Consider the following 140,247-nt stretch of genomic DNA (forward strand, 5'->3'; position numbering starts at 1 on the left):
ATCTGGCTTTACCTGCAGATGGCACCCAACACCTCTCATCCTTCACTCTTTCCCTTACTACTTGATTAAAACTTGCAAGGCTTAGGGTCCTAATTTGAAAATGCTGTTGGTGGTCATGCTGTTCCACAGCCAGCCTAGACCTTCTTCTGCTGTGTATTCCCTGTTCCTTGTGGCAGTTACAGTTCATGGAGAGCTTCAGTGCTGCCCCAGCAGCTCCAGTGAGCTTGGCATGGGAGACTCATTAGAACTGAGATACTGAGGAAGAGAAGCATCCCTATCTGTGGATGGGAAGGCCTGAAAAACTGAGATGAACGGTGTTCTTGTTTTCAGGCTTCACCTGTAAGTAGCAGGGGATCTCAGAATAGTGGGCTCCGGTTCATTCACATAGTCAATATTTATTGAACATCTACTGTGTGTCAAGGTGCTTGGAATATATCAGTGAATAAAAGAGACAAAAATTCTTACCTTTGGAAACCTTACATTCCATTGGGGGAATAGAATCCCTACATTCCAACGGAGGAAAAACAGTAAAAAATACATATACCATTGCTAATGGAAAAATGAAGATTGGTAGGCAGTGATTTTTATTTTTATTTATTTTTTACTGGTGTATGCTGCTTTACAATATTGTGTTAATTTCTAGTGTACAGCAAGGTGAATCAGCTATACCTATACATATATCTCCCTTTTTTGGATTTCCTTCCCATTTAGGTCACCACAGAGCATTCAGTAGAGTTCCCTGTGCTATACAGTTGGTTCTAATTAGTTATCTATTTTATAGATAGTAGTGTAGATATGTCAATCCCAATCTCCCAATTTATCCCACCCCTCCCTCCTTCCCTTGATATCCATACATTTGTTCTCTACCTCTGTGTCTCTATTTCTGCTTTGCAAATAAGTTTATATCATTTTTCTAGACCACATATATGTGTTAATGTACAGTATTTGTTTTTCTCTGACTTACTTCACTCTGTATGACAGTCTCTAGGTCCATCCAGATCTTTGCAAATGGCACAATTTCATTCCTTTTTATGGCTGAGTAATATTCTATTGTATATATATACCACATCTTCTTTATCCATTCCTCTGTTGATGGACATTTAGGTTGCTTCCATGTCCCGGCTATTGTAAATAGTGCTGCAGTAAACATTGGGTTGCATGTATCTTCTTGAATTATGATTTTCTCCAGGTATATGCCCAGGAGTGGGATTGTTGGATCATATGGGAGTTCTATTTTTAGTTTTTAAAGGAAGCTCAGTACTGTTCTCCATAGTGGCTGTATCAATTTACATTTCCACCAACAGTGTAAGAGGATTCACTTTCCTCCACATCCTCTCCAGCATTTATTGTGGATTTTTTGAAGATGGCCATTCTGACTGGTGTGAGGTGATACCTCATTGTAGTTTTGATTTGCATTTCTCTAATGATTAGTGATGTTGAGCATCTTTTCATGTGTTTGTTGGCCATCTGCATGTCTTCTTTGGAGAAATGTCTTTCTGGGTCTTCTGCCCATTTTTTTTGATTGGATTGTTTTTTGATATTGAGCTGCAAGAGCTGTTTGTATATTTTGGAGATTAGTCCCTTGTGGATTGCTTCGTTTGCAAATATTTTCTCCCATTCTGAGTGTTGTCTTTTTGTCTCGTTTATGGTTTCCTTTGCTATGCAAAAGCTTTTAAGTTTAATTTGGTCCCATTTGTTTATTTTTGTTTTTATTTTCATTACTCTAGGAGGTGGGTCAAAAAAGACCTTGCTGCGATTTATGTCAGAGTGTTCAGACAGTGATTTTTCAATAGGGTCACTGAAGTTGGTGACGCTGGGACAAAGATTTGAAGGTGAAAGAGTGAACTTATGCTTATCTGGGGAAGCTCCAAGCAGAGAGGACAGCACTGCAAAGGCCCTAAAGCAGATGGATGCCTGGGGAGTTGGAGGAACAGTAAGGAGTCCAGTGTGGCTGGGGCAGGTGAGTGATGGGGTCAGAGAGGGACCAGAGGCCAGATCATGGGAAGCCTCGAGACCATTAGAAGGACTGTGAGTTTTGCTGTGCACACAGTGGGAGCCGTAGGAGAGTCCAAATCAGAAGAACAAAGAAGGGAGTTCCCTGGTGGCCTAGTGGTTAGGATTCCAGGCTTTCACTGCTGTGGCCTGGGTTCATTCAATCCCTGGTTGGGGAACTGAGATCCTGCAAGATCCCACAAGCTGCACAGCACAGCCAAAAAAAAAAAAAAGCAGAGGAGTAAAGGCCCTGCCCTATCTGTTTAAAAATCCCCTGGCTGTTACAAGGATGTGACTGTAGAGAGGCCGGGCAAACCATATAGGTCATACAAACCATCTGGGTCATACAGTTTGTGTTCTGGTCCAAAAGTTAGGAGTTTGATTCCAGAAGATGGGTATTTGTTTTGAGGTCAGGGGACATCATTTTAGTAGATAGAGAGCATAGTTGGGGTCAGGATGAGGAATCTTTGGAAGAAAAAATGGTGTTGGAGGGACAAACACTACTAGGTGGCAACAGAGAACCAGGAGCTGGTTCACAGAGGCCTCTGGCTCCTCTGGTTCCCCCTTAGTGAGGCCTTGGCTGTGCGAACAGCATTCACTCCTTTGTTCAGGTGCCTGAATCTTTGTAGTTTGAACTTCTGGGTGGAGAATTATGCCTCTGCTGCTGTAGAAATGCAAATGTTTGGAGATAAAATCCATGGTTTAAAGCAGACTGTGGACAGAATGTGGATCAGGCCAGGCCAGGCCAGCCCTGGACTGGAGGCTGGGGTTAGAGAAGGGGGTGGGAGGACAAGAGCTCATTTGGATTCCTAGCCCGCCTGGAGTCCTCCTCACTTCTCATTATTCTAGGGTGAGATGTTTCCAAACCACGGCTTGCATTGCCCTCTGTTCTTGTGTTTTCCTATCATTATAATTATCCCACTTTGCTCTTCAACTTCATCGTGCAGGGTTCTCCAGAAGGCTGCCTTAGTGCTCTGTGAAAGTAAACACAGCTGCGCTGTCTCAGGTCAAAGGGAAGAGGCAGTAAAGGGTTAGGTTTGCACGTGAAAACTGAAATGTCGAACTTACTATTTGCACAGTTCAAGCTGAAACCCTTAGTTCACCTCCATTATTTGGATAAGGCAAGTGATTTTGTTTATTTATTCACTGAAACTATCCAGCTTCCAAGATCCGCTTCACTTTGCACTCGGTAGGATAATTTTGCCATGTTTCCTTCATTACGTTCATAGGGTGAGAAGAAAAGATGGAGGAAGGGGAACAGGGTTAGGGAGAACAAAAGGAGTCAAGCATCAGGCCAAGGACTGGGCAGAAAGTTTGGCAGAAGGGAGAAGAGAAAAATTAAAGAAGGGAGAGAAGACAAAATGGTGGGAGAGAAGATGGCAGGGAAGAAAGCCCCTCACAGGGCAGCCTCTATCCAGGGATGTGAGAAAGTTACCCCAGCCTCCTTCTCTTCTAGTGTCATAGTCACTGCTTTTGGCTTAACCTCTCCCCAGGCCGCTGCTCTGAGTGTGTGTGTGTGTGCGCGCGCGCGCGTGTGCATGTGTGTTTAAAGTTGTTGGGGTGGGTGTTGTGAAAATCCCAACAGTGCCAGGTGGACCTCTGCCTGTCTTCCCCACAGGACAACAGCTGCTACTTCCTCTAGCCTGCGTTGGGAGGGGGTGAGGGGGGCTGGGAGAGAGGAGGGCCAAGCCTGGATTGGTGCCCACCCTTCAGAGCCCAGCCTCTCTCTCTTTCCGGAGTTCCACACAGCCTCTGGATACCGATGGAAAGCCCATGAGAGTTTCCCTCCAAGTAGGAGCAGATCCAATTCCTGTTATCCTAATTGTGTTGCTCCTAGGATATATAAAGGTGATGGACTCCTTTTTGTAGACGGGGAAAGTGAAACAAACAGCAAGTTGGGGTCAGATGTGGGATTCACTTTGGGTCTTCGAATTCTCATGACCTTTCCTGGAACAGCTGTGGATCTGGAGGAGGCAGCAGTGACAGAAGGTTGGAATCCTTGGCTCCCAGACCAATGCTTTAGACAGGCCAGGATGTAGGAGTGGGGGGCCTGCTCTGGGATTGAGAGGCCTCACCAGGTCACTCTGTCTCGTAAGCCTGTGCCAGTTCCTCATTTATCTATAGAATAAAATATAACTTCCTTATCCTGACAGTCAAGGTCTGCCACAATCTGGCAAACCTGTCTTTCTAACTTTATCTCTGACTTTTCTCCCACTCATTGCCTCAACCCCAGCCAGGCTGGTTTTCTCTTTTTCCTCAAACATACCTTTCATAATTCTCTTTATCTCCATTTAACTCTGCTGTTCCGTGAGACCCATCCTAAGGTCCCAGTTGACCCCTTCTCCCCCCAGAAAACTTTCTCTGACCCTCCTAATTCAGAGGGATCTCTCTCACCTCTGAATTTCTACATTTACTGTCTTCAATATGTATAATTTTCTGACTTGAATCATTGGTTATTTCTTCATATATTGGGTTGGCCAAAAAGTTTGTTCGGGTTTTTCTGTAAGGTGGTCGGAACACCCGAATGAACTTTTTGGCCAACCCAGTACATCTACTATTTTCCTCCAACTTAGCCTGTCAGTTCCCAGAAGACAAGGGCCATCTGTTATACTACTTCTGCACCTCCCACAGGATGCAGCATAGTGCCTTGCATATAAGTGACCCTAAATGATTCCAATCCTAGGTTAGAAGGCATTCATTCTGCCCTTGAATGATCCCAGTCCCATTTGAGGAACTGACAATGCAGCTCCTGAACTTAAAGCCTGCGGTGGAGGTGAACCTGTGACAAGAAGGTTGAGATGGCCGAACCAACTCTTTGGGCTCAAGGACAACTCAGAACAGTTTGCTATTTGAACAATTTGAGTTGGACAGGACAAAAGGGATGCCTCTGAGACTGTAGTGGGCTCACTTGGAGCAAAATCTTGGAGATCCCCCTCAATCATAGGGAATCATCCCTGTACTTGTCACTCTAGTCAGTGATTCTAGAAATCCTACCACTGGGGAGGGGAGGAGGGAAAGCATGCGTAGGGAGTCACTTTTATATGAAAAATAGCAAAAATTGTTTCAGTGATGAACTGTCAATAATCCTTTTACTGGTAGAAGAACCAGCACCATTACAAGCTAAGTCTAACAAGAATATTTCTGTCTTGGATATTTACCAATCCTTTTCAATATATAAAGTATAATTCTGCTTTTGTTAGGAAATCTGATTCTCTCATTAGACCAGAATTTCTCAGCCTCAGCACAATCTACCTTTTTGTCTGGATGCTTCTTTGTTGTGGGAGCTGTCTTGTGCAGTGTAGGATGTTCAGCAGCGTCTCTGACCTCCACCCACTAGATGCCAGGAGCAGCACCTCCTAGTTGTGACAACCAAAAAAAGTCTTCAGACATGATCCGGTTGCTCCCTGTTGAGAACCACTGAATTAGACATGTGACCTCAAGCAAGCTACCATCCCTCTCTAAAAACTTGGTTTCTTCATCTCTAGGATGATTCTTGTATACATAAAGTCCAGAGTAACGGAGCAACAATTCCACAAATCTCAGGCTTCGGGAGCAGATGAACCCATGTCAAGGATGTCAGAACGAGTGAAGTGATCCTATGGGTCAGCTCCCCTGGGACAGGATGTTAAGGACCAAATCAGTAGGATCGCAGGTTGGAACCCGAAGGCCCATTGCGCACTCCGCATTCTTCCTGATCCTGTGCTCATGACTTGGAGCATGTTCATATATGTGTCATTCCTACTGAACTGTAAATTTAACCTGGACTGGAACTGTCTTATTTCCCTTTCTATTCTCCCCAACATTTGTCACAGTACTTTTCAGATAGCAGTTAACAATTTAAAATATTTAAAAGTAATCAACATGGGGCGTGACTAATAGAAAGCTTGGTGAGGTGGAACTTAAGTCAGGTGTTAAAGGGAGCTCTAGATTAGCAGAGTGGGCATGTGGGGAGGTCACTTGGCTCATTTGGGGAATATGAGATTTTGTAGATGATAAGTGAGTTGGGGGAAAAAGTGAGCTGGTTGAGGATCTAGGAGACCATATCCAATTATCCATTATATACTGCTTAATGGCTAAAAGGCACTTCCATACCGACCATCTCATTTTATTCTCGCAGCCTCACGAGGTAAGGAAGGCATCAATCCCATGTTATAGAAGAGGAAACAGAAGCTCGGGTTATCTGAGATCAAGCCTTAAACTTTTTCCTCGATGATGTGCTGTTCCATTTCTGTAATTGTGTGTGTGGAGGTGAGTGGTTGGGGGTGGATAGGAATGAAGGAAGAGGAAGACCAAGAGGCATGAAAAGCCCCTTTCTCTTCCAAGGGAAGCTGCAGCCTTGAGCAAATGAAGAAGAGGTGGCACGCTCTGAGGCTGGAGCCACGAAGGGCTGGCTTCCTCAAAACAAAGACTTGAGTCAGCCAGCCTCTGGCACCACCCTGCATGGGCTCCCGCTGGGTGTCGGCTGACAGACCAGCCTGAAGGATACAGAGGAGCCACCTGCCTGTGCGGGCTTCCCCCTCACTCGCTTGACTGTGCACACGTCCCTGGGGTGGTGCTCCAAGCAGAGGCTCCGTAAACAGGACCTCCAAGCTGATGTCTGCATGAGCTGGCTCCGTGGAACCGATGGGGGTGAGAGCCGGAGGAGAGAGCAGCATTCTGGGTAGAGGAGACAACGTGAGCGGGAGGTGGGGTGCGCACCACGGGGGGAAGCAGGCAGCGATAGAGAGGCGGTTGGAGACATGGTGGCAGCCAGGTCATGAAGGTCTTCTGTCCTGTGAGGTGTAGAGTCCTCCTGGAGTTGGAGAGTGTGTGGTGTCTGGGAGACGGGCGAGCCTGAGCAGAAGAAGTAGGAATGGAACAGACAGGTTCAGGAAAAGTTTTAGTTATGATTGTCAGGGCTGGGACTTCCCTGGTGGTCCAGCGGTTAAGACTCCATGCTCTCTATGCACGGGGCCTGAGTTCCATCCCTGGTCAAGGAACTAGATCCTGCAGGTCGCAAGCTAAGAGCCACGTGCCACCACGAAGAGCTGCATGCCACAACGAAGATCCCATACATGGCAACGAAGATCCTGCGTACCACAACTAAGACGTGGTGCAGCCAAATAAATAAATTTTTTTAATTAACAAAGGAAAAAAAGATTGTCAGAGCTGCATGACTGATGGACTCATGCTCGTATTGAATACTCACCATGTGCCAAGCGCTGGGCTAAGAGCTCTTGATACACAACTTAACGAACCCTAATACTGCCGTGAGGTACAGAATATTATCCTCATTACCTCATGAAGAAACTGAAGCTTATATTGGTTTAGCGAACTTAGACCGATGGTGCACAGCCTGGAAGCAGTAGAGCCAGGATTCAATTCCTGGTCCGTTTTACTCTAAAGCTTTACTCTAAAGCTTGCTCTTAACCACCAGGCAGTACTACCTCCAAACAGCTGGGATTAGGGAGAGGGCAGGGTCAAGGACCACTCAGATTTCTTGCATAAGTAACTGAGGAAACTAACAAGGCAGGAGGGGAAGCACGTTGGGGGATGATGGGCTCCGTTTTGGATTCTACTTTGTCTTGTCGGAAAGAGCAAGTTTAAGGGCGCTGGGAATGAGGAACACCCATGCGTCTCTCTGCGCAGCCCCCCCACCCCTCCTGAACGACACACTGACCTTGGAACACTCCGGGTTCTCCATTCTGACTCCCCTCTCCCCATCTCCAGGGAGAGAGTGATAAGCTGTCCTAAGCCCACAACCTGGACAACAGGTGGGTGGAGGCAAGGCCGAGAGGCCTGTGGCTGGCAGGCCTTAAGGAGCTAGCTCTTTGGCTCTCATGAAGGGGCAGGTGTTGATGAAAAAGGGTTAGGAGCCTGGCCCTTTTCTTCAACATGGCAAACTACAGCAAGAATCTGATCTGCTGAGCAAAGGCGGCGCACACCCCCTCAAGTTCAGGCTATGCTCTCCGATCCCACCGGACAAGTCTGAGGCTTCAGGGTCAGCGTGCGTAGATTTCCAGGAGTGCTCTGACTCTGAGCGGGCCTGAGCTTATAGGTGAGAATGTCAGTGTGATCACAGTTGGCGTCAAGTTGATGCTGGGGATGGTGAGGGATCCACACCGAGGTCTTTGATTCTCAGCCCAGCACTCAGGCAGGAGGCCCTTGTGTATGTGGCCTCCGGGGCTCCTGTGAGTGGGATGAGAGAGTGGAAGACCCTCTGTTCTCTGAGGGTCAGGAGTAAGCAGCACTTTGTTCCTCAGATACATGACAGTGCTTTCCTCGTCACCCTTCCGTGGGAGCAGGGCCTACGGACCAGAGAAGACATCAAAGGAGGTCCAAGAACTTCAGGACTTCTGGCAAGGAGGCTGGAACTAAGTGTTCTGATGACACCAGAGAGAAGGAGAACTGAAAGCAATGTCTCTCCCCCCTGCCCCGCCCCCCCCAACCCCCTCAGCACCGGGGCTCCTCAAACCCAGGGGCCTCCCTCCTCCCAGACTGGTCTTTATCCAGAAGCCTTTTGAGCCTCTCCTCACCTTTGGGCTCTCCTTGGCCTCAGGCAGGAAGAGCCCCACTCTTGCGCTGCTGCCTTCCAGCTCCGGTCCTTCCTCAGCTTCAGTCAGAGAAGTGTGGCTGAGCCTGTCCCTTCCGGACCCTCTGCATTTTTCCCAGAGGGATTAACCAGGCCAGGGATAACTGGGAAGAGGCTCTCACCCAAGGACTGGTTGGACCTCGTATTTCGTAAGTGTCACAGCTCCCGGACTGGGTGAGGCTGAGACCCTAAGGGGGGGGCGGGGAATGGCTAGAGGTGGCTGACTAGCTGGGTGACCTTGGGCAAATGTCTCCTCTCTCTGAGACATGAGGACTTGGGCCAGATGATCTCCGAAGGACAGTCCGGCTTTGAGGGTATAGGGGAAGGCGCACAGGGAAGGGTAGGGGCACACTGGAAGCGCTGGGAAGGGGCGGACAGTCACTCCCGGTCCACCTCTGCCTCCAACCACCTTAACTCTGCCAGCAGGAAGAATGGCATCACCCGTGGCCCAGCTCCTTTTCCTCCAGCTTGTTCTAGGGCCAGCTTTGGTCGAAAATATCAAGCTACAGCTTGCCATCAAGAACTTCCGTACCTTACACATCAACTATCCCAAGGCTGACTTTGCAGAGGGTTTCCAGGGCTACTGCAATGGTATGATGTCTTACATACGAGGCAGACAACAAAGCTGGTATTGCCCAAAGATCCACTATGTCTTACATGCCCCTTGGACCACCATCAAGAAGTTCTGCAAGTACAGCGAGAGCTTCTGTGAGAATTACAACCAATACTGTACACTCACCCAGGACTCCTTTCCCCTCACAATCTGCTCCCTGAAATCCCAACAGCCTCCCACCAGCTGCCGCTACACTAGCACCCTCACCAACCAAAGGCTCTATCTGCTCTGCTCCCAAAAGTATGATGCTGAACCAATAGGTATCATTGGCCTGTTCTAGGGAAGGGAGGCATTCAGTCTGAATCGCCCCACCACCGCCACTACAGACCAGCCTGTCCTCACTCCTGAAGTTCTGATCCCTGGTACAAGGCTTCCTTCCTGGCTTCACAGGTAGGCAGGGTCCCCTCCCAAGAGACTGGGAGGTAGGAAATATGTCCAGAGCTTTAGTCTCCATGCAAAGCTGTACTGTTTTCTAGGCTCTTTCTAATTGTTTACTTCCCCCCATCATCCCAGCTACCATCCTCCCTCTCCCACAGACAGTTTTACCCACCCAAGAAGCTGACTGTGTCCAGTTGGCAGTGACTGTTCATCTACTGGGCCAGATCCTGAACCCTGGCTGGAGGCCCAGAGCCTCAGCTTACACCATGGCACCAGTTCCGAGTCTCAAATCCGCATCCCTGCCACCCTTCCCTTCTCAGTCCTCCCCATTTCCCTTATGATTCCCTCCACTAGCTCGCCCACATGGTGGGTATCTCTAGCTATAGGAACCTCCCTGAGAGTCTTAGACTCACATTATCTTCATTTCTCCAGCACCCCCCACCTGCCTCAACTCAGCTCTCTGTCTGCTCCTCTCTATGGAATCACTGATTCCCTCTTCAGGTAACCTGTCCTTTCCACCCTCCTTCCACCATGGAGCCCAGTGCAGTCTCTCCCTTACGCTCCCAACCTCTTTAGTCACCCTTTATTTTTTCTCTGACCTCTTTTCCTTCCAACCTTCTCACCTTGGTTCACTGGAGTTTCAAGTTTATCTTTGACCTGTTACCCTAAAGATTCCTGCGTCCTTTTCCTTTCCAAAGCTGCTCCTAACATCCCCCAAACTCCAGAACCTGCCTCTAACAAGGCAGAGGTGAAGTGGGCCCAGCTGTAGTCACAGAAGGTTTTAAAACCTTCTGTATCTGAATTATGTAAGATATGACCATTGGATGAAACTGGCTGAAGGGTACATGGGACCTCTCTGTACTTTTTGCATCTGCCTGTGAATCTATAATCACTGCAAAATAAACAGATAAAAAACACATCCGAATCAGTTCTGATTTCATTCCTTTTTCCTCAGTGCGCAGAACTCCTACTCTCAGAGTCCTAGAGGCCACCCACCTCTGGCCATCTTCCTGGGCTACCCTTGGCCGCCAGTAGGATCTTCGGTTCCATGTCTACCATGATGGAGGTGGGGTGGGGGAAAACAGTTCCAGGCTGGGTGTTGAAAATGGATTCTCCCTCCCCCTCAGCTCTGGAATAAACTTATAACAGGACTTAGGCTACGTAGATCCTTGGCCCACTCTCTCTGGCTTATATTTCTCCCCCCCCAGCAAAACATGGATTGTAACAGAAGAGCAAGGTGGAGGGACAGGGATACTAGCATCAGGGTCTAGTTGCTGGTATCTGGGTCCTACTAGGTCAAATCAGGAATTGCTACTCCCCTTTGGGAGGTTAAGGGGGATGGACGCCAGTAATGTGTGAACACAAGTAGCAAATACTTCTGCCTCCACATCCAGTTTCTCTCTTATCTCCAAATATATTCCTCAGCCATGGTCTCAGAAGCGGCTGTTGAGGGGATGCTACCGTGTGGCGAGGAGGCCAAGTAGAGAGATGGGTGTGGTGCCGGGAACCCCTATCCTTGGGTTTCTCGGCTCCTCCCTCTGTCTCTGCACCAAGGGGCCCCTTGTCCCTCACCCGGGTGGGAGACAGAGCTCATGAGCTGCTGCACACACAGATGTTTATTGTCCCCCCAGGCTCCCCGGTGTTAAAGATTCAGGGTCAAGAGCCGGCAGGCTGAGATGAGGCTACTCCCTAGCTGCTGCCCTTCTTATCATAGGTGCCAGCACCCTTGTAGCCACTCACGTAGCCTGAGTTGTGGGTCACGTCTTCCCGTCCCGCGATGCCTTTGCCCTTGCCACTCTCGTCAAAGCGCTCCTTGTGGGTGCCTGTGTACTTGCTGGTGTCTGTCAGCCGGCTCACCCCTCCCACCGTTGTTGCTTTCTGCAAACCAGAGGATGAGGCGTCTGAGCCCTCTCCCTTCCCCTCCATGGTCGCACCCCTTCTCTAGAGATGGCCTTCTAGTAGGTCTACTAGTTCTCCAACTCTTGTCTTGGTGCTGCTTGCTGAGGGCCCAGGTGCAGCTGTGGGCAGGAACTATGATAAGAGCTGTCCACTTGTGAGGAAGAAATCTGGTGTATGGGAATGAGCTGGGTGTGTGTGTGTATTTTTATGCTCCCAGAGGAGTATTTGGACTAGGCTGTAGTCAGAGGACTTCAACCTCAGACCTAAAACAAGGTCCGTCCTGTTGGGAAGGCCCTATTTGAAAACTAGAGTTGGAAGAGCTTTTAGTAGAGAGGGGACAGATAGCGAACAGAGGGCAGGTGAGAGGCAGGAAGTCAGATATTAGACCTTACATAAGAGCGGGATGAGAAGTGGGGATCAGGTACCAAGTCCTCTGCACCCAGTGTCCCCCCAAAACCACCAGGCCCTAGTTGTCTGGCTCAGATCCTGGACACCTGGGAATGAATCTAAGTTTTACTATTAAAAGAGCTGTGGGACGTCCCTGGTGGTGCCGTGGTTAAGAATCCACCTGCCGATGCAGGGCACGCAGGTTCCATCCCTGGTCCAGGAGGATCCCACGACTGAAGCCCGTGCCTAGAGCCCGAGCTCTGCAACAAAGCCACTGCAGTGAGAAGCCTGTGCACTACAACGGAGAGTAGCCCCCCACTCACCGCAAGTAGAGAAACCCTGCACACAGCAACCAAGACCCAACACAGCCAAAAACAAATAAGTAAATAAATAAATTAAATTAAAAAATAAATAAAATATAGGTTAAAAAAATAAAATAGCTGTGGACCTTGGGTAAGTCACTTCCTCTCACAGTTTTCTCACCTCTGAAATGATTTGATGATCTCTAAAGCCGGTTTCAATACCAACAGGGCCGAGGCCTTCTGCCCTGTCTCCCTGTGGTGCTGCTGCTGGCAGGGATTAGGGACATCGGTGTGGAGGAAGGGAAACGGGAGCAGAAGGGACTCAGGGAAGTAGGGTCAGGGGTTAGGAATGGAGACTCACTCACAGTAGCACTGGTGGTAGCTGGGTCCTTGCCCTCCATGAGTCTATAAATGTTCTCCAGGGCTTCATCTGGGCTTTTCCCCTTGAACCGCTTCTGGCCCAGTTCCTTCATTGCTTCCTGGAACTGTTGGAATGTGATGGTTCGGGCATTCTTGGCCCTGGTCAGTCAGACAGAAACCCAGGAACTTGGGGACACAAACTCATCACCTTCCAAGGTCCAACCCTCTCCTTACTCAGACAGGGCCTCTATACACTGAGTGCCTTGAGGACAGGGACTAGCACAGCACCAGGTATCCAGTAGGTGCTCAGGAGACACGTTACAAGTGTCCCGCCACAGAAACCCTTACACATCCCAGGACCTTGTTTGTTCTACTCACCACCCCCACTTCCGTCTTTGGTCTCTTACTTGACTTTGCTGAACACAATGTCCACGTCCGTGGAGGTGACCGTCTTGCCATCCATAATGCCACAGTCTTTGCACATCTTGGAGAAGTTCTTGTTGTTCATTTCCGTGCCACTGCTTGATGATTCTCCAAAGACAGCAAACCGCTGGAATGTTCTTTCTGCTTCCGATGCCATGGTCAACTGGAGGTGGGGGAGGACAGTAGGGCGGGAGACTCGGGAGTGAGGGAGGAGGGGAAGGGAGGACTGAGGAGTAATAATGGTGAAGGTTAAGGTAAAATCAGAGTCAGCAACAGGAACGAACCCCCTTTCCCCTGTTCCTCTCTCACCCCTTCCCTCTGACTTCCATCCGGCCTACTGTTCCCAGGACGAGGGATACTAGTGTGGATGCTCCACACGGAATAATCACCACCACCACCCACTTCCCCACCACTTCTGTGTACCTGAGACTGCCTGGATGGCGTCTGACCCTTCCCAGGCTCTGTATGTAAGTGTGTGCAGATCTGTGGGAGCCGGCTGGCTGGGGAGACTGTATGGCAGTGGGGTGACAGAGGAGGACAAGGAAGCTTCTACGACCTCAGCAATGGTTGTGACATCACTTTCAGCCCCTGTTACAGCTAATCTTTGGGGGACGGGTTCTTAGGTGCCTACCTTGCATGCTGCTTTGAGCATGTTGCCAACCTCCTGGTCTCTGCAGGTGATCAAGTTTCCCTCATCGTTTCAGCCCTGCCTGACCCAGTCCTCTGGGTCTTGGTCAAATTGCCTTATGCTCTGTCCCTCAACAAAAGTTGAGGAGAGCTCAGGAAAGGAGTTAATGGAAACAGGTTGACATCAGTCCAACATCGTCCTTTTTTCTAGTCTCCAGGCCCGAGTTAATGACCAACATGGAGAATCCCACTGGCTTTGGCAGACTGGGTGCAGTATGAACTGTAAATGGCTTCCAGTGCTGGGCTCTACATGGAAAGAGCATGGGCCTTGGAGGGTCACACATCTGGGTGGGTCAGGGTGAGGGTGAGTCTCAGACTCTAAAATTAATCTTCCAGATAATTTTCTGTACAGGTCAAGGATGTTCCTTTTTTTTTTTCTTCTTTTCTTTGTTTCTTTCTTTTTTTGGCCCCCCGTGTGGCTTGTGGAAACTTAGTTCCCCAACCAGGGGTTGAACCCAGCCCCAGCCGTGAAGGCACTGAGTAAGCACTGGACAGCCAGGGAATTCCTTCCCCCACTCCCAACCTTTTTTTTAAAAGTAATGCTATAATTTTATTCCGTTTTTTCTAACTGTGTTCTTTCTTCTTTCAGAAGGGGTTTCTCTTTGGCCTTTTCTCTGGCTGGAAACCATACAGATGGATGAGCTTCAGGCTCCTAAAATAGAGCAATTAGGATGATGACTTTCCTCCCCTTCCCATCTAATCAGTCACCAATTCCTATAATTTCCCTTGTCTTATAAATCCACTCCTTCCTTTCCATTCCTAATACTCCCACACTTTATTCAAGTCCCTGTCATCTCATATCTAGTTGATTATCCTGACTTCTAAATGACCTCTTTCCTAAGTCAAATGCTTCACCCCCACTCTCCCCATAATCCATCTCTTTTAACCTCCCCCATCAGATTAATTTTCACAAAACAATTATTTATCCATTGCTCCTACTCAAGAACACTCTGTGGATCTTCAAACCTTTTTGAAATGCCAAACCTTTTTGCCTGTCATTCAAGGACCTTCACGCTTGGCTCCAATCCCCTTACCAAACATCACCCACCTTTTATCAACAGTTACTCTTCATCTGGGGCCATAATAGCCTAATCATTATAAGCTTCAGAGGCTACCTGAAGCCTGGTGGAGAGAGAATAACCTTGGAGTGGAATGAATCTGGGGATTTAAGCCCAAGATAAGTCATTTACTAGCTGAGTGGCCTCAGGTGAGTCACTAAACATCTCTGAGCTTTAATTTCTTCATCTGTATAGTGAGGACAATAATACTTTCCTAACAGTATTAAGGGATACTACAAGGGAATTACCTTGCACACAGTAGCTACTATTTAATTCATCAGAGTAACTTGTGTATTTCTGTCCCCAAACTTTCCCTCATGGTAGCTCTCTGCCTGGATAGCATACTCCTCCTTCCCACTTACGTACTCCATTGTTGTGCTCTTCATAGGGTGGTTTACCCTAGGAAAAAATCCTTTTCCTCCTCTGAATTATACTAAGATAATGGTTCCTAGCCTATGGGCTGCAGCCTCCTAGGCCAAGGGTTTCTGAGTTATTGCAATCTGTATGTATACAGAACATTGGTGATTTGGTAAATAATCTTTGCACACATAGGTGCATAGATGCATAGATGTTGCAATTATCAGAAGACTGAACAAATTTATTTGAAAGTACAGTATTGCAGAATTCGTGGTTTGTCTCCATCAGAGGATTCTAAAATCATCATTTGAGAATGGAAATCTCTGATCTCCCACTTGAAGAGGGTGGGAAACTATTGCTATAGGACTTATTGTCTAAACAATTAATCTCATATATACATTACTCTTCTTAACTTTTTCTATCTTTATTACCTTCTCTCAACTACGGATTCTAAGCTGTAGAGAGCATATGACTAGACTTCACACTTCTTTGAATTCCGTCTATACAGTGGCTTGCACAGAAAAGGTATTTAAAACTGTTGCTTACTGGAAGGCATAGTTTGAAGCTGCTTCTGGCCCAAGAGAAGGAAGTTAGAGAAAGTATTCTTTTTGGCCACTGACCCTGGGCCAGGCTGAGACTTGCCCTGACAAGGAGGAACCCCATCTTACAGCAGAAGCAGCCTCATTACTGCCTGCAGTAGGCTGAGACCCCTAGCTTAGGAAGCAAACAGATCCCAGTGGAAATTTCCCATCTCCTGTCGGTCCTACGCCCCTGCCTAGGCCCCTTATCAGGTTCCCCCTGAGTCATCCTGACCCAGAGACGAATTTAGATGCTGGAACCTCCAGGTCCTTCCCTCCCCCACTCCAAGTAAGACTACTTTAGACACATCAGAGACTACAGGCAGAAGTTCTCATTCTAGGCTCTCTTTCTCCCCCCAGTTCCAATCAGGTTGGGGAAATTTCTCTTCTGTCCTATGCATGTTTATCTACAGTCCCAATTCCAGCAGGCTTTTCCTTGTCCAGGAGAGTGTTAAACTGGCATCCAGAGGGGAGAGGGGACTAGGCGAGGAGCCAGGGTGCCCAACTTCTGTGCCAGTTTCTGGGTAAATAGTTACGAAGGAAGTGGGGGAAGGGAATGGAGGAAAACTTGGGTGCTCCAAATTGGGGGATCTAGGGGGATCCTTTAGATTTGGGGTTGTTGAAAGCTGGGTTTGATTGTGACCAGTTCTACTCTGGGTTACCTCCTCCCTCTTGGCCCCTCCTTTCCAATAGACTCTGCCAAGTGGGGATGAAAGGGGCATTGATGTTCCTTGGATGGGCGGGGGTTGTGGGTGGTGAGGGTGGTGGTGGGGGGTGGTTCCCAGGCAGGAGGGGGAAGGCAATTTGGGGGTCTTGGGGGGGCAGTCTAAGCGGGTGTTGCAGTTGGCAGCTCCAGTCCCATTGGCCATTGTTCCCAATTGGCCTGGCGCCCAGCCCCCGAAATGGCAACTCAGGAACCAGGCTGAAGGAGGATGGGGTGGGGACCTCAAGGGGGAGGGGAGCTGGAAGGGGTGCAGGTGGGGAGAAACTCAGTCTGGTGTCCTTTTGTCTAAGACAACTTGGAATCCCTTTAGCTACATAACTATCCCATTCTGGGTGGCTTTCCTTTTAGGGGCACAGGGAGGGTGCCTATAGGTGGGGGGAGGGCAGGGCGAGTGAGGGGTCCAGGACGTCAAACCTACCCAGGCCCTAAGAGAGGCAGCAGTCCCTGAGAAACCATCTCCTGGGCAATGCGATTCCGCCGGGCCGAGCTGGTCTCACCCTCCTTCTCTGGGCCAGACTAGAAGGGGTTAGCACTGAAGCCACAGGGTCTCTTGGGTCCCAGCCCGGGACACTGCGTCCTCCCCAAGCCCCTACTCCACCTCCACAGAGTTAACCCCACCCCTGCGCCTGTTTACCCAAGAGTCAAAACCCCTGGGGGTCCCCGGCCCCTCCTCCGCCCCCCCCTTGGGGCCTTGACCCCGGAGTCCCCGTTGGCCATCCTCTCCCCCCCCACCCCCCCATCGCCCTCTATTTATAGCGGCCCCCCGCATTCCCCGCCCCCACCTCCCCTCCTTGTTTTCCAACTTCTCAGGGAGCTGCCGGAGAGCAGGCGTCGGGACACTGCCGAGAGAGGAGGTACCAGGACCCCGGGCGCCCCGGCGCTGGAACTCCTGCGCCCTCGACGCCCCCACTCCCCCAGCCCCCACCCCCCAGTCGGTGCAGGCACGCCCTCCCCTCCCAGCGGGCGAGACCCCCGCCTAGCGCTTTGTTTCCGGGCGGGTGGCGTCAAAGTCGTGGGGTGCCAGCACCCTGGATTCGTCTCCTTTTCACCCGTCCCCACCTCGGAGTCTGGGGGCGAAGGAAGGCGCCTGAGTGCGACGGGCACAGCCAGGTCATGGATGGGGGCGGTGTTGAGAGCGGGCGTGGGAATCCCCCGCGGGACTGAGGGATCCCCGCACACCCGCAGCCGCCCCGCTGCGGGAGGGATGTTGTGGGCAGCGCGGGCCGGAGCCTGGAAGCACCCAGCAGTTCGCTTTCTTTAGAGTTCCCCGCGGGCCCCCAGTACGGCCCCTCCCAGAGCGGCAGGCAGCCTGGGGCGGGGAGGAGGGGGGCGTGTTTACAGGGGGTCTGGGGCGGGTCTGCGGGGAGCTGGCGGCCCGTGGGCGGGCTGGGGCGGGCCGGGGGCGGGTCTGTGGGGAGCCCGAGCCGGGGCGGGCCGAGGAGTCAAAGGCAAGTGAAGGTGGAAGCGGCCGCGGCGGCAGCAGGTAGGGGGAAGGGCGGGCGAGGGGCCGCGGGGCCTGGCTGGCGCCGGCGGGGCCGGGGGGCGGTCTGATCCCAATCCTTGGGAGTCGACGGCTCGCGGGACGGGGCCCGCCAGGAGGGCCGCTGGGCCGCCGCGCACAAAGGCGGAGGCTCCGCGGGCTGCAGGGCGTGTTTGGGGCGTGCGCGAGGTTGTGTCCAGGGTCCAGGGTGCTCCGCGCCAGCCGCGCGAGCGTGTCAGTCCCCACGCGGACGCGCAGCGAAGGGACAGGTCCCGGAGGCTGGGCCCGATCAGCCCCTTCTGTCCTCACCATCCCTTCCCAGCTGGCGCTCGGCCCTTGCGGGTCGTCGGGGCACGCTGGGAAGACATTGTGGGACCGCCCCCACCCCCTCGTCTTCGCTCGCGGGACCCACACCGAGACTGGGTGGAGGAGAGAAGCGAAGGCACGAGGCTTAAAAAAAAATTTTTTTTTTTAAGTGGTGGAGAGAAACAGTCGTGCTCTGCTACCCCATCTCACTCGAGGGTTGGCCAAAATCTTGGGGATCCCTTAGTCCCCACTTCTAGTTTGCAAATAAGAAATTGAAGGCACTTTAAGAGTAGTGACAGACAGAGCCAAGGTCACACTGGTAGCAGCAGAGCCCCGGACTAGAATCCAGAGGTTCTGACACAAGCCATGCTCTTTCCTCCACATCAGCACTTCCTTCTCGTCTCTCCCCGCCCCGCCCCCACACCCAGCCTGGACTGATACCTGCTTTCTGTGTTGCGCCGCGGACCCCTCCAGCCTGTACTGATTGTAGTTGAAGCCTAGAGAAGACTTGTTCACTGGACTCGGGGGGTACAGATTGGAGAGGGTTAGTGACCCGGCAAGCGTTGGTGACCCAGCTAGCCCTGGTCTTGGCTTAGGCTTTCTGTCCCTAAAAGACCCAGGGTCTATCTCCTATGTCATTCACCTCATTGCCTTGTTTTCTCAGACCCCAGAGCCAGGAGGAGTGAGAACCCTGACCCCTAACCTCTCTTCATCCAGCCAATAGGAGTCCAGTAAGTGACCCCACCCCTAGGCTGCAGGCCCTTTGCTGTGCTCCTCTGCACAGGTGCTCTGCCCCAAAGGTTCAATATATGCTAATTTATTCAGAGTCTTGAGGAAGAGTCTTGGGAGGAAGGGAGGCATCGGGTCAGTTAGACACAGATGTCCCTTGTCCTTCTTTTCTTGTTTCCCCCTCCCCCTCTTGGTCATGTTACTCAGGTCATTTTTAGCCCCTTTCCCTTTGCGCTGCTGCCCTTGGGGCTTTAGTTGAAGGTCACAGTCAATGGTGAGCTCTCACTACCCATCCCTTAGTATCTGTAAAGTACTCAGCCACTGAGCCACGAGTTTCACCCCCTGCCTAACTAGCAGCCTGGGGTGGCCCCTAAATATAGCCTGGGAAACCTGAGCTGTACACTGCTGCCCCACCCTGGTACTTCCATCCAGGATTGGGGGGGGGCGGGTCCAGAGGTGTGGGTGTTGAGGGGTACTGGGGATGGCCAGGCTAAAAGGAAGTTGTGTTCTGCGTCCTCTTTCACAAGCCCTCCTCCCCAGTGGCCTGGACCTGGAGCTGGGGGCAGGAAAGGCTCTCTCTGTGTCCTGGAGTAGTCTTCAGCTCCTGGGGCCCTCTGCACCCTGCATTGGCCAGTGCTGAGAGAGGAAGCCAGGTGTTCGAGGAGGTGTGGGGGTGTGGAGGCAGCCTCCCCAGTCTCTGTTTCCTCACCCTGCCAGGCCACCATGGCGGAGCTGCAGGAAGTGCAGATCACGGAGGAGAAGCCGCTGTTGCCAGGGCAGACACCCGAGGTGGCCAAGGTTATCAGAGACCCTCTGACTCCCAGGCCCGAATTCCAGCCCTTCAGGCATCCCCCTTACTTCTTACCTTCACAAATTCATGATCTCATTCTAACCACACCCCTGCTTTCTCCATGTCTACCCATGCTTCTCTCCCCATACACCACAAGTGAGAGTCCAGGCTTTTGTCCTGTCACTATGCTAACCTTCATCCTCTCCATGTCTCTTTTTGTCAATCTCTTTCTGTCTTTGGTCTCTCTTGGTCTCTTTACCTACCTTTCTTTATGTGTATCTGTCTCTCCATCTGTGACTCTACATGGGTGTGTGTTTCTGTGTATATCTGTCCGTGTGTGTCTCTCTCCAGGAGGCTGAGTTAGCTGCCCGAATCCTCCTGGACCAGGGACAGGTAACAGCTTGGGGCAGCCCCAGGTGGGAGGAGGGGCTCTCCTCTCCCCAGGAAGGAGAGGGCTCCTACGTGGGTATTTCTCCTTTCTGTTTCCTCTCTTTCAATTCCATTCCTTTCCTGTCCCCATCTCTCCCCTTTCCTTCTTTTTCCTCCCTTCTCAGAGCTCCTTGATGCTTTCCAATCTTTCATTATTCTTTTCCATCCTCAAAATCATCTTCCAGTGTCATTTTTTACCTAAACTAAATTCTTGCCGATCCCATCTCCATTTTTTGGTTCCTGTCTCCTCTCTTTGTCCCTCCCTCCTTCAATTCCCTGACTTTTGTGAAGGTTCCTCTCCTCCCCATTTCCCCTCTCAGCCTAACTCCTACCTGATGGTGACCTGTTTCCCTGCAGACTCACTCTGTGGAGACACCTTACGGCTCTGTCACTTTTACTGTCTATGGCACCCCCAAACCCAAGCGCCCAGCGATACTCACCTACCATGATGTGGGACTCAACTGTAAGGACCTTCACTTCCCCTCCCATTTCCTTCTGGGAAGAGGCTGGGGGGAAGGGTAAAACCCTGGTGTGAGGGGAAGGGAGCCCTGTGGCATGTCAGGGAGAAGTTCTCTCCTAGTCTGACTGTGGCATGAAAGAAAGAGGGTGGGTTCTGACTTGGGGACATTTTCCCTGTCTGATTCTACTGTTGGGGTGGTGGGGATTCTCTTTAGATAAATCCTGCTTCCAGCCGCTGTTTCAATTTGCGGATATGCAGGAAATCATTCAGAACTTCGTGCGGGTTCATGTGGACGCCCCTGGAATGGAAGAGGGGGCTCCCGTGTTCCCTTTGGGGTGAGAATTAGCTCCTTCCCTCCTCATCAGACTGTGAGGCACATGGCAGGTATGGAGAAGATTGGACCGGGGAGGAGGAAGGGAGGGCAAGTGGTGATTCTGGGAGAGGATGAATAGGACGCTGAGGTGGGGGCTGTGGGGGCAGGTCAGTATTTTTCTTAACATTTCTTTCTTTCCCAGATATCAGTACCCATCCCTGGACCAGCTTGCGGACATGATCCCTTGCATCCTGCAGTACTTAAAGTGAGAGGCCCGGGGACCCCTCCAGTCCAGAGTTCTCTTTTCAGCACAAGGTGGCCCTTAGAACGCCTGTGTCCACCATGGCTCCTGGGCGAGTTCTGTCTGGACTAGATGTATCCTCCCTCCTCCACGCTCCATTCTGATTGTTGAAAGGAAGCGGGTGGATTTGGAAAACTGACTTTGAGTCAGCAGAGTAGCCCTAAGGGATAGGGGAGAAGAAAAGGAAGCTATTTGCCTGGCCCTGCCTCAGGCTGAGGAGGGGTTTCTCTCATCTGGAAGCTAGAGAAGAAGAGGAGGGGGCGAAGTAATCCCTGAGGAACCAGACAGACCTGTCTTTCCCTCCCAGTCTCTGCCTCCTCCAGACACACACCTGGTGCGCTGGGCACCCTGTGTGTGAGGGGAGTGGGAGAAGGAAAAGAAGGCCGGGCAAGGCCTCCTTGGTGCACGTTTAGTGTTGAAGACACCTGGGCTCCGTCCTTGGCTTGGCTTTTCCTGGGCATCAGGGCCCTGGGCAGCTCTGCTTCACCTCTTTGGCTCTCTTTCTCCCCATTCTTCCTGTTGTTCACTAAAGTTGTTATCTTTTTTTTTAACATCTTGCTCCAAGTTCCCTTCTTCCCAGTTCCTCTAGAGGAAGCAGGAACTAAAACAGAACAAGTTGAACTAGTTCCTGAAAGTTGAGAATGGACTAACAGCTACATAAGAAACAGTGTCTGGTTGGTTAGCGGATGGGTGTTTCTTTTCAAGACATGCGCTCTCCCAGAGGGAGCTGGGGGAAGACTTCAGGGACTGACACTGACCACCACTGTCCATGTTTAGCTCCTTGGCACCTTTTTTTTTCAGCATCCCCCAAAAGAAGGTCCCTTTCTGTCCTTTGTGCCCGTGGCCTTGGGAAGGAGGGTGAGGAGTTTGGAGAGTCAAAGTTTTGGACACCAGGACCCATTAGACCTACGTTTCCCTTTCACAGTTTCTCCACAATAATTGGAGTTGGCGTTGGAGCTGGGGCCTACATCCTGTCGCGATATGCTGTAAGAAATAAAAAACCCCAGAAGAGGGAAAGGCGGGTCCAAGGCCCAGGCCGAGTAGCGTTTACTAGTGTATACTTAGGGGGAGGATGTGGGTACGAGGGTGGTGCGGCAGGCCCCGGGGAGCCTGGGGTGGGTGGAGCTCCGTGGGGAGGGAGAGGGGCCATGCCTGCCTCTGATTTCCCTTCCTTCTGCTGGCCCTCAGCTTAACCACCCGGATACTGTCGAGGGTCTTGTCCTCATCAACATCGATCCCAATGCCAAGGGCTGGATGGACTGGGCAGCCCACAAGGTTTGGAGGGGCCCGTGTGCTGAGATCTAGGGTGGGCTTCCCCTTGTATGGGTCCATTCAGGCTCTAACGACATAACTGATTGGCCTGTGAGCTTCAAGGAGGGAGGATGGAGCAGGAAAGAAGCCGTGTCGCTTTGCCTGGGTCTCTTCTCCTGAGCTTTCTCACCTGCCCTTTCCTCGTAGCTAACAGGCCTCACCTCTTCCATTCCGGAGATGATCCTTGGACATCTTTTCAGCCAGGTAAGTGGTTATGGAAGACAGAAGAAGTAGAGGGGACCAGCAGGGATGGGAACGCTTGGGGTGACTTCCTTCCTTGGGATGAGATCTGGGGAGGGAAGAAGGCTGCCTGTTCACATCCAGTAACTGTTGACTTCCCTTCCCAGCCTTACTTATTCTCCCTCTTCTTTCCTTCAGGAAGAGCTGTCTGGAAATTCCGAGTTGATACAAAAGTATAAAACTATCATTACACATGCCCCCAACCTGGAGAACATTGAACTGTACTGGAACAGCTACAACAAGTGAGTGGGCACGTACGAGGGATGCAGAGGCAGTGACGGGGGCCATGGGAGGCACAGAGGAGGGGAGGGGAGACTGGGAAGCAGGCCGCGCAAGGCGGGGTGGATGTGGCGGGCAGCTGGGGCAGCTGGAGGACGGACTCAAGGGGGAGAATTATGAGGAGCCGGCCCTCTCTCTCCTGTTACTTCCTTAGAATTTTGGATTCCCAGAAGCAGGATGATCTCAAGTCCTTGTGCCCTTCGTCTCTTTCACTGCCCTCTGACCAGGGACCGCGAGCACAAATGACTGTAGGGCACATGCTTGAGGCCTGTCTGCCACGTTCTCCTTCGGTTCCCACTTGTAATCCCCAATATTTGACTCTCATTTTGGGGAGGAAGATAACTTCCTCATGGGGGAGCTGGCTTATGTCTGGATGGGTAGTACTGCTTGCCTAAAACTCCTGCTCTTCTTTTACACTCTCTTTAGTCGCCGAGACCTGAACTTTGAGCGCAGAAGCGATATCACCCTCAAGTAAGACTTTAAGGGATAAAGCTTTGCCTCTCTCCCTGGATCTTCCCTAGGTGCTTACGTCCTTTAGAAGGAGAGTCTTTTGCCAGGGAATTTTCTTGTCACCTCCCACCCTGTCCTACTTAGCAAATCATCACCCTCCAGGTCTTACTCCTTTGAATCCTGTTGGTGGGGTCAGCGGGGTTCAGAAGGCTGTTTCCTCCTTGGAGACAACATTTTCCAGCTGCTCTTCAGGGACGAGATGGGGGAGGGCGTGCCAGGGCCTCACTGCCTGCTCCCCAACACTGTGCCTCTAGGTGCCCTGTGATGCTGGTGGTAGGAGACCAAGCACCCCATGAAGATGCAGTGGTCAGTAGGGAATCTTGGGGTGGGTGAGGGAGGGTGGCAGTCAGAGGGCTCTCTTGCCAAGAGGCAAGCTCTGCTTGGGGCAGGGAGGGCAACTATGGGGCATAAGAGGTTGATTCCTGATAAGAAGGAGATGGGTAGGGGACTGATAAGAAAGGAATTGGGCCTGGGTCCCTGGGTCCCTTGGTTGGGAGGGGCCACAGGGAGTGTGACCTCATTCATTCAGCCTCTTCCTTACACCAGGTGGAATGTAACTCAAAACTAGACCCCACCCAGACTTCTTTCCTCAAGGTCAGTAACCCTACTCCACGTCCAGCCTGACTCCTGGCCCCCTGTCCAGAGCCATAGATCCTCTCTAGATTCAGCTGCTGGGCTTCCAGGGTCCTACATGGGAGCAAGTGGGTGGGTGGAGTAAAAAAAATAAAAACACCCTAAAGGCCGGGAGTGGGGAACCTAGGGAAGAGAGGCCCTCTTCTCCCTCTTGGCATGGCTTTTTATTTATGTGTGTATCACTTTTTCTGGATGGCTCTCTCCTGAACAGATGGCTGACTCCGGAGGTCAGCCGCAGCTGACTCAGGTGAGTACCCCGGCCACCCGTCGGGGTGGGATATTAGTGGCCTGAACTATACCCTTCGCCACACCCCCCATCTCTAACCTGCCACGGTTGTGAGCTCCAGCTCAGCTTCTAACCTCACCTTGCCGTCTCCCTCTCCCTGTTTTACTTCCACAGCCAGGCAAGCTGACCGAGGCCTTCAAGTACTTCCTGCAAGGCATGGGCTATAGTGAGTATGGGGGTCAGAGGCTGTCATGAGGACGAGGGTTGCGGCACAGGAGGAGGGAGGGGCACTGAGGGGGAGCAACTGTTTCGGGCTAATTCCTGGACCCACCACCATCTGTCAGACCAGGTTCAGTGGCCCCGGCCCCATTCGTAACTCTCGTCTCCACCCAAGCACCCCAGTCTGAGTTGCCAGCCTCTCCTCCCCCCTCCTCTCTGACTGCCTGCTTCTCCTTCTGGCTCCACAGTGGCCTCGTCCTGCATGACGCGCCTCTCCCGGTCTCGCACAGCCTCCCTGACCAGTGCGGCGTCCATTGATGGCAACCGGTCCCGCTCTCGCACCCTGTCCCAGAGCAGCGAGTCTGGGACTCTCCCTTCAGGGACCCCGGGGCACACCATGGAGGTCTCCTGTTGAATGACCCGTGTTGCCCTGGTGTGGAACCCAGCCCTCACCTCCCCCAGCACTAACTTGGGAGGTGCGTAGGGTCCTGGGCCAGAGTGAGCAAGGGAAGCTGGGGAGATGACCTTGATCTTTGATTGCTACCCTAACCTTGACCTCTAACCTGTGATTCCCCTCAGCTCCTGGGAGAGATGTTCTAATATCTCTTAGGGACCCAGACCCCTAAATGATCCCTCTGCTTCATCTTGGTGTTAAGGCGGAGAAGGCATGTATCCCCTCTCCCTAATCTGGGTGTCTGTAGCTAAGGGATAAGAGGTTGTAGTGTCCGCGGCGCCTCCTGCACACGCTCCCTCTTCAGCCCATATTGTAAGGGTAGGGGGCTCGGGGCTGGGGCACCACTCACCAAAGCTGATAAGACTTCTCATTCACCCTGCAGACGGCTGAAGGGTGTGGGGCCTAAGTGGATGTGTGTCAGGGGAGACCTGCTGGTGGGTTAGTGGTCCTCAGGATGCAACAGAAACATTCAGTGTGGAGATGGACGTTGGAATGGGAGGTGGTGGGCAGTGAACAACGGTGACCGAAGGATTGGAGCTGGGCAGTAGGAAGGGGGCTGGGGCCATTGGCTGCTCTAACTTTGGTAGCTGTCTAGACAGTGTGTGTCTAGCGTTGGGGGGGGGGGGCGGGGAGCCGAGCTGGGCAGGGCTGCTTGGGGCTTGGCATTGGGGTGGGAAGGGCTGCCTTGGGGCTCTGACCACAGTGCATTATGTGTGGGGGATGCCCTCCTGTCTCCCACAACTTCTGCTGTAACAATAAACTGTAGAGGAATCTGAGCTCCATTCTTCTTCTTTGCCTGAGTATGCCTGCCTCAGGCCCCTTTCCTGCCCTCTCCCTGCCCAGCTTTCACATTCTCTTCTCAAAGTGACTAAAACCATGGGAAAGGGCTTTGTATAGCATAGACGTGACACAAAATGTGACCTCACAGTCACTGATCCTTGTTCCAGTAGCATGGTATTGTCCTCGATGTTGATGGTATTCTGAAGTTTGGGGTGAGGAGCTACTCAGATCTTAGGAGACGTCCTTATCAGTAGAATGGACCACTGAGAAATGCCATAGGATTTCAGAGATGTCACCAACTTGTGATCTTAAAGAAGGAAGTGTGGAGAGCTGACTGAAGTTTCCAAGGACATCTTGTGACTGATTTTTATTGGCAGGATCCTCCCTAGGGTCACCTAGATTCCATCTTAGATAGTTTGATACAATCAGTAGACCAGGCGTCATGCAGTTGTTAGAGGGGTTGGGTTGTTCATAGTTGATCCCAATCTGAAGACTCCTTCAGCAGACTCACAGCAAAAAAGAGGACTTCCTCTCAGGGATTTCTGCTCTCCTTTGAATCAGGGAGTTAATTAGTCTACGTGTGTGGTTCTCTGACAAGCTTTTCAAGTATAAACAATAATCAAGAGGACTTCAGATATTTTGTGGCTGTTGCAGGCCAATTCTTGGGCTCTTGGGGCACAAGAAGTAAAAATGAGAAGGCATCATATACTGTTATTGGCAAGAGGAGTTTAGATGGACTATTACAAGGTCATTTGCCAGATTATAGAAACTCCCCAGGCAATTACACTTTACTCAGTGGAACTGAGCTGAGGACTAGTGCAGCTTGGTGTCTGGTGCTGACACACTGGCATAAAAGTGTGGAATATGTTCTTGAACCTTGAGCATTTTTCCTCACTCCCACAGGACCAAGTCTATTTTAAATGCAGTAGGCCAGGATCAGAAGTGGACAGTATTAGGTGACCAGCAGAATTCTGGAAGTTATAGAGCTCACTATCCATGGTGAGGGTATTGGCTCACCACACACAGGGCAGGCAGCAAGCAGTGCTTAAATGCCACACTAAAGAAAAGAAACAGCATAATTGGAAACATTGGACCAACCAGCTCTAGATAAACATGAGGAAAAGGCAAAGGACTCCCAGCCTTGACTGGTAGTAGCTGCTGTTGTTCGTTATGGAAGAGAAGGCAGGTCTTCTCAGTACATTTGCCTCCAAGAAAACACTGTTAGCAGGGTAATCTTTGGAAGAGGGAGTAAATTACGTTTGTGCGTACATATGAGAGAGCGTGTGTATGTATCTGTCGTGGAGGTGGTGTGTGAAACGGGTAGCGACTGTGTGTGTCTCTCTCCTACAGATGTCTCTGCTTCTGTAAGAAACCAGAGAGTTAGGTAGAGGGAGAGATGCTGTCTTCTGGGAGCAAGGGAGAGGGGCTTTGCTGTCCTTGACTGACCTCTCTACTTTGTTGGTCCGGCACACTCCAGGCTAGCCCGTGAGGATGCAGTGCCGCCCTGTGGTTGGCATGGTTCTTCCTCACTTTCCCCAGCTCCCAGGTCCCTTCCTAAGTCCCCCATTGTTCTTTGTGATTTTAGCAGTAGCTGTGGAGGGAGGGCCTGCTTCCACGATCAGCAGTGGTCTGTGGCTCCTGCCCATTCTTAAGATCGGAGCTCAGAGGCTCAGAGGAGAGGTAGTGCGACTTCACAGCTGTTGAACCACAAACTACCTCCCTCTTGTCTCGGCTTCTGTTTCTCTCTTCCTCTCATTTTTTTTTTTTTTTAAGAAGTCAACAAATCTTTATTAAACGCCTGCAAAATTACTGGGATCCTCTCATTTTTAAAGAATGTTTCCCTGACTTTAGGGACAGGTAAGCCCAAGATAGCTAAACAAGGGTGCTATGGGAAGGAGATTAAAACTAGAAGAATGGACTACCCTGGTGGCACAGTGGTTAAGAATCCGCCTGCCAATGCAGGGAACACGGGTTCAATCCCTAGTTCAGGAAGATCGGACATGCCGCAGAGCAACTAAACCTGTGTGCCACAACTACTGAGCCCACTCGCCGCAACTACTTGAAGCTCGTGCGCTCTAGGGCCTGCGTGCAGCAACTATGAGCCCACGTGCCTAGAGCCTGTGTTCCGCAGCAAGAGAAACCACCGCACATGAAAAGCTCATGCACTGCAACAAAGAGTAACCCCACTCACTGCAATTAGAGAAAGCCCGCACATAGTAACGAAGACCCAACGCAGCCAAAACAAAACAAACAAAAACAAGACAAAACAAACAAAAAACAAACAAAAAGCTAGAAGAACACAGTGATGAGAGCCTTGTGGTAACAAGCTTGAAAATTCTGGAACTCATAAAACAATATTACAGGGTGATTCTCTAATGGAATACACAAAACAGTGAAACTACAGGAGGAGGGATAGATGTTAAGCTTTAAAGAGTATTCCTCTAAAAGTTAGGGAAAAGCCAGAGTGGGAAACACCACCACTAGAGAGATTTTAGGGCTGACTGGAAAGTGAGAGTATTCTGACCAGAGGCCAAGGGTGTGGACAGGATAAACCATGCCCAGAGCAATGTAAGTCGTTTATATACTTTCTCCTCACCAACATTTTTGGCCAGTTGGATAAATACACAGTAAAAGTAGAATATACAGTAAAAATGTTTTCTGTTTTTGACAGTCAATGAATCCAAAGATAGTAACTCAAAACAAAACTGAAACAAAAAGGAAATAACTGACAACTGGCATCTTTAGAGTCAGTCTTTAAGCATGCCCACAGACTGGGGGTAGAGGTGGGCCTAACCCCTGTCTGCACCCCTTTTGCTTCACCTTTGCTAGTAACCATGGGCTCCTCCCTCAGGTCAGCGGGGGGAATGGGAGGGTATCTGGCCAGCTGGCACACTCAGATGTTCCAACCCACTCCCATTCTGGCAGCTGTTTCTTCTACTCTGTCACCCAGAGCCAGGAGCAAGGGACCGTTTCCTCCGGTGAGGGAGGCAAGACACTGGAAAACTGTCCTTCAGGGGAGGGGCGAAGTGGCATCAGTTGTCTCAGAAGAATTAGTCTGGAGCTCTTTGGTTTTTGTTCCTGGGTGTATCTCGTTCATGTGTGTTGTTCTCTGACTGGCCTCCCACCTGGCTCTGGCGTATTCACTAAACTGCAGCTTCTTCTTGATGCTGCTCCCAATCTCCCTTTCTTCACAAATTATTATCTTACAGCTGCAATATCAAAATCCAACTCTCAACTTGTAAGCAAAGGAAAGGTGGAAAGCTGCAGGGGGTTGCTTCAGAAAATCATTTATTGGTGTAAAAATGGAAAGCTGGCTCAAAGCTGGAGGGCAGCTGGAAGTCTCATTCTGTTCTTTTTTTTTTTCTGCTTAAATATATAAAAAATAGATGCAGTGGAGAATGAGGGGTGGGAAAGGGACACAGGAGTTGAGAAGACATGAAAACTGATTTACATAAACTCTCTGTAACTATTCCAACTAGCTTCTCCTCTTCTCCACTTTCCCAACCTGTATGTCTTTGCTCCTGTTTTTATCTTTCAACTCTCATGATTCTAATTTTCTTCAATTACAACCCATCTCTCAAGGCTGAGTGAATCAAGGTTCACTCCTGAATTTGGCTTCTAGTTACCACGCCCCAGCTAGCTCAGTTCTCCCTCCTGTCCTTGGTTCTTATTCCATTCTTCATTTCCAGCTCATTCAGAAATCACATGCATCTCCTGCTCCCTTAGAGCCCTCTCTGGCTCCTTACTGGGGATTCAGAGCTTTTGAAAATGATCAAGATTGTTCCTTTTCTTGATCCCAAAGTTCTCTCTATGCAGCATTCTCTAGCTCTGTTCTAGCTCTTGATACAATATGGTTCAAACTAAAGATGGTTCCGGTCCTGGATGATAAGGATCTTGGGAAAAGAAAAGGAAATGGTCATTAGAAGTATGGCTGAAAGCAGAGGAAGCTAAAGGGGAATGTACAGGCCCCTGAGATGGGAGAAGGCAAAAAATGCATGACCCACACATGTTTGAAATCTCCCAGCCTCTACTCATTGATCTCAGATGCTGATAGCATCAGTGACCCAGAAACATATGAAGAGCCCAGGAGTCTAATGTACTTCTCCTCATCACCTTTCTATAGTCATACAAATCCTCTGTACCAGAGATAGTGCTCTAACTTCCATATAATCAAGTCCCTTCCAATTCCCCCTTCCAAAGTCCTGGCAAGATCATTTGAGTTAAAAGTAGCAGAGAATCAATGGCGTGCGGGAGGTCTTCTGTTTGCCCCTCCAGACTTCTTTAGGACCTGTGCCTCACAAGGCTGACCTATCTGCAATGCACCAACAGACATTTTCGTCCTTGGCTTCTGTTTGGGTATGGCCAACAAGAGACACTGGCAGTAGGTCAAAGAGTAGAAGGAGAGTGAGTGTATGCCTGTGGCTTCCTCCTGGTCGAGCCCCTGAAGGTTGTTATATCCCTGTACCAAGGCAATAGCTCTCATTGGACGGCCCTCTAGCTTCTGGTAATTGCTCCCTGTGTTCAGCCTAGGTAACAGCATTGTTATTATTCAGCCCCAGGGAATTTCACCATCCCTTGTTGCTCTGTCTAAACCCGGCACATACCTTTCTATACACTCCCTTTACTAAACTTGCCTCACTTATCCAATGTGCTCTCTGCTTTCTTATGAGACCCTAACAAAGAAGACTGGGAAGGAAAGGTAAGGAAGGAGAAGAGAATCTACATCTTGAGCTTTTCTTAGAATCACAAAACATGGGTTTGAAGCCCAGCTAGCTATCAAATTATTTAACTTTTCTAAATGTACTTCCCTAAACTTACCATAGGGATAAAATCTACGTGGCAGGGTTTGGAGGGTGAGATAATATATGTGAAGGCAGTAGCACAGTGCCAGGTGCTCAATGTAGAGATTCTATTATTACTACATGTGAGTGTATTCCACATGAGTGCATTTGATACTGAAGGGAAAATAAAATAGGATGGTGCTTCAGGGAAATTATTTCCCATGTCAGCCATGTTTATTTAGCTTTGCCTGAAGCTTGCCTTCTCACTGATCCCTGTGTGTATAAGCTGCACTGGTGAGGAGGTTTGTGTATCTCAGTTTATGGGGAGGGGAATGGGATGGACAAGGGACAGACTGAGACAGGAATGAATCTCAGGAGACCTTGTCCATGTTAAGGCCACTTGGGCTTCTGCACTGAAGAGGGGCAAACTGGAGAGCGGTTGAGCTCACAGGGCACACCTTCTCTTTCCCAATTTCTCCAAGTCTGATATATTCCTCCATCTCGTGGGTCAGGGGCTAGGCAACTGCCATCCTGCTCCTCCTCAATTCCAGATAATGTATATGTCCTTAGCAGCTTTTAAGAGAAGCAACACATTGTGGGAGTTACTCAAACCAAAGGCAAAGGGTCTCGTGGGGAGAGGCTGGAGACCTCGTGGCAGGTAAGGCAGGCAGAAGGAAAGCCACTAAGTCGTGGCAGAGCCATGTAATCACCCAGGCATTTATCTGGCGCCTTTCTCCCTCTCCAAACACACTGCTTCTTAATCCCTCAGCACAAGGCAGGTGGAAGGAGACAGAGACTCAAAGTAGAGCAAGAGTGGCCCTGAAGCCACACAGGGCTCAGCGTGAAACATAGGAACCAGATGGAAATAGGCTCCATTTAGCCTTATCTCAAGAGTCTGTTGGACACTTTGTGGGAGGCTGATAATAGGCACTGGGAATGGGGTGGGTGTGGTTAGTGTAGGAAAAAAAAAATCTAGATCCCTGTGGTTTCTCTTTTTAAACCTCTTCTCTCAAAATGCTGGGAGCTCTGGCTCAGTTTCTCAACACCTGTACATAAGGTGGTAGTGGGTGGTTAGAATTTCGGCAATGCTCCCATGTCTTGAGGGGCATGGGCTGCAACTGACAGAATGGCTGGGGGCCCGATTCCAGAAAACAGGACTGCATTCCACATCCACCCTTCCCGCTCTCTACCCCACCACCTCCGGTAATAGGCACTTCCTAAGCAACGCAGAGAAATGAAGTACAGCATGGCTGAAGAGGAAGGATACAATGGATGTTGTATTACACACGATAGCGTAAACATGACAAGAGTCAAATCTGGAGTGACAGTCTTTATATCAACCCTCCAATTTATAGGCACTCAACCAAAACATCCTTTTCTCGGCGCTGCACGAGAAATGGCATCTCGCTGGGAGAAAAGCTGGGGTTGATGCCGTGAAACCCGCCTAGGGAGTGGATTTGTGATCTCTGAAGGAAAAGAATTTCTCCTCGGAATCAATAACAAGCCGCCGCTCAGGTTTAAGTTACAGAATAACAGTTTATTAAGAAGAAAGTACAACAGCTTCTGGCACAGACATCAGAACCGGGTGGAGAGACCCGAGAAGGGGTCTTACGTGAGTGGGTTTTATACTTTCAGAGCAGAGTTAATCACAGTCCCCACCTTAGGACTGATTGTTGGGGTTGATTGTTAGAATTGATTGTTTCTTTAGAAACGTTCATGATGTTCAAAGAATTTCGTTACTTTGTGATCTTGTGAAGTCTCAGGTAACCCCTACTCTAGAGTCATAAGAATCACTCTTAAAGAATGAGTGAGGTTAAGTCATGTTTTTCCAGTTCTTCCACCCCTCCCCCGGCCAAGTGAGCGAGCCCCTGTCCACCCCGGAACACTCAGGGTCCAGGTTATGGAATGACGCCTAGTAAATGTCACTTTGAGTCAGTGAAAAAATATCAAAGGACTAAAATAATTTGTGAGGCATCTCCTGCGGATAGGGAGGTCATCTTAGGTCCATCAGAAAAGTCAGGAATCTCTCAGGCCCACAAGGCAATAAAGGCCATGAAAGCAAAACCAGCAGCTACACAGCCCCACTTGGCCAGAGGGGCTTCAGGACTTGCGAGTTCCCGGGGCAGAATTTCCAGGAATGTGACATACAGGAAGGTGCCAGCTGCCATGCCTTCTAACACAGCCTGGGCCAAGCGTCGCCCCCCTGTAGAGTCTTCCTGAGGCACAGCCAGCCCTAGGGCTAGGCCCAGGGGGGACATGAGAGCTAATGACAATATGGAGAGCACGGCCCAACGTGATCCAGTGCCTACCTGCACCAGCCGCAGTCCTACACCAAACACCACGAGCCCCTTGTGAGCCAGGACAGCAAGACAGAGCTGCACTGTAGCTGCGACTGTTGGCTGCAGCCCCACAGCTAGACCTTCAAACAGAGAGTGAAAGGAGAGTGAGAGCAAGAGAAGGAGGGCTCGAAGTGGACCCTGTGATGGTGAGGGCAGAGGTCCATGGCTATGGGGTTCCAGGACATTAGCCATACCCCATTCCTGCTCCTGCACTTCTGATCTTCCAGCAGCCCCAGTACAGCACTGCAATGCCAGCGACTCCAAAAGGAAGACAAAGAAGAAGCCCAGGGAGATGATGAGTTCTCCATAGGGATACTCCGCCTAGGAACAGAAAGAGGGGCTGTGAGATGGGAAAGGAAGGGAAGAAACTGCATTAGATGGACATGGGACTGGGAGACTGAAGAGAATGGAAGTGTAGTAATAGAAACGTAAAAAAGGGAACCGAGGTCAAGAGTAGACATGGACATTCGACAACAAGCATACCAGAGGAACTAAGGGAAACAGTATCAGTAGGGTTAGAAATACGGGAAAATGATATGAAGCATGTCAAAGGGTCCAGAGAAAGAATGGAAGGTTAAACAAGAGGTCTTTCTGGGGTTTCATAAGCCCAAAAGGATTGGGTGGCTCCTCTTTTCCTCCACAATGCTGAGGAGCAGAAGGAATTCCTGGAATTTCACCCGTGAATGTCCTCAAAAAGTTCTGGGCATGAAAGAAGCTCTGGTTCTCCTTACTCTGCAGGTAGGGGCTGGTGGGAGATACTTACAAAAGTTGAATCAGCAGCATCAGAAGAATTCCCCTTACTGTTTGTCTTGTTCTAGGGAGAAAAAAAGCACAAATTAGATGAGGGAAAGAGGAGCTCAGCTTCCTGTCCTGTGCCTTCAGCTCCACCACTTTCCTTAAAGGCCAATCTGACCTGTTTCCACCATTCCACACAAGAGCTGTCATCTTCCTTGTCCTTCCTCCTGTGTCTTTGGCTTCATTACTTCCCTGCCTTTCTTCTCCTGGTTCTGTTCATCATTCCGGCCTCACAGCCCTGCAGCTCAGCAACTCTGCTGCTCACCTGCATCACCAACTTCCGGATCTCTGATTCAATTCCCTCCAAGGCTTCAGCAGTCATGTGCATGAACCCCGCTCCCAGGAAAACGCCAGCAGAAGTGCAGCCCAGGAGGCTGAGGACCCGGCGGTGACAACCTAATAAAAAGCAGGAGTTACAATCCAGTTGGCAAAGAGGAGATTACACAGAGGTGACTAAAGAGCCACAGGCTGGGGACTTCCTAGGTGGCTCAGTGGTTAAGAATCCACCTGCCAATGCAGGGGACACGGGTTTGATCCCTGCTCCAGGGAAGATCCCACATGCCACGGAGCAACTAAGCCCGTGCACCACAACTATTGAGGCTGCGCTCTAGAGCCCCTGAGCCACAACTATTGAGCCAGTGTGCTGCAACTACTGAAGCCCGTACCTAGAGCTTGTGCTCCGCAAGAAGAGAAGCCACGGCAGTGAGGAACCCACGCACCACAATGATGAGTAGCCCCTGCTCACCGCAACTAGAGAAAGCCTGTGTGCAGCAACGAAGACCCAACGCAACCAATAAATAAATAAATAAATAATTTAAAAAAGAATTTATTAGGGAAAAAAGAAGAAAAGAGCCGCAGGCTGCACCCAATGTCCCAAGCTTGGGGATGATGAGAGAATCAAAGCAAGATATGAGGATAGAGTGACAAGGCTGAAGTCAGACTTAGGTTAACGGGGACAAAGATGTGGTAGGGCTGTACCTGTGGCTGTAGCAGTCTGGAACCATTTGAAGCAGATGGGAATGAGGCCACAGACCAGAGTGAGAACCAGCAGGGAAAAGAGGCAGCCAATTTTTACTCCTAGTAGTGGCTCCATCCTTGTGGTACAGGGTAAGTAGAGGTCTCAGAATAACAAATGGAGTTACAATCTTTGGAGCAGGAGTGGCGTCTCAGGTGGTCGAAGCTGGAGTGTCCACTCTTCTGAGTTTCAGGAGGCTATTGGGTCTTCTTTCAGGTTTGTGTTCCCTCTTCTCATGCAGCGTTGCATAGGAAGCTTGCCCAGCCCCAGCTTCCAGCCCTTCCCCTACATGGAGGCCCCTCCCCTGGCTGACGCCTTCCTGAATTTAGAAACCAGAAACTCCAGGCTCCTGCCAGGCACAGCCTGGTGCTGTGTCTTCTCCTCTTCATTGCTATGACTAATCCAAGGGCTATGGAGTCTTAGTTCTTGCCCTGGGCTGTTCTAATCCAAACGGGAGTCTTTGGTAGCTCTCCCCAGCTGTTCTGTGTTGGGGACCATCTGGTCCTGCCTCACTCAAGACATCTGATCTAAGCATTCCATACCCCCTCTACCCCACATCAAGTCTTTCAGGTTGCTATGCTGATACCTGAACTGTACCCTTTCAGAGGGGATTTGGGGCCACTTGGGGTAAGGAGGAGGTGGGGCTGGGAAGTGGCGCTGCCACCACTCTGTGGGAACTAGTAGAGGAGGGGGACTCCCCTATTCTGTAACCCTAGAAAAATAGCTCCAGGCATGGAAATGTCTAGAAGGAAGTTAAGATTTCTAGTATTACAACACCAATACTGTTATAACTTTTGACTATGCCCGTTTCCTGATATAAATTATAGGAGAGGGACTGAGATTTCAAGACAAAGAAAGTTGCTCTAGCTCTGAAACAGCAAGGCCTAAGGGAAAACTGAAAAATGAACCAAGTAAACTGAAGGCTCCTGCCTAGATACATAAAGGTGGAGATAAAAGATTCAGGCCTGAGGGGAACCAACTCTTGAGGGAAATGTAAGAGGTAAACTCTAAGGGAGCTGAGAAAGTTGAAAGAGAAGGAGGGAGAAAAAAATAGAAGCCAAGCAGCTGCTGATTCCCCTATTCAGGAGGCCTGCATAACAACCCTGAGACCTGTTGAGCCAGTTCTCAGGGAGCTGGGGGCGGCTTTCCCCACTACCCCAGATCATCTCCAGGACTCCCTGGGAAGTTCTGGAATCTGGTGGAAGCGGCAGGATTCTTCCAGGAAAGAGCGAGTTGGAGATTTGTGTGGGAAGCACTGAAAAGCTGAGGATTCTCTTCATTTTAGGATAGGCCATAACAGACTTCCATACCTTTTAAGAATCACAAGATCCATTTCCATTCTTTGAAAACATTTTATTATTATTAAAACCTCAAGCAAACACAGCTATGTAGGGGTACTGTTGCTGAAACTCGGCCTCTGTTCACCAGTGCTAAATAGAAATGCAGAAACAGAGTTTTGGGCGGAGTATAAAAGAGTAGCTTTCACTGCTTTGCCAGACAAAGGGGGCCACAGCAGGCTAATGCCCTAAAGACTATACCCTCGCTTGAGAGAGAATAGCAAGGGGGTCTTATAGTTTGGAAGTGGAAAACAGGGCCATAGATAAGGATCAAGGTAGATGCAAGCTTGCATTCTTCACTTCTGGAAAATTTCAAAATCGTCAAAGCTGGTGTCATGTGGTCTCAGGACTGGTTCTGGTGGTCCCTGATATTATCACACGGTGACCTTCCTTCTGGAATGAACAATGCTCACAAGGGAAGGGAGTGTTAGAGAGTGTTTCCTTGGAGGAGTAAACACCAGGTGCACAGTACAATTCTAGCTAGAAGGCAATCATCTGCAAAGTGCAACTAAACAAGAAAAGCATCTGTGAGAGGATGGCCGAGTGAGCTAAAAGAATAAGGCCTACTATAATGGAGGCTATTTTAACTAGTTCTTTGCTGTAAAATACCAGCACTCCCTTCCTGGATACCAGGTAGCTTCAGCCTTGGCAGTCATGACAGAAGAAAACACTTGTTACACATCCTTGTCAACTCTCAGGGGGATCTTGAGCAGGCGAGGGAGGAAGCTCAGATGGCGTGATCACAGGTAAAAGATCTCCCCAGCAGCTGACACGGGCACAGCGATACAAATCCCTACATAAAACAGAGGGTGAATGTGGGCTGCAGGTTCTTGCTCCCTCCCGCTCATTTTGGTCATACCCTCTATACCTGCCATGTCTGCGGGCTGTGACCACAGCGTGCTGCATATGCCCATCTGGACAGCACAGGTGACAATGCACATGGCGTGGCCGTTTAAGAACAGGCTGAGTGATTCGGGGCCAGCGATCCGCCTCCTCCGGGGACCCTCGGGCAAGGATTACCATCGAGAACCTTTCCTCCTTTGGCTTCTTGTTCTAAGATAGGATCGAGAGATGGCTTGGAGGTAAAAGGGAAAAATTTTTTTTGAACCCCATTCCTTCAGCCCTTTTCATATTCTATAAGTCATGCATATTCAGGCCCTAAAATCTTCAAGCTATTCTCTGAATTTTCCAAATCCTCCCGCCTCTGAGTCTTTCATTGTGCTTTCCCAGGGTATTTTTTCCCTCCCACAGTATTCCCAGAGTACATACCCAGCTGAAGGGGACGGGATGGTAGGCCTGGGAAAAGCTACAGGCTAGGGGCTTAGAGGCTGTCAACTGGGGACAAGGAAGTTCATGGGGACACTGTGAACACAAACAAGAGACATGAGGTAAGACAAAAGAACCACAGATCATAAAACTGAAAAACTAAGAGCGATAGTCAAGAAGGGCTAGGGATAAGGGAGCACAGGAGCAGAGGGTAGAGAAAGCCAGGGGAATCACTAAGAAAGAAGCTGGATAGAGACACAAAGTAGTGGAGGGTGGCTTAGCTTCAGCCTCTTATTTTTCCTGGCCACAGCTGAGTTCAGATCTTTGTATGCTGGGAAAGGTAGAAGTAATACTCACGGGGGCAAAGACAAAACCAGGTCGAGGGTCCAAAGGTGACTTCTCTTTTCCCTGAAATCAAAAGAAATTAAAAAAATTAGGTTGGGCCTGAGGGGTCTGTTCTCATAACTCAGTCTCTGCACTTAATAAATTGAGGACTCCTCTAACATTCAACTCTGGTAATTATTAACTATGTTCTTTGAATTAAGCTGGCTGCTTCCCTAATATTCCAAACAAAGAACTTTCTCTTTGCAGCAAGAGAATGGCAGAAACTTGGCACATAGTATGGTGCTCTCCCTTGTCAGCAACCTCCACTCTCAAAAAAATCCCACTCCAAGACAATTAAATTTATGATTATACACTGGCTCATACTGTCCCAAAGAGATAAGGTTCTTGGCTCAGAAATGCCCTGGATCGGGGTTGGCAAAAAATTTTTTTAAAAGGCCCAGAGAGTAGGCAAAATCTGTTTCTTTCCTAACTATTCAACTGCTGTTTGTACTGTGAAAACAGTACATAGAAAAGAGACATACAAATAAGCAGGGCTCATGTAAAAACAGGTGGCAGGCTGGATCTGGTCCACAGGCCCAAGTCTGCCAACCACTACCCTGTATCATAATGACCTCTCATTCCTACTATCTTGAGGGTCATCCTTACCATGAATGACAGAGTCCCTTCAGTTTTCAAGGGAGTGCTGAGAACCAGTGAGAATAGGTGGGGAATGGAGGGTAGAAAGAACCTTACATTAAGGACCAGGTCTCTGGCGTCCATGAGAAGGGAGTGGCCAGCTTTAGTTCCATTCTCCACCAATACCTGATTACAAAAGGGGAAAATAAGAAGAAGCCCTGAATTACATGAAAATATAAATGTCAGTAGCTCTGTAAGAGTATTTCCAGATGGAATAGGGCTCCGAAGAGACATGGACATTATATATAAGATATGGATGGAGACCCTAAAAGAGGGACAAAGGGATCTATGTAGGAGAAAAATGGTCAAGAATGAAAACAAGCTTCAGTGTGGAGAAGGAAAGGCACAAAACCCACGAAACTGCCTTAAAATTTGAAGGGAAAAAGGGATTTCCACTTACCAGAAAATGACTTGTCTTGCGCCACAACGTTTGGACTACATTAGTGCGGTCGGCCTTGCTGGGCAGTTCACTTAGAGAAAAGGCTGATACCACCACATCAAATTGTACCTGGTGCACAGGACAAGGAACATGACACCTCCCTCTTCTAAGAGAACAACAGAGGCCTATCCCACTGAATTTCTTCTGCCTTCTTTTATTTTTAACACTCAATGCTAGGTTGCAAAGCCAAGGCCACAGTTTTCCATCTGCATACTCCACATTTAGCATTGCCACTTGCCTTGGGTGACACAGGTAGAAACTGTCTGAAAAAGACACCTGGAACATAAGACATCCCAGATCCTGAACCACCTGTGAAGGAAAGTAGAGATGTGGCAACTGTGAGTGTATAGGTGTAAACTGAAGTGACATCCCGAAAAGAAACATGGCCCCAAGAACAAAGAAAAACGCTAGCTGAGGATGAGATGCAATAGAATAAAAAAGGACAGGGAGAATATTGGTTCACCTGTCCTGTTATTCTTCGCTACCCATCCACAGCCTAACAAAAGCCTCCAGCATCTTCTGCTGGACCATCGGATTGGAAGATCAGACGCATCTTTAACTTTTAGCCCTCTCCTCTACTCTCTAATAATAAAAGACTCTTTTTCTTGTACTCCTTTGCTTTTTTAATTCCTTCAACTTTGGAAAAGCCCTTCCTTATACTTTGTCCTCACCTTTCAGTAGCTTTTCTGCCAATTCCAACATAGCAGTTGAGCTGTCCACACACATATATTCACGTAGGCTCTGGCCCCAAGTACTGTGAGCAGCCCTAAAATGGCAAAAAATAAATCACCAGTTCTTAACATAGAGTCATCCCTATAAGAGACCCCTCTGTCCCCAACCCACCCTTGGAGAAACAGAATGCTATGTTAAAATAGTTGAAAAAACTAATAATGTTATTTTCTTATTTCATTTACAAGTCCTTAAAAAAAGGCAGACTTAAAAACTATTTGCACACACACAAAAATCTTGATATGTAAAACCCCCACTCTAGACTAAATTCCTTTCCTTTTTAATCCTTCTAATTGGGTTAAAATAGGTCTTTTTTTCACTTGACATTTCTTTAGATGTTCTGGCTTTAATCCATATACCTTCTCATACTTTGTCTAATCTGAGGGAAGAAACATTCCAGTTCCCAACTTTCCTATTTCCCCTCTGGTTCTCCAGTCTCTTGATATTGATGTGGTGTAAGCATGGCTCTCTAGAGCTAGAATTGACAGAGACAGAAAGATACTCACCAGGTGACAGAGCCAGTACCTGAGCCAAAGTCCATCAGGGTTTGTGGCTGGAACTCTGGAAGTCGAGCTTGGATCTAAAGAAATATACAACACCCCAGAGTGGGGAAAGTAGACACTTGATAAACATGAATAAGGGGACCACAACAGAGGAAATGAGATATGAATGCCTTTTAAGATTCAACATAAATGTTTTATAGAATAGAAAGCTCTTAAAACAGTGATTCTAAACCTTTCTTGGGTCACGAATTCCTTTCAGAGGATAAAGAGAACCTCTTAAAAAAAAATGCACATGCAATATCCCAAGTATCCTACCCTAGAAGATTACTTTATGAATAAGGGAACTGATGATAAAAGGGTTCCGGTTGGAAGTTGAGCAAATTTCACCTCATGGAATGCCCTGGAGACTGCTGCAAAGCCACCATCCAGTCTTGCTGCCATATATACCAGGCTCAGTCTCTCATTGTAGCTGCCAGAAAAATCAGAGAGTCAGACCTCTGGGAAACAGTCTCTATCCCGTAGCTAACCTCTAGACTTTTGGAAATGAAATCTTTGGAAAGGGCTCTTCCAGCACAACACTCACTTCTCAACACAGAAGAATCCTAGGGAGGCTTACAAACCAGGTCGCTTCTTCAAACACTAAATCATGTAATCATTCTTCCCCAACTCTGCTTTTACAGTCAGACTTCTTTCTTCTGCAGCCCTTCTAAGTCTCCCTTACCTCAGTTCTTGCCAATGATAGGTAGTTCTGCGCAGAGCATGCAGCACCTCTCCATGAAGTTTCTCCATCTGCCATGAGTCTGGGGTGAGAACAAGGACTGGAAGTGAGGACCTAGGAAGAACAGGACTCAGATCCAATATCTGAATATACTGCCTGCCCATTCCTCCCCAGTTCCCACCTGGGAAAAACTTCAAAGCTTCAGAGAGAAGCCAAACCTAGAGAAAAGTTTCAGGTAAGAATAACAATAACCATCAGAACCACTAAAGTGTATCAGATAGTATATTGCCTCTAACAGCAGTTGATTCAACTCAATCAATTCTATCCCAAAGGTTTTGTTCTATATTAAAAGGAAGTGTAATAAAAATTTAAAGGATAGGATAAAGACAGTATTTTGTGGATTTCTTCACTTTCCCGAGCTTAATATTGTGACGTCTCTAACGTTCCAATAGGGAGGAGAGGGGCTTGAAAAACTTAAGTCTCATGACTGTGTTCAGTTCAGTACTATTTTATCTACCGAGCGCCTGCTATGAACCGGATACTACAAGATGAATAAAAGGCAGGTCTCCTAATACGAAGGAACTCACAATCATGAAAATAACTTGACAAATTATACTTATTCTCCTTTCCCTGTAGAGGGTTTTAATACTGGAGAGGGACTTTATTTTACTTGAGCAAAAACCTAGACAGTTTTAATCCAGTGGACTTGGAGGAAAAAACCCAAAGATCTAAATTTCGACATGATACTGAAGCACTCACTGACCTTTATTCAAGCCCCAAACGCAATCTCTGAAATAATCTATCTTCCCTTAGCAAGGCATCATTGTAATAACTGCCCTCGCCAGAAAACCTAAGAAATTGCAGTATCTATTTACAAGCCTGCGAAATTATTTCTTGCTCTTCATTTCATATGCTTGTTCAATCTGGCCTGCTCTTTATTCTCAAGCCCTACCTGCATCTTCCAGGAATTTTTTCTCAAGATGTACAGCCCGTCTTTGTAACTCTTCTGGCTCTACAGGTAAATGCCGGCTCCAGAGATAATTGGTCAGTGCTTGCACCTGCTTCTCCATATTAGGCATCGAGCTCTCTATGGACCAAAGATGAAAAGTGGAATCACTCGCACGCAGGCCCAGTTTCCGCTTCTTCTCGAGTCTCCATTTCCCACCGTTACTCACCCAGCAGCAATAACTGCGCGGCGTCCACCAAAGCTTGCGGCAGCCGCACTCTCGACAGCTGCAGGATGCCGGGGTGCCGGCGATGGGGCCTCTTCCCCAGGAATTCCGACTTGTTATCCACCTGGGATACGCCGGGCACGAGGGCAGCGAGCGCCTGCAGACCGGGAAAGAAAAGCTGATTTGGGGGCAGAAAGGATGGCTGCGGGCGCTGGCTAAAAGGGAGGGGCCGCCGAGAGCGCTCCTCCTCGGAGCGGAGCAGTTTTTGAGATCCACAGCCTCTTCGACAGCAGGAAAAGTAAGCACTCACTCGGGACTGGAGAGCTCTTCCAAGGCCGCGACGCCATCTGCCTAATGTCAGCAGATACCCCGGTCCTCTAGCGGTCGCCATGGTGCCAGAGGGGAACCGGAACCGGAAATGTAGGTACAGTGACTCTCACTCGCCGCGGCGAACATCCTCCGCGGAATGGGGCAGAATCAGCCAATGAGGAGAAAGAGTGCTTGCTAGTAGCCAATAAACAATCGATATGTAAATCGCCCTGAAGAGCGTACGTGCACCTCAATTCTGACGTAGCCAGCCGGGAGCGAAACGGCGCCAACGCGGCGTTGGGATTTGTCCCAGCCTCCAGGAATGGAGAGGGCGGGACGAGGTAGGGGTGGGCGCTTTGCTGGGGTTTCTAGAAGCGCGTCATGGACAGGCAGAGTTTCTGTTTGCATTAACTGTGTTCTTTGTTTTTACTTCTGGAGAACACTGAAGTCTTGGGGTTTTTAACGTTCTGTGTGAAACGGAGAGAATGCAGTAACGGAAAGATGAAATAAGAAAAGCCAGATTTAGGCTTTTAGATAGATAATAGATAATAATAGATTTAATGTTTTTTACGTGTTAGTTTCTCTTACTGTTAAACCAGTACTCTTAGATAAATAGCCACCATGAGAACATTATGTGCCCGGTAGTGTGGCAAGCACTTTTACATGGTGCTACGTCATTTAGTTCCCACAATTCTATAGGGTAGGTTACTTTAACCCCGTTTTGCACCCAAGGAAAATGAGTCTTCAGGTGGCTAACTGTTACGCCCAAGGTCACAGAGCTTGTTGGGTGAAAACAAGATTTAAACCTTGGCAGTCTAAGTCTGATCTTCACCTTTAAACATATGCTGTACTGCATAATGTTGATACTTAGAATGCAAGTTAGCAAGTGCCTCTGAATGTCCCTCCTTTTCCTTTAGAACTGCCAACACAGATGTGGCTTCCTTTATTTTGAGAGTGGCCTTATTAGGATTGTTGCCTTCCTTTGATAATGCAACATCTCAAAAGCTGACATAGTTCTGAACTTATGTGTCTTTGTTCTTAATCCAAAGTGGTGTTCATAAAAACAAAATAAAACAAAAACCTCCACATCAGCCTCCTCAGGGATCAAGGATGTCCTTAACACATCTAAAACAGTGCACATAATTCTTTGTACATTGAAAATGCTTAATCACTATTTGTTGATGATGTTAATAAAGTGATGTCTTTGTTTCCATGCTTGGAAAAATCTCAGCAGAATAGACTAGGTTGAGGAGCTGAGTCTAGTCATTTAACCAGGTCACAATCCCATACAGCATAGATGAGCCCATTTCATACTTAATCTATAATTTCTACCATATTAACACTGATCATACTTCGACCTGGGTAATATTTCCATTTAGTGGCTCTATATTTAAAAAACAGATGTAAGTGTGGAGAAACTAGGCAATATTAAAGAAAAATAGCCCCCCCCCCCAATAAGGAAAATAAGAAAGATTTTTTGAGGAAGATTTGGATAATTTGGTTAGAGATGGACAATGACCAATGGAAAGAGCTAATAATTAAATCTAGAGATTAAAAAAAAATTTGAACAGGTTAAAAAAAAAATCTAGAGAAACTCACAATAATGAAGATGTGAAGCAACTGGAATGATATCTTGGGAAATTAAAGAAATTCTACTATTCAAAGATCCCAAATAGTACCCTTTTTTATCTCTTTCTTTATTTCTTTTTGTTGTTTTCCTTTTAAAAGTCTTCTCTTAAGGCATTATTTGTTGTGTTTATTTGCATTTGCATGTGTCCTGGATTAGTCTTTATCTTTTAAACAAATTTCACTTTTATTTGTAACCTTCCTAAATATGTCACCCTTTTTTCCTGGTTTTTTTTCTAATTTTGATACATGTTATTCTTTCATGGCTTGTATTATTTTCTTAGCTTGTTTTGAAATCATTGATTACAGTTTTAATCTGTTTTGTGGACAGGTTTGTGTTGGTTTATGTTCTTAAAGAAGCAGACATTAAGATGGAATTAGATTTACGTGAGATTTATTGGGAGAATGCCTGTGAGGGGGAAAGGGAGAGGAAGCCAGAAGAGGCAGGAAGAGCTGTCAGATGGTGATGCAAGCCTGGCCACTGTGAGAGAGGGAGGGAGGGAAAACAGGTTGGGTAGGCACAGTTCTCAAAGTTTCAGCCAGGCTAATGGAGAGTCTTTGAGCTCAAGGTGGCCATCAGAGGACTCTTACATCCTGAGAAATGGATCTGACTTAGTATCCCTGCTACACTCAGTCATTGCCGGAGACAGCCCCTGGGAAGTATAGCAGATTCAGAGGGTGGCAGTTAGGGCCATCAGATAGGTTCAAGAGACAGTTCCTTTAAGCTTTGCATGGGATTCTGTTTTTGAAGAGAAACTTAGAAGATGGAGGTTAGTGGGGGAAATTATAGTCACAGTTACTGCAGTTGATCTCAGGGCTGCAACGGGCACCCATCCTCTCCCTCCTTTACTATTCATTCTCATTTCCGCTTGCCCTCAGCTGTCATGTCTCAGTGGCATGTCTGGTATGTCTGGTGTTATGACCCAAACCCTTGTTCCTGACTGGTTCAAACCCTTGATAGTCATATCTTTCTCTGGCCGATGTTGCTGCACATGAACACTCACAGTTACAATGGAGCATGGGAGTGCTGGGAAGCACTCAAGTAGATCATTTGGTTCCACGTGAATTCCTCTCTGCTGCGTTGTGTAAAAACAGCCCCACCCCTTCCTGCTAATTAGGGTTACTTAACCCTAACAGTATGGTAACTCCTCTTCTCATCTGCTGCTCTCTAGACCCAAGAAATCCAAAGTGTCATGGCAGCAGCTGTGGCTTGTAGTTCAGGGAGACCCTTGATATGTCACCTGGCAAGAGTGCATCCTCTTTGGGGACCTGGACCTTTGACCCTGTAGAGCCCAGAGTTACAAAGATGAAAGCATGAAATTTCCATGAGTCAGTGGCAGTGATGGTAAGTGAAGCCATTCCTGCTTCCACTCCTTGATTACCAGACCTGTGTATTCTTCCTATTGGGGACACAGTATCATTTAGAGGTTTCTGGTTCAATAAGTACACTGCATCTTGAAGGATGGTACCCCATACTTTCACACTGTTACCTCCAAGCTGTTGCTTCAGCTGTGCCTTTAAACAGCTATGCTGTTCCCCTCCCCCCCTTCCTCTTCCCATCCCTTCCCTTCCCTTCCTCTCCCTTCCTCCCTCCTTCCCTCCTTTTCCCTATCTATCTATCTATCTATCTATCTATCTATCTATCTATCTATCTATCTATCTACCTACCTACCTATGTATCTTTTTTGGACCTGGAGTGACCTTCACTTTCTCTTGTCTTGAAGTAAATACCAATTAACTCTTCCCGTTAGTCCCTTACTTTCCTCTAGAGGTAAGTGATATTGTTGAAGTACCTTCAACAGAAATTAGGGGAGCTCTTACGAACTGAGATTAAATAGCCTGTGGTAGTTTGGCTAATTCTTCTTGCCTGTAGCCCTCTGTGTCTTTGATTTTACTTATCAAGCCAGCAGAACCACCTGGTGATGACTGCACTGCCTTTTCATCTTACGATATTTGACTTCTATCTTTCCCAGGTTTATAAATAACTTATCCTCACCTGATTCACTGATGCAGCCCACATAGGAGGTCCCAAGCCATAGTCTTGATGCCAAAGGCAGGGTCATTCTTCCTCTTGCAGTGTCCCTGGTTATGATGGTAATGAAAGTGGGCTCTCATTGTGGGTATTTAATTGCTGCTATAGAAGGATTTTCTCTTCTTAGTTAAAATATACCCCACTAAACTAGTTTGAGAAACATCCAAGGTATGTGGGTGAAACCAAGCAAGGCTCTGTGGGGCTCCTGGGCACAGAGGCCTTTTTTTGTCCCTCGTTTTTTGTAGGCAAGACTCCAGCCTCCATGACCTTCCCTCAATTCCAAAGGGCAGATTGGAACAGTTGCTAGGGAGGAGCAACCAAGAAACCCCCTGAGACAAGATTAAAGGGACCAGAGGAGCTCATCAAGGTTAGGAGAGGATACCAAATTGTGCACTCTAAATATATGCAGTTTATTGTGTGTTAACTGTATCTCAAAAGTTCTTAAAAGAAAAAAAAAAAGATTAGGAGACAAGATTAAGGGAGCGCAGGCCCTGCACAACCTTAATCTTGTCAGAGACCCCACCCTTGAACCACCATTATAAAACTCCTCATCAAATCCTCCTGGGTTGGGCCACTTCCCTGGTGGCACAATGGTTAAGAATCTACCTGCCAATGCAGGGGACATGAGTTCGATCCCTGGTCCAGGAAGATCCCACATGCCACAGAGCAACTAAGCTCATGCGCCACAACTACTGAGCCTGCACTCTAGAGCCCGCAAGCGGCAACTACTGAGCCTGTGTGCTGCAACTGCTGAAGCCTGTGTGCCTAGAGAGAGAAGCCACTGCAATGAGAAGCCCACATACCACAACCACAACAAAGAGTAGCCCCTACTCGCCACAACTAGAGAAAAGCCCACATACAGCAATAAAGACCTAATAAATAAATAAATATTAAAAAAAAAAAATCCTCCTGAATTGGGACACATAGCTTCCGAGGGCAGGAGCCCACTGTGCCCCCCTTTGCCTGGCAAAGCAATAAAGCTAACTTTTTCTACTTCACCCCAAACTCTGTCTCCAAGATTTGATTCAGCACTGGTATGCAGAGGGACAGCTTTCAGCACCATGGGAACAAAATTTCTAAAATACAGGCACCTGTGTGTTTTGCTCACCACTCTACACACAGCACTTAGAATAGTGCTTTTCACATCAAAGGCACTCAGAAAGAAATGTCAGTTAAATAAATGTTAGTAATCTAAGAACGATTCTCTGTTGTCTTCACATAAGAATACAAAGTTAAGTAGGGACTTCCCTGGTAGCACAGTGGTTAAGAATCCCTCTGCCAATGCAAGGAACACAGGTTTGATCCCTGTCCGTGAAGATCCCACATGCCACGGAGCAACTAAGCCCGTTCACCACAACTTCTGAGCCTGTGCTCTAGAGTCTGCGAGCCGTGACTGTTGAGCCCACGTGCTGCAACTACTGAAGCCCCCTTGTGCCTAGAGCCCATTCTCTGCAACATGCAAGAAGCCACAGCAATGAGAAGCCCATGCACCACAACGAAGAGTAGCCTCCGCTCACTACAGCTAGAGGAAGCCCGTGCACAGCAGCAAAGACCGTACACAGCCAAAACTAAACAAACAAACAAACAAAAAAAACAAAGTTAACTAAATTATCCTTTGTTCCTTGGTGTCCCTGTGGTAGTTTTTATTTTTTCAGGGAATGCCATGAATTATTATTGTCTGTATTGCTCTATTAGTGGTCTGCTTTTCCTACTTAGGAAATTTCAGAGTGTCTTTCTATTGTTATGTTTTAGATATTCTTTTTAAAGGTAATCATATGTGTTGCTTCCGTCTATGGTGGGAATCTATTAGGTCTACCTGTTTCTAAAACCAGCTCCCTACCTCCTGCCAAAGAGTATCTTTCCTGTCTTTGATTATTGATTCTGTGTCTTGTATTTTATGTTCTTTTTGGAATCTCAGTATTTTTTTAAAGTTATTTCTCTGGGAATCAAGTGAGACACATCATCATTTTTCTCCCCTCTGTGGTTAAGGGTAGTTCCATTATCAACTGAATTAGCACCTGTTCTAATGTTTAGCTGTTTAGGTTTCTGGCATTTGACTGAGTTTTGTAAACTGTACTTTCTACAGCATGGGAAGGGGGAGTTATAAAAAAAATTAAAATATATTTTAAAGTAGAGATTTGGGGCCCTTCCAGGTTAGTAGGTCCTGGTAATAGATTTTGGGACCAAGTTAGATATTCAGCAAATAGGCATGGTACATTTCTACTGGTTCAACTTCTGTCTTGCTGGAATGCAATTTAAACATGTCTCTGTGCTCAGAGTAATAGTTGTCCCAAGGAGGGAAGATGAGGCCAGGAAAATTCTCTTACGGTGATAAGGCTGACTAGATTGACCAAGTTGAGTCAGAATAAGTTGCTATACATCTCTCTTAAGACTTTCAAGGATTCAGCAGGCCAAGAACTACAAGAAGGAAGGGTATGTGTTTTATTTTGAGTAATGAGGTTAAATGTAAAGCCCGTAGGTTCAGGATCTCATAGTATAGGCAATCCTAAGAGTAAATATTTATGACACATACACGCTTACTTGATTAATGCAGCATTTACATTTACTTCTGTCTTTTAGCTAAGCGGGGAGTAAGTGAATGTGTAGTACAGGAAAATAGGGACAGACACACACCAGCTTGGAAACAATGAATGTCTCCATGCCAAGCTGCTGCTGCGGCCTAATGACTGCTGCCCATCAGTGACCTCCACCGGCAAGGTTTTCTTCCTCATTTTCTCACAAGGAGGCTGGAGTTCCTTCAAAGATTGGTGGTCATGGTCTGCAGGAAGCCCGGTTTAACTTTCTTCATTAGAAGTGTACAGATATTGCCACTCGATGCTCAATGTTCAGAGATGTTGTGGCTGCCCAGACTTTTATGCGAAAACTCATACCTGGGCTTGAGGGTTACTGCAGGCAGCCAGGCACCTGACCCTAGGTCCTGACCAGTCCTTACACAAAAACAAACAAGATGTTTACATTACTTATTTCAGATATAAACAGATTTTCTACTTTTAAAAATTTCTTTTGAAAACAGGTTTAAAAATAAGATTTACATAAACATGGTTATGAAATTTTAAAATAACAGTATGTTTATAATTGACAGGGTAAAGTGAAAACCCTTTGTCAAAACAATTCACTTTGGTGGGAGGTGAGGCATCTTTTTAAAAATACCTAAACAAATTGCACAAATCGTCACATGTGTCCAATATTAGTTGCCTGACATCTGTCTGATTTGTCCCATGTGCTTTATAGCTATAAGCAGTCTCCTATTGTTACTCAATCTTTTCATCAACTGAGGACCACAGCCTGGGCTGGCCAGATTCCTTCAAGGGAACTGAGTTGCCATACCTGCTCCTTGTCGTCAACCTAAAGGAAATGCTTTTTTGTTTGTTTTTTTTTTTTGTTTTGTCTTTAAATATTACTGTATTTAAAAAAAATTTTTTTTAAATAATTATGACAGTAAAGATCATACTATGTGACGGGGGCAGATGTGAGCAGCTTAGAATAGAGCCTCACCAATAGGAGAAAAATAATGCAAGGAGTATTTCCTTCCGATGTGGGGGTGTGGGAGAGCTGCAACAACATCTCTACATTGGGGGACACCACTCATTTAGTTAAGCTGCGCTGTCACCTCTGAAATCTGGCAGAAAGTGGAAAGAAATGACCATTTTTATAAACTAGGTAAAGAAAAATTCTGGAACAGTACATTCGTTTTGTTTTTTGCTCACCTCGAGAAAAGTTTTAGAAGAATGAAATTATAAGTAGGTGAAGTCAAGCAAGCACATGCTAAGTCCGGGCTTGTTCTTGCTCCATCCATCCTGCACTTTCAGTGTTTCATCTGTGAAATATCAACAGCCATTGAGGCTGGCCCACAAATCCCTCTTGTTTCATCAGCACTGATGTATGTTGTTAACACTCTAAACTGAAACAAAAACCAAGGTCTTTAAGGAGAACAAGTCCCCTCCCTGGTGATCACATGCACTTGAAAGATCTCATCAGGAAAGGCCACCACCACTGGGGGCAACATTTCAAACAGTTATCAGCTCTTAGGCTGCTGTCCTGAGTTGGGAAAATAGCTGAAATACTCAGTGATAGGAGAAAGGTTAAACAAAGGATGGCGCCAATGTGGATGGTGAACTATATGGCCATAAATTCCAGCCTAGGAGAAAGTGTATGGGAGTGGAAGAACATTCCTTTTATTTTGCTGAGCAAAAAAGCAGAACGTGAAACAATATGTATCATATCACACATCTTAGTTTTGAATATAATTAGAAAAAAATACCGGTTGGAAGTTTGCAAGAGGGTTTGTCTTTTGTTGGTGAGATTACAGCTGATTAGATTTTTTTTTTTTAAGATTTGTAATTTTTCCAAGTTTCCTAACATTTCTTTATTGAATGTGTTACTTCTCTAAATAGAAACATTTTTTACAACGTCATTTAAAATATTTGCCCCTTAGATCAGATATTCTGAGGTCCTTTCCAGCCTCACAAGATCCTCTTCTTGCTGCAGTGGGCACTGCACATTTGCCTAGAATTTTGTACTCTTCTTCCTGGTAAGTGATATTGATAGAGGTATGTTTAGGATCCCAGGGCTGCTCAGAGAATTCTTGACCACTTTTTAGGGCATCAATCCACTTCTTTTCCCCAGGCACCCCTCAAAATAAATGCTTTACACTCTGCATAACTGAACATTTTCTCTTTGTTGTCTTTCAGAAGGCTGACTGGGAATACATCCCATCCAAAGACCCTCTCCTCTCTCTCTCTCTCTTTTTTTTTTTTGTGATAAGGACTTTTAAGATATACTCTTTTAGAAACTTTCAGTTATGTAGTACAGTGTTAACTTTAGTCACCATGATGTCATTACTTACTCATTTCATAACTGGAAGTTTGTACCTTTTGACCCCCTGCACCCATTTTGCCCACCCCTACCCCCTGAGAGCTTCTACTTTTGATCCAAGAAATCTTCCAAGATGAATCATCATGCACTTCTCCCTTGGCCTCCTGCCATTCTTTCTCTTTTTTTTTTTTTTAATTAATTTATTTTATTGGCTGTCTTGGGTCTTCGTTGCTGTGTGCAGGCTTTCTTTTAGTTGAAGTGAATGGGGGCTACTCTTCGTTGTGGTGCGCAGGCTCCTCATTGCTGTGGCTTCTTTTGTTGCGGAGCACGGGCTCTAGGCACGTGGGCTTCAGTAGTTGCAGCACGTGGGCTCAATAGTTGTGGCCCACCGGCTCTAAAGCGCAGGCTCAATAGTTGTGGCGCACGGGCTTAGTTGCTCCGCAGCATGTGGGATCTTCCTGGAGCAGGGATCGAACCCGTGTCCCTGCATTGGCAGGCGGATTCTTAACCATTGCGCCACCTAGGAAGCCCCTGCCATTCTTTCTTATGAGGCAAAGCTTGGTGTCAGATAGTACATGCAAGCTTACTATGAGCACAGACCGAGTACCATTAAAAGCCCTGATATTTTTAAGCTGTGGCAAGACATGGAGAAAAGACAAAGAACTCCAACCAGCATCGGCCTTGTCTGGCAATAGCTGTTGTGGAAGGGAATGCAGCTCTTCTCAGTACATTAACCTACAAAGATAACACTGTTATTGGGGTAATCTTCGGAAGAGGGAGTAAATTACAGCTATGTGTACATATGTGAGAGTGTTATCGAGCCCTTTCCATATTTTTGGACAGCAATACCTCAGAAATGGATAATGCTTCCACAAGACTCTTAGGCAACCAACAAGGACCTACTGTATAGCACAGGGAACTATACTCAATACTTTGTAATAAGTATAAGGGAAACAAATCTGAAAAGGAATATAACGGAATATAACTGAATCACTGTGTTGTACACCTGAAACTAACATGATATTATAAATCAACTATACTTCAATTAAAGAAATAAGTAAGCAATTTACAAGGATGTAATGTACAAAAAAAAAAGACTCAGGCAAGCAAAGCTTTTTATTAAAAGAGATAGCTTGTGCACAGGGGAGAAGGCGGGAAAAAAAGTGCCAACTCCCTGAGTTACTTTTATAACAAAAGGGAGGGTTTGTCTCATGATTACCAATAATTTCCAGAAATCATCAAACTTCTTTGATCAGCCGCAGGTGGCTCCATGACGGCCAGGAATAGGGAGGCTAACTACACACAGGGCAGGCAGCAAGCAGTGCTTAAAGAAAAGAAACAGCATAATTGGAAACATTGGACCAACCAGCTCTAGATAAACATGAGGAAAAGGCAAAGGACTCCCAGCCTTGACTGGTAGTAGCTGCTGTTGTTCGTTATGGAAGAGAAGGCAGGTCTTCTCAGTACATTTGCCTCCAAGATAACACTGTTAGCAGGGTAATCTTTGGAAGAGGGAGTAAATTACGTTTGTGCGTACATATGAGAGAGCATGTGTATGTATCTGTCGTGGAGGTGGTGTGTGAAATGGGTAGCGACTGTGTGTGTCTCTCTCCTACAGATGTCTCTGCTTCTGTAAGAAACCAGAGAGTTAGGTAGAGGGAGAGATGCTGTCTTCTGGGAGCAAGGGAGAGGGGCTTTGCTGTCCTTGACTGACCTCTCTACTTTGTTGGTCCAGCACACTCCAGGCTAGCCCGTGAGGATGCAGTGCCGCCCTGTGGTTGGCATGGTTCTTCCTCACTTTCCCCAGCTCCCATGGGGGTCCCTTCCTAAGTCAATCCTGAACTTGGCTTCTAGTCACCACCCCCCAACTAACTCATCTCTACCCTCCTGTCCTATGGTTCTTATTCCATTCTTCCTCATTTCCAGCTCATTCAGAAATCACATACATCTTCTGTTTCCTTAGAGCCCTCTCTGGCTCCTTGCTGGAGATTCAGAGCTTTTGAAAATCATCAAGATTGTTCCTTTTGGACTTCCTAGGTGGCGCAGTGGTAAAGAATCTGCCTGCCAATGCAGGGGATATGGGTTTGAGCCCTGCCCTGGGAAGATTCCACATGCCACGGAGCAACTAAGCCTGTGCACCACAACTACTGAGCCCATGTGCTGCAACTATTGAAGCCCACGTGCCTAGGGCCCATGCTCCACAACAAGATAAGCCACTACAATGAGAAGCCTGTGCACCACAATGAAGAGTAGCCCCTGCTCGCAGCAACTAGAGAAAGCCCGTGTGCAGCAACGAAGACCCAATGCAGCCAATAAAATAAATAAATAAATAAATTTATATATATAAAAAAAAGATTGTTCCTTTTCCTGATCCCAAAATTCTCTCTATGCAGCATTCTCTAGCTCTATTCTAGCTCTCAATACAATATGGTTCAAACTAAAGAAGGTTCCAGTCCTGGATGATAAGGATCTTGGTAAGATCCTTACCTTATCTATGATAAGAAAAGGAAATGTTCATTGGTAGGATGGCTGAAAGCAGAGAAGGCCAAAGGGGAATGTACAGGCCCCTGGGATGGGAGGAGGCAAAAAATGCACGACCCGCTCATGCTTGAAATCTCCCAGCCTCTGCTCATTGACGTAAAATGCTGATAGCATCAGTGACCCAGAAACATATGAAGAGCTTCGGAATCTAATGTGCTTCTCCTCAAGCTTCCTTTCTATAGTCAGACAAATCCTCTATACCAGAAATAGCTCTCTAACATATATAATCATGTCCCTTCCAATTCCCTCTTCCAAAGTCTGGGCAAGATCACTGGAGTTGAAAGTAGCACGGAATTTATGGTGTGGAGGATGTCTTCTGTTTAAAGGAAGCAGAGGACTTCCTAGGTGGCGCAGTGGTGGGGAGTCCGCCTGCCAATGCAGGGGACATGGGTTCGAGCCCTGCCCTGGGGGGATTCCACATGTCACGGAGCAACTGGGCCTGTGCGCCACAGCTGTTGAGCCTGTGCTCTAGAGCCCGTGAGCCACAGCTACTGAGCCCATGTGCCACAACTATTGAAGCCCACGCGCCTAGGGCCCGTGCTCCACAACAAGAGAAGCCACTACAATGGGGAGCCTGTGCACCACAATGAAGAGTAGCCCCCGCTCGCAGCAACTAGAGAAAGCCTGTGTGCAGCAATGAAGACCCAATGCAGCCAATAAATAAATAAATAAATAAATAAATAAATTTATAAAAAAAAGAAAGGAAGCAGAGCAGACAGATTGACCTTCTAAAGGCACAGCTGAAAAAAGTTTTTTGCCCTCATTTCAGCAAAATCACTTTGTTGTTACAGTCCATATTTTTACATAATTTATGTTCATTAGACAGCAATTGATGTCAAAGTAGCCAGGCTTTCTTGAATCATTGTAGTTATTAGTTTTTAAAAACTAATTTAACTTGAAAATATTTTGCTCTAAGTCCATAGCAACTGATATTGTCAATACAGCTCTTAAAGCAATACTTATGAAGATTTGGAAATGAATTGTTAGTTTCACATATCATGTGCTCACACTGTGATGGGGTTGCGTATGTTAAATTAACATTATCACATTAAATATTAAGGATTATTTTACTATATAAAGTGCTATAGCTTATGATTTTTGCCAATTCTTAAAGCAATATTTAGATACATAGAGAATTATAAAGAATTAGTATCAAGTTCACACATATTTTCCAAACCTACATATACAAATTTAAGAGTAAAGATATTGTAGTCTATTGCAAACTGCGCCTCAGCTGCCATGTACAACTATTGGGAATATCGTGCTAATTTTTGAGTACTTTCAGAACTGTGCATTGGAACATGAAGGGAAAAAAGAAAACAGGTGCTTGGCACCATGAAACGTCATAATACAATATAAAAATGCATGGGAGTCATGCTGTCTGAGAGGAAAACTTTGACAAATTTGTCTTTTTTTTTTTTTTTTAACCTATCTGCTTCTGCTGCCTAGTCCTTCCTGTACTTGGAAGCAGTGTCTGTCTTCTATCTTGGCAGAGGCACAACCTACAAGCAGTCTTGCTACTCAAACTTAGTCACCTTTAAGGATTTGGGCAAGAGATGAGGAAAAGTGTTTCCCTTGGATTAGAGCTGGGTCAGTCCTGAAAGCAGTCTAGGATGATAGGTTGCACTGGATCCCGTGTCAGAGGCACCTCTGTATTCTTTAGTGAATTTATTATTTATATGTCTACATTAGTTACATGTGGGATTTTCTTAAATTTGAGGCCCAGGGAAGGGGCTCCTCTTTCTTGGGCCTAAGGGTAGTTCTGGCTGTATCTTCAGCCCTTAGGCAAAGTCAGATATATAGTCATAGCAGATTCCTAATTAGTATCTGATAAAAATTTTTTTGAGTGAATTGGATGAGTTCCTGAAAGAGATGTGTTGCTGGCTCTCTGGATGCTCTATAGTTGGTGAATTTTTAAAAAAGAAGAGTTTCAGGGACTTCCCTGGTGGTTCAGTGGTTAAGACTCCACACTTCCATTGCAGGGGGCATGGGTTGGATCCCTGGTCAGGGAACTAACATCCCGTACAGTGTGCTTAGCATGGCCAGAAGAAAAAACAATTAAATTTAAAAATTTCAAAAATAAATAAATAAAAAAGAAGAGTTTCTTTACAGTTTAGACAAGGGGAACAAAGTTTTCAGGGCAGAAAAAGTTTAGAATTGTTGGCCAAGAAGAGACCAGTTTAGAAATGTTCTCTAAACAAAATACAGATCAACTCTTGAGTTGACTTTGTATAGACATAAGGAGGGTAGCTTCTACTTGAGGCATGAAGTCCGGGCCCAGAGTTCAGATTGAAAGAACACTGCTTCTTCAGAGATCGAGGGATAAATGAGCTGTGGCCTAAAATGGGGACTGGCAGTACATGTGAACTTTGAAACGAACTGGAATAGGCTTCAAAGCCTAGATGGTGGGTGAGACTAAGCCAAGCCAAATTGTGTGGCTTGAGATGGTATCTATAAATTTTCCCTAATGCTCTCTAGTATGCACTGTGAAAAGTCATTGTCACCATGGTGAAAATGTTCTTTGCATAGCTATCTATCAGAGGACACGGGAGAGAGGCCTCCCTCATACCAGGGAGGTGTAGGGACAGAATAGGATCTCATGCCACATTTTTTGGAGAAAAAGACTTTGTCCTTCAAATTTATATCGTGACAACTTAACCAGCTGACTGCAAAGCTGGCTAAGAAGTTTTCAGTGTGGGCATGTCCTTGACCTGTGCTCTGGCAATACTACCTGCTGCCTACTCCAGCTTTGCCTCTCCATCTAGAAGTTTAAGGGAAGAAGGTCTAGAGAACAGACTTGGCAATTCCAAGGGATAGATGGGATGTATCTTTTTTTTCCCCATAGACTTGCACTTTTCCAGAAATGTTAGGCATCTGCTGAAAACTGTTAGACTCTATTTCTTATCTTTACTTCCTACCAAGAAAATAAAGTCTGTAATGTGGATAATCTTAACTGTCTTGGGCCTTGTAATAAGCTTAGGTTGTAAGTTGCTCTCTGGGGCACATTGATACAGATCTACAGAGCTTAGGAAACAAGTCCTTCATTCAACTGCAAGGTTGGGCCTCTAGCTCCTTTCTTCAGAGGAGAAAGAAATTTGGCTGTAGCCTTGGCAAGCTGTCTGAAAATGACCACTAAGATACACAGAGATAGTTCACAATAGAGGATTGTGATTAGTGAAATAAACATCGGGGAGACTAACCTCATGAGTAAAGAAAAATATGTTAAAACATTAAAATAGGGACTTCCCTGATGGTCCAGTGGTTAAGACTCCGCACTTCCACTGCAGGGGGCATGGGTTCGATCCCTGGTCAGGGAACTAAGATCCCTACGTGCCATGTGGCATGGCCAAAAAAAGCATTAGGACAGTTTTTCCTAATAAAATAGCAAGTTTGCAATGAAACTTACATTCCATAGGAGATGGCATAAATAGGTGTTAACTTTTTGGAGGGCAGTTTGCAATATATCAAGAGCCAAAAGAACTGTTTGTGTCCTTTGATCCATTGATCCCAATTTTGTTAGTCTGTAAACATTTATAGAGTCCCTTTTATATGACAGATAACATTCTAGGCAGAGACATCAGAGATTGGTGTTGCATATTGTACCCTTCAGGAACTGACAGTTTGCTGGGGGAAAACATACCAATACTCAGATAACAATAACACAAAGGTGAACGGGGGAAGATGGGGGCCTAACTGCAGGTCTGGGGAGTGTGTTGCAGGGGACAGGGAAGGTTTCCTGCAGGAAATGACAACACACTGAATCTGGGAGGATAAATAGTTACCCTAGAAAACCATGTGGGGAGGGGTGTTCCAGGCAGAGCCAGAATAAGACCTGGAGGTGACTATCCATGGTTCAACATGGCTAGAGGATAGGCCTGGAAGGGTTTTCAGGAAGTTATTCAACCATTTTAAAGGCTGACATTAGAAAAGGTTTGTACACGTTTGGTTTCTTTCCCTTGACTCCAGTTTTCATTTTTTGCCTAGAGGTACATTTTTATCCCTTCACTTCTTTGGGATAGACATGGGCAAATCATGTCACCTTGGCGACAAACTCCCCTATAATAGCAGCTGGCAAGCATGAGCTGCATTCCCTGGGTCCCTCCAGCACAATGCAGGACATCAGTGATCCCTGAGTCCCTAATAGGAAGCAGAGAGGACTTCTTGGGTAGGAGAGACTGGCAGCTGGAGCCACAGGGCACAAGACAGGAAGAACCCACACAATCCTTTCCTTTTCCCTTTCGCATGGCAGCTCCATCTGGTATGGGGCCCCTGGTGCCTTGGCAGAGCAGAGAGTCAGGCCACCGTATAGCATAAGTGATGGGAACATACCCTAATTGTCTCCAGAGAAGAAAAGACTTATTCCTGCTCACCAGCACTGCCAAGAGTGAGACAGGAAGACCCTTTAGAAGAGTCACAGGTCAGCAGACATGACCGAAAACCTGAGAATTATAACCCAAAGGAAAAGTTAAAGGAGAGGGCTTGGGGAAGGAAAAGTTTTGCAACAGCTAAGAAGAGTCAACATAGAGTTTGTTTTTATATTCCATCTCCCCTAAAACAAGAACAAGCTGAATGGGGTCAGCATTGCAGTACATTGGTCCCAAAGGCATTTGGACATGAGAAAGCACTCTCTAGCAGTGACCCTGTAGATGCCAGAGCAGGGATCTGGGAGACCCAGGAGAGCTCTGTGAATAGGAGAAGCCCTGTCATCACCCCACCATGGCGATGAATGGCTAGACAGCTGAGACGCCTGGTTTAGGGACTCAGGCACTCTCGTTTCACCTAGGGTGTGGCTCCATTTTATTTGGTAAAGATTTACTTAGCAAGTACTATGGACCCTGCATCATAGGTGAATATGTATTTATCTTTTACTTCAGTTTTCCAGATGAGGGATAATGATTCTCGTCTAGGAGCCTGCGGCAGATCAGAATAGGGTCTGAATAACAGGGGAAGCCCTGAATCTAGGAGAGAGAAGGCCAATCAGGGCTGAGTGGTCAGGTTGAAAGAACCAACTAAGAGAAAAGTAAAGACTTGGCTGAGCAAGGGGGTGGCCCAGGCTGCAGTGCATTAGGTTGATGCGGCATTTAGAGAGCTGTTACAGAGGGTGGACTGTGACGAAAACGTCTGGTAGACCAAGGCTCTGGCTCTCACGGTGGAAGGAGAAGAGGACTAGGGGGTTAGGGTTTTTCTTCATGGAGCCTGGGAGGGCGTTAGAGGGAGCAGCGCTGCCCACACAGTCTGCACCAGTTCTTTTCCTCAGATCTCAGCTCCCGCTCTTCCTACTTTCCATCCTCAGCCCCTCTTCCCTTCCTTCCAGCTGACTTTGAGGGCATTTTCTTCACTGGGAATCGATGAATATTTTTTTCCTCAGGCCCTTTGGTTTCCTGGCTCCAAATTAGAGATCCCCAGGGCTACTTAGGGGAGAGGAAGGTCAGGGTGAAGCCTGGCTTGTTGCTCAGACTGGGTTGCGTTTGGCCAAAGGATTTATGCTTTCTGGTTAGACTCTCTTCCTCCTTACTACTGCTCTTCCGGATGAAATGGAACAATCGAACTCCTCCATACAACCTGCTGCAGAAAAGAGGCTCAGGGAGAGGAGACAATTATCTGGGGAGTCCAGGAGTTGGGGCTGCCTTCTATTTGCTTCTTTTCAACCTCCAGGCCCTGCTGGGTCTGATTTCCCCAAGCACTGAGTAGGAGATAGATGGGCTCCAGGCTAGGCATTTACAACTGGCCTCCCATTTATATCTCATGAGGCAGAGAAGATGAGCTCCAGGCCAGACATTCATTACCAGCCCCCTGTTAACATTTCCTGAGGCAAGAGACAAACGGCTCCAGGACTACATATTTATGATCTGACTCCTGTCTATATTTCGATATCTGCACTTCCATATAAGAAACCAGATAATTGGCCAAAGGTAAACAAAGGCCCGGAAGAACTGCCCCACATAAATGACTTAACCGCCTCTTTACTGCCCTCCTCCTCATTAGGGGGGATGCCCACCCCCTTTCTCTCCGGGTGTGCATCTCTGCCTTGCTTCTGTCTTAACTAAACAAACTGTTTCTCTGTGTGCTCTCCCACTTGTTGTTATGCTATGTCTCTAATAATAAACTTTGTACCTGCTTTTACAGTTTTAGCCTCCGTGAGAAATGTGTTTTTTACTGGGGGCAAGAGCCAGGGAAAAATAGCTTCTAGCCTCTAGCCCTTGCTGGTCTGGTGGCTAGAATTCCTGGTTTTCATCCAGGCTACTCAGGTTCAATTCCTGGGCAGGGAATTAAGATCTCGCTTCATGCCACTGCTCACTGCTGCCCCACCAAGATCAGGACCACTAGGCTCCGGCTATTCAATCTTCTCACATATTTCTTGAGGTCCTATTTAAGTGTCAAGACTGAAAGTCTGAGCTTTCATCCCTGGAAGATAATGGGACAGTATTCATTACTCATCCCTACCGCTTCCAGTCCCTCCCTCCCTGGGCAATATAACCATACACCTTGGGAGGAGAGACCCTCAGCACTTCTCCAGCCACAGAATCCTCAACTCTGTGAGATCCTCAGCCCAGGGCGTAGTAAAGGGGGCTGCACACACGCTGGTGAGGCTTTCTTAGTTTGCAGCATGAGGCAGGTTTCTAACGGTGGGGAACTTTATTTTTATTGAATTTGAAGGGCTTGCCACTGTTCTAGGCTCCCTCTCACTTTTTAGCTGTCTGACTTTGGGCAGGTCACTGATACTTTCTGAGTCAGTTATCTCTTCATAAAATGGGATCGTAAAAATGCTTGCCTTAACTCATAAGGTTGTGGTGAGGATCAGATGGGGAAAAAAAAAGCTCCGTAATCTCTAAACCACTTTACAAATATAAGTTATGGCAATTACTGAGACGTGATTAGGTGAGGATTGTAGATCCTTAGGGATAAGACGGGATCTCTGCACTAGGTCTAGAGGGATGTGGGATATAGCCCTTTTCTTGTGTGACAGATCCCCCCACCTCAGTTCCTTGAAGAAATCTAGACACCAGCACTGTGATTAGGAATGTGCTGGGCCAGGGCAGAGGGATGGGAATAAAGGAAGGGGAAGCCATAGAGAAGAAAAAGAAGGAGATGGGTCAAATAGAAGAGGGTGTGGCTAAGTGAGTGTGCGAGCTGGTGCAGAAGAGGGAGTGTCAGAAAATTCCAGTGGAGAGTGGTGAGAACTTGTAGTACTACATTTCCTGACTAGGAGGAGGGAAGACACAGTGTCTCTGGGAAGAGACTGATTCTCACTTTGTGCCTCTCACAGAAAACACAGTTACGATGTGGATCGTTCTCCAATTTCTGCTGCTAGATCAGACTGTTTATCTCCCAGGCCCAGGACTCCTACAGTGTCTTCATGACTACCCCAGGTCCAGGATCCCGCGTGGGTCCAGGCAGTAGCACCACATGATCACGCAGCACAGAGGAATTGTCTCTAGGGTCTGCAAGTCCCTCGATACCTTCCTTTGCCAGAGCTTGCAAAGGGTAAATGACATGCAGCACCATACCTACCAGGTGCCGGCACGAATGAGTCTTCCGCCTCTGAAAACTCATCACCAAATGCGTGGTGTCTCTGGGGTCCTGGCCCTCTGACTGTCCTTATAGGGCGAGGATCTGGTCCTGGCACATCCGAGCGGCCTGTGTGCGGAACACGCTGGTTCATCTGGAGGGCTGGATTCCCGGCTCACCAGGTCCTCCGTGGGCGGTCTGAGGACCTCAGCACCCCAGCGCCTTAACTGGATCGCCTTCTGTCGTGTTCCCCCTTGTTAGATTTCTTCCCCGAATCTGCACCCCTCACTGACCCCAGCCCGCCATCTCTCTCAGGGCGCCTCATGTGACAGGGAGTGGGGGTGAGGAGACGTGGGTGCACTACGGCAGAAGCGTTATGCTGTCTCCTTCACGCGTGATCGCCTTTCCAGCCAGGTGAGTGCAGGGCCGCTGCGACATCCTAGGCTGAGACTTGCCGCCTGTCCAACTTTTCCTTTGTCCCCCTCTCACCTGGGGAATCTTCGCAGGCTTCGCAGTGCGTGGGGTGGGAGTGGGGCAGCATCTACTTCGGGAAGCCTTAATCCCGCCCGAGGGTGATGCTCTCTGAGTCATGGAGCCCGTTTGTTCACCAGCTGTTCTCTTAAAACTGTGATCCCGGCTGGCGGAGTTTCTTCCCGCGGCTCCACCCTCTTTTCCAGCAGAGGCGCCGCGGCCGCCGCACCCGCAGGCAGGGGGCGCTGTGTTGCTTGCTCCCCGCGAGCCAAGAGAGCAGCAGCTAATTTCCATCTTGGCTCTGCTTATCGAGGCTGAGCCACGCTTTATCTTTTAACAGGCTCTTTTGAGCCCTGAGAGGAGCAACAGAGAAATAGACACAGAGGATTTTAAATATCTTAAAACGGTTCATTTGCCAAAGTACAATATTTTCCCCCTTCCGCAGTGAATTGGCCCCCAAGCTCTGTCTCATTCTACCTGCTGCCTTGGGATGGTCACACTTTTTCAAAGAGAGAAGGGCAGCAGCAGCAGACACGTTGATAGTGCATGCACTGTGTCCCATGAGCCTCCAGCATAGAGCGAAGATGGAGGAGGACCAGGGCAGGAGGGAGAGGGTATCAGCAGAGTGCTTCTCTTTTCTGCTCCAAGAGCAAGGGTTCTCTGTGAGGGTCTCTCTCTCCATCTCTTTCTCTGCCTGTATCACTTGTATCTCTGTCTCTGATAGTAGGGACATATGGTAAAAATATAAGCTCAAACATTAACGATATGCATCCGGTGAAAAGAATATCTTCCTCTAATATTTGTCTTTTAGGCCCCAGTTTCTTTTCAAAAAGCAACAAGTGTTCAGTTTCTTTGTATCCTTTCACAGTCATATGTACTATATACGCCTATACACATATGCAAGTTTACTGGTATGTATAGAGCTTTGTGTGTGTTTGTGTGTATCGCTCCATGTACCCCACACATATTAGTATCCTATTCATTGTCCTGCACCTTATTTTTTAAATTACTATGTTTTGGCAAAGGATATACCTCACTCTAGTTAATGGCTGCATGGTATTCTGGTCTATGGCTCTTTAATCATAGATTCAGTGATACAGTTTGTTCCAGTCTTTTATTGCTGTGAACAAGCTGGATGAATGTATATCCTGGAACAAAATAGCAACAACAAACCGTTTGTATTCAGCTGTTGACATGCTCATTCTCACACATGATTAATGTTCCCAGGACCCCAGCGCTGAAGGTCCTGCACACTGTGGGGCTGAGGGAGCTGTGAGTTGGCACAACCAAATCTTCCAGGTGCACCCAGCATCACTGGCCCCAAGGAAGCCTGGGAGACTATTGTTTTTCAGAACACAACAACACGACCAGGGGATATTCCCTTGTAATGAGAGCCCAGGAACATATCTGCACATGGAAGTCAGCATTATTGTTTCCAAGTGCTGGTCTTTTAATACTGGAGAAAGCAAATACCTGTTTATATGTGTTGGTTAGATTAGATACAAGTAAGAACAGCTCACTTGGTTTCATATATAGAAAATTTTAGAGCCAGTTGCAAGCTCTCATTTTCAAGCAACTTCTGTGGGGTAAGCACTTTACATAAATTGACTCATTTAACCCTCACTACAACCCATAAGATAGATGCTATTATTCTCATTTTAAAGATGAGCAAACAGAGGCCCACATAGTTAACAGACAATAGTGGCAGAGCCAGGGGTGTCTCCCTCAAAAGCCAAGTGTCCCCATTTATTCCAGACTGCCTCGTAGAGGGAGCTGGGGTGCATAGTATGTTTAGGGTATCTCCTTTGGCAACACCCTATGTTGAAGAGAGCAGGCTGGTTCTGGAGGGGTCATACATTTAAAAAAATCTGGCTGGGTAGACCCTGCCAGGGCTCCCTACAGATATAGGATAAGGGAGTAGGGGGACCTGCAGTCCACATAGCATCACAGAGCAGTGCTCCTCTCTGCATGAAATGGCATGAATGCATCCCTGACATCCTCAGAACATGAGTCTTGTTCATATAGGAGCTTCTCTAGAGGTACAAAGGATTGAATACCCACTGGGAATCTCTCATATCTCTGCTGAGGGCCTGGGACTTTGACATGGGCACCAGAGTGGCCACGGCAGTGAGAGGATATAGCTTCCTGCTGTCAGTTCATGACTCTCTGAAGGAAATCTTGAAAGTGCCCCAAATGTAGTCACCTGGGTCAGGGGTCTCCACTGTTCAACAACTTATTTTGCAGTTTCCATTCCAGACTCAGGAGAGCAATCCCAAGAAGGAAACTTGGGTTCATCGTCAACTTCTACATGCCTTCTAGAAATACCATTTTTAATATATTGCCCTGCAACAGGAACTACTTCAAGAGAGAACTTTCTGGAAGGATCTGTCAGTGTTTTTGAGAATCGCTAGGAACTAACATGGCCAACACAGCTACCCAGCCCAGGAGGTTGTCTAGAAAATGAAGCAGAAATGTGCGAAGAAAGGGATGGAAAAAGAGAAAAGAGAGAGGAGAGAAAGGTGTATATGGAGAAAAGGTATTTATTTATTCTATGGAATTTATTTTTCACTTCTGAATTAGTGGAATCCTTTCCTGACTGCGTTAGCTATGCCAAGTCTTGTGTTAAGCGCTAAAAACAGGAGAGCAGTGGAATGTGTTATGGGAGGTGCTATCTTCTTTTTCTTGTACAAATCTGGTTCCCCACATTTACATTTTTAACTCAGTAAGATTCCATTATTCAAGCTCTGAAAGTACTATGGCACCAGGTGTCAATAAAATCTCCTAAGATACTACAGGCCAGTTTAGTCTTCCGCCACCCCCTTCAACTGTTTAAGCCTTCTCCAGCCCTCTAGAGAGCCATGTTACATAAAAAGAGGCCCGGAATTCCCTGGCGGTCCAGTGGTTGAGACTCTGCACTTTCACTGCTGAGGCCCTGGATTCAATCCCTGGTTGGGGAACTAAGGCACAGCCCCAAAACAAAACAAAACAAAACAAAACACCACACACACAAAGGAGGGCTAATACTTGGAACAGATAGAGCCAGGGAAGGCTGTGTACAAAGGAGGAACCCAGGTTCCTTTTGTCTTTAGTCATGTTCCTTGTTTTCTCTTCACATAAACATTCTCCATCTTATCACCTGCTGATGCTGGAAACTTGAGTCTTTCAATTTCTTGCTGTTCAAAATTTTGCAGAGGGTTAGAATGGTTTGTTAAGTACTTCTTGAGTTTTTTCCCTCTGTTTCACTTGCACTGGATTTACATTCTGTAATTTTCAGTCTGGACCTGATTATTGCTTCTACTCTATGTCAACTAACAACCTGAAAAAAACACAGAAGTCTTTCTGTAAAATCTGTAAAAGAATGAACATCTGGCTTTCTCGCAACGGGTTTGCCGCCAGAACACAGGTGTCGTGAAAACCACCGCTAACCCTAAGCAAAAATGGGAAAGGAGAAGACCCACATCAACATCGTTGTCATTGGACACGTAGATTTGGGGAAGTCAACCACTACTGGCCATCTGATCTACAAATGTGGTGGGATCGACAAGAGAACCATAGAAAAATTCGAGAAGGAGGCTGCCGAGATGGGAAAGGGCTCCTTCAAGTATGCCTGGGTCTTGGACAAACTGAAAGCTGAACGTGAGCGTGGTATCACCATTGATATCTCCCTGTGGAAATTCGAGACGAGCAAGTACTATGTGACCATCATTGATGCCCCAGGACACAGAGACTTCATCAAAAACATGATTACAGGCACATCCCAGGCCGACTGTGCTGTCCTGATTGTTGCTGCTGGTGTTGGTGAATTTGAAGCAGGTATCCCCAAGAACGGGCAGACCCGTGAGCATGCCCTTCTGGCTTACACTCTGGGTGTGAAACAGCTAATTGTTGGAGTTAACAAAATGGATTCCACTGAGCCACCCTACAGCCAGAAGAGATACGAGGAAATTGTTAAAGAAGTCAGCACCTACATTAAGAAAATTGGCTACAACCCTGACACAGCAGCATTTGTGCCAATTTCTGGCTGGAATGGTGACAACATGTTGGAGCCGAGTGCTAACATGCCCTGGTTCAAGGGATGGAAAGTTACCCGTAAAGATGGCAATGCCAGTGGAACCACGCTGCTTGAAGCTCTGGATTGTATCCTGCCACCAACTCGTCCAACTGACAAGCCCTTGCGTTTGCCCCTCCAGGATGTCTACAAAATTGGTGGTATTGGTACTGTCCTTGTGGGTCGAGTGGAGACTGGTGTTCTCAAACCTGGCATGGTGGTCACCTTTGCGCCTGTCAACATAACAACTGAAGTGAAGTCTGTTGAAATGCACCATGAAGCTTTGAGTGAAGCTCTTCCTGGGGATAATGTAGACTTCAATGTCAAGAACGTGTCTGCCAAAGATGTTCGTCGTGGCAATGTGGCTGGTGACAGCAAAAATGACCCACCGATGGAAGCAGCTGGCTTCACAGCTCAGGTGATTATCTTGAACCATCCAGGCCAAATCCGTGCTGGGTATGCACCTGTGTTGGATTGTCACACAGCTCACATTGCTTGCAAATTTGCTGAGCTGAAGGAGAAGATTGATTGTCGTTCTGGGAAAAAGCTGGAAGATGGCCCCAAATTCTTGAAATCGGGTGATGCTGCCATCGTTGACATGGTTCCTGGCAAGCCCATGTGTGTTGAGAGCTTCTCTGACTATCCTCCTCTGGGCCGTTTTGCTGTTTGTGACATGAGACAGGCAGTTGCTGTGGGTGTCATCAAAGCAGTGGACAAGAAGGCAGCTGGAGCTGGCAAGGTCACCAAGTCTGCCCAGAAAGCTCAGAAGGCTGAATGAATATTCCCCCCAATACCTGCCACCCCAGTCTTAATCAGTGGTGGAAGAACGGTCTCAGAACTGTTTGTCTCAATTGGCCATTTAAGTTTAATAGTAAAAGACTGGTTAATGATAACAATGCATCGTAAAACCTTCAGAAGGAAAGGAGAATGTTTTGTGGACCATTTGTTTTGTGTGTGGCAGTTTTAAGTTATTAGTTTTTAAAATCAGTACTTTTTAATGGAAACAACTTGACCAAAAATCTGTCACAGAATTTGAGACCCATTAAAAAAAGTTTAATGAGAAAAAAAAAATAACGAACATCTGGTGTTGTATAAAGCAGCGGTCCTCAACCTTTTTGGCACCAGGGACTGGTTTCATGGAAGACAATATTTCCATGGCAGGGGGTGGGGGGGTGGGGGGGGGGAGTGCGGGGTGGGGGGGTGGGGAATGTTTCAGGCGGTAATGGGAGTAATGGGGAGTGATGGTGAGCTGCAGATGAAGCTTCATCTGCTTGCCCATTGCTTACCTCCAGCTGTGTGGCACAGTTGGTATCAGGCAGCGGACCGGTATTAGTCCGTGGCCTAGGGGTTGTGGTATAAAGGACTCCAATCTAGGTTTCTAGAATCTTGCATTTATTCACATCTGTGCTGTTTTCTACACAACTATCATGTACATTCCCAGTTCCTGTATTTCATTATGTAAGTCGGGAATTTTATCTTTTTTTGTAAACCAGCCATTTATGGACAGTACAGTCTGTTCTTGAAACTGTGTTAACCACAGCATATATCAAGATACGTGAAATGTAGTCTAGGTCCCCAAGTAGCCTATGGAAAGTAGAGAAACTGAATTTGTGATAGAAGTAATATCGTTTGTATAAACATGATTTAATGGGAGCTCAGGGGGTGGAGGGATTTACTTTCCTTGATAGGTCCAGGAAGGCTTCCAGGAGGAGACTCCATCTGAGCAGGGCCATGAGGATAAGCAGGGGTTTTCTCGGCATTAGGGAAAGGATGGGCATTATAGACTAAGGAATTGGTGTGGAACAATGCACGGTGTGTGTGTGGGGGCGGGGCGGGGGTGCGGGAAGCAAGGCCTGAGTGCTAAGAAATAGATGTTAACTCACTGGTCCAGCTTCCAGGTGAGAAAAATTATATAATCTTTCACCAAAATTAATCCCCAAAAGTTTTTACTACCTTTCTATATTCTTAACTGCAAATGTGATCATGTTTACCATTGACGTTCTTATATAAACATGGGCACAAATGTTGACCTGGACAGGACTGAAGGCAGACCTAATAGCACTCTGCTTTGTCATCTTGTTTTGTGAAATTTCTTAATTCCTTTGCTTGTTAAGCAAGTTGTTTCATATATATTGTGTGTGAAGCACTTGTATAGGTGATGAGGGTATAAAAGTGAATTAGGTATATTGTACCACTTCTGTGATGCTTTAGAGTTTTAGTGGGCAGCAAGGCTGTACTCAAGTGTTTATAACATAAGGCAAAACCCATATACTCCAGTCACAGGGCTCTCTCTGTCTCAGAGCTGATCTGATGGCTTTGTCAGCGGGTTTTCTTGTGGTGGTTATTTTTTTATTTTTAAAATAGTTTTCGGAGTTGATGCTAAGCTTTCCAAACAAGGATTTTCACATAGAAAATGTGGATCCCTCGCTTGCCTTAAAAAAGCGCCCCAAATGTGGCCATGTAACCATCGGCTAGAGCTGAATAGCAACTGCCACTTCTAAAACGCTCAAGACCTCTTCCCTGATTCCACTCCTCCCTCCTGACTCCCATCCTGTCTGTTCACTCAGTGATGATACCTGCCTGGCTCCTGTAGACATTTGTGTTTGTGAGCCACCAGATTTGTTAATTGTCCCAAGAGAAGCCTAGATGATACTCTACCCGATCCTTGACCATTCTCATTTAGAGTGTGTTCAGAGAACGAGAACATCCCCAAACACATTTTCTGATAGTTTCTTCTATAGATTCCCTCTGCACATTTTTAACGGCCCGCCATTTCCTTCAAATTAAATCCAAATGACCTAGTTGACAGGAAAGATCTTGGACTGAGGATCTGTTTATTTGAAAAGAAATTAATACAAACCCATAATGAAAGTATACTGGATTCTCAACATGATTTTGTCTTTAGTATCAAAACACTACTAAATGTGAGCTCGTTCTGTTATTTCATTAGTTTTGTCACCACGGCCACTGAATTATCAGCCAATATCATTATGCCATTATTTGTAATCGAGGGACATTGCAAGAGAATAGTCTTGGGAAAAGGTCTTCTGCATTGCGGTAAAAACAACCGTTGAGGACATTGGCCACAGGGTGTCTCAAAGCCATCTTGATGTCCAGCACTCGCAATTTCTTCAGCCCCAGGGTACTCTTGCAATGTGTGCTCTTAGCCTGCTGATGGGGAGATGCCAACTGTCAGTACCTTCCTGCACTTGGCTTTGCTAATGCAGCGGCTGTCTGGCGGGATGACCGTGCACAGCGCTTGCTGGTGTCACATAAAAGGTGGTGATAATAACATCTTATGATCATAAACTCTGCTTGGTTTAGGCTCAGTTGATTAAATATGACCAAATCTTTGCTTTGGGGCTTTGTTTTTTCTACTGTCCTTGGGTTTTTTATTCTTCTGTGAAAGCATTTTTCCAGGTAGAATTTTTCACCTTAAACCTCGAGATACAGCTGTTTGTACAAATGTGTCCCACTGGTGAGACGTGAGCTGACTGAAGTTAAGGAGTACACAGATAAATATTTAAGGTATTAATTGTTATGGGTTTATTTTGCCGTGATGAATAATCAATGCGTCAAATCTGTGTTTCCATATGTAGTATTGCTTAGTACGAAGCTGTGTGGAGAACTGGGTTGATAAAAAGGAAATATTAATGATGAATACAGGTGGAATGGAGCTATGGTGCAGGATATCTGATGTTTGAGAAAACCTGAGATAAACAGTCAGGCTTACCTGGGTCTATGCCCTAATTGTCTGGCTTCTCAACTTGAGCTATTCCACTTGTTTCTCAGCAATAGTCGTTAACTGATGATAATTTTTAGTAGTTAAGGCTTTCCCTTTGATGCCATTCGGAGACATTTTGGGCCTATTCATTGTTAAGGTATGTTCTTCCTCCAAAGCCAAGATATTTTTCTGCGTAGAGTGTTATCTCCTACTTGATCTTGGTCTCGTGTGAGAGCAACAAGCTTCTTTGTCCGTTAAAGTGCATGGGCCTTAAATAAAAAAGACAGATCAGAGTTTGACTCACAGCTCTGCTGTTCACCAACTATGTGACCTCAGTCAAGGAGTTTGCCTTCCCTTTTCTACCAGGGAAACAGTAAAATTCTTTCTGGATACACAGACATCTTAAGTCTGATGGTGGGTCATGCTGGATCTTGAGCACAGGTGAAAACACTAGAACGTGTAGGGAGAGTTCCCTACTGGACAGCATTAGTGTAAGGCTTAATCCCAACTGCCTTGTATGAAATAGGGGCATCAAAGAGGTGGCGTCTTTCTTGGTATCGTCAACACTTTTTGCATTTATTTTCAACCCTCCATAAGGCATACATATCGTGGATGATGCTGAGCTATTTCAGGCTGCATAGCACCCATCAAAGCTTCCTCTTAGGTTTAATGAGTTTTCAGCCTTTTGTGTTCCTATTAGCCCAGTGGTTGGGGACCCTCACTGGAGATAGCCAAGAACACAACGACTCTGTTAATGTTTGCTGACTGACAGGTATCCCCCAGTGTGTTAACCAATTAGCCAGTCTTCACACCTAGACAGTTTCAGAGACAGAAGATCTCCCTGTAGTCTTCTGTGCTGATCTTGTCTCTTGTTGAATTAAACAACAGCTCTGAGGGATAGGGATTTGCATGCTGCCTGCAATATAATAGTTAAGTGTTTTTCTTGACAAAAACATGTTTTTCTTGATAATATGAGAGCAACAACAACAACAAATATACATGCTGCATGAGTCAATATTCTCCAGAGAAACAGAACCAACAGGATGTTATTAAATATATAAAAAGAGATTTGTGACAAGGAATGGGTTCATGCAATTATGGAGGTTAATAAGTTGTAAGATCTCCAGGGTGAGTCAGCAAGCTAGAGACCCAGGAGAGCTGATGGTGTAGTTCCAGTCTGAAGGTAGGCAGGCTTGAGACCCAGGAAGAGCCAATGTTTCAGTTTGAGGCGGAAGGCAGGGAAAAAAGTCAATGTCCCAGTTTGAAGGCCATCAGGCAGGAGAGTTCTCTCTCATTTGTGGGAAGGGTCAGCCTTTTTGTTCTCAGGCCTTCAACTGATTGAGTGAGGCCCACCCACATTAGGGAGCGCAATCTGTTTTACTCAGTCTACCAATTTAAATATTTAATCCAAAGCCACCCTACAGCAATACCCATGATAGTGTTTGGCAGAACATCTGGGCACCCCATGGCCCAGTCAAGATGACACAAAATTAACCATCACATATACATGTATATATGTTTGTACAATGATTTTATTTCAGGTAATTGAGCTATTTCTTCTGGATTTAGGCATAATCTTTTAAGAAAACAAGATTTACATAGTAGAACAATTCAGAAATGTGAATTGCATGTTCTGTAGACATTCCTCTACACACTCACACACACACACCCCTACTGCTTTTTCAGGAATTCAGAGAATTACAAGTGTCCAAGTTGGAAGGAACTTGCACTTTTGTTCCTAGTCATTCATTTAAAATCTGAGAACCAAAATGGTGAAGTGATTTATCTAGCTGACACAGAAAAGTCACATGGCTCCTTGAAAGAAGGATTCTATTAGTACTATGTGGCTACTTAAAAACCGAGGTGGGTGTATGTGCAACCTTTAGAGATCTTTAGGAGAATGTGCAGAGTCAAGGTAGTGGGACGGAGGGAAGGAAGGAAGGAAGGAGGAGCTGGAACTGGATACACAAGAGGAAGGAAGGTAGTGAGCTTCTCAAGTGAGTACTTAGACAAGTGAGGAAGAGGAGAAAGGGAGAGTACTGAGGGTCTGGAGTCTGAGGAAGCAGGGACTGGTAACTAGAGGAAGTGAGACAGAGATGCCCTACTCTCTGTCTCTCCATTCCCTTTGCCAGGACAGAGAACATGACCCAGATGCGTATCCTCTTCCTACTCACTCCTGGACAAGACAGTCTTCTAGGCCAAGAACTTTGTAAATCTCCTCAACTGACTCCTCAACACCATCAATAAAGTTTAGGGGGCACTCCTTGCATTTGAAGTAAGACCTCCGCACCCCAATAGGGTTGATTCTCCAGGCTCAGCAGCATCAGGCAGGGTTGACCACTCCCTTCTCCTTGATGAGACTGACCTGGCAATGGGGCTTCTTGTGACAGAAACAAGGGTGAAAAGCATTGTGAGATCAGTCCCAATGCCCTCAAGACAGACAGATGTGTCAACCTGCATGTTGGGTCTGGGACACCACTGTCTCCTGGGTCTTTCATGACCCCTATTTTGAAATGCTACAGATAGGGAATTCCCTGGTGGTCCAGTGGTTAGGGCTCTGCACTCCTGCTGTCCAGGGAGGCTGGGCTCAATCCCTGGTGGGGGAACTGAAACCCCACAAGCTGCCCTGGCAAATAAATAAAATGCTACCTCTAGCTTCCCCCTGCCCCCCCATTCCCCTTCCTGCTGTATTTTCCCCATAGAGCCCATCACCCTAACCGTCTGTATAATTTACATCTTTATTATGTTTATTGTCTCTCTTTTTTGTCTGCTGTACTCTCCGATGACCCCCACATACCTTTAACAGTGTCTCACACATAGGTACTCAAGAAATGCTTGCTGAATAAGCCTCCTCAAACCCACTGCCACGACACCATATTCCTGAGATACCAAGGTCACTGACTGAGGCTGCATGCCAGCCCTTACCAGCTGCTTGTGCAACTCAAGCTCCGCACTAGTCACCCACGAGGCCTAATCGAGGGCTGGTGCAGACACCCCCTTTCCCAGTAGGACAAGCGCTGGTGACCCAATCCCTTTTTATCTGTGGTGAACCTCAGCCTTTCCTTCTAAAGCTTCTTCTCCGGAATCCGTCCCCCTCGCCGACCCCCAGCCTGCCGCCTCTCTCACAGCCTCCTCTTCCCTGACCGCGAAGCGGAGCCGTGTGTAAATGCGCCTTCCTGCCAGCAGAGGGCAGGAGCCGCTGCGAAAAGCTGCGCCGGGCCCGCGCCTTGCTCCAGCCTTGCCAGTCTCTTGGGCGGTCCTCCCCTCTTCCCCAAACTCCTCGCCCTTCTCCTGGGCGGCGCTGAAGGAAACAGGGGGCCCGGAGAGTCAGCGAGTCCTTGCGTGCGCGCGCGCGTGTGGCGGCGGGATGGGGGGCATCCATTCGGGAGGGCCCTGCTCCCACCCTGGCATGATGCTTTCCCGGCTCACCGAGCGCTCTGCGCACAGCCGCTCTAATAACACTGCGATGGTGCTGACCCCGAGCCGCGAGAGACCGGGCCCACAGCGTTCTTCTTCGGGTCCCTTCGCCCGCAGAGCCTCCGCCACGGCGGGGCCAGATCACGGGCTCCTGGAGGCTCTACCCGGAGGAGTGGAAACAAACCCCAGACTCGCGAGCGCAGCCCGAGCACGAGGCGCGCCCAGGAGAGAAGGGGGCGCGGGGCAGGCGCGCGCCCACCGCTCCCTTTCGGCGCCTGCGCTCTCGCAGGAGGGCCCACGGCCGCCTCGGCCGGCAGGGGGCGCTGCGCCGCCGGGACATCGCGGGCTGAGGGGACCCAGAACTTGCACCTCCTGGTTCTTAGAGATGGCTTCGAACTTTCAACAGCCTTTTTTAGTCACGGCGGGAAAGGGCAGGACAATGAGCAAATAGGCTTCGGGTAATGAGCGCCTGCTGTGTACCACGAACTCTCCCTCACGAAGGTGGCTGATGTGCGGAAGGAGGGCAGGATGAGGCGGGAGGGCTTATCTGCGGCGCTGTGCTTCGCCGCTGCGGATGGTTTGAATTTTCTGTTACCAGGGGCCCCTCCTTACTCGACTGAGAACGGGCTACAGTGAGGCAGTCTATTTGACTTTTTCCTTTAAAAATACAGATGCGTTGTACATGCAAATGGCAAATTTAAATTCAACCGTTAAGAGAGCAAATCTAGTAAAAAGGATGTCTTCCTCTGGTCCTTGTCTAATAGGCCCACATTTTATTTTCAAGACCCCCAAATTTTTCAGTTTTCTTTGGTATACAGTCTTTATGTAATCTACACGTTACACGCATTTATGTTTGTTGACATGTGTATAGATGTGTGTATCGCCTTTTTTCTCTGCGACAAATAGTAGCATTTTATATACAGTGTTTTACACCGTTCCCTCTTTCCCAGTGACAATATATTTTGAACATATTCCATGCCAGTAGCAAGAATGTACCTCATGTTATTTATTGGCTGCATAGTATTCCTTTGTAAGGATATACCGTCGTATTTTATCCAGTCCCATATGCAGGATCTTCTGTTTGTTTCCAAACCTTCACTAGTATAAACAGGCTGGAGTGAATGAAGTGGAACAAAGCAGCAACATTAAGCACCATGCGTTTATTTCTAGTGCACGTGCTGTTGACAAGTCACCCCATGTACTTGTCATGGTGTTCCTAGGGCCTTATGTTCTGGAGCTCCTGCAGAGTTGTGGGTGGGGTATGCTGTGGCTTGACAACAGAAAGCCCTTTCCAGATGCACATGGCATCAGCGGACCTAATGAAGCCTAGGGAAAGTGAACATTTTCAGCATAACTCAGTTATTTTTTCTGTTAAGGGGAATCGAAGTCAGTATCCGTTGGCTCAAACTTTGGACTTAATCCTGGAGAGGGTTAAAATAATAACCATGTTTATACATGGAGGACAAACTAAGATACCAGGATAGATAACTAACTTTTATATTCACGCTGAACATATTCTAGAGCAAATCGAAAGTTCTAATTTGTAAAACAATTTCTTTATTTGAACTGACCCCCACAATAGCCCATAAGGCAGGTATAATTATCTCCATTTTAGAGATTATACGGAGGCCCAGAGAGTAACATAATAGGAGGTTGAAGCAGAGCCACGAGTGACTCCCTCAGAGCTTGATGTTCTCCTTCACTGTGGGCTGCTGCTTAGAGGGAGGCCGGATGCATAGCAGGTTTAAGGTAAGTTTCATCCATTCAGGTTGCCTCTGAGTCTCTTGTCTAAGATGGGCATATCATCCTGGCCGAAATACATGCTTTTTCAGAGTTTTGTTTCCTAGGGAATAACGTTTCTTTAATAAAATGTATTTATAGAATGTGTCTCCATTCTAATGGTTCTCTCACCTTTTACATCCACAAGGACCCTTGTCATTCTCCCTTCATGCAGAAGCTATGTTTATAAACACAAGGAATAAAATTATTTTTTTGCCATTTTAACTGATCACATATATATATATATAAAATATAGATTATATGTATAATTGTTATGTGGTACTTTTGAGTACCTGAGTTAAATGGTTTTACCATGGCATAGATTCTTTCTGTTCAGCTATTTCATTAGCCTGTGCTATTTGTCCTTAATCTAGGTAAATGTGTGTTTTGTTTTGGGTGTTTGCAATATCATATAGTATACTACTTGTACTCTAGTAAAGCAGTTGTCAAAGTGTGGTCCAAGGACCCTGATGGCTACAAGGAAATTAATTCTTCCAGCAATCTGAATGAGTTTGGGAATAATTTCTCTGTTAATCAAGCCTGTAGATGAGAATGCAGCTGGGGCAATGCTTTGATTGCAGCCTTGTGAGACCCTAGGTGGAGGACCCAGAAAAACTGTGCCTGGATTCCTGATCCACAAGAACTGTGAGATAATAATTATATGTTGTTTTTAAGCTGCTATGTTTTTGTTAACTTATTATGCAAAAATTAAAAATTGATAGAATCTATGTGTCTTCATTCATTCAAAAAATTTACTTAGCATCTGATCATTGTCAGGTACTGCTCTAGGTACAAGGGATGTAGCAATGAACTGAGGCCTTTTATTCCACATAGTGGGTCTCAATCAAAACCTTTGAACATTTCTCCCCTTGTTCAACGGGAAAATGTCACAATGACAGGTAGGTCAGTTGTGTGCACTTAGGTGATGACTGGATCAAGTTATCACAGGTTTATCCTAGGATATAGGTACATGATTAGAAGTACTTGTAGCTGGAGTTGTCTTGGACTCCCAAGGCAAATGGTACCTCCACTTTCACTTACCTTGGAATAGCCCCAATATCAAGACACTATCAATTTCCATCATAGGCTTCTGAAGTCAGGGTCAGTTAAAGTGAATCCAAATGCCAGGCTGGGGACAGGTTACAATAGAATCACCTGAAGAAAGATTTGGAAGTGCTGACTCCTGAGCTCCCAAAATCTGCAGTTTTCCAAATGCAGCAAAAGCACAGACAAGATTCACTTTGTGACTGAGTGGAACATAAGGCTGAGGTATCAGTGATCACCACAGTGCCTTAGTTTCTTCTAAGGCATCTTAATAAAGACCATGGAAAGTGCCCACTGAATTCAGCCTCATTTGACCTCTCAGTAAAACAGTCCCTGTTCTGTGGATGACTCTGTGGAAGTCATGATGGATGACCAAACGTGATGCTTTGATTTGATAGATCAGCTACAACCAATATCTACCTTCCACTGCCTAGAATAATAGCTTGATACCAGAAAACCCATGGTTGGATTTCTGGCCTCACAAAATGTCAAAGGAGAGCAGTAGGGTGGGTATGAACCCAGGTTTCAGTATGGGGCAACCTCACCTGGACCACACACCCCGACCTCTGCCCAATATTCCATAGCAGTAAGACTCAGAGTTTTTGCTCTCAGTATCACTTTACACTCTACAAGTTAGTGAGAATAGCAGAGAGGTTTTGTTTAGGTTGATTATATCTATTTATATTTACTTTATTTGAAATTTGAACCAAGAAATTTTAGAATGCTTAGTCATTAATTCAAAAATCATTAAGAACGCTAATACTGAATCATTAAATGTTGATATATATCACAAGATTTTTTAAAACATATTTTCTAAAGCAAAAACTAGTAATAAGGAGAAGGCTATTGTTTCACATTTTCTTTAATGGCTGACTATATCAACAGCTGGATTCTCACATCTGCTTTTGCATTCATCCATTGTACTATGTTGTGTTGCTAAATTATGTAAAGAGAATCTGGCCTCACATAGATATATGCTTTGAAAGGTAAGAGCCTAATAGATACTGCAAAAGGGTTTGTGGGACCCCCGGGGTCCTTGAACCATACTTGACCAATCAGTGCATGCACCCCATTTCTCAGGTCACAGTGGTTGATTCTGAGATCAACCCTTCATGCAATCAGATGCATAGATGGAAATGTTGGTGGATGAAGACAGGTGCATCTTCTGCTGTGTTTACTCCTGAGAGACTATAAGGTTTGGAGCTGTTGCAGTCACCTTACAAAAACGTGAGAGAAATTTGCCTGAGATGTGCCCCAAGATCTAGGAGAGACGGAAATGGAGAAAGAGAGAGAAACTTAGGTTCTCTTTTCATCATCTGAGTTCTGATAAGCTGCGCATTAAGCCATAACAGTCCCTTCTTTCTCAGGACAGTTGAACTGTTCTTTCAGATAGTTAGGACATCATCAACAAGGCCAGGTACTTGGAGGGAAGGGGTTTCAGCACACTGTTGTGGCTGGAGGAGCTCCTGAAACAGTCAAAGCTGCAGAGGCCCCTGCGGGTCACAAGCCGATCAAAATCCATGGGAGAGTGTAGAGGATATTAAAATAGATGAATAAATGAATTAATTTAATCCTTCGCTTGGTTTTGAATCTCTTTGTTTTTTAGATAACTACTTAAGATGAAAGGATTGTGGCAAATGGCTCTCTCATTTTGTCAAAAAGCAAGTGAAGAACTTGTTCTATCTCATTATTAGCTGTGTCCTAGGCTCTTGACTCCCCTCCAGACAAATTTCACCTCACAGGCGGGACCGAATTTCTGGGAAGTTCAACAGTGCACTGACCTAGCATAGGTGGTCCTGGTGTCTTTTGCCAAATGTGGTACCATGGGTCGTATTTTCCAGCTCAGTGGGGATGTGTGAACGATGCGATCTCGTCGATGTGGTTGTTACTCATTGTAGTCACCCTGCTACTCCCACTCACTGACACCTCGCACGTCACCAATTTTGCGTCCAATGTACCTTTGAAATACAAAGAATTTTGAAGTAGGCATTGTTCTTATGTTACTACTATAACTCAGACTTGAGACACGAGTGACAGTTAACCGTGCCACATTGCTACGTGCATTTTAGGAAGCAAACTGAATAACATAAGTAAAGTTTTAGTTTCGAAAAAAGGCTGTTTTTCAGAGGTGATTTGAATTAGGGATGGGAACAGAATTTCTGAGCTCCCTTCCCCACTCACTGCCTCACTCTCTTTTGTGTTTCTTCCAGTTTTATTGAGATATAATTGATGTACAGCACTGTATAAGTTTAAGGTGCACAGTGTGATGATATGACTTACAAACATCATGAATTCATTATCACCATAAGTTTAATGAACATTCATTATCTCATATAGATGCAAGATTAAAGAACTGGAAAAAAAATTGGTCCTTGTGATGAGAGCTCTTAGGATTTACTCTCAACCACTGTCGTCTACACACCATGCAGCAGTGTTAATTGTATTTATCATGTTACACATCGCCTCCCTAGTGTGTATTTATCTTATAGCTGGAAGTTTTTGACTATTTTCATCCAGTTCCCCCACCCTCTCATCCCCTGCTTCTGGTAACGACAAATCTGATCTGTTTTTCTGTGAGTTTGTTTTGTTAGTTTATTTATTTGTTTGGTTGGTTTTGAAGTATAATTGGCCTACAACACTATGCTAGTTCCCGGTACACAGCAGAGTGATTTGGTATTTCTACACATTTCAAAATGAACATGATGACATCTAGTTGTCATCTGTTACCAAGGATGCTACATAATTATTGACTCTATTCCCCACACTGTAAGTGTATACCTGTGACTCATTTGTTTTATTTAATTATTAAATTTATTTATTTATTTTATTGGCTGTGTTGGGTCTTTTTTGCTGTGCATGGGCTTTCTTTTTAGTTGAGGTGAGTGGGGGCTACTCTTCATTGTGGTGCGTGGGCTCCTCATTGCCATGGCTTCTCTTTTTGCGGAGCACAGGCTCTAGGCGCATGGGCTTCACTAGTTGCAGCACATGGGCTCAATAGTTGTGGTGCATTGGCTCAGCTACTCCACGGCATGTGGGATCTTCCTGGAGCAGGGATTGAACCCATGTCCCCTGTATTGGCAGGCAGATTCTCAACCACTGCACCACCTAGGAAACCCCTCATTTGTTTTATAACTGCACGTTTTTACATCTTAATCTCCCTCACCTATTTCTTTCATTCGCTTACCCGGCTCCCCTCTGGCAAACACTTGTTTGTTCTCTGTATCTGTGATTGTGACTCTATATCTGTTTTGTCATTCTTGTTCATTTGTTTTGTTTCATAGATTCCACGTATAAGTGAAATCATATAGTATTTGTCTTTCTCTGTCTGACTTATTTCACCAAACATAATACCCTCTAGCTCCATCCCTGTTGTCACAGTCTCACTCCCTTATGTGATTCAGATGGAAACAGTGCCTATAATCTCAATAGTAGACAAAACCCAGTCAGAAGATTCCCATCAGATTCCTCTCCTCTCACATCTCCTGACCTGACCCTGGGACCTTCTCTCCCTGATCTGAGGGTCATTTGAGACAACCCTCTTTGTACCCCTACAGAGGAAGCTGCTCTGGGATGCTCCTGATGTTAAAACAAAATAAAATAGAAACAATAACAATGTGAACTTCCCTTTCACTTCATGCTGGACTTTAGGAAGTGTGTTACAACCACTAATTGCTTTCACTCCTCCAAGACTTCCTTGAGATTTGGTACTATTATGAGCATTTCACAAAGTCAGAAATGGAGGCTTAGGGAAGAGGACTGCAAGGAACGTGTCCCTGGAACATGCTGACGTGAACAATTAACTTCTCTAGTAGCGGCCACTGTAGTGCAGGTCTCAGGTTCAGTGCAGCCAGATCCGGGGTGTCTGTCACAGAGGGTGGTGGGAGCCAAGCCATGGTTTCGCCTCCACAGAGCAGGTCGTCTGAACATCAAAAGATGATTATACGTGAAAGAAAACCAAATATGTCAAGTTCAGGAATTTAGCGCTTTTCTATGTATGGGAAGATGCAAGAGCCTGGGCTTTTGGAAATTATTCCTTTGATATGCACCTCAGCTATCTGGGGCCAGTAGCCTGTGTTTTCCCATCCTGAGTTTCCTCAGGGCCCCCCGAGGGGAGTGGCTGCAGTCTGATGGCTGCTAGATGGCAGGTATTCTTTCCTTGCTCTCCTGAATCCTCCTTGCTCTACTTTAATCCTCCTGCCTTCTGGGAGGGAAAAGCTGCTTCTAAGCTTTAGGGCCACCAGCTCCCTCTGACCCCAGCCCAGTCTTCAGCACAGGGACCTGGGATGACGCGGAACAGAGGAATAGCAGGAAGAGAGTGGGGAAGCATGGCTGCAGGGAGGGGGAGCAGCACGGGGCTGCGGAGCGAGAGGAGGAAGGTGCCTTTTCCAGACATAAGGAGTCTCTTCTCTTCCCCTCTCCCTCCACTTCCAACCCTTTATTAGAGCCTGATGATTCGAACTTGCAAATCTAATCCTAAACCTGCACTTTTTCTTCAGCTCTATTGCTGTCACCTTATCCCATGCCTCTGGGATTTGGCCTGGGTATCACGAGTTCCTCACTGTCCCCACAGTCCTTGCACAGCTGCCAGACTGATCTTGAGGTCACATTATTTTAGCATCTAACATGCTCCATTTGTACCCCATGGGAACTTTACTCTTCACCTGCCTCTCCACAGGTGTGAAGCATCCAAGCCTCATTAAGTTCTGTCATTCACGCTCGTGGTTACAATGCTCTTCTCTTGCTAGACAACTTGTATGTTTCTAACATGACTAACCCACATTCACGTCAGGCCCTTGGAATGCTCTCTCTCTGTCTCTGTCTCTCTCTTTGGACGATCCCCTTAGTTTCTGCATGACCAGTTCTCATACTGCTCAGAATTCACCCCTTCACTGGGCCCCTGCCAACCACACTGCAGATTCACTTCTATGAGCTCATCGAGACCCACCATGGCTGGCCCTCTGTGTGGATGTGAAACCCACGGATGAGGAGGGCCAACTGTACGACCCTCTTTTATATAAGGGACTTGAGCATGTGTGGAGTTTGGTGTCTGCGGAGGCTCCTGGAGCCCATCCCACGGAGACACTGAGAGATGGCTGTACGTTGTTTTCGTCAGTGTGATTTCCTCCTGACACTTAACACCTGGAAAAAGAATTTTGAAAGTTCATTTTCTTCCCAGTAGAACAGGCACCATAGGGCAGAAATGTGTCTTTGTTTACACTGCATCCTCACGACCTTAGAAATCTGCCAGGAACACAGTACCTGCCCATCGGTTCTCTACTGCGTTAATGAATGACGAATGAATGAAGGAATGAATGCTGGGAGCGGGGATGACGACAGAAGGCAGCGAGAGATGGGGCAGCTGATCTGACTGATCCCTCTACTGTAGGGTGTTAGAGAAGCGGTGTCCACGTCTGGAGAGATGGGGCAGCTGATCTGGCTGATCCCTCTACTGTAGGGTATTAGAGAAGCTGTGTCCATGTCTGAGAAGAGACGTATGATCTGCTGAGACAAGCAAGGTTCACTGCATCATGGCAAGTGGGACCCAGCCTCATGGAATCTCACCTTCTCCTTCTGCGACTCCAAGGCTGTTGAAAGAGTGAGCTCATTTCATGCCACTCTGTATTAACCTAAAGTCATCTGTCGAGCCTTGGAATTTTCCAAACCTAGTGTCTCCATGCAATAGCTTGAGTCACCAGACCCACCCGGAGGAATAAATCCTCCGGTGGCTTCTCCAGAGAAGATTCTAAAGTGCAGCTGCTGTATGTAGTACTACCAAGAGCAAGCATGACTGACCCTATGGAGGGCGGGAGGGATGGAAATTGCTCTATATCTGGGCCTGGAAGAGGAACTGAAAAAAGGGAGGTCAGGAATCCCAGACCCAAGGACAGAGGTGCATATTTGATGACATGCCCCACCGTGTTCTATTCTGAGTCAGGTGCTGCAAAAGACCCAGCCTGTCACCCAGTCACTTGAATGCTGCACCTGACCACAGTTTGCAAAGAGCTTTCCCTTCCTGTTCCTCATTAGTTCCGGAGTGCAGCCTTATGACTGAGGCAGAGTAGGGGCTTTAATCACCCGCCCCCTTTTCTGTCAGGCGACATTGCTGTCATCCTGGAGCCTGTGCCCCTTCCCGACCTGAATGTGAATGAGCCCCTGATTCAACCTTGAGAGAGATCCCAATTCCATGTCTCCTTCCCTACCTTCTGCCATCAGATGACCAGCTGCTCCCTTCTCCAGGACACAGAAGTCACCCGGAAAGAGGTTCATGTCTTCTCCAGGTAGTACTGGAATCTGTGCATATATTACCTGAACAATTTATCTCATTGCACATTAGACTCAAACTCTGCATCCACCTCTAGGATAACAATTAATACCTGAGGATTTGATATACATATTTAAAAACAAATCTCTCAGGCTAAAGTTTGCTTTTTTGTTTTGATCTTATCACAGTTATGGTATTTTTCCCTTTCTTTTCATTTTTACACCATTTTATAAAATGTGTGATTCTTAAATCAGAATTAAATACATTTGTTTCTACTTACTGGGGGCTCTTTGCCTCCTGGTATCGAGATAGGAAGCTGTGAGGGGAAGCCTCAGCTTCCTGCCCTAAAGCAGAGAGAAGGAAAAGTCTGCACAACTTCATAACATGAGGAACCCCTTATCCTCACGTCTCTCTCTGTCCCACAAATCTCAGACTAGAAGAAGGGGAAAGGCCTCTAGATCACAATGTGACTACATGACAGAAGAGCACAAACACACAGAGACTTGTAGGTAATTCTGTAAAGTTTATTGTGGGTACACAAGGAGCTTAAGCTGAGCAAAGCTTAAAGGGATTTGGGGGCTGGTGAAATGAGGACTGATGCTGATATCTGGGGTGGATGGTGGGATGGGACAGTGGCCGTGACCGTGGGGCTTGGCAGACGAGCATGGCCCGAAGTGCAGGCCCAGAGTTTAGATGATCACATCCAAGTGAACTGGAACCACAGGGTACCTGGGATCCTCCTGTGGTGATCTGTTTTCACAGGCAACAATGAAGATCTTCTATGCCTGTATCTGTCCATAACCGCAGTTTGTATAATGTGGTGTCCGTCTTGTGAGGTTGCAGTAGGTCACAGGCACTGGAACTGAGCTATTATGACAATTCATCCTGCCTGATCTAGGGCAGGATATATTTCTGGTGGTACAAACGTGAGCTACATGAGCAAACGTTGTGTTGAGGAAAGTATTTTCATTTTTGCATACCATTCTGTAATGGTTAACCACCCGCGTTGCATTATTGCATTGAGAGTTGGACATATTTAGGTGCTGAATCTGAAACCACTGAGCTCAGGTTAAATTACTAGGTGGGGCACGGACTGAGATCACCATTCCCAAGAGCTCCAGCAGCAAAAAGGAACAAAGCCGGGAATTCCGCTGTACTGGAACCATGTTTCCTGTGAAAAGAAGGGTGTCTTCTGCATCCCTACCCACTAATAACACACTCCCCCCTCACTCACCCGGCAAGCCCCCTGCTGTCACTGTGGTTCTAGCTCCTCCCCCCTCTGCTCCCTGAAGTCTGTCATTGTCCTGGGCACTAACTTCAGCTCCCCGCTCTTGGCTGTCCCTCCTGTCCTAGCTCTGGGGCTCACTGCATTACCTGGTATCTCTGTTGTGGCTCCTGTGAGAACAGATCCAGCTGGTGGTCCTGGGGCTCAGGGGCAGCTGGTCTCCCCCCATCCTTGGGACTGGAGATATAGAGCAGCCCCTGTGGGTGGAGCCGGCAGAACCAGGAGGGGTTTGAATCTACGACATGAAGAAATCCACAGATTAACACATGGCCCACTTAGGCAATGAGCCTCTTTGTTTTATCATTTGCCAATCAATGTATACCCAGGGATGAACCACTGCTGCATGTGTTGTAACACATCTCATGCCAGGCACCTTGTGCAGGGCAGAGCTCTGTCACTGGGTCTGGACTTCCTAAATGTAACATATCACTGGCTGCAGAATGGCCACAGATTTTATAACTCAACTTGGGGGCAACACTGAGAGACTGAAGCACATAAAGGCAGGCCTGGTACTCACAACCTATAGAGCCAGGGAGGCTTGTTTGTGCAAGAAGAACCCAGGTCCTCTTTTCATTTTAGTAATCCCTCTCACCCAAATGTTCTTTATCTCATCACTTCCCTGTGCTAGAAACTTGAGCTCTGAGCGTCTCAACATCCTATAAATAATTAGCTTGTGACGCATCTATGAGTTTCTGTTATTGTTGTCATTTTTTCCCCACTTTCCATGAATTCACTTTCTCTTGTTCTTACCCTGGCCTGGTTTTGCCTTCACTTCCCATGAAGTAGCATCACCCAGAAGAAAGTCTGTAAAATCTGGCAGACTATGAACTTTTGGTGTCACGTGTGGGATTCCAAGCTAGAGCTTGAATTCCTCTGTTCTTTTCAATCTGTGCTATTTTCTACAAAACAGTCTGTCCTAGAGTTGTCATTTATCTTCCTAGTACATTTCATTTCTTGATGTTAACAGGAAAATTTTTTTTTTAATTTATAAAATGAGCATCAGTGGATAGAACATTGTATTCTTGGAACTATGGAAGTCAGAGGATGTAACTTGATGCATAAACCATACTCTTGGTTCTCAGAGAAGCAGAGGAAAATAATTGTAGACCTATAATTTTATTAGAGTGTGATAGAGGTCATAACACTGTGTGAAGATGGTTTAATGGGGGCATGGAGGATGAAGGGTCTTACTTGGCCTCATGGGGTAAGAAGGGCTACCAGAAGAAATGTACTTTTGAGCTGGGCCATAAAGGACAAGCAGAGTTGAGGGGCTTTAGGGTGAATGAGCATTCTAGGCTAAGAAGATGGTGTGGGACATTGTACAGACAGGGACAGTGTATCAAAGGAGGAAAGGCCCCCAGCTAAGAGATGTTAAATCCCTGGTCTAACCTCTTAGTTAAGAAAACTGGATTGGGTCCTTAAATGGTGCTGTACAACCTTCCAAGAAAATTAATCCACATCTTTTTTGTTTTCAATAAATTTATTTGTTTATTTATTTATTTATTTATTTATTGTCTGGGTTGGGTTTTCCTTGCTGTGGGTGGGTTTCTGTAGTCATGGCAAGCAGAGGCTATTCTTAGTTGTGGTGCGTAGGCTTCTCATTGCGGTGGCTTCTCTTGTTGGGGAGCAGGGGCTCTAGGCGCATGGGCTTCAATAGTTGTGGCACATGGGCTCAATAGTTGTGGCTCGCAGGCTCTAGAGCACAGGCTCAGGAGTTGTGGTGCCTAGGCTTAGTTGCTCTGCAGCATGTGGGATCTTCCTGGACCAGGACTTGGACCTGTGTCCCCTGTGTTGGCAGGTGGATTCTTAACCACTGTGCCACCAGGGAAGTCCCTAATTCACATCTTTTTTTTTTTTTTTTTTTAACTACCTTTCTATATTTCTGTCATCTAGAAATGCAATTATTTTACCATTTATGACTTTGTGTAAACATGGACATAATGGTGACCTGGATAGGACTCAGTGAAGTGCTAATAGGATTCTGTGTGAAATCCTGTTTTGCCTGCAATGCATTAATATCTTTTACCATGAAGCAAGTGTTTTTTTTTCATTTATATTTTGTGGAAAGCATTTTCATGAGAGATGAGGATGTAAAAACGAATTAGATGTAGCTCTTCGGTGGTGCTGACAACCACACTGGGTAGAAGGACCTGTACTCAAGTGTCTATAACAGGAACTAAAAATCATACACCGCAGTCACAGGGAATGCATCTGGCTCCAACACTGGGTCTTGATCAGTATGTGCAATTTTACTTTTAATGTTGGGTTTTGGATATTAACACTTCAAATTGGGATAGTTCACATAAAAATTTGCATAGTTTGTGTGCTGAGTCTCCATCACTGCAAGGGATCAGCTAGAGCTGAGCAATCCCCACCTCTGTTGAAGGTGGCAACAGTTCAGGGGTTCTTACTCACTCTGCTCCTGCCTACTGATCACACCCTGTCTGTTCACTCAGATACTGCCCATCATGCTTGCTACAAGTGTCCTGAGAAATGACTCACAACATCAGGTCCAATCTGCAGCCATGCTCCACCTTTAAAATTGTATTCAGAGCACACCTTCTGTGATTTTCCTGTTTGGTTTGTCCATGGCTTTCCTCTATGCATATATACCTCACACTAAATCTCTTCATAGACATTTTTGTTGACTAATCTAGGTATCGCTCAGTAACTGCCACTAATCACAACTACTAATTTTAGGTAACATGGTTTTCTCCTCTTGGTTGTTTTCAGATGACTAGGTTAGTCTCACACTACATAGGTACCTTCTCCCTCAACATAAAGACAAGTTTTTTTTCATGGAGAAGAAATTTCTAAATCTTCGCTTGTCCTGAGGCCTTCCACATACCCTCTTCAGAAAGTTAAGGTCAGGGACTTCCCATGTGGCCCAGTGGTTAAGAATCTGGCTGCCAATGCACAGGACACATGTTCAAGCCCTGGTCCAGGAAGATCCCACATGCCGCGGAGCAACAAATCCTGTGTGCCACAACTACTGAACCTGTGCTCTAGAGTCCACGCCACAACTATTGAGCCCACGTGCCACAAGTACTGAAGCCCACTCGCCTAGAGCCTGTGCTCTGCAACAAGAGAAGCCACCGAATGAGAAGCCCATGCACTGCAACGAAGAGTAGTCCCTACTCACTGTAACTGGAGAAGCAGGAAGAACCAACACAGCCAAAAAATGATAAATAAATAAAAAAGAGGTCAGATAAAGGACTTCAATTTGAATCAGAGCTCTGCTAATTCTGAGATACTATATGAGACACTGTTAGGTACCCCTTGGCCAAGCAGGTGGATACTTTAGGCCAGTTATGCAGGGCCACGGACACACGAAATTGTGAAACCTGCAAATAATAACACATACTTGCCAGAACTATTGTGTGAATTAAGCAAGGAGAGCTAAGCATAGTAATGTTCAAAAAGAGGCAGTTTCTCTTTTCTCGGTCAATTATAAAGTAGAAGTTAAAGGATACGGAGATCTAGTTATTGGATCTCAACTCAGTTTCCTGACAGCTGTCAGTCAGCTTTATGCCCTGTTGCCTAATTAGACAAAAGGCCTGTGAGGCCTATCTGCCAGGGAGACCTATCAAGATAACACCTATCAAATCTACTTACATTACAACTTGTTGGTTGACTGCACGTGCCACCTTCATTAGCAGGTCCCCTAACCTAACTGATTCTGAAGTTCCGGGAAGGCATATGTACTGATTTCTTCCCTTCCCTTACTGAAATGCAGATCTAAGTCTCAAGCAGCTTCTCCCATAATAAGAACATTCACAATTTAAATTGTGGAGACAAAAATGATGTAATCTTTACATAAAAGTGAATTTTTTTTGCCTAAATTCACTAACAACTGTTTTCAAGAAAAGTTAGATTAAATTGGATTAACAATTCTCACAAGGAAACCCGAAGTACAAACAAAATATTTCTCCTTACCTGTACATATATACACCAATATGTACACACAGAATATCACACATGGACTCATACACATAATGCTTCATTAGGGCATGAAAGACAGAGAATGACTGAACTGAGCTGAAAGAGATCTGTAGTCTATAACCTTTACTTTAGAAAATAAGGATGAGGTGATTTGCCCACCTCCAATAATAGCAAGCTAGTGACAGACAGGCACCAAACTGCAGGTTTCTTTCTTCATATGTGTAGTGATGTCATAGGTACTCTGTGTGATGCTGGTAAAGACTGTAGGTGTGAAATAGTAAACATGAAATTAGTCCTACTAGGAAATCTGTTTAAGATCATTGAAAGGCCTGAGAGTTTTCCATATGGCCTTCCCCGTAAGGTCTGGGAAGAAAATATCCACAATGTAATTCCTATAGGATTAGAGGAAGGAGGAAAGGCAACGGAGGTTCCATTTCTAGTTGTGATGAAAGGCGGCTACTCTTCATTGTGGTTTGCTTCTCATTGTTGTGGCTTCTCTTGTTGCAGAGCACGGGCTCTAGGCACATGGGCTCCAGTAGCTGTGGTACATGGGCTTAGTTGCTCCAAGGCATGTGGGATCTTCCTGGACCAGGGCTTGAACCCGTGTCCCCTGCATTGGCAGGTAGATTCTTAACCACTGTGCCACCAGGAAAGTCCCTCTACCAATTATATGTTATCCTACTTTCTGTGCTGTATCTCAGTGATCATCTGTCTGAATTTCCTGCTTTGAACTCTAGTTGTCCTCTAGGACTGGAGCCATGACTAGAATGCCAGAGATTCAAATGTCTCACCAGCGCTCTCCCATCAAGAGCTGGCTCCAGTTTCCCAGGCCCTCCAGCTGCAAACAGGAACCTTCTCTCCACTGTTCTCTGCAAATATTACCATGGCTCCCACCTGACTTATAAAGCTAGTAGTACCAGCCCTCCCACTGGGTTGGTTCTTCTAGAATTTTGACATCAGCTTGAATCAACTGGGGACTTTACTCTGGACTCCTGGCCCCTGTCCTTGGGAACTAGCTCTTTAGCCAGCTCAGCATACCCTGACAAAAACCGGCTTCTTCTTTTACACAGTGGCCTCTCTCAGGGGTTTCTGTGTGACCAACCGTCAAATAGGAACATGACAGAGGAAAAGTTGGCAAATGAATTTGTGAGTATTTTAGGTATCCTAACAAATCTTCTGAAAACTGGGATGTTTGATTCTAACCCACATTAATGCTCAGCTCCTATGGTGAACAAGGCTTTATAGAGGGCTATCTAGAACCATCCAGGAGAGTTAAAAACCATCACATCCATTTGGTTTACATTTCTTTTCTTCTCCTGGGTAGTGTATCTCAGAGGTCTTTAATTCCGCATTACCTTAGATGATCAGTATTGCAGGAACGAAGTTTCCACAGGGTGCTCTAAGGGATCAAACACGTTCATGATTCACATTAGTCAATGGTTACAGGCTAAGGCTTTAAAAAGAATAATTAAATCCATTGCTAAGGCCATTCACAGGAGATAAAAGTAAGTAAAGCCATTTCTCCCTTTGACCTTCATTTCTTTTCCTTTTTATTCTCCTGATAGCGACTTTTAAGGATCTCTAATCTTCTTGTATCTTGACCAGTATTGCAGAAACACTAGTCATACTGGATGCTTTGCTTGGGAGAAAGAGTATTTCCTGTGGGTTGAGGAGACTTTAAGAAATCTGCTTATCGTAGTTGGTTCTAAGATATTTACAATGCATTTTAGAACACGAAAAGATCTTATAATTCTATTTAACTTTATTTTCTTCTTTATCCCCAACTGTTTGGGCCCTGGAACCCCTTATCCCCATGAGTCCTGAAAAATTTTGGAAAATGCTCTTGAAATATTTTATGATCTCTTTTGGGTGCTGGAAGTCTTAACCTTCTCATGTTTACTCTTAAGTGTCACTGTAACCTTGGTGTCCCACTAGGCAATGAACCTGAAAAGAGGGAGGACACACAGTTCTGAACAGAACTGATGGTGCCCATAGGTTGCCAGAGCCTTGCCAGATAAAAACTTTCAAATACTGATGGAAATGTCATGCCATTTACCTTGACGGCACAAGGACCTACAGAAAAAACATGAAGAAACTTCCTGTAGCCTTCCTTCTCCAGGATAAACATAAAAGCTTGCTCTCACTCTTTCCCTGATAAAAGTCTCATGCTTCTTCTGAAATGCTGATTGTTGGAATGATGGGAAGAGTCTGAACTGAGGGGGCTTGTGAATGAAGTTGCAGAAGGAAAAAGTTAGCCTGTGTGAAAATTTGTGAAAACCTTCTTCCTTGATGTGCATCTATTACCTGGTGCCCGTGAGCATTCCGAGTCCATAAAGCCTTTCCTTAAGGTTCCATAGCCATAAGGGCCTCTGTGTGTAGATACCAGCAAACCAGGGGAGGATGGTTAAAGGGATGGCTTTCTGTGAACAGTGGGGCTTGATGCATACAAACTGTAAAACAGTGGAATCTAAAATATGATGCAAATGAATTTATTTACAAAACAGATACAGACTCACAGACATAGAAAACAAACTTATGGTTACCAAAAGGGAAAGGGAGTGGGGAAGGGATAAATTAGGAGTTTGGAATTAGCAGATACAAACTACTATGCACAAAATGAACGACAAGGTCCTACTGTATAGCATGGGGAACTATACTCAATATCCTGTAACAAACCATAATGGAAAAGAATATGAAAAAGAATATATACATATATGAATCACTTTGCTGTACACCAGAAACTAGCGCAACATTGTAAATCAACTGTACTTCAATAAAAAAAATTGTAAAACAAATAGTGATTTTTAAAGTTTGGTCAGTTACTTAGAAACCAACAATTGAAAGTATAATTCTCATTTAGTAAACTTTTAAGCATATTTATTATTAGAGGTATAAAAAAAATCACTTCTCTGAAAAAATTCTTCCTGGTTTAATCAAATGAAGCTTGAGACCCATGAACTCTGCTGCAGGTTTTCATTTACCTCTGTCTCATTTTCTCTCTCCCACATTAACCCCCACAGACTCCAGTGTGGATGGAAAATCCATTTGGCATTTTGGGAACTATCTCTACTAACAAAAGAGAAACAAAGACCTAAATTAAATGTAGCAAACACAAAGGTAGTAACATGCCATGCAACATAGCCTGGTGTCCTGAGCTCACTGCCCCTGAGACATCTGGTAGAAGGAGTAACTTCTCAGGTGCCAAACCCAGGGACACCCCCACCCCCCCCTTTTTTTTTGCCATGCCAAGCAGCATGTGATATCTTAATTCTTGACCAGGGATCAAACCTGTGTCCTCTGCGGTGGAAGCGCAGAGACATAACCACTGGGCCACCAGGAAATTCCAGGGGTCCTTTCTTTTCATTGAACCCTCTTATGCGAACCCACAACAAATATCCACTCATTCTTCCCTTTAGCATTTCCCTTCCAAGGAAAGTTCTAGAATAAGACCCTTTCCCCAGATGCAGTCATAAGGAAAGAGTGAGTGTATGATCTTCACTTAGATCAGAATTTCTGTGTCTTTCTCTTCTTCTGAACAAAAAAAAGATAAGGATACTTTCCCCCTAGAAAACGAAATTCTTTTAGGGTAAGAAATGAATCAGCACATTCAAGTATGTGTGTGGTGGCGGTGGGGGTAGCAGAGAGAGATCATAAGTATATAAGGAAAACTCAGAAAGACTTCTAAGGCCACCATGCCTAGGGAGGCCTACCGCTGATTGAGAAAAACTTTGTTAGTTCCACCTATTACTGAATGGTTTGAATCATTATAATTGTGGGATTCATGTATACTATTATGATTGTGTGAATCAGATGTGATTCCCAACTTTCAAGCATCTACCTCTTGTTTAGCAAGAGAATATCAGTAAGTAGTTATCTTTGTCCTATATAATCAGAAGCCTTGACGGAGTTATAATCAAAGATTACATTGATTCTATAAGACCGATAAAAATATCAAAACTAACTAAGAAAAAATTAACTGCAAAATAACTTGCCAGAGAGTGAGCAGAGGGTAATTTTCACTATTTATTAGTTTATTCATTCATAAACTATTATTTAAATGCCTATTATTTGCCGTGAAATGTGGGAAATGTGCTAAGCACTGGAACTCAGTTGTGAAAAACACAGACAAGGGCCCTACTCTTTTGAACATACGTTGTCGTGGAGGCAGAGAAATGTTAAATAAGTAACATAAATAATTGAAGATTGTAATGAGAGCTATGAAGGAAAAAGAAAGGTGATATGATAGAGGAGCTTGTGGATGAAAAGAAGAGAATTGCTATAGACTGAATGTTTTTGTCCTCCCCAATTTCCTACATTGAAATCCTAACACCAAATGGGATGGTGTTAGGAGGTGGGGCCTTTGGGTTGATTAGGTCATGAGAGTGGAGCCCTCATGGATGAGATTAGTGCCCTTTTAAAAGAGTTTTAGGGCTTCCCTGGTGGCGCAGTGGTTAAGAATCCGTGTGCCAGTGCAGGGGACACAGGTTTGAGTTTTGGTCGGGGAAGATCCCACATGCCACATAGCAACTAAGCCCGTGCACCACAACTACTGAGCCCATGTGCCGCAACTACTGAAGCCTGAGTGCCTAGAGCCTGTGCTCCGCAACAAGAGAAGCCACCGCAATAAGAAGCCTATACACTGCAACGAAGAATAGAGTCCCCGCTCTCCGCAACTACAAAAAGCCCTTGTGTGCAGCAATGAAGACCTAATACAGCCAATAAATTAAAAAATTAAAAAAATTAATTAGAAAAAAAGAATAGTGAAACCAAATCATTTAAATAAGTAAATAAAAAACAAAAGAGATTCCAGAGAGCTCCCTGGCTCCCTGGCCCGTTCTACTGTGTGAGGACCTGGCTGAAAGAGAGCCATCTATGAACCAGGAAGCAGGCTCTCAGCAGACACCAAATGTGCTGGTGCTTTGATCCAGGAATTCCCAGCCTTCAGAACTATGAGAAATGAATTTTTGTTGTTTACAAGCCACCCAGGTCTGTGAAAGTTTGTTGAAGCAACCTGAAGGGACTAAGACAAGGACTATAGACAGGATGGTCAGGAAAGAATCACTGATGAAGGGAAATTTAAAGTGAAACCTGACATCATATAAAAGAACATTTCAGGCAGAAAGAACAGAAAATGCAAAAGTCCAGAGGCAGGGAAAGGCTTGGCATCTTTTAGGTGCCTGCAGAAGCCGGTGTGGCTGAGGTGAAGTGAGTGGTTGTGAGACGATGATGAAGAGGTGGAAGGAGAAGACACACGTGATAGAAGAGTCAGCCAAAGGCTCAGCAGGGGATCCTCCAGGGAATAGATTTCCAGTCGTAGAATTGCCGTGGCCTCAGGAAAATGTTGAAGAGAAACTTCCAATTTCTTAAGAAAAAGACAACACTGATGGACTTCCTAGGTGGCACAGTGGTTAAGAATCTGCCTGCCAGCGCAGGGGACATGGGTTCGATCCCTGCCCCAGGAAGATCCCACATGCCGCGGAGCAGCTAAGCCTGTGCGCCACACCTACTGAGCTTCTGTGCTCTAGAGCCCGTGAACTGCAACTACTGAAGCCCGCGTGCCTAGAGCCCACGCTCCGCAACAAGAGAAGCCACTGCAATAAGGAGCCCACACACCACAATGAAGAGTAGCCCCGGCTCTCTGCAGCTAAAGAAAGCCTGTGTGCAGCAACGAAGATCCAACAGAGCCAATTAAATAAATAAATTTATTTAAAGCAAACAAACAAAAAAAGACAACACTGACACGCAGATTATTATAGGAATGAAATGGGGATCAGCTCACAGCAAGGAGTTATACAAGAGCCAACCGGAGCAAGGGCAGCAGCAGTACAGTCTCAGGTGACCAGCTCTCTCTCCACAGTGAACCTTTAAGTAAGGAGGGTATCTCTGAGGATCTGAGGTCCTCCTGTGGAGGAAATAGTGATGTAATGGGCCTCATTACTGGACAAAGAGAAGTTGAATGATGCTTTCCCTGAAGGAGCCACGCTAACAGTTCTAACATCAGCAGCTGCAATTAGGAGCATTCATTGAAATAACAGCAGCAGCCACACAATAAACTGTTAAGTAATGACAAATTCTGTACAGATGTTAATTTAGCATAAGTAGTAAGAATAGACAGAATTCTGTGGCTGTGCAGTGGTTAGGACTCTGTGCTTTCACTGCCAGCGGTATGGGTTCAATTCCTGGTTGTGAAACTGTGGACCTAAGATTGGGACTTGAGCCCATGTTCTTTTTTTTTTTTTTTTTATGGCGCACGGGCTTAGTTGCTCCGTGGCATGTGGAATCTTCCCAGAGCAGGGCTCGAACCCATGTCTCCTGCCTTGGCAGGCGGATTCTTTACCACTGCGCCACCCAGGAAGTCCTGAGCCCATGTTCTTTTAACTGAGATCACACACCTGGTCTCAGGACTTAATGAAGCTCGGTTTCTTGATGTCTCATAGCAAAAAGAATTCAGGGAGAGACAAAGTGATAAGTAAGAAGTGGGTTTATTTAGAGAGAAACGTGCTCCCCCGACAGAGCATGGGCCCCAGAGTGTGGGGTTGTCAGTTTTTATAGGAGTTCGTAATGTCATAGGCTAATGAGTAGGAGGAGTATTCCAGCTATCTTGGGGAAGGGATGGGGATTTCCAGGAATTGGGCCACCGCCCACTTTGTGACCTTTATTGTTGGCCTTGGAATTGTCATGGCACCTGTGGGTGTGTCATTTACCTTGCTGATCTGTTACAGTGAGTGTGTACCGAGGCTCAAAATCTAGTGGAGGTTGACTCTTCTGCCATCCTGGACCTATCTGGTTCTAATCAGTTTATGTCATGTCCTTGGGCTATGTCATTACTTAAAGGTTATGCCCCGCCCCTTTCCCCCTTCCCTCCTGTTTCAGTTGGGGAATAAGATCTTGCAAGCCCCGAGAGGCAGTAGGGCCAAAAAAAAAAGAGTAGAGAAAAATTAAACACATTCAAAATTCAAACACAGAGATTTAGCATGATTATTATACAGCTGCAGAGAAGGGCTGTGAGCTGATCTACTGGATTAGTAAGGATAAATGTTGAATCTCGTTTCATTAATTCTCTATGTAGCTTTCCTTTTGCCAAAAAAGAGGAAGAGATGGACTAATCTCTAAATTAATCAATTATCCCATACATCAATGGTAATGAAAGATCACTAATAGAATAAAGAACTTCTGTTTGATTTCCCCCTTCTTTCTCAGTGGGCTATTTTCCTCCTCTATTGGCATCATTTATTGCAGACTAACCAACCTGTCCATGCAGAAAACACCCAGCCCCTCCTCTCTGGGTGCATGGCCACTGTGTACAGCCTGCCCAAGGGCCTGGCGGCTTGTTCTCAGGATGGGTTCATTGAACCCTATCAACCTCACAGACCTCTACATGTTCCTGATTAATAACTGGGCTTCCTTCTCATCTCTCTGCCTGTGGGAAACCCCCAAACTGCCCCTGCCCCACTATAGCTCCTCCTGTCTCCAGCAATGGCTTCAGTCTCCTGAGGCCACCCATCTGCTCCTCGCTGTCGTGTGCATTTCAGCTGTAGGGATGGTGATGGTGTAGCCTGAGGCTTGTGGCACTCATTCAAAAAGCTGGAGCCACAGACCTGGAGGCTATGCAGATGCCTGTCCAGTGTCTTCTACCCTATCTCAGCTGTGTACCATATTGAGACTTGTCGACGTGTGAACACCTACACACATTTCAAGTCTCAATTTAAATGTCAATTACTCCTTGGAGCCTTCCTTGGAATGATTCCTATTCCTTTCTTTAGGTTCCTAGCACACAAACTTTTTTTTTTTTTTTAATAGCTTGGATCCCCATATAGAACTATAAGTCCCTTGAGGACAGGTACTGTGTCTCATCTATCTGTGTATTAATAAGGACTAGTGCATAGTAGAGGCTCGATAAGTAATTGTCAAATAAGTTAATTATAGTGAACATCTATCATAGGAGAGGTCAATGAGGTTAAAGGAAGCATAATGAAAACGAGGGAAGCCGGGTGGGGGTCCTGGGCACAGAGGACCTTTTGTCCCCCATTTCTTGTAGGCAAGACTCCAGCCTCCATGACCTTCCCTGAGTTCCAAAGGGCAGATTCCAACAGCTGCTAATCAAGGGAGGAGCAGCCAGGAAACCACCTGAGGACCAGAGACGCTCTTCAAGATTAGGAGACGGGGTGGCGGTGGGGGGACACCTGAGAGGACATTAAGGCAGTGCAGCCCCCACCACACCCCGGCACACACCCTAATCTTGTCAGAGACCCCACCTTTGAACCTTTGTTATAAAACCCCTCATCAGATCCTCCCAGGTGGGGGACACATAGTTTTTCAAGGCAGGAGCCCACCGTGCACCCTTTTGCCTGGCAAAGCCATAAAGCTATACTTTTCTATTTCACCCAAAACTGTCTCCAGGGTTTGATTCGATATCCGTGTATAGAGAGGCCGAGCCTTTTGGTAACAGAAACTCAGCATCCCTGTATTAGTTTGCTTCCTGTTTAGGTGGAAACTAAATTTATATAGGGGTACAGCTGAAAATTCAAGGCCACAAAGCACAATATAAGCAATGCAGAAAGAGGTTATGTGAATTCAGAGGAAGATTAGATCACTCTGGGCTGAAATAGCCAGACGAGTCTATCAAGGGTCATGGGATAGTTAGTGGGAGTTTGGAGGTGACTTGTATGTGAATGGATGGGCAAAAGCGCCCTAGGCAGCAGGAATGGCAAATGATTCAAAAGGAAAAATTAAAAAATGGTAAATAAACAACTTTGCCTGGCGCAGTAAATTTAACCTGGATGCAATACTTTTTTATCAAATCTGTTTTGTATACAAATTTGTCAGTTGGCTCAATAATATCCTTGATAGCGTATCTCCCACTACTATAGACTCCAGCCTGGCGTGATGTGTCACATTTAGTGGTATGTCTCTTTAGCCATCTTTAATCTGCCATATTTCCAGTCTTTCTTTGTCTTTTAAGTCTTCAAAATTTTTGAAGAAATCGGCATCCCCCTTTTTAAATTTCCCTCTTAAATAGACTTCATATTTTAGAGCAGTTTCAGATTCACAGCAAAATTTAGCAGAAAGGACTGAGAATACCCATGTAACCCCTGCTCCCACCCCTGCCCCCTGCCTCGCATGCCCCGCCATCAACATCCCCCACCAGAGAGATACATTTGTTACAACTGAGGACCCTTCACTGACATATCATAATCACTCAAAGTCCATAGTTTACATTACGGTTCACTCTTGGTGTTGTACACATGTGCAAAATTAAATTTGCTTTTGTTTGATTTGTGGGTTCCCAGTCACTGAACCTTAATGGATAGAGAAAAAGTTTCTTTCTCCCCTGTATTACCTTCCCCCCATTAGGTAATCACATGTCCCTTCTTCCAACACACAACAGTAACCCTTATACTCATTTGCTCATTCTTGTAATACTCCTAAAATAGTTTGATAATTTTTGGCCCCTTCCACTATAATAAGTAAGACTACTAAAAAGGTTTAGGATATGTTTGCAAATTTCCTGCCACTGCTACTGATGAGGAAACTCTGGAGTTCATACACAGCTAGAGAATAGCTTTATGCCTGCTCTGCTTCTGTAAAACCTGCTTGCTGCACTAGAGTGAGGAGAAAACACTTTAACGATCAACTGGAACCTAAAAGATGATCAGATAAGTATGGAATGTTCTGTTCCTGCCCCTGAAAACCCTTTGCATGTAACCCCTAGCAACTCCCACGCTCTGTAATCACCTGTAACCTGTGGAAACTGAGTAGTCAATCAATTAATGCCAACTGTAGCTGTGTGTCTTAACCTATACAAGGAGAGAATTCACCTGGAACGGGGCCCAGAATTTTAGAGCGTTAGCTCGTCTGGGTCCACTGGCTCAATAAACCTGAGTTCTCCAACAGTCTGAGTGTGGTGCTTGGTTTCTTGTGCGATCGATTTCTGCAATACTACCATACCCTGCTTAATACTGAAGGGTTACAATTAAACCATAAAATCAGAAGAGGGAATTAAAGTATTGTTGTTTAGTAAGTGTGGTGTGTGGCAACAGGTAACCAAGACAATGTTATTAGCCTTAGGTTATACTGTAGCATTGGGCTCAAATTCATGTCTGTGTACCCTCAGAGCCCATGTTTTTTTCACTACATTATGTTCCACGAAGTCACAAATGAAGAGTTAAGTGGGTCTGGAATCAGGAACAGGAAGTGGTTTAGAGGCAGATGATAACAGACAGATAAGCAGGCCAACATGAGAAGAGCACCCCCTTTTCTTTCCTCAAGCTTACCCATTGGACAAGATGCACAGATTACAAGGAGTATGCCCTGAGGGCTGGAAGGTCAACGAAAGGTCAATGAAAGGTCAATGAAAGTTTAGAGCAAACTTTCTGAACCTCCCCCCCACCCCACCACTCTCCACTGCCAATCTAATTTTAAATGCTTTTCTCCGAAAAAGGACACTCAGGAACTTGAGTAATCAGCAGCATCTCAGAAATGTTAAACAAATATTCCATTGTCCCCTGAGAATTTGATAATGATTTCATTGTTGCAGTGAATAAGGGCTACAACTCCGGTCACCTGAGCTGGCTGACCAGCTTTCAGCTCTGAAATGCTATTTGCAATTGTCTGATTTGAAGCTACTGTAAGGCAGTTTCCCCTAGGAGCTTAACAGGGATTAAAGGCTCTGGAGAGGGACTTCAGGAGAAAGGGCAGGACAAGGGATACAGGCGTGCTGCTGCTCTGGGTCTGCTCCCTCCCTCTTCCTGCCTGCTCTTCTGTCTACCACACAGAACGGAGTGTCTAAAGGCAACCTTCAGCTGCGTTGTTCAGACACCTCTTCCTCCAGCCTTCATCCACTTCCTTTGTTTCCTTTTTCCTTCTCTATCCCATTCCCCCGCCCCCCCAGCCCCCAGACTCGGGCATTGCCATGGCTCCCAGCATCACCCCTCTAGAATTATGCCCAGTTTATCCAGTGTCCCGATTCTCTCTCAGAGGCATTGCTTTGAACGTCTCAGTGCCTGCTGCATGTTCCCCCGACATTCATCTCAACGTGTTTTCAGTGACTCAGGACCTTAGATCCATGGTGCCCCAAGCATGGATGTGCCTGCCCTGCACTCCCTGGCCTGTCCCTTCCATTTGTGCTGCTTTCCGGTCCTATATAAAGATAGAACTTAGAGACCTGTCAGTCCAATCCTCCCTCCCAATCAAAAACTTCAATCCTGGTCGCTCCTATTAATCCAAAGTTGAAACTGAACTTGTGACTCTTTAGGAAACGGTATCAATTCTGGTGATAATAATACTACCACAGCATCAATGAAGGGCTTACTGTGTGCTCTAAATAGGGTGAACATATACTTTATTTTCTGAATTGGGATATGTTCATGAGTTAAAAGGAGCACTATTAATTTTGCCAGGGAGCAGACATAAATAGGGATGGTTGTGGGCAATCAGGGATATATGGTTCCATGGCTGTGAACCGGTTTCTACATCTGTGTTATTACCTCACCTGGCAGAAGGGGGCGAGGGAGCTCTCTGGGCTTTTTAATCGCATTCATGAGGGCTCCACCCTCTTGACCTAATCACCTCCCTAAGGCCTCACCTCCTATTACCATCATATTGAGGGTTCGGTATTAACATATGTGTTTTGAGGGGATGAAAACATTCAGTAAGGTACTTTAATTATCCCCAATTTACAGATAAGGAAACAAACCACAGAAGCTGAAAAATGACTGATCTTTAAAATAGTAAATCAGGACTTTTGTGCATAAGTCTGCACTCTCTCAGAAAAAATGCCAATCAGTTTTGTAGGAATCATTAAAAAGGTGAACTGACTCCACACTGCAAATCCACCCCAATCTATATCTATATCTGTATGTGTATCTAATCTATTTATCTATACACACACACATTTGTGTGTGTGTGTATATTTAAATAATCCTTTATTATTGCCTTGCCAATTATCCAGCCTATTTGTTTTACAGATGATGAAACTGTGATCCAGAGAGGTAAAATAATTTTCCCTGAACACAGCAAACCAGTCATGAAGCTGCAACTAATACATTTGGTCTCTTCACTCTACTACATCTATTCAAATTCTCCAGAGAAATTTGTGGAGATAACTATCACATTTTATGTACTTAAAGAAAATGAATTGGACCAGGACCATACGGTCCTCTCCAACTCCCCCCCACCCCCACCATGTCCTCAGCCTGTCTTTTGTCCATAGAAAAAACTTTAGCCAAAGAATGAGTTTAATCAGAGAAATGAGAAAATGCAGAAGTAAAGAAAAGCAGTCCAACAAGACTAAATAATAATAGTTCACTCATTAAGCATAGTCAAGGACATTTATTTCCTTCTCAAGGGCTATAGATAGTATTCCGGGCCATGTCCTGTGAGCTGTCTTGTAGAGACTGAAACTCCCACCAGGTGGAAGACGTTAACTACATGATAACCAGACTGCAGCCGTGACAAAAGCTGCCACAATTCCAAGAATTTGCCTCAAGGAAATGGGTAAACTGACCCTGGAACCAAAGATTAACTGTACTTAAAAATTAAGATGATGCTGGTCAGACCACCAATGACCAATTTCAAGATGACTGTCAGAGCTGACTGTGCTGTTTCTGTATATAGCCCCCTCCCTCCTATAAAAGCTCTTGCCCACTGATTGTCAGTATTGGGGGAGTCAGCCTTTGGACAGAAGTTCACCCCCCACCCCTACCCCCCATTACAGGCATCCAAAATAAAACAAACTTTCCTTTCCACCAACCTTGCCTCTATTGGCTTTTGAGCAGCGAGCAGCCGGACCCCAATTTTGATTAAAAAGTATAGTTGTGATACATGTCAAATTACTTGAGAAAAATCCCTAGAGATTAATATTGTCTTTTAATACATGTGATGATAGTAAAACCTGTGGCTGTGATTTAATGAATTGGAAATGAAGCCCCTCAGTAACGGGTCATGGATTCAGACCATACCAGAGAACTTGCCCCATGACCTAGAGAGCTACGGAGGTGATGCAGACATTCTCAGAACCTCGTTTCAAAACAGAGGTTTGAGCCAAAGGGCAGAAGTGGCTCAAGTTCCACTTGTACAAGCAGTTTCCATTGCTGAAAAGGACATTTCTATCCTGCTCATATTCTAGGTTGACTTCTCTGTTTCTCAGTTTCATCCCTTTCCTTATCGGGTACGCACCTCCCCCCTTTACACCATTCTCACATACAGGACAGTTGTTCCTTTACCTGCAAGCTGGATCCCATCTTTGCCCAATTCTTGGGGCTATGCTCTATCTCTGTGCTGTATTTTCAGTGTCTTCTCCTGTACAGACTCTTTCCTCAGGATTTGCACACCTCTCCCCAGCCTACCCTCATCAAGCTAGTGCACTAATAGCACCTTCTCTTCATTGTCAGGTTCTTTGTTAACTCCATCCTTTGTCTCGGACTTTCTTTTCAACTTTCTGGAATGAGGATGCTCTGAAACTACTCCAGCAAATAATCCAGCGAACTCCTAATTTTCGCTTCTAGTCACTTAACAAAGTATACCCTTCTTAAGCATTTATAAAAATTGTAAGCTACATCATATATATATATCAGAGATATCATCAGATATATATTAGATAAATGTATGTATCTATATCTATATCTATATCAGACTGCCAAAAACATTCATGTTCAGAAAGTTTAAAGAATATCTAGGAGGCAAACGCTCTTATAACTTCAGCCAAAGTCAGAAATAAAACCCCGCCAGCACTTCCAAAGCCCCCAACCAGGTGCTTTTCCCTAACCACAGACCCTTTTCCCTCCAGAAGAAACCATTATATTTATGTTTGAAATAGCAATTTCCTTTCTTCTGCTGCTAGTTTTATTTCCTGTGTACATCTCTCTAAACAATACAGTTCAGTTTTGCGGTTTTTTGAATTTTTTCTAAATAGAATCACACTGGACATATTTTTTATAACTTTAACATCATGTTTATGAAATCCATTCATGTTGCTACAAGTAGATATGCATGTTTTTCATTTTCATTTCTCTTTAGGATTCTAAGGTACAAATGTGCCACGATTTGTATGGCGTATCTTTTTTATTTTTTTATTCTCAAGCTTTATGAATTCTTGTGTTTCCAAAGTGTCTCTGGTGAATACCATAGAGTTAGATTTTTTCTCTATCTCTCAATCTTGTCTTTTAATTGAACCATTCGGTCCATTTATATTTATTGTAATTATTCATCTTCATCTTCCTCAGTATATATCTACCATCTTATTTTGGCTTTTCTATTTGTCTCATTTGTCTGGTATTTCTATTACTTCTCCTTTCTTCCCTTCTTTTGGATTAACTGTGTATCTGTCAGTCATTCTATGAGAATAATTAAGGCTATTCACAAATATTTAGTTCTCTTGTTCCAGGTACCTAAAAGGATTCTACTTCTCTGTCCCTTGTACTTAGATGTGACCATGTGACTTTCTCTGGTCAATGAAGTGTAAGTAAAGTGACAAATGTCCTTTCTGCCAGAAGGGTTAAGAGCTGACTTGCAGGTTGCCATGTTCTCTTTCCTCTGCCTCTGTGAATGCGATAGTGTATGTCAAGATGAAGCCTGTGTCAACCTGTGTTCCCAAATGACTACAGTGGGCAGAACCTGTTGGCTGGACCAGGATGAATATGCAGCAGAAACGAAAAATAAACTTTAAACTACTTAATTTTTGAGGTTTTTGTTACTGCAGCACAACCTAGACTATCCTAACTGATCCACATTCCACTTATTCTCTCTGCTGGTTTGGAATTCATACACTGTGTTTCTATTCTTTTCATTGTTTACCTTAGAAGTTCCAAAATGCATATTAAACATATAAATGTCTAAACTTAATACCTTATAGCCCTCTGTTGAACACCTTGCAATTTATAACACTTCCAAATTATGTTATTGATGTTGTGCATTTTAATTTTATCCTTTAAATTTGACAAGACATTGTTTTATACGGTAATTTTTAAATATTTGTGCACGTATTTATCATGTCTTTGTTTTTTATTCCTTCCTGAATTTCAGAATCCCACTTAGTAGCTTTTCTCTTCAACCTAAAATTCATGCTTTGAAATTTCCTTTAGTGAAGCGTTGCTAGTTAAAACTCTATAAGGTTTTATTTTTTTGTCAGGAAATACTTTATTTTACCTTCTTTTTAAAGTGACAGGGTAAATAATTCTAGGTTGGCAATGCTTTTCTTTCAGTACTTTAAACATAATAGTCCTCTGTTTTCTGGCTTCCATAGTCTCTATTAAGTCAGCTATCAGCCTGTCATTCCTCTGAAGATAATCTTAGAAAACTCATAGTCTATCTTTCTTATAATACTGGGTATTCCCCCTGTGTTCTTTGTCTTGTAAATGAGTCATCTAAGCCAGAATCCCTAGAGTCATCTCTTCAGAGGACTTCTGCACTCCTCTGCTGTTGGACATTCAACTAGTAACAAAGGAGGACCTAGAAGATGTTTTATTTTATGATCCTTGTTGCTATGATCTGACATTCAAATGTCAACACTTTTGGAGATCTATGAATATCTATGGACAAAAAGTTGAAACTCAGAAAATAGGGTAAACTATTAAGGTCATAAACTTTTAGGGTTAAATAGAAACTGACATTAAAAATTTTATTTCTTATTTATGTCTTATACCTGACATGTGGAAATAAATGCCCAGTCTGTTGTGTTTTAGTTAATCTGGGTTTGAATACAAAATCTATTACTCTCTAACCTTGACTCTGGCAAGTTATCTAACTTCAAGTTTGCTCATTTGTAGATATAATAAAAGCATCTATCTTGTAAGGTCAGGCCACCCAAGATGGCTGTTCTCTTGCTCTCTGTACATCCTCTGCTCAACCAGTCCCTGCCTCACCTACACCCTACTCACCTGACTGACCTTCCCTCTTCATCACAGAGCTTACATATTTCTGCCTGGCCCCAACTAGTCATATTCTAATCTTTAGATCAGAACTATCTCTACTGTGATAATTTAGCAAAGGGGCGTGCTCCTCTGCTGGTTTCCCTGGTAATCAGTGAGCAAACCTGACGTCAATTCCCCCTATAACTGGTGAATCTCCTTCCCTGACACTGCTGCCCTGTCCTGCCCACTGTCTGTTGCACATGATGGGATGTCGCTCCAGGACCTTGCTTCGGATATGTAAGATCCCCCTATCCATTAAGCCGTTGATGTCTCTATTACCGGCTCTTTCTTGGGTCTTGATGCTGAGCAAGTACAGGGCTTGCAGTTCTGTGGGGTGCAGCCCAACAATCTCTTGGTGTTATTTAAAGTATCAAATGAAAAATTAAGTTGCTACACAGGATAGTGTAATCCTGGCATTCTACTTGATGCCTCCCTTTCTCTCATTGCCCTAAACCAATCAATCACAAGTTCTATAGATTTCACCTCTTTCATATCTTTAACTGTGTACTGCTTTTTGTGCCCCTGGCTTATTTCAGGCCATCAACATTTCCCCTAGGCTATTTACTGTAATTGGCTCTGGTCCTTCCCTGATGTCCCCTCCAGCTCCTCTAGCCTCTGACTCCAGACACACAGGCACCTCCAGGGATTTCAAGGCCCAGTGAGCCATGCCTTGCCTCATCTGCAGATCTTTGATTTGCTGCTGCATTTGCCTGGGAAATTCTTTCCCTCAAAATTACTTTCTTCCTACTCATCTTTTGGGTCCCCACTCAGCTGTGACCGACTCTGGGAAACATTTCCAAATTCCACAAGAGTTGAATCTCTCTGCTTTTCCTTCTGTGTGCTCTTTAGCACTAATAGTCTCATGTAGGATTTTAATTTCCTGTTTACTTGTTCACATCTCCCACTAGACTGCAAGGTCACTGAGGGCAGGAACTCTAATTCACTCTTGGCCAAGCACCCAACGAATGTAGCATGAACAAAGGTAATGCCATAAGCTACTCATCATCACCCCACCTCCATCCTGTATTTACACAGTTGGTTTTCTGCTCCCCAAAGCAAAAAATTCAAACTTGTGAAATTTCATCTTTTATCTTATTGTATATAATCCACTGCTTCAGCCTGGCAAGAGCTTTTCTCTCGTCGATATTATTTTCTCTGTCTGTCATCTGTCTGTCGTGCCATCTACTGTGATGAAATTTTGCATCTTCATCTAAGTCGTATGTAAATACAGGCCTGAGGAGGCTGCTGTGTCACAGCATCACCAGATCTGCTTTAACCAGTTGGGAAGGCAGCCATTGTACGGAGAGACTTTATCCAATGCTTTGCTGAAGTAAAGATGCAAAATATTCCATGCCTTTCCTAATTCTACCTTGTCAAGGCAGGAGATGAGATTAGACTGATGTGATTTTCATGTGGCTGAGTGCTATTCATCCCTTTCATTTCAAGTCCAAACAGTAAATCAGAGCTTTAACAGCCCTGCTTGGAACAGTTCTTGGAATTAGTATGTTGTTTCTGCACTCCATCTACCTCGCTTCTGTTTTCACTTCCTCTGGCCCTTTAACAGCCAGATCACTCAGTTATGATTGCCTTAGCCTGTCCTCACAAGTATCTTAGGTGATTACTCCAGACCATCTCACTCAGATCTTTTTGTCCCAGACTTTCTTGTGTTCATTTTCATGTCTGGTTTTGAATATTTTGCAACATGCTTGCATTAGAAATTTTGACTCAGTTCCTCTTAGGTTTAGAAGTCCTCTGTCTGGACTTCCCCGCTGTGATACATTGTTTAGTTGTTTTTTTTTTTAATTTTGAAAAAAATTTCAAATTTATGTAAAAGTTCCAAGAGCTCTCTTTTTCTTGAACCAATTGAGACATAAACTAAATTGAAGACATGATGTCCATCACCTCCTGCCACCCTCCCACCCTTGCCCAATGTGCCAGTATGTATTTCCTACTAAGAAGGGGATTCTCCTACTTAATCAAGGTCATCAAATAGCCACCCAAATCAGGAAATGAACCTTGATACATGACTACCATCTAATTCTCAGAGTCGCATTGACGTTTTGCCAGTTGCCTCCATGGTGTCTTTTATAGCAAAAACTCAGTTCAGAACAACCTGCCGCTTTTAGTTGTCATGTCTCTTATTTTTCTTCAACCTGGAGCAATTTCTCAGTCTCTTCTTGACTTTCGTGACTTTGACAATTATTTTGTAGCATACCTCTCTATTTGGGTTTGCCTGGTGTTTGCTCATGACTAAATTCAAATTGTGAATCTTTGGTAGGAATATCAGTGAACTGGTGCTGGGTTCTTCTTGTTGTACCTTATTAGGTGGCACGTGACATTTAGAGTATTGCCCCATTAACTTATGTTATTCACTTTGATCATTTATTAAGGTAGTGTCTGCCAGGCTTCTCTGGTGTAGTTACTGTTTTCTCCTTTGTGATTCGTAAGTGTTGGGGGAGATAGGACTTTGAAACTATGTCAATATACTGTTCCTCATCAAATTTTCAATTCATTTATTTATCATATCAGTGTAGCCTCATGGTTTCTCACCTTTTTGGTAGGTTTATAATCTGTTATTTTCATTATTTATCTTGCTGCTCAAATTGTCACAGATTTGGCCATTGGGGACCCCTTAAAGTGGCTTCTGTGTCCTTTTGACATGTCCCCATCTTTCTTTGGGTGCTTCCTTGCTTTTTGGCTCAAGATATTCTAGTCTTATCTTCTGTGCTCCCTGTCCTAGTCCTGGGATCACCTGTTTCTTTAAGGAGCCATTTCTCAAAGGTTGTTTTTAAGGATAGTACATGATATTTAAAGGCCAAGTTCTGGCTAAAAGCTAAGTGTGCTTGTCCCTTTTGGGGTGCTGCTATTCCCAGGCTCTTTGAGTGAACAGATTGACTGACTGTATGAACATAAATTCACACACACATTTACAACTCCGTTTTATGTCACTATTAAAAACCATGATGAGACATTGTTCCCTCAAGTTTCAATCCAACACCACAAGCTTCCTTCTAGTTTCTTGTCTTCCACATTTGGAATGCTTATCTCCTAAATGACAAACTGGATCTGATTTTTCTTAAAATAATTACGTATTTGATAAATCCCTAAAGAATTCCAGAATGTGTCACAATGGCATGAGGGTTATTTTGAGCTGAAGACATTTGGGAATTGACAAACACAGGACAATGCTTACTCTGAACTCCCCTTATCTGTGAATATACTGAAGACATTAAATTTTTTTCATCGGAAGTTAGGAATTTGTGTACTGTGTGAAAATATACAAAATCCATTTCTTGCTGGTCTTTGACAGGAATTCAGTTGGGGGAGGATGGCAGATAGAGGTGAGAACTTTCTTCTCCCTTTCTGTGTATCTGTGTTTCTGGACTAAGGTATGTGAATGAGTTGTTCTCCAGTTAGACCAAGGGCAGTGGTGAGTGGATCCATAAAAGCAACTTCGGCTGTGTGAAACACATAAAAGTCTTAAGAAAATAGATTTGATCCTGAGATCTTATCATTCCTTTCTTCCTGGGAAATAGAGGGGAAGATCTTTAGAAGAATATACTTTTAAAGAAACAAAACAATGTTTTAACTGGGGTGGGGGGAGGGGACGGGGTGGGGGAGGGGGGGCAGGGTGGATCTTAGACATTATCTTTCTTCACTCTTCCGTTTCTCAGAAAACAGTACTAAAACCCAGAGAGGACACATGACTTGGCCACAGTCCGTGCACAGTCCAGTGACAGATGTCTGCTGGCCCAGCTGGTGGAGGTGGTTGGAGTGCAGGGCATCCACACTTTCCCTCACACCCATGTATACTGAGTGTGGGATACCCTCTTCTGCTCATAGAAGATAACCATAGCCCTGTTGAGGTCTGCTTTCCTAACTTCTTTATGAGAGATAAAATGGCTAAAAAAAAAAAAAAAAAAAAAAAAAAAAGTTGAGTTTGGGGCAGAATCAGGAAAGCAGAGAGGGACTGAGGAATAACCTTTCTGGAGAAGTGAAACCCACATACCCATATTCAGGGAGGGAGAACTCAGGCCAGATCAGATTGCAAGGAGGGAAGGCATCAGGATTGTTGTTAAATTCAAAGCTCAAAGCAGGTCAGCCAGTAGGTCAAGAGGCTAAACTTAGGGACTCCATAAAAGACCCCACTTAGGTAGATGTGAGACGTCCCCAAACTTGGTAAAGCAGACCCTCTTCACTTGGTATGCCTGAATCGACTTCCCCATCCACGTGGTTTGTCTCTTAACAATATCCCCTGCCTGTGGGAAAAGAAGCACTATTGTGCTGGTTGTCATGATGAACACCAGGAGGAAAGCAAGAGATGGAGGATGTGTGACCCAAGAAATTTCTAAGCAGATGACTTTTCTCAAGACCTTGCTTCCTTGGTGGAAGCAGCATGTGTTGCCTTTTAAAGAGAGGGAGGGGTGCTGTTTGGAGTAGCTGTGTTCCCCCGGGGCCCCTTCCTCCTAAACAGGCTCTCTAGCCTCCCCTCTCTGCCTCCTCTCCCCTCACTCCTGCTACTCCAATGGAAGTGCCCCTGATTGCACCCCAGTCTGAGTCCCCAGGCCCCTAACTCCTCAGGTGGGCTGAGCCGCAAAGCCATCTCTGCCTTCTCCCACCACAGAGCACAGCAGGAAGAGCTAGAAGAAATCCAAGGCTAGAAGAACAAGGGGCTTATTTCACAATGAGAAATTGCAGCCCTTTGGGTGTCCATCCCGAGGGTGGGTTCCGCACCCACGGCACACCAGGCAGCATAGTGTAGTGAGAACGCTGACACTGGTTTCCGCTTCTGTCTGACCTTGGGTCCACTCTGGCCCTCAGTCTCCTTGGGTGTATAATGGGATGCCTGGAGGAAGGTCCCTTCCATTGCTTGTGTCCAGTCCATCCTTGAGTTCAAGGTAGCTATCTTTATCTTTTGCAAATTGAAGCGTTTTGCATGGCTTTCAAGATATTTCTACCCTGACCTAAATTTGATTTCTGTGCCATCCCCTACCTCCTCCTAGCCCTATGGAGAAACTTGCTATTTTCTAAACACAGCGCTTTGCCATATGTGTCTAATATCTCTTTGTGGCCTTTTTTTCTTTTTGAATGGCTCTCCCCTACCCCTAATGGAAAACCAAACCAAACCAAACCAAACCAAAACAAAACAATGTATCCTTAAAAGTCCTCCCCAGGGGGTCAGGGAAGGGGGGGAGTACGGGGATATGTGTGTAGAGGCAGATGATTGAACTTGGTGTACCCCCCCAAAAATTACATAAATAAATAAATAAATAAATGTCCTCCCCAAGGTAATCTCTGCTCTGAAACCTTCCCTGACTCCTCTCACTTCACCCCTTTCCTCCTGTTGTTTCCTAATAACTCCACCCACACCTCTGCCGGAGCGCTTCCCAAGGTCTGGTTTGTATTACAGCTCTAGAGGCTGCTTCTGTTGGGGAGAATTCTCAGCACTTGGGTCTTAAACACAGTCCTTAGCTCTTCTCAGGAGAGGACGAGGTACGTGGCTCTGGTGGAAGCTGCAGATTTGAGGTTCCCAGATCCCTCGGGCGCCCTGGCCTCCTCTCTTATTAGCTGTTTTCTTTCACACACGCGTCCTGCTCAACAATTAATGCCACTGTGATAAGGCAGCCAAAGAGCTGGCACAGGTGGGCTATCCCTTATGTGAGGGGAAGCAGGGGGCAGAAGGGCTCTTCTAAAATGATTGAAACCAAGACATCGCTGAACAGCCCAGGCTCAAAGGTAATTAGGTAATGAGGTCTTCTCCAATCAGGAACCGCCGACACCCAAGTCTCTATCTTTCCTGAGACACGCTGGGCAGTCGCTGACCTCCCTTTAAGAGGACCCAGGGCCGGCAGTTGGGGTGGGAAAGGACACATGGAGAACGTGCTCTGTCCTTGGGGCCGAGGAACACTGTGATAGTGTGGAGAGGCTGGGAGGTGGAGGCGGGAGACGGGGCCTGTCTCTGTGTGTTCTGGACTCCAGACTATTGACTGCACCTGGCGGGCTCGCACGCGAATCAGAGCCACCCTCTGGGAGAGTGCAGCCTGTGCTCAGATGTCGGGACCCCTTTCTTTCCCAGTTTGTGCTGATTGGGAGTATGAGGGTGGGATGGACAGAAAAAGAAATGGGAAATGTTATAAGATGGGGATAATCAACAGGAACGTGCACAGCCTTGAAAGCTTTTTGCCCTTTTGTAGTTGATTTGTCAGGTGAGGTGAAGTGTTGGGATGTGGGCAGGAGGCGGAAGTTGGAAGAAGACGGTACAATGTTTCACTGGAGAAGGGGTTTCTCAATGAAGGCTGATAAATGTGTAGCTTTTTGACCGGCTTGAGGGGCCATGCTGTTTGACTCCTAAGGGACTCCCAATTGACCACCATCCACCATCCACCTCTGTGTCCATGCAGTTGGCTCCAGAGAGTCTATTGTCTGGAGCCTCACTCCTGAAGAGGAGCCAGGAAAACTGCATAACCTGGGAGAGGGGCAGGTGCCCTTCCTGAGAGAAGAGTGTGGGAGGCCTTGCAACAGCCTCTCTGAGGAGGCTCCTTGGGGCCCAGAGCCCAGAGGTGTGGTATAGTTCTCACCTTCCTGGGCTGCCTTTGAATTTAAGGGGATTTCAGAGGTTAATTTCCAAGCATTCTGTGATGGGGGCAAACATGCACTTCCCTTCATGCCTCTCCTACCCCCCCCCCCCACCAGCCGCCCCACTGCCCCCGGCCTGGGATCAGGCCAGTCACTGATGTGGCTTCATGATATGATGTGGTCTTGTGAGCCTGCCTTGAACACTCAAGTTGGTCCTTCCACCACCGCTCATGAGAATGCAGACTGGGGACTTGGATAGCTCAGCCATGCTTGGTGACAGCAAGAGCAGGGGGATGTTGCAGAGAGTCTTATGAAACCTGAATCTGCATCATCCCTTCTCTAAGAGGACAAGCTCAGGATCCCAAGGGCCTGGGTATGTCAATCGCAATCGTACCTTCCTGAACTCAGAACGACATCCCCCTGTTTCTCACTTGCCTGCAACTGGATGTCCTCCCCACACACCATCCCCTTCATACTTGGGCTATCAACAGTCTCTTTGGAGAGATTTCGGGGTGTCAGGAACTGTATTCCTCTATTTTAAAAAAAATGCATCTATATCCACCCTCATCACATGAAGTTCTCTAAGAAGAAGATAAAATTTTTATTCTACATTTGGAAATAAGGCTTAAAGTATATATATTCAATTCGACTGGGTTCTAAATGGTTTTGGATTCTTAAATAGGAAGATAGAAGAAGAGACACAAGGAGCTTCTGCACAGATGTGTGGAAGAGATGAGCAGGGGAAGATGCTCAGAAAAGGAGGCTGAGACCTGGAGATAGAGCACCACTTTGCAGAAGTTGCATGCCTGACGCTCAAGTGCCCCCAGATATTCTCAGACCCAGCATACTTCCTCTTGCTTGATTGTTTGAGAATTGGCTCTTAAGTGTTTATGACCAAACACTTTCAGTGTGCCTGAGACTGAAGGGAGGAGGGGAGAGGAAGAGTCCTCAGATGAAGGGACCTTAAGATGGAGATGCCTGACTGTCTCCCTCCCTGCAGCCTTTTGCCCAGTTCTGTTCTATGACCTGTTGTAGGTCAGCATTAGACAGGGAGTGGCCTAAATGCAGAGAGTCAGGGAAGAGGACCCTGCAGCCAGGATGGAGCTCTCTACAAGACAGGAAGAGCTGGTCGTTATCTCAGCTTAGCCTCCACCTCTGTCCTTTCCTTTCTCTGTATAATCAATCGTTAAAAACTAATCTTACATCTTAGGTTTAGAGTCACGTGTGGGAATTTTGGATGGAAAAAGATGAGCTGAAAGAAGACATCTTGGTAGTTACACAATTTCTGGGGGCATCTGGGTTATAGGGAACCAGGGTTGGGGCAGACAGTGGCAGCACTGGCTTCAAATATCTCTTTGGGTATTTCCTCCATCTTTTATCCTCGCTGCCCTCCTCTTTCAATCACTGGTCACCTCTTTGCCTACCTCCACTTTTCCATCTTTTCTTTCCTTTTTTTTTCTTTTTTAAAAAATATTTATTTATTTATTCTATTCTGTGCTGCATCAGGTCTTAGTTGCAGCACTCAGGATCTTAGTTGCGGCATGTGGTCTCCTCCGCTGTGGCAGGCGGGCTCTTCATTGCGGCGTGGGGGCTTCTTTTTAGTTGTGGCGTGCAGGCTCAGTTATTAATCAAGTCACAGCTGTTTGGGGTTTGGCCAGGTGGTTGTTTGGCTTCCTGCACTGGTTTGCTGTGTATAGTGGGTTGGCTTCCTGGATTTATTGCTGCAGATTGTGGGTCAGAAGTTTATCTTTATATATAGTCTGGCTGTTGTCTGTTTGTATATATAGTCTCTCAGTCCCTCTTTTTGTTCATTCTCTCACTTCCAAGAGGTTGACCAATTTGAGGAAAACTAGAATTCCAGGTCTTCATTGCTCAGAAACAGTTCAGTTATCTTCATAGTCAACTGCATTGCAAGGTCTTCTGGAACTTTCTATCGTATCATCATGGTGATCATCTGATGAGAGGGGGCTGCACAGAAGCATTTAAGACTCTGCAACAGACCAGCATAATGACCACTATCACTATAACAAGAGCAATTAATAATCTCTCTGGGGTGCTTCGAAACCAAGAAGCCCAGCTGCCCAACCCAGTCCAAAAGAACAAATCTCATAGGCCATGAAGCTCAACCTTAGACATCCAAATAGCTTTTCCTTTAAGGCAATGGATAGATTGTTCAACTTGCCTATTTCATTGACAAGTACAGCAAGAAATATTGATAATGTCGCAGGCATCACTGTGACTGGCCAACAAGAAATCTAAAACAATATGACTGTCCATCACTACTCATGCCAATGAATTGAGACTGGTCTGTATTCCGTCTAAGGCAGAGGTGGTATCATTAACTTCTGCCAGAGTTAGTAATACGTTTCTTAAAGTCTTTTCTGTTTGTATGATTCCCACTGATGAGAGCACTGCTCTGATTATTCAAATAATAATTGAGCCAGTAATTCCTCTGTGTAGTGCACCTGCATAATCCAGAATGGATACTAAATCAGCAGCTTTTTAGTCTCTGTAACATCTTGTAGCTTTTTGGTAAAGAAATGCTACAACTCATCCTGAAAGTTGACATACAATAACTAAAACATATTTAAATCCCATGGAGGGTGGAAGCTAGGTAAGTGTCTAAAGGTATCCAAAGGGCACTGAGGCTTTGGTTTCATGGCCATGTCCCGCCTTTACAATTTTTTCCAGAATTGTGTTGTTGACAGGTAGTAGGTGACCCTGTTAGGGCTCACGGCAGGCCAGCGCAAAGTACACCAAAGTGGCATATTGATTATTTCGAATTAAATTTACTTAAGAAACAGCCATTGCAAAAAGGGCATTCTGATCCTCCCCTTTGTCTCCCTGAAAGCAGTAAATAAATCTCGCATGTGAAAGGTACCCTCTGTGAAAGGTACCCTCCTTGTACTAGGAGGTAGAAAGATACCCTTATCACCAGAGATAGGGAAATCAAAGAAACTAACCTTGTTATTTCTTTACTAATTTACTATCCCAAGCCCGAACTCTGTTTAGATTCTTCACAGATTAAGCATCCAAGACTAAGTTTCTTTGCTTTGTCAGTTCCTCATCACTTTATTGTTTTTTGGTCTAAAAAGTATAAAAGCTACCTGCCTCGGACACTTCTTAGGTCCCACTTCTATGAGACCTCTGTATATACAAATTAAATTTGTTTTCCCCCCTCCTGTTCATCTGCCTTTTATCTAATTATTACACCAACCAAAAGAACTCAAGAGGGGTAGGAGGGAAATGTCCCCATCCCCGACAGCTGGCATAGTCAGCACGACACTGCCTGGACCCCTCTTTCCCCCGACTGCTGCAGCTGAGAGATCCTGGGACAAAGCCCAGCAGAAGGTGAGCTTTCTTGCCACATCAGCCTCCTGGCTATCTGCCTGTAGGATTCAGTGGAAGGGAAAATTGTGAGTCCCTTTTCTCTCTTTATAAATTTAAATTCGCAGGAAAAAATATTTTCAGAATTAGTTCCCTGGACATAGTGACTCTGGTATTGACCCTTTTCCTCTTAGAGATGGTCACTGTATTTCTTTGTCTTTGTCATTTGTCATAAGGAGGAAAAACCATGGGTCAGGACACAGGCATAGACTCTAATAAGCCTGCTGTTCAAACTGGCCTCACGGACTGGTAAGTTAATGGTTCTCACCAGACTGGCATCTGTTTGGACAAACTTTACTGTGGGTCCCCTGTGTAAAGAGAAGATGAGGTTTTTCCTTTGTCTTGTTCTATATCCTGATAGTTTGGCTTTGTAACCAATGAGAATATTCTCTCTGGTCTCCTTTATCCAGAGGGTGCCCTTACCCAGGTGCAACTTGGTGGTCAGTGCAATAGCCAACTCTCAAGGGAATTTGTCAGAAGGAGTCTCAGTTCATAAGGGGCTTTCGTCATCTCAATTTGTGTTGCTTTTTCAGTGTTCAAAAAATTCCATTCCAGTAGCACCTACCTGGTGTCACAGATTAGCGGGTCTGTAACTGGAGGCATCCCACATTCTCCTGGGAAACTGGAGACACCATTTTCACTACACCATTCTTACCACCAATAGCAATGAAGGCTTTTCCTTTCTTAGACTAACTCTAGGTGTGAACTTTCTGGATCTTGTGAAGGCTGCACACTCTTTTTTTGAGATGACATATGTCTTTGGTAAGTCATGGAAAGACATTGGTTTGAGTTGCTATTTGAGATGGATATATGTGTAAGATGCTACTCATCAATGACCAGACAATGGATCTTTTGAATTGGCTATATTTAAGAGAAAAAATTTTTTATCAAACTCTCATTCTAAAACCAAACTTAAAATGGATAAAGCAAACAAACAAAAAATGTATACAGGCATATGTTTAAGATATTATGGCTTTGGTTCCAGATTACTGCAATAAAGTGAACATTGCAATAAACCCAATCACATGAGTTTTTTTTTGTTTCCCAGTGCATGTAAGAGTTATAGTATACAGTATACAGTATATAGTACAGTTTACAGTATACTGTAGTCTATTAAGTGTGTGAAGCATTATTTCTAAAAAAAATGTTTATACCTTAATAAAAACACTTTATTGCTAAGAGATGCTAACCATCATTTGAACCTCTATCACGTCATAATGTTTTTAGTGGTGGAGGGTCTTGCCTTGATGTGGACAGCTGATTAAGGTGGTGGCTGCTGAAGTTTGGGGTAGCTGTGGCAGTTTCTTAAAATAAGACAGCAGTGAAGTTTGCTGCATCAATTAACTCTTCCTTCCGTGAACAATTTCTCTAGCATGCAATGCTGTTTGATAGCACTTTACCCACAATAGAACTTCTTTCAAAATTGGAGTCAGTACTCTCAAACTGCTGCTTTATCAACTAAGCTTATGTCATGGTCTAAATGCTCTGTTGTCATGTCAATAATCTTCACAGTACCTTCACCAGGAGTAGATTCCATCTCAAGAAACCACTTTCTTTGTTCACCCATCAGAAGCAACTCAAAGTTTTCTCATGAGACTGCAGCAATTAAACTACATCTTCAGGCTCTACTTCTAATTCTGGTTCTGATCTCAGGTGGCCTCAGCTGGCAGCAGCTTGAAGCAAGATCTCAGTTCCCCAACAAGAGATTTAAGCCAGGCCACGACAGTGAGGGCACTGAATCTTAATCACTAGACCAAGAGGGTCAGTGGTTAGTGACAAGGCCCTGGCTTGTCTGATTTGCAGAAATGAATTTCAACAAAGATACAAAGTAGTAAAACAAGTAAAGTGTTTATTAGGAGGGGAAAAAAAAGTACTTGTGAATAGACGCATATGGGTGGACTCAGAGAGAGAGTTGTGCCCTCATGGTAGTTTGAATCACTTATATGGGGCATTTCTTCGGGTTTCCCCTGGCCAATCATCCTGCTTTGTCTGGCTCTGAGTCTGTATTCGGTATAATGCAGGGTCCTCGCCCGTGTGCGCACACATCCCTTAGCCAAGATGGATTCCAGCGAAGAAGCCTATGGGAAGGTTGATGCCACCTATTACGGGGGGGGGGGTGCCCTCTTCTGTTTTGGCCCCTGAGGAGCCTTTCTGCACATGTGCAGTCAGGGGGGTCTCCCCGACCTCCAGAATGAGAACTAGGTGGTCTCTCTGTCTCTTAACTGGGCAGGGCTCAGCCCCTCCTTGCTCCTGCCATTATCTCTATCTTGGAGTGTCTGTCCACAGGCGACAGACGTCAGCTGCTCAGCCTGGGGCCCATCTATCTCCTGCCTCAATTCTTTTGCAATTTCTACCCCATGCTCAGTGACTTCCTCCACTGAAGTCTTGATCCCCTTAAAGTCATCCATGAAGATTGGAATCAACTTCTTCTAAACTCCTACTAATTGATATTTTACCTCTTTCTATGAATCATAAATGTTCTTAATAGCATCTAGAATGGTGACTCTTTTCCAGAAGGTTTTCAATTTACTTTGCCCAGCTCCATCAGAGGAATCACTGTCTATAAAGTTATAGCCTTACAAAATATATTTCTTGAATATGAGACTTGAAATTAAAAATTGCTCTTTGATCCTTGGGCTGCAGAATGGACGCTGTGTTAGCAGGCGTGAAAACAACATGAGTCTCATCGTACCTTGTCAATGAGCAGTAATGTTTTGAAAGGAATCGTCTGAGAAGTTGATCTCAACAGTGGACTTAAAATATTTAGTAAACCTTGTTGTAAGTAGACGTGCTTGTTTGTTGTTCCATTATAGAGCACAGGCAGAGTAGGTTTAGCATCATTCTTAAGAGCCCTAGGATTTTCAGAATGGGAATGAGCATTGGCTTCAAGTTAAAGTCACCAGCTGCATTGAAGAGGAAAATTAGAAGTTTGCGCTCAGCTAGAAATAACTTCATGCTTGCTCTGCTTCTGTAAAACCTGCTTGCTGCCCTGAGATGAGAACAAGATGACCAGCAATCAACTGTAACCTTAAGATGTTCTGATAAGTATAGACTCTTCTGCTCCTGCTCCTGCAAGTTTCTGTTTGGAAACCCCCTGCGCATAACCCATAGCAACTCCCTCGCTCTGTAACTGCCCGTAACCTATAGTAACCAGGTAACCAATCAACCAATGCTAACTGTAACTATGTGCACTGACCCCCATAAAAATAAAGCTCACCCTGAGCTCAGGGCCCCCGAACTTTAGAGCATTAGCTCGTCTGGGACCACCGGCTCAATAAACCTGAGTTCTCCAACCCTTCAAGTGTGGTGCTTGGTTTCTCGACAGACCAATTTCTGCAACTGCATTATCCTCTAACAAGAGTCAGCCTGTCCTTTGAAGCTTTGAAGCCAGGTTTTTTTTTTTTTTTTAATTTTATTTATTTCTTTATTATTTTTGGGGGGGTACACCAAGTTCAATCATCTGTTTTTATACACATATCCCCGTATTCCCTCCCTCCCTTGACTACCCCCCACCCTCCCTCGAGTTCCCCCCACCCTCCCTGTCCCAGTCCTCTAAGGCATCTTCCATCCTCGAGTTGGACGCCCTTTGTTATACAACAACTTCCCACTGGCTATCCCTTTTACAGTTGGTAGTATATATATGTCTGTGCTACTCTCTCGCTTCATCTCAGCTTCCCCTTCCCCCCCCCCCCGCCTCCTCCCAAACCTCGAGTTCTCCAGTCCATTCTCTGCACCTGCGTCCTTGTTCTTGTCACTGAGTTCATCAGTACCGTTTTTAGATTCTGTATATGTGAGTTAGCATACAATATTTGTCTTTCTCTTTCTGACTTACTTCACTCTGTATGACAGACTGTAGGTCTATCTGCCTCATTACATATAGCTCCATCTCATCCCTTTTTATAGCTGAGTAATATTCCATTGTATATATATGCCACATCTTCTTTATCCATTCATTTGTTGATGGGCATTTCGGTTGCTTCCATGTCCTGGCTATTGTAAATAGTGCTGCAATAAACATTATGGTACAAGTTTCTTTTGGGATTATGGTTTTCCTTGGTTATAAGCCCAGTAGTGGGGTTACTGGATCATATGGGAGTTCTATTTGTAGTTTTTGAAGGAACCTCCAAATTGTTTTCCATAGTGGCTGTACCAACTTACATTCCCACCAACAGTGCAGGAGAGTTCCCTTTTCTCCACACCCTCTCCAACATTTGTTGTTTCCAGATTTTGTGATGATGGCCATTCTGACTGGTGTGAGGTCATACCTCATTGTGGTGAAGCCAGGTATTGACTTCTCCTTTCTAGCTATGAAATTCACCAAGCAGCTGTCTTGAGAGCATCAGGGATTATTTAAGTGAAGAGTACAACCAGAAATTTTTCATGCTTCTTTTTCAAAAATCAGGGGCTAGATTTTGGCATTTTATAATGACCTTGTTGAATCCTTCCAGAGATTTATTTTCTGAGGATTTAGATAAAGTCGTAATCTTGGTTAAAACAGCTTCTTTGGCATAATGATCTGCTAGAGCAATGCTTTACCTTCATATTATCTCTTTTAATGTGAGCTTTGGGCTTCCTAGGTGGCGCAGTGGTTAAGAATCCGCCTGCCAATGCAGGGGACACAGGTTTGGTCCCTGCTCCAGGAACATGCCACGGAGCAACTAAGCCCGTGTGCCAAAAAAACAAAGCAAACAAAAATAAATAAATAATGTAGGCCTCAATCTTTAGAATAACCCATCTCTAGGAAGTAGGAATGCATCTAAAATTTCCTTAACTTGCTGTCCATTTTGACGCTTGTTTCTAAAGCATTCCCAAATCGTATACTACTCCAAAAGCTGTCTGTATGTGTGTTTACTCTCTGGTCTTTGGCTACTTGACAAGCTCTATTCTGAAGAGTTTAGATTAGTGATAGCATATCCTGCTTCTAACCTCCAGTTTCAGTTTTGAGGTATAATTTATCAACAAATAAAATTAGGGCAGGGTTCTCAATAGGAGTCCTTAGTAAACCTGAGTGAGATACAGAAAGTTCCCTACCCAACATAAGATGACCATCAGGCTCCCCTTCTTCTGATAGGAGCAGGAGAGTGGCAGGATTCAGGGTGTTTCAGTGGTGAGAAGTACTTGAGGTGGGGAGAGTAATAGAATCTTATAAGGAGTTAGTGGGCCGGCTGGAAAGCGTTGTGTGTTCTCAGTCAGTAGTAATGTCTTACTGCCTGAGGAACCATGAATGAAGCAGGGAGACTAGAGCTGGTTTAGCAGAAACATCAAGTTTTGCAGCTGTAGCTCTTGCCCTAAGGCAAGAAGGCCAAGGGTAAGGCTATAACAAGGATGGTTCTTGGTTTTTGTTTTTTAAAATTTATTTATTTATTTTACTTTTTATTGGCTGCATTGGGTCTTCGTTGCTGCGCGAGGCTTTCTATAGTTGTGGAGAGCGGGGGCTATTCTTCATTGCAGTGCGCGGACTTCTTATTGTGATGGCTTCTTTTGTTGCGGAGCATGGGCTCTAGGCTCACGGGCTTCAGTAGTTGCAGCATGTGGGCTCAGTAGTAGTGACTTGCAAGCTCTAGAGTGCAGACTCAGTAGCTGTGGCGCATGGACTTAGTTGCTCCGAGGCATGTGGGAATCTTCATGGACCAGGGCTCAAACCCATGTCTCCTGCACTGGCAGACAGATTCTTAACAACTGCACCACTAGGGAAAAGCCCAACAAGGATGGGTTTTTGATGGTTTCCATGAAGTTGAATTAAAACTCCAAGGGTGGGAATTCCCTGGCAGTCCATGTTTAGGATTTGTACTTTCACTGCAGGGGATCAGGTTTGAGTTCATGGAACTGGGATCCCGCAAGCTGCATGGCACCGCCCCCTAAAAAACAAAACAAAAAAACCAACCCCGAGGGTTTGTCCAGATTGCCATTCACAAACTGGCAAAATGACTTCTTACAGTTTGGGATTTCTGGGGGTAGGCTATTGAAGAATCTTATTTGGGTTATAGAAAGCTTGTGCATATTGGAACTGTGATTCTGAAATCTTATTGGACCCACTCCCTGAAATTCTTCTGGTACTGGAAAGGTGCCAAAAGAATGACTGTTTTCGTGCAGCTATGCCCAGCACCTTGGTGGGACTCACCTGATGAATACAAACCATCCTATAAGGTACCTTTAAGGCAGCCCTTGTAACTTATTTCTGTATTCCCACCGTTGAATGAATAAATGAACAAATTCTAAATTGGTTACTGTGGATACCCACTCAGATCTGTGGAGTTAATGTAAAGGTTGTTTTAAACTGAAGATATTTGAAACCCAGCAGATGCAGAAAGAAGCTTTTTCAGAGCTTCCCTTATCTGAATAAAGGCAGCGTCTCCTGAGAGTTAAGCTGCTCTAAATCTCCTTAGGGGAGTTTTACAGCCAGGAAGAAGACACACTACTCACACTTGCATAGACAAACATTATCACAAATTATTTTATGTCCCATTTATTCAGCTCATTAATCTTTCCTTAAAAAAACCCATTTATTTCCTGTAGAGTCCCTATTTGCTCCCCTCCCCCCGCCCCATTAAGTTGATGTATAAACCTTTACCCCAGATGTTCAGGGAACCACTACATTTGTGCTCCTCCATATGCATTGAATAAACTTTGTCAGTTCTTCCGTTAATCTGTCTTTTGTCAGTTAATTTGCAGGCCTCCTGACCTGAACATAAATGGATAGAGGAAAAGTTTTCCTTCCAACACCACTCAAGATAGTATGAGTACGATCTAAAGACTAAAGAGACAAAATCGGGGTGGTGGGTGAACTACAAAAACATGAAACTAAAAGCTCATGCCTCACCACATCTTCCTTGGCCCCACTTCCTCTTCCAAATTTACATACATTAGAAAATAATGCTGACTTTACCAAAACTTTCTTGGATTTCATGTGGCAAAACAATTTAAAAATTTCCCCTTGAAGAACTCTGTTCTCCCCATCAAGTTTCCTCTCCTCTCTCTTCCCCCTCCCTTTCCCTCCCCAGGGCTTTGAAACTGCCTGCTATTTTCCTCTCTGAATTTTAGCAAAACAAAAGCCAGGCAGTTACTTGACTCCACCCGCTGTAGAAAGCAATTCTGAGATTACCCAGTATTATTTGAAGGACTCCTTGAGGAGGGTTTTAACCCCACCCCACAGGGAACAATCACTGGCTTTCTAAGCACTGCTCTAAGCCCTCTGCATCTGATCTTATTTTGTTTTAATAACAATTCCAAGAGGAACATGTTATTATCATCCCCATTTTAAGGTGCTAAACCAGAATTTGGACTGAGGCAGTGTAAACCTAGAGCATGGAGAGATATTTTGATAATTCTCACTCCAGAGGGATTAAAATTGTCCTCCATATTATATATAAATAATATGTATATTTTTATATATAAATACATATATACACATATGACTGGATCACTTTGCTGTACACCTAAAACTAACACAATACTGTATGCTTTAAAAATAAATAAAAATAAAAGTGTCTTCCAGCAAATACAGGTCTCTTTCCAGGAGGAAATTCTACTGCTAAGAAATATGATGTTCTCTATTTCTTCTCTAGTTTTGGCTTCTCTAGTTCCTCTCCTCCACTCTGGCCTACGGGATGAGAGGTCACTGTACGTAAGAATGGCCACACACCCTCCTTCAATAGCCCAGAAGTGCTCAAGTGGCCAGAACTGGGTGAGGTCACGCAGAGGCTTCCTTCTTCTCCTCTGTATTCAGGTACTCTCTCCCTTCTTCTCCGGTTCTGGGAAGCCTTCCAGCTTGGGGCAGCTGGACACCTCTCCCCACTTCCCCAGCAGAGGTGCTGGTGGGAGACGTGGAATTCTGGCCAAAGCAGCTCCAGGACTCCCTGGGAGAGAGAGGATCGGACTTCCCTTTCCCTCCCCATCCCGTGATCATGTGTTATGTGCCTTTTGCTAGCCTCCAGGTGCTATGTGGTGAACATGTCTCTTAAAGACATAACAAGGACTTGGTTGAGATGCGAGCATCAGTGCTATAGCGGCTTTCTTGCTGCTTATGGAAGAAAGGTTCTTATAGGCAAAGGCTCACTCTTCCCAGCAGCCCTGAAAGGAGAGTGGCCTGGGCAATTCCCCACCCTTTCCTCACAACGTTCTTATTTTCCTGTGGGCCACACCAAGATGCTCCTCCCACCTGTCTCATCTTGGAAGCCAAGCCCCCTTTTAATCTGTATAAAGTTCACACTCCTGGGATAGAGTGATTGCAGAAACTGCCTTCTCTCTCTCAGAGACCTAGCTCGAGACCCAGGTAAGCAGCCCAAGAGGTGGCCTCAGAAGCTGCTTCTGCTTAAGGGTTGGAGACCGGGGAGCCAGGGTGGGTGACGCCAGCCTGAGAATCAGGCCAGGCAAACATTGGCAGGGGGCAGAGCTGGGGTCAGGAATGGAGCAAGCAAGCTGCAGAGAGCCCATGGGGCTTGAAAAGGAGCCGTAGCTAGGTTGGGGGAGGAGAGCATCTCTCTTTGGAATACGGTGGCATCCCTTTATGGTGCCAGTGTCAGACACTAGGGCTGAGTTTTCCTTGTGTTGTAGGACAATAGGGCTCTATCAACTAGGATACTGGATGAATATTCGGTGGTATCTCAGAGATACAATTTGGCTTATTGAAAATTTGGCTTATTTATGTAATAGTTTATTCAAAAGCATCTTCTAATGAGCCTCGTGAGTGCTGGATACAAAGGTGTTTTGTTTTTCAAATGTATTTCATATCAAAAATCTTTCTGTATTCAAAGACAGGACTGCTAGGATTTTAGGTCATTTCTAGGGTCACCACCCAGAGGGGAGGACAGCCTCTCAATAGGGAGTGGGAGTCAAATGTTTGTGGAGAAGAGTACATGTGAATGTCTTGTTACTTGGAAAAGCTCGCAGGAAGAGGGACATCTTTCTGGTTGACCCGAAGGGAGACTGTAAGCCAGGGAGGCTACATGTGGGAGCTGGGGTTCTCTTTCTAAGGCAAAGTTATTCCTCCTCCCCCTGGGCAGGCTTCTCCAGGAGAGTGAGGACACCATGGCTCTGAAGTTGCTGGTCCTGGTTCTGCTGGTGCTAGGGTGTGTCCAGCCTTCCCTGGGCAAGGAAACGGCGGCTGAGAAGTTCCAACGGCAGCACATGGATACCAGCAGCTCCCTCAGCAATGACTCCAACTACTGCAACCAAATGATGGTGCGCCGGAACATGACCAAGGATCGGTGCAAGCCAGTGAACACCTTTGTGCACGAGTCCGAGGCAGATGTCAAGGCTGTTTGCTCCCAGAAAAACGTCACCTGCAAGAATGGGCAGACCAACTGCTATGAGAGCAACTCCACCATGCACATCACAGACTGCCGCGAGACGGGCAGCTCCAAGTACCCCAACTGTGCCTACAAGACCAGCCAGTTGCAGAAACACATCATCGTGGCCTGTGAGGGAGACCCATACGTGCCAGTCCACTATGACGCTTCTGTGTAGGTCTCTACCTGAGGCCAGAGATGCCCCACCTCATCCCCTCTCTCCTCTTGCTTCCTTGCCCTGCGGGCAATAACTCAAGTTAGTTAGGCCTCTTATGTACTCCCCTCCCCTATGCACACACACAAACACATGCTTCCCTGGCCTGAGAGTTAATTAGGGCTCTTATCCAACACACACCTGCTCCCCTGGCCTGAGGCTTATCCCTGTGTGGTTTGGGGGGTGAGGAGTGGGTTGTGAGATGCGGCCCATGTTAACCACTTCACTGAGTCTTTCAATAAAATACAGTTGCAACCACCTGAATTCCTATGCTGTCCACATCCAGGTTACTGTTTGTGCGATTGCTCTCCTGCCAGGGGTGAGAACCGTGAATCTGGCTAGCTTTGGTGAGCGGTGAATGGAATCCTTAAATGCCACCTCTTCTGACTTTTGGTTTTCACTGACTTGGGATAATTCCTCCCCTTGCAGGTTGATAAACCTATATTGATGCCCAATATAGTTTTAAAGTGTGTGCTATTTTAGATAAAAAGGAGCTACAGTCTGGGACACTGTCATACTGGGTGAGCTGACAGAGGGCGAAGCTCAATACTAAAATCTCTGGCACAGAAGGAAGGGCAGCGTGCCCCTGGGAAGACCCTGCTCGGCCTCAGGTGGGGAGGATGCGTGTATGAAATTATGACCCTAAATTTGCATTGTCCTTTTTTTTGAGGGAGTTAATGCTAAATCAGAAAGGTGGTCCTCTCTTACTGGGAAAGTTGGAACCCTCCATTTAAGAACTAGAAAGGACTTCATAGATCATCAAATGGGAGGAGGATAAGTAGATTTCAGCTTGTGGACGAACTCTCATTGGAAGTACCTGCCTAGAATGCTGTAGAAAAATGCCAAAACACAGAAGTGATGGAGCAGTGGTCTCTACCGAAGGCTCGAGGGAGGTGAGGGTGTATATACCGCCTGTTGGCCATCCCTGACCTAACATAACCCCCGCTTTTTACAGAGGGGTGACCTGAATCTCAGAAAAGTTAAGTGACCTGCTCACGGCAGCTGCTAGTTAGTGTCCGCCTGAGACTAGATCCTGGGACTCCTGGCTTCCCTGTCATTGCTCTTTCTGCTACTGGAGTCTCCTCAAGGAGGAAATTCCCCAGTCTCCCTCCTTCACCGAGTGCTGTGGAGTCTTGCTTTCTCTGCCTGAGCTTGCTGGTGGCTCTCCAAGTTCCCAGTGTACTTGGCCTGCGAGTGTGCCCACTTCTCAGCAAACCTTTCTTACGTCCATTGAAAAGACTAGACTTGGCTTCTGTCATCACTTGATCATTTCATATGTCCCCCTGTTTACACTTGCATTCTGGCTCTAAACAAGGTCATAGAACTAGAGAACGGTCCTACTGCCAACCAGTTTGACCAGTTCTGTCATTGTCTTTGTGTACTACATTTATAAATGTTGAAAGTGACTGTGTGTTTTTTAGATAAAGTGAATGCTTAGCCCTGGAGTCTCTGTAAGAGGAAGAAGGCCTGTGGGTGAGAGGGGCGCCAGCTATTTCGAGTCGTGGGAATCTCGCTCTTTACAAACAGTGAGGATGATGGAGGGAAAAAGGGGAAATTTTAAGTTTCTAAATCTGTTTCCTTTAGATAGAATCTTTCTTCAGTTCAGCTCACTCTTGTTTCCAAACCCAAAGCTCCTCATTTTCCCTCCTGCTAGGGCTAAGAGAACACTTTATTTTATTTTTTAATTTTTATTATTATTTTGGCTGTGTTGGGTCTTCATTGCTGCACTTGGGCTTTCTCTAGTTGTGGCGAGCAGGGGCTACTCTTCATTGTGGTGCACGGGCTTCTCGTTGTGGTGGCTTCTCTTGTTGCAGAGCACGGGTTCTAGGTGCTCGGGCTTCAGTAGTTGTGTCATGTGGGCTCAGTAGTTGTGGCGCATGGGCTTTGTTGCTCCATGGCATGTGGGATCTTCCCGGACTAGGGCTTGAATTGTGTCTCCTGCATTGGCAGGATGATTCTTAACCACTTCACCACCTAGGAAGTCCCCATAAGAGAACACTTCAGTGGAGCTTTTTCAAACACTTACTTGGAGTTTTACTGCATCTATTCTGCACAATCACCAGCTCTGGCTCCTGATTCCCTGCACCTTCCTTGCCATGGGATCACTATGAGTCTCCATCAGGGGAATAAAGTGATAGGTGGTAATGGATGGTCCAGGTGTAGAGTTACACAGCCAGGGAAACAGTGGGGTAGGGGTGGGGCGGGAAGTGCTCTGATTAGGAGGACTCGGAGGGGGAAGATCGAGTCTTGTCCTAGAGACATCAGGCAGAGTCAAGGAGAGAAACACCAGTCATCGGGAGACAAATCAGAGGTCTCTGTTCTGTGCGGCGACTATTGCTACCCTTCACATCAAGGAGTGCTAACCTCTTCCAGGAGGCTAACCCAGGCAGATTAATCTTAAAATTGAGGTGCTAACATTTGAAGATGGGTATCTGCTTAAAGACAGAAATGACCATATCCAGTGATTCTTCTAAGAAGGATTATGTTAATTTTTGGAAGATTTTTCAAACCAAACAAGCTTCAGGAATTCTGCATTCTTGGTGGACAGGTAAATGCATCCCAGCATCCTCCTTACTCCTGCAGTTTTACCTATACCAACAAAATCATAGAGTCTTCTGCCTCTTCTGACATGCTGACTTTCTCCTGCCTCTCTCTGTGGTAAATTCCCTTTCAATTCCAGCAACCAATAGTCTTCCAGCCTGAAACAGATCAGTCAACCACACCTTCAATGAACAGAGTAAAGGACCATCGCGTCAGGTTCTTTCTTTCCAAATGCTGCCCCATCAGTGTTTGCACTTTGAGCTTTCTCTCTAACTGGAAAATGAAAGGCTGCTCCCAGTCTCCACTCAGGCCTCCTTAGACGGATTCAGCCCTCACAGAGCAAGTGGGAGCACTAAGGGGCTCTGAATCTACCCACCCATGGTGGAAGGCACTTCAGTATTGGTTTGGGGAATTGATCGCTCATTGGGGCAGCCCTCCATGTGCACGATTCATGATGCATGATGGAGGTGCTGACTAGAAGGTACAGAATGAAAGTGAACCTCCTGATGACGAAACCATGGCACTCCTGGAAGCATCTCAAAACTGTCTCCCAGGAGCCACTTTCTAGGGGACACATCACAAGCACCTCTGCAAACCATTCAGTAAATTTCCATGTGCTTTGGGTTTCTTGTGGCTTGCAGCAAGTGTAGGTGGGATGATTTCATCTCAGCTTCCTCCCTCTGTGCTTATCTTCCTTCCCACTCCCTTACTGTCTTCTCACTTAACAATAGAGGGGTCGTTCATCTGAATGGACAGAGTCTCACTAGGTGTGTTTTACGAGCCAGTGTGGTGACACTACTTTAAAGCTCATCACTACTGTATGTCATCCTCTAGTTTCTTCTTGCTACAAGTCTGGGAAGGGCCTGTATTCAGGGTCAGTTTCTTCCCTTTCCCACCTTCTCTGAGTCTACAGCTGGGTGGATAATTGGGCCAGGGCACCTAATTTAGTCCTTGCCATACTATCAGCTCCTTGTGCCCATCTTGAGGCAAGTCTGTAGCCCTCTCTGGACCACAGTTGCCTAATCTGTAAAACCTAGGGGTGGGGTTTGGTAATCTCAAAGTCCCCTTACACTTAGACCTTCTAGATGAACAACCACTTTCTAGCAGTGCTGAGCCCTGCCATGCAGTTTCTGGCTCTATGTGAGTAGGCATCTCTAGAAGAGTCACATCATTGAGATCTGGTTTGGTTCAGAGCTCTTCTCTCAATGCAAAGCTGTGTTTAGAGGTCTGGATCATCCCAGCAGACTTCGAACATGCTTCTAGGGCAGGTTTTCCTCTCAGGCAACTTTAAGCATCCTCTGAGAGTCAAGGCTGGCAGCTAGCCTCTGCCAGGGTTTGTTAGGCTTCCTGGGACCTGAGAGCCCTTGGAGGTTTTTAGTTTGGCTCAGATCCGCAGAGGGGAGAGACTAACATGGAGGAGAGATCAGGCAGGAACAAGAGAATGCAGGAGTGGGACCAGGAATTTCCTGAGCTTCATTGGAAACATTCCTCACGGAGGCTGAGAGCTGGCCCTGCTCCAGGCCAGCATGTTTGGCAGCTTCTCTTTCCCACCTCCCTCAAGCTCCCCCTTCCTCTTCCATAAATACCGCCAGACAATTATTTAAGGGAAGGGCTCTGGGAGAAGGAGAGCTTGAGCTGTTCTAACATAGAGACAAAACCTGTTTGCATTGGACCATGAGCATGTGTGCACATGCCTGATATGAATATGATCATGTCTGTAGATCTGTGGAATGAAGGAACATCAGGGCAGGGAAGGTCTTTTGTAATCTGGCTCTAAAACTTTCATCTTAAAAAACAGAGAGGGACTTCCCTGGTGGTCCAGTGGGTAAAACTGCACGCTCCCAATGCAGGGGGCCCAGGTTTGATCCTTGGTCAGGGAGCTAGATCCTATATGCATGCCACAACTAGGAAGTCCACATGCCAAAATAAATAATAAAATAAATAAATAAGTATTTTTAAAAGAAACAGAGAAACTGAGGCATGAAGCCAATTATGGAATGATGAAAACCAGATACGCTGACTCCCAGAGTGTATGCTTTTATGCCTTGCTTCCACATTTTCTTCCTTTCTTCCTTTCCTTTCCTCCCTCCCTCCCTCTTTCTTTCTTTCCTTACTCCCTCTCTCCTTCCCTCCGTTCTTTCTTTCTTTCTTTCTTTCTTTCTTTCTTTCTTTCTTTCTTTCTTTCTTTCTTTCTTTCTTCCTTCCTTCCTTCCTTCCTTCCTTCCTTCCTTCTTTCTTCTTTCTTTCTTTCTTTCTTTCTTTCTTTCTTTCTTTCTTCTTTCTTCCTTTTCTTTCTTTCTTTCTTCTTTTAAAAAATGATCATATGGTAAAATTGATCTTTTTGGTATACAATTCTATGAATTTTTAACTCATATAAATGAATTGCACACAACCAGGACGCAGAACAGTTCCATCACCCCCCAAACCTCCTTGGGCTCTCTGTTTATAGTCACACACTCCCGCCACCCCAACACCTGCCAACCACTGATCTATTCTCTGTCACTAGAGTTTTGTCTTTTCAAAATATCATACAAATAGGATTGCACAGTATGTAACCTTCCAAGATTGGCTTGTTTTACTGAGTATAATGCATTTGAAATTTATCCAAGTTGCTGTGTGGATCAATGGTTCGTTCCTTTTTATTGCTGAGTACTATTTTATTGCGTGGATGTGCCACAGCTTATTTATCCACTCACTTGTTGAAGGACATTTGCATTGTTTCCATTCCGGGTGATTATGAAGTTAGCTGCTTTAAACATCTTTGTACATATTTTTGTGTGAATTGGTGGAAGAATAGACACACAGATGAATGGAACAGCATAGAGAGGCCAGAGACATACCCACGCAAGTACGGGCAAATGATTTTTGACAAAAGTGCAAAGCAATTCTAGGAAGAGAGGATAATCTTTTCAAAAAATGGTGATTGAACATCCACATGCAAAAAAAAAAAAAAGCCCCCAAACTTCAAAACCCTAAACCTTCCTCCCTCTGCCCTCTCTTTCCACAGAGGCAGCTCTGTATTGGTGGAGAGACCTATGATATGCTTCTAAATTCTAGGCCCACCAGCTGGATCTGTTCTCAGTCAAACCCTGGGTAGGTGGGAGCCTTGAGGTTGGAACAGAACAGGCAATGAAGAAGGCACAGGAGATTAAAAGAAGGAACACAGAGAGAATTACAAATATGGTGCCAGGAAATAAGTATGGATGAGACTTAGAGGTAAAAAGGGATGAGAGAAAAGATCAGAGAGGATGGCATGGTTGGGTGCCTAGTTCCCTTGATTCTGTTGACTACCTGGAAGGTTATAACTAATCGGGACACTCAGGAGTAGGAGGAAAATCTGTTTGTTTTTTTTCTCATAGAAAATGTAGCTCTGCTTTTCCAGAATTCCACCTTCTTTTCTTGGGCTTTTGGGAATAGTGGGCCCGATCTATGGCCAGCCCTGCTGTTTTACCTAAGCTCAGTAGTGTGATACCCAGTACTTACTGTTTTTATGGCCTCCATTTACTCCTGCAGTTCCATCAGTCAACCAAGATAATGGGAGGTATTAAAAAAAATCAGTTCTTTCCTCAATATGTTTCCTTACAAGCTGCTGTCTGTGAAATCCCCCAAACCACTGGTGGGCACCAAATAACAGCTGTCATAAGAGCAGGGAACAGCTCTTACCCTCATTGTATCCTCACCTAGGAAAAGTTGCCAAACTGCATTTAAAGACCTAAAAATAAGGATGCCTCACACCATCGCTTAGGTCCTTGGGGCTCTTATGAAACTTCTCTTTATAATCGCTGTTATAGGCTGAACTGTGTTCTCCCAAAATGTGTATGTTCAAACTCTAACTTCTCAGAAATGTGAGATGTATCTCAGAATGTGACTGTATTTGAAGCTAAGGCCTTTAAAGAAATGATTAAGTTAAAATGAGGCCTTAGGCGGGCCCTAATCCAATCTGACGGCTGTCCTTATCAAAAGAGGAAACTTGAATGCAGACACCAGGGGTGCTAGACTGCTGTGGCAAGTCCCTGCCCCAGGGGCAAAGACAGGAATTTGACAGCTGGCTGGAAAGTGGGCTATTTGAGGATGTCTTTTTTAGAGGGCTAAAAAAACTTTTCTTGAAGCTTGTAATCATCCAAAGGGGAGATGGAAATACTTTTATGATGTACCAGGAATGTCATTAAGCCCCTATATGTATGTTTAAATGTATATTAGGTCATTCAGGTCTTGAAACCACCCTGAGAACTAATAGTAACCACTCTTTGTTAAACATTCCAGTTTTCTTAGTTGTTTCTCCCACTCAGCTGAAAGCTACTGGAGGGCAGTGACCAGGTCTTTTTCACTTTTCTGTGGCTGGTGATTTGCAGGGTGCCAAAGTAGAGTTTCTAGATTCCGTAAATGAAAGTGAGTAGGTATAATATCTTACCTTAGTAAATGAGGCAACTGATTATCTGCAGAGTAAGTAAGTTGTACAGATAGTAAATGACTGCTAAAATTTGTTTTGAACTTTTTATTTTGAAATAATTTCAGATATATAGAACAGTTGCAAAAATGATACAAAGAGGGACTTCCTTGGTGGCGCAGTAGTTATGAATCCACCTGCCAATGCAGGGGACACAGGTTTGAGCCCTGGTCTGGGACGATCCCACATGCTGAGGAACAACTAAGCCCGTGAGCCACAACTACTGAGTCTGCACTCTAGAGCCTGAAAGCCACAACTGCTGAGCCTGTGCTCTAGAGCCCGAGAGCCACAACTACTGAAGTCTGTGTGCCTAGAGCCCGTGCTCTGCAACAAAGGAAGCCACCACAATGAGAAGCCCACGCACCACAATGAAGAGCAACCCCTGCTCACCACAACTAAAGAAAGCCCACGTGCAGCAACGAAGACCCTACATAGCCAAAAATAAGTAATAAAAAATGATACAAAGAATTCCTCTATATCATTTGTCTATATTCTCTAAACATTAACATTTTTTCCTACTTACTTTATTAGTCATGGATTTATATACAGATACATAATTTTTTTTCTGAATGTTTGAGAGTAAATTGTGGACAAGTTGGCCCTTTTCCTAAATACTTCAGTATACATTTCCTAAAAACAAGAACACTCTTTTTACAAGGGCTTATGATACTTATCAAAATTAGGAAATTTGAATTGAAATTATACTATTATGCAATTGGTAGACTGTATTCAACTTTCATCAATTGCCTCACTAACATCTTTTATAACAAAAGAAACTTTTTTTCTCTGTTTCAGGTTCCCATCCAGGCTCATACAATACATTCAGTTATGGCTCTGTAGTCTCTTTTAATATGTTTCTCCTTTAATTGTCTCTCTTTGTCTTTAATGATTATTACATTTTGATGGGTATGGGTTGGTTACTTTGTAAAATGTCTTTAAATTTGGACTTATCTAACTTTTTCCATCTTGATTGGATTTTGGTTATGCATTTTAGCATCGTTTATTTTTTAGAAACCCGCTAGGGTCAGGCATGGTACTAGGAACTGAGGATTTAAGATGCAAACAACATGTTTTTTTTTTTTTTGCTTACATGACAGTGTTGTGTTATTTCACACCCATCAGACTGGCAAAAATGCAGAAGCATGACACTCTCATGTTTTGCCAGAGACAGGACATTGAGACACAAAAACTCACACACCACAGTTTCTGGTGAGAGAGTGAAATTATATAATCAATGCTTCAGTGTATCAGTGTAACAAATTACGCCCAAACTTGGTGGCACAAAAGAATCATTTATTATGCTCCCAGTGGGTCAGGAGTTCAGATGGGATACAGTGGGGGCAGCTTATCTCTGTTCCAATGTCTGAGGCTGCAGCTGGAAGACTCAGAGGTTGGGAGCTGGAATCGTCTGAAGGCTCATTCATACACATGTTGAATGGTTGATGTTGGCTGATACCTTAGCTGGGCCTGTTGGCCGGAATATCTCTACAAGACCTCTCCATGTGGCACCATCTTCCTCACAGCGTGATGACTGGGTCCAAGTGTAGGTTAACAGAGAAGGAAAGCCAGGCAGCAGCTGCATCACCTTTTATAACCTGGCTTTGGAAGTCATACAGTATCACTTTCACCCCATTCTACTTAATAGAAGGGAGTTTCTAAGACTAACCCACACTCAAGGAAAGGGAACATAGACCCTTTTGGTAGAGAAGAGTCAATATTACTATAAGAAGAGCATGTAGAATGGGATATGTTGATGCGGACATCTTTGAAAACTACAATCTGCTACAATCAGTTTGTGAACAAAGAAGAACAAAGAACATCACCCAGTTATACAAGGATTAAGTCACAACCCACTGCAGTCACTCACTGACGGGGTACCCTATGGGGAATTGAGGATGACAAACAGGATGAGGTACTCTGCGCTTTGGATAAACAGGTCCTTAGATAGTTAGATGTGTATCTCAGGAATAGTTTCAATGATCCCTGATTCTTGTATCTTCCCATACATAAAAAGCACTAAAATCATTAACTTGAGATGTCTGTTCCTTGTGATTAGCAGTAATCTTTTGCCAAGAGGTATGTGTGACTGCATGTATTCCCTAGCCAAAAAAAAAAAAGTAAATAAAATCATATATAAACTGGCTCCTCCCCTATTGCTTTGGAGCAGATCCTCAGAGCTAACTGAGAGGCGGTCTCCCAGGCTCTAGTCCTCAGTAAGGCCATGAATACAACTTAAACTCACAATTCTTATGCTATGTGTCTTTCTTTAAGCTGACAAGTTTGAAGAAAATACGGCAATATTTTGTAAAATAAAAAATAGGACTTCCTAGGTGGTGCAGTGGTTAAGAATCCGCCTAACAATGCAGGGGACATGGGTTCGAGCCCGGCTCTGGGAAGATTCCACGTGCCACGGAGCAACTAAGCCCATGCACCACAACTATTGAGCCTGTGCTCTAGAGCCCATGAGCCACAACTATTGAGCCCGTGTGCTGCAACTATTGAAGCCCTCGCGCCTAGTGCCCGTGCTCCACAGCAAGAGAAGCCATGACAATGAAGAGCCCAAGCACCACAATGAAGAGTAGCCCCCACTCGCAGCAACTAGAGAAAGCCCGTGTGCAGCAACGAAGACCCAACACAGCCAATAAATAAATAAATTTATTTAAAAAAAAATAGATATAACTTGGAAATTCCACATCTAGATATACCTTGGTAAAAATTTTTGACATGTGCGCACAGAGAAATGTACAAAGATATCGCTGCAATATTGCTTGTTAGAGTGGAAATTTGGGAACATCCAAACATCTATCAATAGACAATTGATAAATAAATGATAGTTTATTAATACAAAGGAACAAGCAATACATCAGTAAAAATAAAAGAACAAGAAAGATAATTTTAACTTTGATGAGTCTTTAAAACACTGTTGAGTAAACAAAAAAAGTAAGCTGTAGAATGATTTGTACTATATGATAGTATTTACATATTTTATTTTTAGTTTTTAATATTTATTTATTTTGGGTTTTAGTTGTGGCATGCAGGATCTTTAGTTGCGACATGTGAACTCATAGTTGCAGCATGCACATGGGATCCTGACCTGGGATTGAACCTGGGTCCACTGCATTGGGAGCTCAGAGTCTTACCCACTGGACCACCAGGGAAGTCCCTATACAAATTTATTTTTAAATTGCACATGGAAACCCTATATTTTGTTTATGAATATATTATACATGAAGTATAAGTATAAAAATAGGATGGGAAACACTCTAAATTTGTGATTTCATTTGAGAAGAGTTAAGAGAAATGGGAATGGAATAAAATGGACTCCAATGTTTTTATATTTTGGTTTTTAATTTTTTTTATTTTTTTTAAATTTAGTTATTTATTTTTAAAGAAGACAGAGGGCCAGTAATGATACTTGGCATTATTTAAGCTTATTTATTTATTTATTTATTTATTTATTTATTGGCTGCGTTGGGTCTTCATTGCTGTCCACGGGCTTTCTGTAGCTGCGGTAAGCGGGGGCTACTCCTCGTTGTGGTGTGTGGGTTTCCCATTGTGGTGGTTTCTCTTGTTGCAACGCATGGGCTCCAGGTGCATGGACTTCAGTAGCTGTGGCACACAGGGTCAATAGTTGTGGCTTGTGGGCTCTAGAGTGCAGGCTCAGTAGTTGTGGCACACAGGCTTAGTTGCTCTGCAGTATATGGGATCTTTCCGGCCCAGGGCTTGAACCTGTGTCCCCTGCATTGGCAGGTGGATTCTTAATCACTGCACCACCAGGGAAGTCCCTGTTTTTTTAGAATAGTAAGCAAATGAAAAACAATATTTGTTTTGAGTGCTATATATTGGTTTGTATTTATCTATATTGTTTAATTTTTGGAAAGTAATTAATCACATTAAAAATGAAATGAGCCCATGAGAAACGGCAAGGGATGGACTTTATAAAGTGCATGAAGAAGTGTGAAGAGCTCCAGAAGAATTCCCCTCCCCATGAGCATCTGCTTCTCCCTTCCTGTGAGGTTTTTGGCCTGGCTTCTGCCACCCACATGTGGGCTTTCCTCTGTAGGCTTGCCTCATATGTGGACATCACATTTTCTATTAGCCCTGTCTAGATAGTATGGCATTTTCAAAAAAAAAACAAAGCAACAAAACATTGCAAATTAAAAAGATGACAAAGAAAAAAATATTCACAGTATTGAATTTATCAGTGAAACAGTTTTCACTTGTATGCTTTTCTCCCCCAATGGAACTAGTTACAGTATCTATCTAAGGCAGTAAGTAAAGCAGTAAGAGGGACATAATTTTTACTTGCCCCACATCCTCTAGTCAGTATAAATTTTTAAAAGTACAATGTAAAACATAGGCAGAACACTCTATGACATACATCAAAGCAAGATCCTTTTTGACCCACCTCCTAGAATCATGGAAATAGAATCAAGAATAAACAAATGGGACCTAATGAAACTTAAAAGCTTTTGCACAGTGAAAGAAATCATAAACAAGACAAGAAGGCAATCCTCCGAATGGGAAAAAATACTTGCCAATGAAACAACGGACAAAGGATTAATCTCCAAAATATACAAGCAGCTCATGCAGCTTAATATCAAAAAAGCAAATAACCCAATCCACAAATGGGCAGAAGACCTAAATAGACATTTCTCCAAAGAAGACTTACAGATGGCCAACAAACACACGAAAAGGTGCTCAACATCACTAATCATTAGAGAAATGCAAGTCAAAGCCACAATGAGGTATCACCTCACACCGGTCAGAATGGCCATCATCAAAAAGTCTACAAATAATAAATGCTGGAGAGGGTGTGGAGAAAAGAGAACCCTCCTGCACTGTTGGTGGGAATGTAAATTGATACAGCCACTATGGGAAACAGTTTGGAGGTTCCTTAAAAAACTACAAATAGAACTACCATATGATCCAGTCATCCCACTCCTGGGCATATACCCAGAGAAAACCATAATCCAAAAAGAAACATGTACCATAATGTTCATTGCAGCATTATTTACAATAGCCAGGACATGGAAGCAACCTAAATGCCCGTCAAGAGATGAATGGATAAAGAAGATGTGGCATATATATACAATGGAATATTACTCAGCCATAAATAGAAATGAAATGGAGCTATATGTAATGAGGTGGATAGACCTAGAGTCTGTCATACAGAGTGAAGTAAGCCAGAAAGAGAAAAACAAATACTGTATGCTAACTCATATATATGGAATCTAAAAAAAAAAAAAAAAATGGTACTGATGAACCCAGTGACAGGACAAGAATAAGGATGCAGATGCAGAGAATGGACTGGAGGACATGAGGTTGGGGGCGGGGGGGCTAAGGGGAAGCTGAAACGAAGTAGAGAGTAGCATAGACATATATACACTACCAACTGTAAAATAGATAGTTAGTGGGAAGCTGCTGTATAACAAAGGGAGTTCAACTCGATGATGGGTGATGCCTTAGAGGGCTAGGACATGGAGGGAGGGAGGGAGTCGCTGGAGGGAGGGAATATAGGGTTATATGTATAAATACAGCTTGATTCACTTTGGTGTACCTCAAAAGCTGGTTTAAAAGTATAAAGCAATTTTATTCCAATAAAGAGCTAAAAAAAAAAAAGTACAACATCATCTGACCTGATACTCAAATTCTATTTCCATACCCTGTGGGTAAGAGATATGTATTGAATTGTCTATGTAGCTTATTTTCGCTGGAAACTGTGGCATCTGTAAGCCAGGGCTAACCCTCCTGGAACCACACTTGGCCCTGGGATGCCACGATAGACATGGACACTGAAGCTCTTTGGAGTTTCTTGTCTTTTGAGTCTCATATCTTTGTGGGGCTCCCATATGTACATATGTAACTAAAATTGTTTTTCTGCGGCTGATCTATCTTTTTCTTATGGGGGTGGGGGGGGGTCTAAGCCAAGAACCTATAAGGGTTTATGAAAATTATTTTTCTTTCCCTACACTTAGGACCTAAATTGTTAATCCCAGTCCTTCAATTTCTATATCAAATACCTGTTCCAAAACCCCAATGCTTCTGTGATATTTCACTATTTGGGTAGGGCAAGAATGTTTTTAGTTTTCCAGTGCTTTCCCCACCCCTCCTTGATCTATGCGTTCTCTTTGTCCATTCCAATAGATAACGGCAGAATTGACTCTAAGGTTACAGTGGATTATTATCCCTACTAATATTTATATTTAAAACATTATCTGATTAAATATAGAAACAAATAGTTAAGATCTAGTATATTTAAAACATTATCTGATTAAATATAGAAACAAATAGTTAAGATCTAGGATGCTTCAGTTACCAGTGTTAGAACCTGTGAGTGAAAATACCATCATCACTCTATGAGTATCAGTGTTACCTCCAAACAAACAGACGATGGTTTCCAGGGAAATATGTAAAGCCATGAGCAGAGTTTGGAGGGATGCAGAAATTTCTTGCTCCAAAATTCCAACGATACAGATGCAAAGGAAGTGGTGTAGGCCCCAGGTTGCTGAATAACTTCAAAGATTGCCTAGGGCCAAAATCGTTCTCCTTGGAATACTGGCAAAGGCAGGCCTAGATAGCTCCAGGCTGGCAATGATGTGAAAGGGATCTCAAACACACTTACACACACACTCATTACAATGCAGCAGAAAATTGTTTTATTGCTGTGAACACAATACAACAAAGATTGGCCAAGTTCTAAGGCTGAAAATGTGGAGGCCTGGACCCTTCTTTGCCCTTTTCCCTACTACCTTCTTTCAAAACACAAGAGCTCCAAAGCAGAAAAGAATCCTATATTTTTTTTGGTCCCAACTCTGATCTGTCCTCATCAGGAAAATCAACAAAAGAAAAATCAGAAGAGCTCATAAGAGAATTTATGCCACGTGAGAGGGAAGGTGATAGAAACTTTAAACAATCTTGTCTAAGTGTACAGGAACCAAATGATAGGGAGGGTCGGTCTTCTGAGGAGGGTCACAGGCAACAACGAAGAACTTGTATTGGGCGTCGTCTTGGTAGTGGCAGTCAGGATACTTCCCCCCAGTGAAACTGCACTGAGTCAGGTTAACAGGCTTTGGACTCTGGTGGCAGTTGTACCAGCCGTTCTTACAGACTATGTTGGGCAAATCACAGACAGCAGCCACGTCCTGGAAGGAGTTGTGCAGAAAGGTGTTTTGAGGTTTACAGTGCTGAGTATAATTATTGACACCACTCATTGCCTTGTTGCATTGGAGAAGCTTTGGCTGTAGATGCTGAATTTCAAACCAGTGAGCCTTGGTGAGATGCTTAGGCAAAGCACAAAGTGGACGCACGGACCACCATAGTCCCAGCAGCAATAGGAGGAGAGGAAAGCGTCCCAGAAGACCAGGCCCCATCTTTTCTGTGCAAGGAGAGGGAAAATAATGGTAGTAGCAGAAGCAATAGAGCAAAATTATTACTCAGAATTACTTAGATTTTTATTCTGCCTTTTAAGATTTCTGCTCTTTTTTTGTTTGTTTTTAACCATCTTCTTTCTCATTCGAGTCTTACAATTCTGAAGAAACTAACACTCAGTGAGGAGGAATTTGAGGTAAGAAGACCTTTCCTCTGACTGGTAGATCTCATTCTTCTCTTTGTCCTGCACTCATGCGTTTGATGGTCGCCATGTCAGAAACCTTGTCTCTTCCCTCCTAAAATATTAACCCTCTGTCTATTTGACCTGGATCTCCCAGCCATCTTTACTGCCCACTCTCCCCAGCCCTGGGGCTTCTGCTCTTACCAGGACTCCACGCTGAGGTGCCCACTGAGAGCAGCAGCGGTAGTTAGTTCCAGGCTCAGAGGCTTCTGTCTGTTGTTCTTCTCCCAGGCATGCCAGGGCTGCCTGCGTGCAGCAGGGGAAGGGTTCTGAACCCTCGGAAAAAGAGACCTAGGGCTTGGAAGATGAACTTCTTGTCAATAGGGTGGATGAGACTCTTAGACTTTCAAATTTGCTGTTTAAAATAGTAGCAATAACACTGTAGACACAGGGAGAGTGAGGCTACTTAAAGAAACAATGAGACTCAAAACACAGTTTTGAGGAACTGATCACTTCCTGATATGAGTTGGTGCTTCCGTCCTGACCTGCAGCATCAGTGTTTTTGAAGTTTTATGATTTCAGTTCCTTAGGAGAAAATATACATGAAAATCTTATATAATAACTGCCATGTACTTGGTATGTGAGTTTCAAGAATACACTTGAGTGAATTATTCTTTTGTGTGTATGTTTATTGGGCCAGATACTGGGCTATTCTCATTCAGGAGCTCGTGATCTAATGAAAGAGACAGTCAGGTTAATGAACCAATACACAATATATTAACAAATATAAATAAATAGCACTTACAGAAGTGATCGAGGAAACTACAGGTAACTGTGTGGAGGCAGTAGAGAGGAGGTATTATTGGAGGGCACAACACCTGCACTGAGCTTTGAGAATCAGTTAGAAGTTAGGTGAAGAGGATAGTAAGGGCATCCCAAAGAGGAAACTGTGTGAAGAGACCCATACCTATGAAGGAGAAGGGCACATTTGGGGTATTTGCCTCTTAAATCTGTTCTTACCTTTCCATTGGTGCTGCAATATCCTTATTCAGAACCTTACTGTCTCATAGAGGACTCACATAAAAGTTTCCGACATGGACTCCCTGCCTGTAGTCTCTTTTCCTCCCAATCCGTTCTACATATTAATACTTCCAGATTAGTATTTCTTGAGCATAAATAGAACAGTGAAACACTCTTGCCCAATACTTTTAATGGCTCCAATAATCTTTAGGATAAAAATTATTTCTGTTTATAGCAAAGTTGCAGGATACAAGGTTAATACACAATAATTGATTGCTTTTGGGATTCCCTGGTGGCACAGTGGTTAAGAATCCACCTGCCAACGCAGGGGACATGGGTTCGATACCTTGGCTAGGAAGATCCCACATGCCGCGGAGCAACTAAGCCTGTATGCCACAACTACTGAGCCTGTGCTCTAGAGCCTGCGAGCCACAACTACTGAGTCCGTGTGTCACAGCTACTGAAGCCTGTGCACCTGAAGCCTGTGCACCTAAAGCCTGTGCTCCACAACTAGAGAAGCCACAGCGACGAAGATCCAACACAGCCAATAAATAAAGAAATTTTTTAAAAAAATTGATTGCTTTGTTACATATCAGCAACAAACAATTGGAATCTGAAAAAAAAAGAAAACTAACATTTATTCTAGCACAAAAGAAAAATGAAATATTTAGGTACAAATCTAATAAAATATGTACAAGGTCAATATGAGGAAAACTATAAAACGCTGATGAAGTAAATCAAGAGAAGATCTAAATAAATGGAGAGATACTCCATGTTCATGCTGAAAGAAATCAGAATATGTCACTCCAAAATATGGCTCTTTGACATGAAAATTATTCTGCATTGAAGGCAATTAAGAATGATGACATGCAGAAAAAGCTCCCCCACTTCTGTCCAAAGGCAGAAAATAAATTCTCCTTTTACTAGAGATAGACTCTCATCCTCCCAGAGAGGGCACTGGAGGAATCTGCAAATGAATCTCGGAAACTAACCCTCATGTTTCTAGTTTCTTCTTCACCGTTTACTAACCATAGACCAAACCCCTTTGTCTTGTCAATTCTTTACAAATATCTTATTTCTTTGTCTAAAAGGTATAAAAGCTTCCTGCTCTGTTCACTTATTTGGATTTTTCATTCTCTTGTGAATGCTCCCATGTACATGTAAATACGTAATAAAATTTGTATGCTTTTCTCCTATTGATCTGTCTTTGTCACTTGACTTTTCAGACCCAGCCAGAGACCCTAATAGTGTTGAGGAAAACTTTCTTCCCATATAATGACATTATGCACTTGTCAAAACATGTACAACCTGAAGAACGAATCCTAGTGTAGATCGTGGACTTTAGTCAATAATAACATATTAATACTGGTTCATCAATTATAACAAAAGTACCACAGTAAAACAAGATGTTAATAATAGGAAAATTGTGAACTGTGTGGTTGGGGGAGGAAAGAGGCATATGGGAACTCTATAATTTCTACTCAATTTTTCTGTAAATCTAAAATTGCTCTGAACCAATAGGTCATTAATTTAAAAATATTTTTTAAGATGTCTGTCCACAGCATTGTAAAGCAACAATACTCCAATAAAAATTAACAGAAAAAGAGTAAAAAAAAAAGATGTCTGTTGGCATAGCACTCATATATCTTATTCTACAGCCTGTGTATTAGAACAGTCCCCCTTCTCCCTGCAATTCCACAGCTTGGTTGTACACCAAACCCACTACAGAGGAAAACAATATCAAGTTACCCATATTTCTAAGTAGGGGTCCCCTAACCCTGGTCTCACAGAATTGCCTATGAAATTTTTTAAAATGCCAAGATCCTAGGCCTATTGAATCAGAATCTTGGGGACTGTGGTCTTTGCATATCTATGTTTGATTAACTCCACAGTGATTCTGTTACCCATTCTTAGCAGAGAATCATTTTTCTTGACTGACGTTGATTTTCACCCAATGCCCAAGCTCTTAAGACTGGGCTTATGCTTGATTCCTGAGATAAAGTTTCCATTTTGTCTTAATTCAGGCAGGTGAATTCCCGTCTTGCTATGATGAGTAAGGTGTAGGACAGGTGGCGGAGGGCAAGAATGGGAGAATCTACCTCTCTTATCTATCTTTCTTAAATTATCCCAAGTCTTGGAAGTGTAGGGGAGGAAAAATATTTTTTCCTTCTACACGTCTAAATTCTCAGCTGGGGCCCCTGTAACAAAAGACAGATTAATAAGAGAAAGGCATACAAATTTATTTAATGTAAGTTTAATGTGATACTGGAAATTTCCTAAAGAAGTGAAGACTCTAAGAAGTGAGCATTTTTGTGCTAGGTTTGATAAAAAGTGGGAAGTCATGACAGATGTGAAAGAACAAAGGGTACAAGCTAAGTGTAGTAAACTGGGAGAAACTTGCAAGACCTACTTATTTAGATTCTGCCTTCAGAGATAAGGATGCCCCTTTCCCCTTAAGTATAGGGAGGGCTCCTCTCACATGAAGATCTTATGATTCGCTTCAGAAGGTCAGAAAATCCTTCCTGCACTACCTGCCATCTCTCAAATTCCTTCATCTTGAAATATGCAATATGCCAAGGTCCAAATT

General features: G+C 45.2%; 8 protein-coding genes and 1 pseudogene across 18 annotated transcripts; 4 read left to right on the forward strand and 5 right to left on the reverse strand.

Moving 5' to 3' along the window:
• Positions 1-6,141: 6,141 nt before the first annotated feature.
• Positions 6,142-18,618, reverse strand: TPPP2 (tubulin polymerization promoting protein family member 2). Of its 6 annotated transcripts, none has more exons than XR_009051269.1 (8): positions 16,748-17,032; positions 13,557-14,264; positions 13,349-13,434; positions 12,910-13,151; positions 12,508-12,661; positions 11,295-11,432; positions 8,508-10,446; positions 6,745-8,279 (listed from the first exon to the last, which is right to left on the reverse strand). XR_009051269.1 is itself a non-coding variant. In XM_057721319.1 (7 exons), the coding sequence occupies exons 2-7, from the start codon at positions 13,561-13,563 to the stop codon at positions 6,511-6,513; spliced, it is 942 nt and encodes a 313-aa protein (XP_057577302.1). In that variant the 5' UTR covers positions 13,564-14,264; positions 18,557-18,618; the 3' UTR covers positions 6,142-6,510. The 6 variants fall into 6 exon arrangements, 4 of the variants coding, with proteins under 4 accessions (XP_057577302.1, XP_057577303.1, XP_057577304.1 ...); XR_009051270.1 differs by lacking the exon at positions 6,745-8,279 and having other exon boundaries at positions 9,220-9,248; positions 9,727-10,446; XM_057721319.1 differs by lacking the exons at positions 8,508-10,446; positions 16,748-17,032 and adding an exon at positions 18,557-18,618 and having other exon boundaries at positions 6,142-6,825.
• Positions 8,995-9,456, forward strand: RNASE13 (ribonuclease A family member 13 (inactive)). The gene has a single exon (XM_057721323.1). The coding sequence runs from the start codon at positions 8,995-8,997 to the stop codon at positions 9,454-9,456; it is 462 nt and encodes a 153-aa protein (XP_057577306.1).
• On the forward strand, positions 17,104-25,791 carry NDRG2 (NDRG family member 2). Of its 4 annotated transcripts, XM_057721315.1 has the most exons (17): positions 17,731-17,812; positions 18,780-18,846; positions 19,562-19,642; positions 19,986-20,027; positions 20,421-20,526; positions 20,738-20,858; positions 21,039-21,101; positions 22,063-22,123; positions 22,326-22,412; positions 22,596-22,652; positions 22,827-22,930; positions 23,394-23,438; positions 23,732-23,783; positions 24,024-24,071; positions 24,322-24,357; positions 24,511-24,562; positions 24,804-25,791. In XM_057721315.1, exons 3-17 carry the CDS (start codon positions 19,568-19,570, stop codon positions 24,968-24,970), a joined length of 1,116 nt encoding a protein of 371 aa, XP_057577298.1. In that variant the 5' UTR covers positions 17,731-17,812; positions 18,780-18,846; positions 19,562-19,567; the 3' UTR covers positions 24,971-25,791. The 4 variants fall into 4 exon arrangements, with proteins under 4 accessions (XP_057577300.1, XP_057577298.1, XP_057577299.1 ...); XM_057721317.1 differs by lacking the exons at positions 17,731-17,812; positions 19,986-20,027 and adding an exon at positions 17,104-17,183; XM_057721316.1 differs by lacking the exon at positions 19,986-20,027.
• A 6,342-nt stretch (positions 25,792-32,133) lies between these two features.
• On the reverse strand, positions 32,134-34,953 carry SLC39A2 (solute carrier family 39 member 2). 2 transcript variants are annotated; one of them, XM_057723131.1, is made up of 5 exons: positions 34,683-34,940; positions 33,970-34,100; positions 33,673-33,723; positions 33,104-33,230; positions 32,134-32,989 (listed from the first exon to the last, which is right to left on the reverse strand). In XM_057723131.1, the coding sequence occupies exons 1-5, from the start codon at positions 34,795-34,797 to the stop codon at positions 32,598-32,600; spliced, it is 816 nt and encodes a 271-aa protein (XP_057579114.1). In that variant the 5' UTR covers positions 34,798-34,940; the 3' UTR covers positions 32,134-32,597. The 2 variants fall into 2 exon arrangements, with proteins under 2 accessions (XP_057579114.1, XP_057579113.1); XM_057723130.1 differs by having other exon boundaries at positions 32,134-33,230; positions 34,683-34,953.
• Positions 34,954-36,635: 1,682 nt separating this feature from the next.
• On the reverse strand, positions 36,636-42,304 carry METTL17 (methyltransferase like 17). Of its 2 annotated transcripts, XM_057724630.1 has the most exons (14): positions 42,214-42,304; positions 41,907-42,060; positions 41,684-41,818; positions 40,735-40,813; positions 40,401-40,482; positions 40,017-40,090; positions 39,453-39,547; positions 39,020-39,090; positions 38,743-38,850; positions 38,400-38,468; positions 37,680-37,730; positions 37,326-37,418; positions 36,925-37,109; positions 36,636-36,849 (listed from the first exon to the last, which is right to left on the reverse strand). In XM_057724630.1, the coding sequence occupies exons 1-14, from the start codon at positions 42,292-42,294 to the stop codon at positions 36,744-36,746; spliced, it is 1,383 nt and encodes a 460-aa protein (XP_057580613.1). In that variant the 5' UTR covers positions 42,295-42,304; the 3' UTR covers positions 36,636-36,743. The 2 variants fall into 2 exon arrangements, with proteins under 2 accessions (XP_057580613.1, XP_057580614.1); XM_057724631.1 differs by lacking the exon at positions 37,326-37,418.
• Positions 42,305-64,621: 22,317 nt separating this feature from the next.
• On the forward strand, positions 64,622-66,327 carry LOC130846112 (elongation factor 1-alpha 1-like). The gene has a single exon (XM_057724126.1). It carries the CDS (start codon positions 64,665-64,667, stop codon positions 66,051-66,053), a length of 1,389 nt encoding a protein of 462 aa, XP_057580109.1. The 5' UTR covers positions 64,622-64,664; the 3' UTR covers positions 66,054-66,327.
• Positions 66,328-82,190: 15,863 nt separating this feature from the next.
• LOC130846828 (non-secretory ribonuclease-like) lies at positions 82,191-82,667 on the reverse strand (annotated as a pseudogene).
• Positions 82,668-120,824: 38,157 nt separating this feature from the next.
• On the forward strand, positions 120,825-122,354 carry RNASE1 (ribonuclease A family member 1, pancreatic). Its single transcript, XM_057724679.1, has 2 exons — positions 120,825-120,871; positions 121,602-122,354. The coding sequence occupies exon 2, from the start codon at positions 121,627-121,629 to the stop codon at positions 122,062-122,064; it is 438 nt and encodes a 145-aa protein (XP_057580662.1). The 5' UTR covers positions 120,825-120,871; positions 121,602-121,626; the 3' UTR covers positions 122,065-122,354.
• A 13,386-nt stretch (positions 122,355-135,740) lies between these two features.
• Positions 135,741-137,084, reverse strand: RNASE6 (ribonuclease A family member k6). Its single transcript, XM_057724352.1, has 2 exons — positions 136,845-137,084; positions 135,741-136,466 (listed from the first exon to the last, which is right to left on the reverse strand). The coding sequence occupies exon 2, from the start codon at positions 136,459-136,461 to the stop codon at positions 135,997-135,999; it is 465 nt and encodes a 154-aa protein (XP_057580335.1). The 5' UTR covers positions 136,462-136,466; positions 136,845-137,084; the 3' UTR covers positions 135,741-135,996.
• Between the last annotated feature and the right edge of the window lie 3,163 nt (positions 137,085-140,247).

This window comes from Hippopotamus amphibius, chromosome 2 (assembly GCF_030028045.1).
Source record: "Hippopotamus amphibius kiboko isolate mHipAmp2 chromosome 2, mHipAmp2.hap2, whole genome shotgun sequence".
In the NCBI taxonomy this organism is placed as follows: Eukaryota; Metazoa; Chordata; class Mammalia; order Artiodactyla; family Hippopotamidae; genus Hippopotamus; species Hippopotamus amphibius.

What these genes read in the sequence shown, in the direction of transcription:
- RNASE6 (XM_057724352.1), bottom strand. Translation starts at nt 136,461, where the DNA reads ATGGGGCCTGGTCTTCTGGGACGCTTTCCTCTCCTCCTATTGCTGCTG.
- LOC130846112 (XM_057724126.1), top strand. Translation starts at nt 64,665, where the DNA reads ATGGGAAAGGAGAAGACCCACATCAACATCGTTGTCATTGGACACGTA.
- NDRG2 (XM_057721315.1), top strand. Translation starts at nt 19,568, where the DNA reads ATGGCGGAGCTGCAGGAAGTGCAGATCACGGAGGAGAAGCCGCTGTTG. An exon ending in AGACACCCGAGGTGGCCAAG is followed by an intron (nt 19,643 to 19,985) that starts GTTATCAGAGAC and finishes GTCTCTCTCCAG; the next exon opens with GAGGCTGAGTTAGCTGCCCG. An exon ending in TACTGGAACAGCTACAACAA is followed by an intron (nt 22,931 to 23,393) that starts GTGAGTGGGCAC and finishes CACTCTCTTTAG; the next exon opens with TCGCCGAGACCTGAACTTTG.
- SLC39A2 (XM_057723130.1), bottom strand. Translation starts at nt 34,797, where the DNA reads ATGGAGCCACTACTAGGAGTAAAAATTGGCTGCCTCTTTTCCCTGCTG. An exon ending in CCAGACTGCTACAGCCACAG is followed by an intron (nt 34,101 to 34,682) that starts GTACAGCCCTAC and finishes GCTTTTTATTAG; the next exon opens with GTTGTCACCGCCGGGTCCTC. An exon ending in ATGCTGCTGATTCAACTTTT is followed by an intron (nt 33,231 to 33,672) that starts GTAAGTATCTCC and finishes TTCTGTTCCTAG; the next exon opens with GCGGAGTATCCCTATGGAGA.
- RNASE13 (XM_057721323.1), top strand. Translation starts at nt 8,995, where the DNA reads ATGGCATCACCCGTGGCCCAGCTCCTTTTCCTCCAGCTTGTTCTAGGG.
- METTL17 (XM_057724630.1), bottom strand. Translation starts at nt 42,294, where the DNA reads ATGGCGACCGCTAGAGGACCGGGGTATCTGCTGACATTAGGCAGATGG. An exon ending in AAAATTCCTGGAAGATGCAG is followed by an intron (nt 40,814 to 41,683) that starts GTAGGGCTTGAG and finishes TTCTCACCCCAG; the next exon opens with ACTCATGGCAGATGGAGAAA. An exon ending in TTCTACCTGTGTCACCCAAG is followed by an intron (nt 38,851 to 39,019) that starts GCAAGTGGCAAT and finishes CCTGTGCACCAG; the next exon opens with GTACAATTTGATGTGGTGGT.
- TPPP2 (XM_057721319.1), bottom strand. An exon ending in ATTGTGTTCAGCAAAGTCAA is followed by an intron (nt 12,662 to 12,909) that starts GTAAGAGACCAA and finishes CTGACTGACCAG; the next exon opens with GGCCAAGAATGCCCGAACCA. An exon ending in TGACCCACAACTCAGGCTAC is followed by an intron (nt 6,826 to 11,294) that starts GTGAGTGGCTAC and finishes TCTTCTGCTCAG; the next exon opens with GCTCGCCCGTCTCCCAGACA.
- RNASE1 (XM_057724679.1), top strand. Translation starts at nt 121,627, where the DNA reads ATGGCTCTGAAGTTGCTGGTCCTGGTTCTGCTGGTGCTAGGGTGTGTC.